This window comes from Mangifera indica, chromosome 3 (genome assembly GCF_011075055.1).
Source record: "Mangifera indica cultivar Alphonso chromosome 3, CATAS_Mindica_2.1, whole genome shotgun sequence".
NCBI lineage: Eukaryota > Viridiplantae > Streptophyta > Magnoliopsida > Sapindales > Anacardiaceae > Mangifera > Mangifera indica.
This window is the reverse complement of record NC_058139.1, coordinates 10173706-10299981: the sequence shown is the minus strand read 5'-3', so window position 1 is coordinate 10299981 and position 126276 is coordinate 10173706. Positions and strand designations below refer to the sequence as shown.

The 126276-nt window shown below is 33.0% G+C and overlaps 14 protein-coding genes, 1 non-coding gene and 1 pseudogene across 29 annotated transcripts; 5 read left to right on the top strand and 11 right to left on the bottom strand.

Annotated features, from left to right (window-relative positions):
* Positions 1 to 6440: 6440 nt before the first annotated feature.
* On the bottom strand, positions 6441 to 8292 carry LOC123210813 (mitochondrial import receptor subunit TOM5 homolog). The gene is made up of 2 exons (XM_044629302.1): positions 8133 to 8292; positions 6441 to 6851 (listed from the first exon to the last, which is right to left on the bottom strand). The coding sequence occupies exons 1-2, from the start codon at positions 8283 to 8285 to the stop codon at positions 6774 to 6776; spliced, it is 231 nt and encodes a 76-aa protein (XP_044485237.1). The 5' UTR covers positions 8286 to 8292; the 3' UTR covers positions 6441 to 6773.
* Positions 8293 to 11942: 3650 nt separating this feature from the next.
* On the top strand, positions 11943 to 12796 carry LOC123211505. Its single transcript, XM_044630277.1, has 2 exons — positions 11943 to 12176; positions 12322 to 12796. The coding sequence occupies exons 1-2, from the start codon at positions 12015 to 12017 to the stop codon at positions 12745 to 12747; spliced, it is 588 nt and encodes a 195-aa protein (XP_044486212.1). The 5' UTR covers positions 11943 to 12014; the 3' UTR covers positions 12748 to 12796.
* Positions 12797 to 12882: 86 nt separating this feature from the next.
* On the bottom strand, positions 12883 to 19385 carry LOC123211503 (nuclear transport factor 2-like). The gene is made up of 9 exons (XM_044630276.1): positions 19212 to 19385; positions 18057 to 18236; positions 17046 to 17349; positions 16725 to 16960; positions 16443 to 16623; positions 16082 to 16203; positions 15938 to 16000; positions 13577 to 13640; positions 12883 to 13460 (listed from the first exon to the last, which is right to left on the bottom strand). Exons 2-9 carry the CDS (start codon positions 18234 to 18236, stop codon positions 13180 to 13182), a joined length of 1431 nt encoding a protein of 476 aa, XP_044486211.1. The 5' UTR covers positions 19212 to 19385; the 3' UTR covers positions 12883 to 13179.
* Positions 19386 to 23418: 4033 nt separating this feature from the next.
* LOC123210287 lies at positions 23419 to 25283 on the top strand. Its single transcript, XM_044628552.1, has 2 exons — positions 23419 to 23876; positions 24999 to 25283. The coding sequence occupies exon 1, from the start codon at positions 23491 to 23493 to the stop codon at positions 23869 to 23871; it is 381 nt and encodes a 126-aa protein (XP_044484487.1). The 5' UTR covers positions 23419 to 23490; the 3' UTR covers positions 23872 to 23876; positions 24999 to 25283.
* A 5256-nt stretch (positions 25284 to 30539) lies between these two features.
* On the bottom strand, positions 30540 to 32876 carry LOC123211182 (transcription factor TCP5-like). Its single transcript, XM_044629735.1, has 2 exons — positions 32498 to 32876; positions 30540 to 32113 (listed from the first exon to the last, which is right to left on the bottom strand). The coding sequence occupies exon 2, from the start codon at positions 32083 to 32085 to the stop codon at positions 30976 to 30978; it is 1110 nt and encodes a 369-aa protein (XP_044485670.1). The 5' UTR covers positions 32086 to 32113; positions 32498 to 32876; the 3' UTR covers positions 30540 to 30975.
* A 12908-nt stretch (positions 32877 to 45784) lies between these two features.
* TRNAT-CGU lies at positions 45785 to 45856 on the bottom strand. The gene has a single exon. It is a non-coding gene; the product is annotated as a tRNA-Thr (tRNA).
* A 465-nt stretch (positions 45857 to 46321) lies between these two features.
* Positions 46322 to 52162, bottom strand: LOC123211847 (protein LONGIFOLIA 2-like). The gene is made up of 5 exons (XM_044630775.1): positions 50963 to 52162; positions 50471 to 50541; positions 48067 to 50151; positions 47821 to 47971; positions 46322 to 47338 (listed from the first exon to the last, which is right to left on the bottom strand). The coding sequence occupies exons 1-5, from the start codon at positions 51105 to 51107 to the stop codon at positions 46497 to 46499; spliced, it is 3294 nt and encodes a 1097-aa protein (XP_044486710.1). The 5' UTR covers positions 51108 to 52162; the 3' UTR covers positions 46322 to 46496.
* A 6110-nt stretch (positions 52163 to 58272) lies between these two features.
* Positions 58273 to 64710, bottom strand: LOC123211670. 3 transcript variants are annotated; one of them, XM_044630479.1, is made up of 8 exons: positions 64423 to 64707; positions 64291 to 64323; positions 60770 to 63709; positions 60580 to 60661; positions 60356 to 60422; positions 59423 to 59608; positions 59252 to 59312; positions 58273 to 58877 (listed from the first exon to the last, which is right to left on the bottom strand). In XM_044630479.1, exons 3-8 carry the CDS (start codon positions 63444 to 63446, stop codon positions 58624 to 58626), a joined length of 3327 nt encoding a protein of 1108 aa, XP_044486414.1. In that variant the 5' UTR covers positions 63447 to 63709; positions 64291 to 64323; positions 64423 to 64707; the 3' UTR covers positions 58273 to 58623. The 3 variants fall into 3 exon arrangements, with proteins under 3 accessions (XP_044486414.1, XP_044486416.1, XP_044486417.1); XM_044630481.1 differs by lacking the exon at positions 64291 to 64323; XM_044630482.1 differs by lacking the exons at positions 58273 to 58877; positions 59252 to 59312; positions 60356 to 60422 and having other exon boundaries at positions 59536 to 59608; positions 64423 to 64710.
* Positions 64711 to 65179: 469 nt separating this feature from the next.
* Positions 65180 to 73449, bottom strand: LOC123211249. The gene is made up of 6 exons (XM_044629853.1): positions 73228 to 73449; positions 71641 to 72883; positions 69900 to 70058; positions 68579 to 69416; positions 66117 to 68418; positions 65180 to 65496 (listed from the first exon to the last, which is right to left on the bottom strand). Exons 2-6 carry the CDS (start codon positions 72791 to 72793, stop codon positions 65467 to 65469), a joined length of 4482 nt encoding a protein of 1493 aa, XP_044485788.1. The 5' UTR covers positions 72794 to 72883; positions 73228 to 73449; the 3' UTR covers positions 65180 to 65466.
* A 2622-nt stretch (positions 73450 to 76071) lies between these two features.
* LOC123211813 (protein SPIRAL1-like 2) lies at positions 76072 to 78071 on the top strand. Of its 4 annotated transcripts, none has more exons than XM_044630725.1 (3): positions 76072 to 76195; positions 76887 to 77183; positions 77781 to 78071. In XM_044630725.1, exons 2-3 carry the CDS (start codon positions 76911 to 76913, stop codon positions 77859 to 77861), a joined length of 354 nt encoding a protein of 117 aa, XP_044486660.1. In that variant the 5' UTR covers positions 76072 to 76195; positions 76887 to 76910; the 3' UTR covers positions 77862 to 78071. The 4 variants fall into 4 exon arrangements, with proteins under 4 accessions (XP_044486660.1, XP_044486659.1, XP_044486661.1 ...); XM_044630724.1 differs by having other exon boundaries at positions 76879 to 77183; XM_044630726.1 differs by having other exon boundaries at positions 76122 to 76195; positions 76906 to 77183.
* Positions 78072 to 78308: 237 nt separating this feature from the next.
* Positions 78309 to 85470, bottom strand: LOC123211812 (kelch domain-containing protein 3-like). Of its 2 annotated transcripts, none has more exons than XM_044630721.1 (11): positions 85041 to 85470; positions 84269 to 84418; positions 83800 to 83967; positions 83332 to 83484; positions 83055 to 83207; positions 82651 to 82815; positions 82284 to 82448; positions 80105 to 80294; positions 79786 to 79996; positions 79013 to 79154; positions 78309 to 78867 (listed from the first exon to the last, which is right to left on the bottom strand). In XM_044630721.1, exons 1-11 carry the CDS (start codon positions 85231 to 85233, stop codon positions 78815 to 78817), a joined length of 1743 nt encoding a protein of 580 aa, XP_044486656.1. In that variant the 5' UTR covers positions 85234 to 85470; the 3' UTR covers positions 78309 to 78814. The 2 variants fall into 2 exon arrangements, with proteins under 2 accessions (XP_044486656.1, XP_044486658.1); XM_044630723.1 differs by having other exon boundaries at positions 84269 to 84429; positions 85041 to 85176.
* Positions 85471 to 86745: 1275 nt separating this feature from the next.
* Positions 86746 to 91107, bottom strand: LOC123210377 (RHOMBOID-like protein 12, mitochondrial). 5 transcript variants are annotated; one of them, XM_044628698.1, is made up of 8 exons: positions 90684 to 91107; positions 89734 to 89854; positions 89284 to 89403; positions 88558 to 88668; positions 88062 to 88103; positions 87489 to 87596; positions 87363 to 87404; positions 86746 to 86998 (listed from the first exon to the last, which is right to left on the bottom strand). In XM_044628698.1, the coding sequence occupies exons 1-8, from the start codon at positions 91037 to 91039 to the stop codon at positions 86909 to 86911; spliced, it is 990 nt and encodes a 329-aa protein (XP_044484633.1). In that variant the 5' UTR covers positions 91040 to 91107; the 3' UTR covers positions 86746 to 86908. The 5 variants fall into 5 exon arrangements, with proteins under 5 accessions (XP_044484633.1, XP_044484636.1, XP_044484637.1 ...); XM_044628701.1 differs by having other exon boundaries at positions 89734 to 89950; positions 90684 to 90822; XM_044628702.1 differs by having other exon boundaries at positions 89734 to 89762; positions 90684 to 90822.
* Positions 91108 to 93626: 2519 nt separating this feature from the next.
* Positions 93627 to 98560, bottom strand: LOC123212122 (ABC transporter B family member 25-like). The gene is made up of 17 exons (XM_044631176.1): positions 98314 to 98560; positions 97779 to 97850; positions 97668 to 97703; positions 97518 to 97592; positions 97313 to 97437; positions 96620 to 96719; positions 96294 to 96465; positions 96067 to 96185; positions 95706 to 95816; positions 95491 to 95635; positions 95244 to 95376; positions 95055 to 95130; positions 94891 to 94956; positions 94682 to 94789; positions 94488 to 94595; positions 94207 to 94404; positions 93627 to 94111 (listed from the first exon to the last, which is right to left on the bottom strand). The coding sequence occupies exons 1-17, from the start codon at positions 98368 to 98370 to the stop codon at positions 93908 to 93910; spliced, it is 1905 nt and encodes a 634-aa protein (XP_044487111.1). The 5' UTR covers positions 98371 to 98560; the 3' UTR covers positions 93627 to 93907.
* A 7135-nt stretch (positions 98561 to 105695) lies between these two features.
* On the top strand, positions 105696 to 108250 carry LOC123211142 (cytochrome P450 78A5-like). The gene is made up of 2 exons (XM_044629684.1): positions 105696 to 106880; positions 107326 to 108250. Exons 1-2 carry the CDS (start codon positions 105900 to 105902, stop codon positions 107929 to 107931), a joined length of 1587 nt encoding a protein of 528 aa, XP_044485619.1. The 5' UTR covers positions 105696 to 105899; the 3' UTR covers positions 107932 to 108250.
* Positions 108251 to 113143: 4893 nt separating this feature from the next.
* On the top strand, positions 113144 to 118453 carry LOC123211082 (annotated as a pseudogene).
* Positions 118454 to 118625: 172 nt separating this feature from the next.
* LOC123212481 (cleavage stimulation factor subunit 50) lies at positions 118626 to 124794 on the bottom strand. 5 transcript variants are annotated; one of them, XM_044631638.1, is made up of 14 exons: positions 124544 to 124790; positions 124375 to 124458; positions 124160 to 124287; positions 123001 to 123073; positions 122798 to 122881; positions 122631 to 122717; positions 121956 to 122026; positions 121655 to 121706; positions 121481 to 121538; positions 120626 to 120726; positions 120365 to 120519; positions 119779 to 119887; positions 119110 to 119166; positions 118626 to 119034 (listed from the first exon to the last, which is right to left on the bottom strand). In XM_044631638.1, exons 1-14 carry the CDS (start codon positions 124643 to 124645, stop codon positions 118879 to 118881), a joined length of 1317 nt encoding a protein of 438 aa, XP_044487573.1. In that variant the 5' UTR covers positions 124646 to 124790; the 3' UTR covers positions 118626 to 118878. The 5 variants fall into 5 exon arrangements, with proteins under 5 accessions (XP_044487573.1, XP_044487576.1, XP_044487577.1 ...); XM_044631640.1 differs by lacking the exons at positions 118626 to 119034; positions 119110 to 119166 and adding exons at positions 119175 to 119343; positions 119466 to 119549 and having other exon boundaries at positions 124544 to 124794; XM_044631641.1 differs by lacking the exon at positions 124544 to 124790 and having other exon boundaries at positions 123001 to 123119; positions 124160 to 124277; positions 124375 to 124464.
* Positions 124795 to 126276: the final 1482 nt, after the last annotated feature.

Here is a 126276-nt window from a genome sequence, read left to right as displayed (position 1 = left end):
AGTACTTTATCGAAATTGACCTTATATATAAAGTGAAGACTACTCATTTTCATTATTATCATTTGTCGAATCCTTCTATCTCTCACATATTTTCTAGATTTTTAGACGATTTTGGCTTTAAATGTTCTTTTTCCTTCACTTTGTCTATCATATTCATCTCCAATTTGGTTCACAAGTTAGTAATATGTTTGTTTGTATTCGTGTTTAGTTAGAATTTGTAATAATTGATTTTTTAATAAATTTATCAGGATGTTGTCACTCCGAGTTTGCTTCCCATAAGGATGGATAGGGAACTATGAACATATCATGGTATATATGGGATTAGAGGATGTCCCAAGGATATGCCCTTGTTGTTGCATCCCTCCGTGTCATGATGCACCCCATTTTTCTATGGCCCATCCCCCACACAAGTCTTACCACATGTTGCGCCTGTGACTTTTTTTTCCTATGGATGCTAATCGTATTTCAAAGATACTCGTTGGTCACAAACAAATGATGCATGAGCTTATTGCACTCTTGCAAGAGAGAGCGGACCAAGGTTTCCATGACTTCGAGAAGCATTTCACTACTATTAAGGCCACAATTGCAAAAGTGTCAACGCACACTCAGACTCCTTCACCAATCCAAGAATATAGAACATGCATTACTTCAATGTTTAATTTACTTTAGTGTATATATTTGCATATGTAATCACTAATTCGTTATTTTTACATGATGAGTTTAGTGATATCATTATTGATATCCCCCTAAGTGGAGCCACATCAATCAGAGGGTCTTCATCATTATACTTGATGATAGTCTGTTACTTAATGACACTTGACGGACATTGTCAGATATATTCTAAAGAAGGTCGCTATCAGGTTAGCCCCTACACCAACCCCATTAAGGCCAAAAGATCACGAGACTTTGCTTGGACGACGATTCATGCTGATGATACCACAAATGAGGCAACTGTTTGTTCATGGTACAACTTAGTCACGGACGATGACTCATGTGATGTATTCTTGGTGGGGCCTCAAGCAACAACAGATTTTTGGAAGGCCTTTCTCATATTGGGGTCATGGCTGTAGGGTCTTGTATGTGTTATTCTTCATGTTAACATGTATATATTCTACGTCTACCGTTTGTTGATTCTGATTGGACGATAGTTGACACTATTTTTGTTGGTTATCTACCTCCTTTAGTATGATAACATTATAGCGTTGGCTCCAATTTCTAGTGACCCCAATTTCTTCTAAATCCCGTTGAGGGGATATCTAAGGATATATTTTTCTAACCATGAAGCATTGTGGATAAGGTAGGATTTTGTGTGGTATTATTTAATTTAATATAGATATATTATTTATATTTATATTTGACTAAATAAGTTCTGCTCATAAATCTAATTATATATTCCTATTAACTTTAAGAACAAGTATTGGGTGTATGGAGAAGTTGATTTAAAGAGATAGACTATCACAATATATGACTCCTTATAGAGTTATACAATTGATATGGACCGTTTTCATGGACTTGATGGCACCATATACGTACCTTCCAATCATCATTGCTTAGTCGTGATATTGGTCAGACTTGGGACATTCATTACGCACAAATGAGTTAACTATTTTAAGATACGATGATATCCCTTAGTAGACCACTAACTCTGGAAACTGTGGGTTTTTTACCCTTATGTACATAATGTACCTCAGCCATGGATGTCACTTGATTTCATCTAGCAAGATTCTACAAGGTTTAGGAGTCAATTGGCCATTAGACTTGTCCATGACCATGTATAGGTCTTTTGTATTTATTTGATATGTATATATGTGTACAAATTACTGTTTATATTTATTTATATGTACAATTGTATCTACTTCATATATGTATGCAATATCATTGGAACTTTTGACATAACATAATCATTGAAGTGAGCATGAACCCATCTATGGTAGATAAAATGCCTCCTTTGATTCATAAAAGACTTTTTGGGTGAACCAAATAGCAAAAAGATGATAAAATGTCTAATTTTGAACAATGGTGCACATGACCTATTTGGTTATTATGGGAAACTTAAGTTAAAAGTTCGCATATATTCAAGGAACAAATATATGATTATGCTTTTTAGAAGAATTTTAAATTATATTTTTCATTTCAAGTGTCTTTTTCGGTTATCATATCCCTTTTAAGAGCTTCATTGACAATCACAAACTTTGTTAACATCACATATTAAACTCTAAAATTCATTATGATATTAGTAAAATCTATGAAAGTCAGTAAAATATAAGGAGTTGTTTAATTCGTACCCATAGAAACTTGCAACTAACCATTTGTAACAAGTTGGTACTCTTCACCCTCTTATCATAGATTTTCCATTAGCAAAGTTAGAATTTTGGTTAAAAAAAGTGTTACTTATGCCATTAATCGATAAAAATGTTTTTGAGTCGAATTTTGTAACTTAAATTAATAATATATCACTGAAAAAAAAACCTAATAGTATATCAATATTATTTATCGAATAATATTATGTGTATATATTTTTTGTACATAAATAAGTATATAGTTATGTGTGTCATTATTTATTCAGTTTTATTTTATTTTTAATTCAAAATCATCCAATCATTTAATGACATACATAAACATATATTAATTTATATGTGAAATATATATACATATAATTTTATTATTATTTGTCTTATATATTAAAATATTTTCTATATAAAAATTGTTACAGAAAAAAAATTAATTACAAACTATTAAAAAAAAGAACTTTTATGATTTGATGGGTGGAAGCATCAAACTAAGAGAAGTTTATTATTAACTGTAAAGTATGAAAATAATTAATAAAATTTTCCAAAAATAGAATGAACGTCGTGGAAGTATCAAATTGAAATTAAATGGTTGACGTTGAAGTTGGACTCGTAATATAAAAACAAAGAGGAAATAGGGACTGTGTGGTGGATAGTGACGTGGGCTTCAATCAAAACGGTGGCCTTTTTCTAATTTTATACATCTCTCTGTCCGTTACTCGACACGTGTAACTATTAGGGCAAATTTGTAACTCAAACTGTTTCGATTCCGTGCTTTACTGCTCCATGTCTGCCACCTCATCATCCATTTATTTTTTTAATCAGTAATTGAATGGGGAATCCTTCACAATCGGACGGGTGGAAACAAACTGGGCCCAGCTGAGCTGTGTAAAAAATGGAAACAGGCTGCTGAGGTGTATAGACGATGAAAACCCTCACCGAGGAATTCTGGAAAAGAAAAAGGGCAGCCTCAAATGGTACTACCGTGGGACCCGCAGTGAAGTTCAAACTGCAGGTAATAGCGTCTGCAAGATGACAAGTGGGTTAAAAGGCAGTGACAGGAGTACACTTGTCAAGTGACAGGCGGTTGATAATACAGAAGATTTGATTTTAATTGGTTTACTTGTACCTTTCACGCGCTTACTGTCGATTGTATATCACCATCAAAATTTCCCCCAAAAATATAATTTCATGACCCATACAGGCTTCGACCCTGCAACCTTGGCATTAGTGGCACTATGCTCAAACCCACCGAGCTAATAGGCGACGCTGAATTTTAGGTTTAATTTTTATTATCTAAGGTCATAAAGAAAAACATAAAATATGTTTAAAAACTAATGACGTTTATTCTTATACAATCAAAAAGTATTTCTTAGATTTTTAGAATTACATTTTTTATTATTAATAAACCGTTAATTATTTAAATTAGCATGTTAATAAATATTAATAAATTATGTTCAACAATGAAATTTATATTATTTCTAGAACATTATAAGAACTTTAGTAATTATATCTCACCATCATTAACTCAAGTATAAATTATGGATATTGTAAATTAAAAATAAAGGGGTTATTTGTAGAAAATCCATCTATAATAATGTTTTATAATTTTTTTTAAACAAAAAAACTATAATTTGAGTGTAATTATTCTTTTAAGTTAAATTAACCAATTCAATTAGGTAAAACTTCAAATCCAATAATTTAACTTATAATTATTGTACCAAATATATTAAAAATTCGATTTTGATATGTTTTCATTGAATCTATACTCTCTTACATCTTATATTTTACGACAATAATATTTTACATCTTTTACTATTCAAGTTACCTTTTTTATGGCAACAATATTGTATAACTTACTTCTTACAATTTCTTCAACCATAAAATATATGGAAAATTGGAAAATTGGGAGACTACAATGACTCACTGTTGTATATATTTAAAGCATTTCTAAAATCTTGGAATCTCACATTGCTTTGATACATAATTTATTTTTTAAATAACAAATAATCTTACTTTGTAGACTCGTAAAAGGTTAGTTAAAGGGGTTGGCTTAACACACGCCAGAATTAGACCAAAAGCTTGAATCATATGTGAATCGAATAATCCCTCTTTAGTATGTGAAGCATGTGTTTTTTTGGCTTGGTAGAGCGTTACACTATTAATCTCAATTTAATTGTAAGGTTTGATATTATTAGATACTATTATAAAGTCAAACACCAATATATCATTAATACTATATACATAATTTTTATATACAAAAAAATTATATAGATTGATGTGATGTTGATGCGGTAGTTGTCAGATGTTAAAAAAATTTACCACATCAACACCGCATCAATGACACATTAATTTGTATAATTTTTTTTGTACACAAATGTTATGCATTTAATATTATTGTGAATATTTTTATGGCCTATTTAGATATAATAAAACTATACATACCCACTTTGAATATATAAATAGATATACACTAATATTTGTCACAATATGATTAGATAATCTTGAATTAATAATAAAATAATATCTAATTATATAATAACATAGATAAGTGTATATCTATTTGTATACTTAAAATGGATACGTATGGTATTTCTTATCTAGGTAACCTTGTTTTCCTGTCAAACTCTCCTCTCAATTTCATTCGATCTTTTCCTACCCGCTAGATTTACCTACTCCATTTAATTTTGTCTCGAGGGATAGTTCTTCTTGATAGAATAAAATGGTGATTCTTCATCACCCCTCGAGCTATTATTTACCATTACTCTTATCCGAGTTTGTCTTCCTGCAATTTTCGTCTGAGAATCTCTTCCTGTAGTTCTTGTGGTTCATGTCCAACCTCCCACGACTCCTGTCCAAGTTTTCAACTTGTCCAACTTCTCCGACAATCTTAAGCATTTTAAATAATGGATCCAAAGATCAAACATTGTTGATGCCACTACTACTGCTGCTATTGGTCCAGCTTCTCAGGCCAACCACAGCACGACTGTTGTGTTTTCTTCGATACCATCCTACCGTTGTTGCTACCCATGTCAATTCCAAGCCTCCTTAAACAGCAAATGCGAAAAAAAATGAAATTTTGGGTTCATGCAAATAAGGTTTGTAGGCATACAATTCTTTAGCACTTTTTGTAGTGAATTATTTGATGCTTATTGTTCTTATAATGAAGCCAAGGAAATTGGGGACTCACTGAATACTACTGAGGATGTCGGCAAGCAAAAATTTATGATTGGAAACTTCTATTGGCGGGGAATGATTGGCGATAAAGATATTAAAACTCAAGTTAATGAATATTACAAGCTCTTGCAGGAATTGAAATATGAAAATATAACTTTGCAATAAGAGTTTGTGGTTGGAATTTTAATTGAGAAATTACTTGAACAAAGGAAGAGTGATAACAGTAGTTAAAGCGCAAGCACAAACAACAACTTCCTCTTACAGGTTTGGTTACCCACATTATGATTGACTGAAGACACCAACCGAGGGGAGCTAAAAAAACCAAAGTAGATGAGATGCCTTCAAAGGCTCACTCGGTGAAGAGGAAATCTCACAATAACAATAAATGGTATGTTAATAAAAAACTTAATTAGATGCATAGAGGTTCCAACCCTACCTTTAAAAAAAAAGGTTAGACTACCATAAAACCTTAAGGACTAACAAAATTGATGAAACATTATAATTTTCAAAAAAAATGTCTAGGTTTGAATCTTTGTCACACTAATAAAATTTTAACTTGGTGTAGTGATTACAAATTTGATCACTACACCTTAGATTTATTTATCCAATCAATACAGATAGAATCCCCGATTATTTAAAAAAAAAAAAAGGTAGGCCACATGCTCCTCAATATAGGAAGAGATTGAGAAATGAAAATCCTATTAACCCAAAAGTTAATTTGGTTAAGGAGCTGATATCGTTATTGCAGTCGTCTCCCAAACTAATCTTGTGATCAATATGATAGACTCAAGTGATACTAGGTATACTTATGCAAACAAAGATGTCTTCACCTCCTACACTCCAATAGGAAATTGAGGAGAGTATGTTTATCTTTGTGCTTCTCTAACAACTAATGTTCTTGGTAAAAGAACAATTCTTCTCAAACTCATATTTGGTAGACCTTGACTCTAAATGATGTACTACATGTCTCAAAAATTAGAGGAAATTTAATTCATGTGGCTCTATTAGCAAATATTGGGGTTGAAGTGTCATTTTAATATAATAAGATTGTATTGACTAAGATTAATATTTTTGTAAGATTAATTTAACTTTTTTTTTTTTTGGTTTTATTGACATTAAATTATAAACTCAAGAATATTACTCCATCAAAAGAGTACACCACAAAAGTAATAACATAATCCTAAAATTGGTCCACAGAAATGAGATACACCTTCAATTTTAAAATATAACCATGGAGAGGAGAGAAAACCACATCCAGTTACTTCACTTGAAGCTTAGCTCAGTCTACAGAAGGCCACTCCATTATTCTCATATGGCCATAAGATCACCATAATTGCGCATCAGAAAAATTGATCCAGCAAACAGCCCAGCAGCACGCAGCAGTTTCTACAAGTAAAAGGTAAACCATGAAATAACACTTACCAGGAACAAATGAGACATCTAATCAAAACTAATATGAAGATGTGATACTCCAATGCATCTCAAGAGCATTAGCACCTAAAAAGTTCATTGTTCTCAATAATGGAATAGCATTTAGCAATAGGAACTTACACATCAAGCTGAGTGTAACTAATGTTCTTCCAACGTGATCACAGGATTAAAGAATAAAAAATATAAGCACTAAGCTTAATTGAACATGCACTCTATAACCCTAATTTCATTCCACCTTTACCATACAACAAAAATTTTTATCCTGAAAACCTAGGTTTGACCAGGTATTTGAAGAGGCTTTGGTGGGTATGAAATATAACCTGGAAGTGGTTCTAAACTTAGTTCTTCAACAATTTCTCGACAATCCCTTGATTGAAGTATGGCATAATCATGGAACAAACTATGAAATGCATAAACCTGACTGCATGAAGGAATGATTGAATCCATTGATACTGATCTAAGAAATTAATTCAGGACTCAACTTTTGCAGCCTAAGAACATTGTTCTGTACTAAGATTGCATTCGCCTAACATCAGTGTATGCATTGAAGAAGCAGCCTACCAAAAGGCCGCAGCACCAGCCATACACATACATCACCATAGAACATCTAACAAGCCAATAGGGCACTTATGCTATGTGGAAGGTGACATTTAAACAATTCAATTATTTTTTTTCTACAGATGATGTCATTAGAAGTTTTGTTAGTGGCTTTTGATTCCTGACATCATGTATTTCTTCCATAAAATTCCCATGAAAAAGGAAAACACATTTTTCCTCTGGAGATAAAAGAATCCCTGCCGTCTAAACAACTATCCTCCACTCAACAAAACACACAAACATAAAGAGAAACAAAACCTTGATCTTATTTCATATACAGTTTTCAAGTCACTTCAAAGGCATAAACAAATGCTAGTAGAGATAAAATTATCAATTTTGATTCTTACGTAACAAAACTTCATGTACAGATACCAATTACTAAAGAATAAATTCCACATTCGAAAAACAATTCCCAGAAGAGCTCATTCAAAAACTTACGCTTAAATTAATATAAAGCAGCAACAAAAATTCTTCCAGTTCTATAGGACCCAGATACAGAGAAATTCAAATTCAAAATTTTATTTTCTAATTTCATATTATATATGAACACTTTTACTAAATAAGGAGTTAAACATAAATAAAATGAATAAAATGATGCAACAAACATGGAATTGGTTAAAGAAAAGAGAGAGAGCAGACCACGTTGAGGGCCCATTTCTCCTCGTCATGAATCTGAGAATGCCAGATGGCTTTCAGCTTATCAAGAGAAATCACGGAGTCCGCCATTGATGTACTGTGAGAGACAGTGTGTTCAATTTCGACGCTAGGGTTTTGGGGTTTAGAGGCAATCATAAGAGGGTCTTGACTTGATAAGGGGCCTATGTTGCCATTGGGCTTTTTAATGCAATTACCTAAATAACCTTAGAAGATGTAAAGTAAACCTTCATATATCGGTCAATTCGGGTCATTATAACAAATAATTTTTTTTTTAAAGTTTATTACATTTTTCGCCTAGAATGAAATGAAATTCACCCCTCAGGCATCTGAAATAATTTTACCCTTTTTAAAGTCAAAGTGAATCACATTTGCCCACCCAAGGTTTCCTAAACACACTTTTTCATCCCTAGATGACATAATCACACTTTCTTACCAAAAGTTAAACTCGGTTAACCGAAAAGAAATTTAACTGAGTGTAAAAAAGTTAAATTACTGTATCATTTTTAACTATTTCATTTTTTAAAAATTTATATATCACTTCAAATAAATAGAAAGAACCTTTTAGATTACAAATTGACATCAAATCCTCTCCTTCTGCTATCCTTTTCAGTTTTAGTCTCTTCTTCCTAAATATTTTGGTTGGTCTCACCACCACCACTAAGCAACCACTTCCCTTACCATAGTATGTTAGCCCACACTCTCAACCCTATAAGTCATCCTCTCTAGTTTCTATCACACATATCTGTTGCATCTCACTTCTCAATCTGATGCTTGATTGGCCTTCACCTCTTTGTTGCATGCTTGGACATGCTTCATGCTCCTCTTTGTTGTCATCTCCCTTGTTTGTAATTTAACAATAACTTTTAGTATAGTAGTCTTCAACTTTTTTTGCTTCACTTTTTTAACCTTCCCGACCTTGCCTTCTTAATAGTAAAAGGATCAACTGTAGGATTTTGACAAGAAAATTAAAATTTTTAATTTATGTTCACATCATATATAACAATAGTAATATAAAATTTATATGTTGTTTCAAGAAATAAAACATGGAAACATGTAAACTACCTTATACCTTGTAATTTGATTTGAAGTTTAGAAACTTGAATCACTAAAATAAGTGATCTCTTGACTTGCACCATTCAAGGAAGAAAAATGGAAGAAAAAGAGAAGCTTTCCCTGCAAAAGAATAAGAACAAGAGAAAATGTATATTTTTCTTCATTTTCTCTCACATTTATTGCATTAAAAGTTAAAACTTGATATTTATTAAGTTAAAACATGTGTTTAATTCTCATTGGTTGATAATTAAGAGAAATTAGAATTTGACATATGTTGAATAATTTGTGTCTAAAATTATTCATTCTAACTTTCTAAACAATTTAAAAAGTGTAAAATAACAATTTTGCCCATTTTCCGAATCTTATTCGTAAAACATAATTTTATCCTCGAAAAGTACTAGCCAACTATGGATAAATATTTTCAGCTTTATAACACCATTTTCTTCCTTGAAATATGGGTGTGACCTTCAAGGTTCATAGTGACGTAGCCTTGGGCCTCATATCGGACGATACGTTTCATTATATCACTATATAACCTAAAACTGTCGTTAACCGATATACTTCATTTTTCGCAACAAAACGAAGCTCCCACTGATCATCTGGTGTAATGTAGTAATGTCCCATGACCCTTATATCACAATAAAGTACAAGTTTCACATAATGTCAAATGAACCTTTCTTACTTACACTTACTATGTAGTCCAATCCCTTTGTCATTACATCCCGATTAAACTTGGATTCATGGAATGTCAAAATACAATATTTAATCTTTTCGAATATCAAGTAATATATCATAACGTGCCACATCGAAACTCTCTTCATGTGGTCTTTTATCTACACTGACCAGTGCCTTAGATTTTCATGTTTCTCGATATTCGTATGAAAACTCGGGAGCAATCGAGTTGACGGATCCCTGTATGATCATCACTTGTCCTCTCGCTCAAGCAACATATGATCAAAACGGCTTCTGAACAAGACATGATTAGCCTCGTGGTATACATCGTATGAACCATATGTTCTGGAACGAAGCACAACTGTGATATCTCAAGTCAAAGGATTTATACACTAGTATGATTCACGATGTATCATTGACTACATATTAATGCCCATTTGATCATCGTTCAGCGGTCACGTTCTATAAACAATATAATAGAATAACTTTTGATCAGTTTTCTAACCATCAAATAGTTCAATTGTTTACCCATGTGTATATCTACCATATCTAATATCATCCATTGATATACTGTGGTGATATAACAAACACCCACTTTACAATACTATTGCCCAAACAGATTATCTATGTAGGGAACGATTTGATGACGTTTATTAAAACTCATCGAGACCTTTCACATATCGTATGCATATAGCTAATATGGATGTAATATACAACTACAACATAGATATAAAAGTGGCGTAGAAAACATATGAAGTATAATAAAACTCTTATTTTATTAATAATATATATGCAAGATATACAATCCTTAAAACCAATTAAAGTGATTGGTTTTTAGGACATACTCTAACATCAACAACATGAAAAAATGATGACATAGGTTACCGAAAAAAAGTTATTTGTTCAATTGCAATAATGGCAATCAGATTTAAAATGTTATGAAAACCTAGATTTAGAATAGTTCAACGATATTGTTCATTGGTGTGCTAAATAATATGAAAAACCATTTATTTAGCTGTAGTTGTAACAATGGTGTGATTCACTTAAAGTGACAATTAAGATTTTAGAAATTGAATTACAAATTTTCAAATTTATAAAATTGTTTAATTATTATATTTAAAATGTTAATGTGAGATTTTTAAAAAAAGTTATTCTTTTTATCTATTAAAAAAATTATATGATAAAATTATTATTTTATTTTTATAATATAAACTTTCCAGTTTGCTGAGTTTGATTTTGGGTAGAATTGTATGATTTATGTCATCAAAAAATGGAAAATGGTTTTAGGCCAAATCTTTGATGAGAAAATGTAAATCACTTATTTTAAATTTAACATGTAAATTATTATTTATGATCCGAAGGGATAAAAATCTTAGTAAATTTGCTTTTTTTGTTTTACGACTAATTAATGTGATTTATTCTAAGGATTTTGAAATAACAAAAATCTCATTATCATTGGGGTCATTTGGTTTAAAATAATCAAAGATTTCTCGAATAATCTTTCTTTGTTTGATTTATTAAATAATAAAATATTTTATAATATAAAAGTAATTACCGTTTTTACTTTAAATATTAAAATACAATTGATTTTATTATAATTTTATCTTATTTATTTTTTAAGTATAAAAATATTATATTTTTGATTTATATAATAAATACCATCAATAATATTTTAAAATAATTATACTCAATTATATTTAAAATATTTAAATAAAATAATATTTTAATATTTTTTATATTTCATCAAATATAATAATTAATTATATTTACAAAATGTTATACCCAATAATTTTTTATATATTCTATCTTTGTGATAATTTTTTATTTTTAATAAAATATTATCCCAAGAAAATATACTGTAAAATAAATTTGTCCTTATATTAAACTTTAGGGGGATTCTATGATAAAAGAATGGACAACTTTTTTTTTATTTGTTATATAATAAGCCAGGCCGGGATGTTAACAAGGAATGGATTCTCATTGACCAATCAAGAACAAACATCAACAAAGGAACCAACCATATGTGGACACGTGGATGGCCCAATCATCTATATTCAATCCATTTCTCTTCTCTACTGTCCATCACTCATTCAGAGTGAGAGAGAGACCCCTCTTTCATTCAATCGAATTCAAGAAAGCATGGACGCCACAGCAATTTCTGGGAGCAGAGGAAGAGGCCTACCATCACCATGTATCCATTCTTCTTGTCCAAGAACCCCAAATTCAGCTGCCCTTGTTATTCAATCCATGGCCACCCAGAAACCTCTACCATCTGCCTCCAAAACTGTCAGCTCCAGAAAGGTCAGTTTTTTACCCCCTTTTTTTTTTTCTCATTTCAGTGCAGTTTTTCTGATAATAAAATTATACATACCTACCTTGAGTATATAAATATGTACACATTTAATATATGTCATGAAGTGATTGGTGATTCAATTGACAACTGCAGAATTCAATTGTGTTCCCTCTTGGCGAGCCAGGCCCCAGGAATAGGCCACTTGTAACTAGTCCTCCAGTCAAGCTGCTAACAAGAGTGGAGCAACTCAAACTACTGTCCAAAGCTGAGAAAGCCGGCCTCTTATCTGCTGCTGAGAAGTTTGGTTTCTCTCTATCAGCCATTGAGAAACTGGGTCTCCTTTCAAAGGCAGAAGAGTTTGGAGTGCTTTCTGCAGCGACAGACCCTGGAACACCAGGGGCTCTGTTCAGCCTCAGCTTGGGGTTACTACTTTTAGGCCCCTCTTGCGTTTATCTTGTGCCTGAAGATTATCCCTGGCAGGTGGTATTGCAAGTTGTGGTTGCTCTAGTTTCTGTAGTTGGCGGTTCTGCAGCTTTTGCTGCTTGGAATTTGGTATCGAATTTGCAGAAATCAAACTGAATTTGTTCTCTGATGAGATTAATAATTGACAGTATCACACTTTCTATCCTCCTTTGTAATTATCATTATATCACATTGTTGGATTGTAGTATTGAAGCAAATTGCAGGCAGACATCAAAATTCCAAACCAAAAGATCAACAAAATCAGCTGGATTCATTGAACTAAGTTACTGCTAGAGTTTCTGCGTTAATGTGGGCACAATAAAGGTTTGCGTAATAAAAATACAGAAGATTTTATGAAAAGAATACATAATTGCACCAAAACAGCCTTCCATGTTATGTGAGCCTTTTTATGAAGTTCCCCAGGAAAAAATAGAAACCGCAGGAATCCTCTCATAACTAGGCAGTTGCAACTATAAAAATCAGAACATGAATATTTAGAATCTTCAAACCCCTCATTTTGTACTGTCAAAAAAGATCTTCCCATCTGTTTCAACCTGGAAACGAACTGCGGTTACCCCCTCCTTGATAACCACCCCTTCTATTTCCATTCTGATTCACCCGGCCCTCACCGTTACGTCCACTTGAACCCTTGGCCCGTGCCGAAAATTCACCCTGACTTCTAAATTCATTCCTACCCTCACCTTGGTTTCTGAATTCATATCTGCCATAACCACGACCTCCACCAAAGTTCGCACGACCCTTGAAACTATCATTGCGAAACGCAACTCTTCCCGAAGAAAATCGACCCCTTCCACTGCTGCCACCACCAACTGCAAATAACCAGTGATATCATAAAATCTTTCACATAATTATACATATTATTATAGTTAACATTGCCTTATGGGTAATCAAAATCAATGAAAAAGATGTTATACTGTTAACTAACCTCGAGAGTTAGCTCTCTTTGCCTCAACATCTGCCTGACGATTCCCGATTGTTATGGGAGAAGCCTGAAAATTTTTAATTTTTTCAGCTACATCAGCATCAAATAAGCTCAGAAACAAATAATAGCCGGCTATTGAATCATCAGAACTTCAATCAACAGTAAACTTAAAGCCAGATCTAAAAACGAATTTGACCCAATTTCCCAAACCCTGTCCCCAAAAATAATATCACATAATTATTAGTATCTTCACAATACGTATCTTATAAAATGACATGATACAAGCGAAAAATGACCTATATCAAAATTGTACAATACGATGAGTGTATCTCACAATACAATACATATGATACATAATATCCATATGGATTGATAATTCTTTTTGGAAAAGTGATGACATGGTGGGGTGTATCTAAAAAAATTTAGAATGTTAGGGAGTTTTTGTGATAAATTTCACAATGATAAAATGATAATTAAAATTTTTTATTATTTTAAAAGATGTACTGTACGATATGATACACGATACAAAAAATTAGATTTTTAATATATGATGCGATATATGATTCAATTACCATGTAATATCACACTAAAACCAAGGAAGAAGATCTGATCTAGTGAGTGTAGCACTTCTTAGTACTCTTATCAACCACCATTTCATACAATGCATTAGTTAAAACATGTGGTAGCATGGTGGTATCTTTAAACATTATCCACCTACGATATGAATGTCCCAAAATTATATTGTATGTGAAAAGTATGTGAAATCACATAAGCAACACACAAGCAAGGAGCAGAATAAGCTTTCTATGATAATGATGGAAAGAAAGGCCATATAATATAATCCACAAAGTGCTATCAAGAAAGTGCATTGAGCAAGCGAGTTAAGATTTAGAGTTTCAACAAGGTGAAACACAGGCAGAGATACTCAATGTTTAAAAGAATGGATATCCTTCTATGCTATCAACTTAATCTCTTGAGCAACATTTTAGTGAAGCCTCAGACAACATTTTAGTTTGACCCTCTAAGGACCTCATGTAAACAAATGATCAAATACAAAAATATATTTCATTACAATCTGGTTGAATCTTCACTTGTGGGCATGGAAGCCAGCAGATTGGAATGAAAAAAATCAGTAACTTGTAACCTATTTTAATCATCCCACATTTAGAAGCTTGGCTGGTCTCAGTCAGACAAATTTAATTAAATCATTAATTAACTGACATATCATGAGCTCTAAAGATGATGAGGATTGATATGCTGATCCAAGCTGAGCCACTATATGTTTTTACAGTCACAGAAAAGTGTGATATAGCAATCCAATCAACTAAAAATTGTCAAGATAAGCTAAATTAACATAATAATCTTTTTGTCCAGCCTACCCTTAATTGAAATTCCAAAACCACTTAACAATATATAAGCTTTTAAACCCTAAAAATTATCATGCACTTGAATCTGTTCAGCTATCCATCAAATGTAATTCAAGAACTTAATAGAAAGGAAAATATCTTGACAAGTTATCTGGAATTTTGCGCATGGTCAGCTGTCAACCAACTACGTTCATTTTTAAGAAGTTTAATTAAACCACTTCCAAAAAGATAATATACTAAAACCCTCAAATTACAACGTGAATCAATTGGAATTCGCAATTTATCTATTGCAACTCAGAACATTCCCAGAATATAGCTATAAAAGGAACCTAAACCCTAACTAGAACTAGCTATAACTGCACACCATAACTTCTATGCAGCCAAATATAAATTTATAAACCTCTAATATAACCATCAGGTATGATAAAGAACAAAGAAGCAACATAACATACCAAGAAATAGATGGATCCATTACAAAAGGAATAAGACCCAGAGTAAGGTGGACATTATTTTGTGCAGACTAATTTGAAGCAATTCAGGTAAAGTGATGAAGACAGTGCCAGAGAAATCATCAAATCAAACCTAGTGCACATCTAGTTTGACCATTTATAAACATGCCTACTTGGACTAAGAGTAAACAAAACACCTACTGACAGCTGATGTCATGCTCTCCTATGTTTCTATTGCCCTAAGAGTGGGGCCAAGACAAAAAGAAATCTGTGAAATAATTTTAATTTCGAAGGGCACCTAGCTAGTCACAATTACAAAATACATTTCTTTTTCTGAGAAGTGTAGTTATGAATTGGATTAGCAAAGAGGAACTCCTATTTCCTGATATTGCCAAAAAAATACCCACCACAGATAGAAATGAGCTTGTCTATTCTGTACACCATGATATAGACATTCAACTTATATTAGAACTTAAATTACAAAACTAATTTGCAGTAAATAACATAGAACCCAATTTACAGCAGGGATAGTGGGGTATAAAGGGTACCTCAAGTGCACTCTGCACTGAACCTGGCATCTCAAATGCAACAAAGCCAAAGCAATATCCTTGCTGCAGAACACAAATATAGAGCCCTTAAAAACTGCATGTAAAGATATCAAATTTGGTAGACTAGATATAATCCAAACAAACCTTATTACTTCTGACTTGGATGCCATTTTTCTTAATAGGCCCAAATTTCTTAAATGCCTCCTCAAGCTGTGCAGGTGTTGCAGTAAAAGGTAAATTCCGTACATATATGGAGTAACCTTCAGCTGTAATGAGCAGAATATGAACAAGTCATAAATTTTAAATACAAATACATAGAGCATTAATTCTTCTTCAAGATGAAACCCAAACATAGAAATTTAACTCTATCTTCAGACCATAAATTTGCAACTTTGTGTCTCAAAAGACAGTAAACATATTTTGTTCACAATGATTCACATACATATCTCATACCAAAGCAAGAGTCCAGAGTGTAATCTTTCAAGTCAAAGTAACACGTGCTTACCTTCCTCATTTACGTTGCTTTCAGGGGTATTGTCAATTATAGGTGCTGAAGTTTCTGGTGCAGGTGCAGGTGCAGGTTTTGCTGAACCAACTAACTGTTCATCAGTATTTGCTGGTGGTGGCTTCACATTACTGATGGGGACATGCGCTCGACTAGGTGTATTACCTTTCACTACTTTCAACTGTATGAAACTCAGTCATTATGATAGTCGTCAAAGGGTTAACAAAAGAAATCCCAAACGTTGCAAAAGATAAAACTATAAGCATCAAGAGATCAACTCACAATTGAAGCATATGACCTCTTCTGAGGAAGATCCTCCTCAGTTACAGGTGCTGAATCTTCAACTGAGTGAATCTCACTCTGAACAGATATAACTGGTGGTTCAACAACCTCTTCTTCAATCACTGACCCTTCCTCCTTATCAGATGGATCATAGACTTCAGGACCATTATCAACATCTTCCCCTTCAATGGCAATTGCCCGGTCTACAGGAACATGATCGTGATCCTGAGCAGGCTCTGGAAAAAAAATGAAAGCAATACAATAATTTAAGTTTGAAGTTGATTATAGGATGATCGGTCATGAGAATAGAACCATGCCAACCTGAAAACTGAGACACATGGGCTGCTACAGTGTTTTCATTAATGCTATTATTTGAGTCAAAATTCACTTGTAACGATTCACTCTCCTCAACAAACCTAAAAACATCATTCAAGACATAGTAGCCCTTGTCTTGTGGAGCCAGAAAGAAAGTTTGAGTGAATTTCTTTCTCACATTGTCCTTCCCAGTTAAACATCCAGTCACTAGAACAATCACCCCTTTCTCATGTGACTCCTGTGCATCAGCCGTTTTTATTTCTGCTGTGCAATCTTCGTAATTCAAGGACAGAATCTTGTCATTGATTGCCTGCACCAAATTGAAAAATGAAAATTGTTGATCAATTTATGGCAAGGCAGAGGTGTAAAATACATTAACTCAATTCAATTTTAACAGAGTTGGAGATGATATATGGTGAAGGTCATATTTTGACTAAACAATCTAAACGAAACCCAAACAATCAAATCATTGATAGCCAGGCAGTTGTTTGGATAGGCTAAAACTGATTTACAGATCTGTACTCTCTTCAAGATATCACTTATCAGATGACACAAACTATGAAAATGAAGATATATCTATTTATCAACAAATAATCATTTTCAGGCTCCATAATCCCTAAAACCTATCACCCTAATTATTCATCATCCATTTTTTCCAAACTAAGTTGCACTTGTTTTATCAGAATTCTTATGCCCCTTGCACAAGCAACACACCCGAAATGAATAGCTCACAGAATGATCACTGGATTTGATCACCATATAAAACATAGCCCTCATCTAAACAGAACACCACCATTCAACCATGCCAGTTAAATGACCTAATTTAGTGTAACAGATTGGATCCGTCTTTAGGTATCAGCTGAAGCCTACCAGCATCTGGTAATTACCTCATCTTTCGAATGGATTAGGATAAGTAAAAATTCTAAACAGTATGATGCAATATAATAATCCAACATGTCGATATATTAAATTGAGTGCAAATGTATTCCTACCATTCTTAGTTCCTAGTAAACTTACTTGCATGGTTGTCACTGTTGTCATGGCACCTTCAGCATCAGGACGGCTTAGCAAACTAGAGTCATGGTAAAATCTGTGAACCAACCCCGGGGATTGGTGAAGAATATGGTAATACTGATCAACAAAGGCATTGCCAACAACTTGGGCACTTGGAGCTGCACTGCCTTCTAGCGCTGCCATCTACACATTAAGTAAACATCAACAAAATAGCAAAATAAATCTATGAACAAAATATTAAATTAAGAGCACAATTCCCAGATGCAGAAGGTCCAATTTTATTGAATACATATCTTGAAAGAAAAAGTTCAACCATTTAAGAACATAAGAATTTAAACTATACATTAAAGAGTTCTTCAAAAAAAAGCAACAGATACTAAGACAAAACAGAGGCCATTCCAGTGCCCCAGAAAAATACGTACATTAAGATATAAGTTGTATAAGTACATAGGTTCACAGCCAAGTTTAATATCAGATGCTATGAAACCGCAGAACAGAACTCAAATGGAAGGAGGGATTTCATAGTTGATCTGTGTTCTGAGTTCAGATAATCTTCATAGAGTAAATTGTACTAAAGGCAAATCATTTACAACGTAAATTTCTGAACTGCACCTAAAGCACACAAGAAATCTCCAATCTAGTACAAGGGGTATCATAAACTAAGTGCTTCAACATCGTGAGAATAAAGTCAGAAACAATTTGAATCAATCTGCAAACCCAGAAGGCATCAAAATCATGCAAAGGAGACAAATTCGAAGAACTGAAAACCTTTTTTATTAACTCAAACGAAGAGCCAAGTTAACTAATAAGGGAAACAATCAGAAAGAGCAAAGCACACATACAGACACCGTATAGCAATTTGCAAAGAGAGACAAAACAGCAAAAGACAAAGATACAGTAAAAAATGCCTTCGACTCAAACAACGAAAAACTTACATTTAATCGCAATAAAAAACCCTAATTCTACAAAAGCACAAAACCCTGAAAAAACCCTAAAGTAAACTAACACAAATAATAAAAACAACCCAGAACGGAAGATCTAAATCTGAAATATGGGTTTTATCCAGATCTGTGAGATATTACAGTAAACAAGAAGTACAGATCAAACGAAAGCAAAAGAAGAGAAAAAAACAAGTGGGAAAGAAGGAAGAATAAGTACCTGGTAAGTGGATAGTTGAGGTAAAGAAGACGAGGAATGAGGAGATCTTAAAGAGCGAGACAAAAGAGGATGTAAGTAAGCGTGAGAATGAAGAAAAGGATGGAAGACAAACAGAGCGAAAAGAGCCGAGACACTGAAGAGCGAAGCGTGCAGGTGAAAGGTTATTATTCATGTATTATAAATTTGTATATATATATAAAATATTATTCTCTTGCTTTGGCCATGACAAATTTGGTGTCACTTGAAACAGAGTATCAAGCACAGGAAGGTCACTTTGGTTTTTTTTTTTTTTTTTCGATTGAATTAATGATATTTGTATGAGTAATATATATATATATATATATAAATAATGTATTATTATATAATTAAATATTTATTTAAATTTTAGAATTTAGCTCTGGTTATTGACTTCTCTTGCATGCGTTTTTGTGGGGTTATATTGACCTAATTTTCGAAAAAAATTTCGTGTGAATCTGATAAGATTATATTCTATTATGGCCAAATCACTATTTTCCACCCAATGGTTGATAAACTTGCATATTTTCATCCATTTAACTTTAAAAGGTCGATTTTTTGCACATCTGTCGAAAGGTATTCATATCATTTTTGCTAGAATAAATTGTTAACACTACTATTGGGGTGTAAATTTTATTTCTTAAAAATTTATTAGGGCAAAAGAATAGTTTTTTTATCTTGTTTCAAAAATTATTATATTCACACTCATATATATTGAAATATCTCTAACTCCAATAGTTTGTGTGTAACATTTACATCCTTGATTTACATTTTAATCAATTATTTAAGAGTATAATTATCATTTTAAAAACTATGGAATGACATGTTAAAATTTTAAAAATATCAAAAACACCTCCAAATTTTCTTAAATTTAATACCCTTAATAATTTAAAAACTATTGTTTATCCTCAAATATATGATTGTATATTATTCACACTTTTATTTATATTTGTATTAATATGTATTTTATTATTTTAATTAAAATTAATAAAAATTAGGAGGCATAGTCTTATTTAGCTTGAAAATATTTTTATCTTTTTCAATAATTTTATAAAAAGAAATTTAATAAATTTTGTTAAAAATTTAACAAATATGTAAGAAATTTTTTTTTTTTTAAACTTAGAAGATGAAAATTTATCTTTTTATCAATCTAATATTAAGAAATAATAATTTGACCATTATTATTTTATATAAATTTCTAAAATACGCATATTTAACAATCTCAAATATATCTCTTTCGTGTTATTCACATTTTTTCTCACGATTTGAACCTAATATGAGAATAAATAAATAACATATTAAAGGAGATTTATACTTAATTAGTCAAGTCAAAATCCTAAATTAAATATAAAAATATCTCACCCAACCTTTTAGTTGCAACAAAAATTTATTTAAATAATTTTTTTTTTAAAAAAAAAAACACCCCACCATGCAAGATTGGATTATATGTTATACACATATTGGGCTTCAACAAAATTGAATAATGTGTAATGCACGATTTTTCTTGAAATTTATTATGTGTAATACATGAGGTTAATATTGACATTTACTATGTGTAATGTTTATGAGGTTTATAGATGTTTTTCTATAATACTCGTCATACGTTGGATGCGAGAAATTTAAAGTGAAACATAAAATTTGTTGCCCTTTCTCATAAGATAAACACATTCTTGTATTTATGACAATTAACCTGAAACAAAGAAATGTGCTTCAATAATTGGTACCAAAGGACATAAATATGAGAGTTGAGATAACTTACACACCAAGGCAATACATATGCTTGGTGAAACTTCTAATCCAATAATGGGAGAATATTATCGTTCTTCCTTAAGGACTAACATACGTGTTTATCAAACATAGAATGATGTAAAAGAGGTTGATGATTTATAAGGGGATCAACTAAAGAGGGTAATACCTATTATGATGTAGATGAAGATGATCTTATTGATGTGTTCGGTATTTAATTATTATCAACTACAAAGGATTTGGTATCTGAACAGAAAGAAAAACATTATGACTTAGGATGTCTTTGACATGATAATGAAATGAATGATATTCTAGTCAAGAAACATATGTTTGAGGAAATGGTTAAAGTTAATCAAAATACCTATGGTATAGAGGCACTTAATATCCAAGTTTGGTTAACTTTCACGTACCATCCAAGGCCATGACTAATCTATCGTTATTTATTGTCACTAAGAACCAAACAGTTTGTAATTCAATGCATCTGTTACCTTCTTTTCCTAACTATCCATCGATGCTTAATATCAATGGAGCAATGAGTGACATACGAGGTTTCGAGTGATGCATGTTGTCATGGATAAAAACACACCACAAAATGAATTCAAAAGGTATGCTTTGAGGAATGAGTTTCAATACAAAGTTTCTCGATGTACAAGACGTAGATGCATTCAAGTTCAAAATTGCGGAGTGATGTTTCCGTTTTTTGTAATTGTAGTTAATGCAACTTTGTGCCAAAAACAAGAATATTTTGTCTTGTGTTTGTTTTAATGATTTTATTGTATCATCTCAATTAATGGTTATTGTTCGATCACGAAAATTTATAAGTGTTAATCAATATGCTTGTAAGTAGATACATGCACAATAAATAACGCAATAAAATGACCGTATGAATCAACATCGACAAAAAATATATAACACAAATGAAATCAATTTAGATGGCCAAAAACTCTATCAATGAATATTTACGAGTAATCATTAATATGTTATATATAAATTAATCAATGGATATAATTACCACACATAATACAGTACAACAACACTATTACTCTATATCCTCAAAATATGCATAATTGGCATATATAATACATAAATAGGTATTATCAAATAAGAAGGTCGAATAATAATTGAATGGTTCAATGGTCAACCCAATGAAAGACATTTAATGAACTTTAAAGCAAAAATCACATAGTCACTCAATCTAATGATTTGTTGTGGTCTGTTGTCCCACTTTTATAATTGTAAGACATTATCACGAAAAACATGTATCTTTGAAAAGTTTCTTCTAATAGTTATTAAGGTTGACCCAAATCTTCTCCATTATGTCATGGTGACCTTTTTGTTGGAGTGTGATTGTGCTTAAAAGGCATCTTCTTATAATTGGTTGGGAGTTATTACGAAGCATCGTTTTGCAACTGAGGGTGAAAGAAGTTGAACCCCCTTACAAGGATCTTGTTATTAAGTCAAGATGGTAGACCTAAATTTAATGAGAAATTTATGTGTAATTACACTATTTTGTATTCCCACATAAACAAATGATCGTATCTCTTATATAATATAATAAATAATCAAATAATACGGTTCATTCTTGTAATATTTACTCATAATTTAATAAGTAAAAAATAAATAAAAAGTTGACCAAACATACCCAATTATGTGTTAATTTTCATTCAACTAAGATTTCATGCCCATTGTGTAGACCACACATACCCAATTTTCTGTAGGGTTAGATCTAAACCAAACTAACTAAACTCAATTCGATGTTCAACTCTATTTGAGTCAAATTCGAATTATAATTTCAACGTGATAGTTCAACTCAAGTTCGATTTGAACCTCTCTCTACTAACATAATTCATATAAACAAGGTTAACATTCTCACTTATAACTTAAAATTAATAATAACAATTGAGATAAGACAGGAAAATATAAATTATAAGTGAAAAATGAAGGGTAAGAGTGATTAGTCCTACCACTCCTATTGTTGCTCCTTTTCCAGTAAATCTGTAAATTTTATTTTATTTCTTTAAATAAAATAACAAACACCGTAATAAAATCCTTATTTAGAATAAAATGAATTTGTTATTGGATTTATTTGATTTTTAACTAAATTTTGAGATGAAACTTAGAATAAAAAAGTATTAAAAAGGTAGGATTCGTAAGGTTGGAAATAAAGGTATAATGGGTATTAATTTAAAATATGAACTATTTTTATATAATTTATGAAGTGTTGATTAATATTATTTAACCCCAATAAAATTAGAATATTAGCAAGGATACCTTTTTTTAACCTTTATTCACGAGGTTAAACCATCACAAGCACGTAATTACAGTTAGAGATGATCTTACGATTAGGAAAAATTATATCCATAACTTTTGGGTAAGGAAGAGATATGCAAAATGTTATGTAAACCAACAAATGCACCCTCAGATCTGTGATCCAATAAGAGCAATCCCTTGTTCAAAATATTTTCAGTTGAGTCCATCATTCCTAGGATTTAATAGCGTTTCTATCTACAGCTCAGCCATGGCCAAGCCTGCTACCTCCCTCTTCCAGTCTCTCCGCCGTTACCTGAAGAAGCCATGGGAAATAACCGGACCGTGCTCCGATCCTGAATACAAAAGCGCTATACCATTGGCCACCGAGTACCGGGTCCCCTGCCCCGCCACCACTAAAGAGAAGCCCGCGGTTCCGACATCCAACCCGGAGAACGTTTTCGACATCAAGTACTACTCTCGTGATCAGCGCAGGAACCGCCCCCCGATTCGCAGAACCATTCTGAAAAAGGCTGACGTGGAGAAAATGATGAAGGAGAAGACTTTTACAGTTGACGATTTTCCTCCCGTTTATTTGACCGCTACGGTCGAGGAGGATTATAATGCTGTCGGTGGAGGCTATCAGAAATGAAAAAGGTGATTTTTTTTAATTTTGTTAATTCACTTGAGATTTTGTGTTTTCAAAAAATTAGGGTTTTTTTGTTTTTTCTTAATTTAGCTCCGAAATTTTAGAATACAATGTCGTTTCTGTGAGTAGATTGATGAATCGTTAAAATTTTTTTATGATTATTTAGTTTTTTAAAATTTTTTTGGTGATGGGGATTGTGTGTTTTGTGATTTTAGAGGTTTTATTAATCTTAAAAATTTTCCTGATTCTAAGGCATGTTTAACAAAATTTTAGAGGTTTTTTGCTAGGAAACAAAATGTTTGTATTAATAAAAGAAGAAGATATGAAACAATGGACAAGCTAACCAACAAGAAAAGGAGACTATTGTAGTGAACATCTTTATCTTTAGAGTTTAGCATAAAGGAAATTAAGAGTTGTTTTTGTATAGTATAATTAGTTTTACTGGTTTAAAATATCAGGTAATATTTCTAATCTTAGTTTTACTATTTAAAATAATAATGACTTTGAAATTTTATTAAGGAGATAATCTCTTATCTCTTGTAATCCTTAATTTAAATACTTTATAAATGCCTTTCATGAAAAACTAATTATATTAATCAAGGGTGTTACAATTCATTCACATTTTTTTTTGACCCACTGACTCTTTTTCCTTATATCTTCTACACTTGTTATTTTAAACACATTCTATCTGAATTAGTTTCTCTAAGACTTGAGGCTTGCCCACCATTTTATGGGAGAATTGCTTCTACTGCTCAACTTATGAACTGTGCTGTTATCTTTTGCTTTAAATTGTAAAATTTAGTTATAAATTTTAGCTGTGTTACAAATTCTAAACTTAAGAACATGGATCTTAAAGGTATGATTCTTGTTTATGTGGCTTGGCAAAGTAGAATCTTGGTGTTTGAGGTTGTGACATAGCTCTATGTTTCCATTTCAAATGATTAGGGATTTCTCTATATATCTTTATTTACAGTGTGGTGTTTTGTAGCAAAAATGTCCTTTTTTTCTCACAGACATTGCATATATATATATATATATATATATATATATATATATATATTTATTTATTTATTTATTTCATATGCAAATTGTTGCTAGTAACTTTGAAAATCTCGGTGGCTTTGTACCAGGCTTGTGGGATTGTGGCTAAATTTGTGCACCGGTATTCATTTGTCTTTTTCGCTGTCTATAAGAAGTGGAGGTTGTTTTAGCATAGCAATTTTCCAAGACTGCAGTTAAAGAGGATGTGATATTTCATGACAATAAGGGTAGTTGCCTGCACATACATTATGTATTTTAATTGTTATGTGTTTGTATAAATTCCAAATGCAACTTCAATTGGTTGATGATGAATTCACTTTAAACTTGTAAGAGTTTCTACCCATCATTATTCATTGGAACATTTTCTTTGTCAAGCTGCAATATTTACTTTCTGCAGGCATATTAGTTTTCTAATTGTTGAGCAATCATGGAACTGATTATTTTAACTTTTATTACTTATAAATATCCCTCAATAATGTGAGGGGGGATAAAAGGTTTTCGATACTTGAAAAGTCTAGCTGTTCTCTACGAAATCCTACTTTAACACTATAATACTGATCCTTCTATCTGTATTGTTGTTTCTACAAGTCTGACCTGGAAAGAAAAAGCTCCTTGCAAGTAAAAGATTTTGGCAAGGATAAAAAGCTAACATCAATGAATTCAAATTATAAGACTCGAGATGTGCCTCTCTCCTAATTGGTGCATTATGTGAAAAAAAAAAAGAGGCAGTGTTTCAAGCACTTGTTTTTTGCAACACCTTTTAGCTTGGGATCCGTGGATTAATCTTAATCTATATATCTAACCTTAGTTGGTTGCTCCTTGTGTTTCTATCCTCCGTGGAAAAAAATATTGAGTTTTGGAGGTAATAGGAAAGTTGGAATTTATGGGGTTGGCTGTTATGGTTATCTTTTAGGTAATTTGAATAGAACTTTACCATTTTAATACAAAAAAGTGGATGAGACTGGATTCTTTGTGACAAAGGTAATTTTTGGGCTTCTCTTCTATGTTGCCTGAATTTCAAGATGTGCCTCCTTTTCTTTATTGCTCACAATCGGGAGGCTTCTGTTATGTGATCAAATGAGTATAGTTTTGGGGGTTTTGTAGATTTTAGGATGTTGGTTTTTGCTTTTTGGGCTGCGTAGGATATATTATGGATACCTTGTTTATTTTCATATAAAAAGATTATAGTCTTCTTCATGTTTTTGTTTTGTTTGGTGATGTATTTTCCCAGTGATTGATGCTAGGTAGTTTGTAACATTTTGTGGCTTTTTCAATTGAAATGACCATTGCTGCTCCTCTTTCACCCCAGTTGTGTGTGAAATACGGCCCCATTCATTTAGCTTAACCATGGAGTGCTTATGTCAATGGAAGAAATTTTGGTTTTATGTTTTTGGTAGTTGTTGCAGCACTCCCAATACTTGGTTGTTGGTTTCCAGTAGGGAAGAGATTGGAGAAATGGTCATATGGAGAATCTCTGTTTCTTGAAATTGACAATAGTTGGGAAAGAGAGGAAGAATGGAGCCTTTGAAGGGCTTGCCCATTAATAGATTAAGCTTGAATTTGACAGTAGTTTTCATCAACTCTTATGCTCAAGTGTATTGAAGGTAGAATTAGAAGCTTAATGCCGGTTGATGTTTAGAAGTTAATAAGTAACGCTATGTGTATACACCTTTAGTATATAATTTGGGTATTCATATGATGTGTCGTTATATAATTGGGTGTTATTTTATTTTTAATTTAAAATCATTCAATCAGACAATAACATATCATCTATATATCTAAATTGTGTATCAAAATTATGCATGCATTCTTTTATTGTTTAACAGTTTGGAGGTAATTTTTTAGCGGTTATATAATTGTACATGGTAAAGGTGCTTCATAATCATTTTAGGGTTTTATGTTTAGTTTATTAAAAGATATACAAATTTTATGAAAAAAAAAAAAACTTGGAGAGACATTATTAATAAAAGGGGAATTAATATATGTAGGAATTAATAATTATAAGAAAAAAATAAAAAAAGTAGTCCATTTTTATTATTATTTTTTCTTTTAATTATTTATCAAGGACCACTTCTTGGTTCCTATTATTATAATTATTATTATTATTAACACGCGTGCACACAGCGTAGGCCCAATGGCTACAGAGACCAAATTGGCCTTTTCTCTATCGAAAAAATCTATTTAAACCAAGAATTTTAACATTCTTATATTATTTATATAATTCATTTTAAAAGGGTAATAAACACTTAATATTATTTTTTCAAATAAATCATACTCATTAATTTAAACAAAAAACTTTTGATCCGATCAAATAACCTTAACAAATCTCTTATTAATAATATTAGAAATAATAAAATTATGTGTACAAATAATGTATATGATTTTACGTATAAGTAATGATACGTTAGTATATAGTTATATATTATATGATTTCTAATTAAAAATTATTTAATTATATGATGACATGTCATTATTTGTATATAAAATTATATATATGTATAGTATTATTCTATTAGAAATGCACGATTTATAGAGGCCAAAAGACTTATATCCACCCAAAGTTTGGTGTATTTCCAAACTAATAATATTATGTACACAAATAATGATGTGTTATTATGTTATTATGTGTTGTTTTATCTTTAGTTTTTAACTATCTAATCACATGATGACATATCATTATTTGTGTATAAAGTTATGTACATAACATTACTTATTTTTAAATTTTCACCCGTAAAGTTTTAGAAACCTAAACATTCATAATTATGTTAAAATTCTCTATTAAAATTAGGGATAAAGTTGTTATTTAACAAAAAATAAAAAAAATAAAATTTTATCTTATTTTCTCTATTTAGTTTAAAAAACAACAATTTTTCTCCACTCAAAGTTTGAAAAGTTATCATTTTCTTCTTTAATTTTTTTCTCTTCCCTAGCCACTAGCACTGTTTTGACCAATAGCCAACGCTTTCCAATCCATCTTCTTGCTATGACGTCTCAGGAGATGTCATCGGTGGCCGAAGAAACGGACGAAGATGGATTTGTCATTGTTTGACGAGGAGACGAAGATCATCTTTATCTCTTCAGGTAGACAAAGATGATTCGTCTTTATTTGTTTAGATAACGTTCAGACAACGAATAATAATATATCATCATATGATTGGACAATCAATTTTGTACATAAGAATCGGTTGTCTGAACTTTAAAACTCTAAATTTTCTTCAATAACACACAAGATCTCCAAAAATAATAGCAAAAAATATAAAGAATACACAAAAGATCATCGATGAGTGCTGCAGTCTTATTTTATTGAATATACATCTTCAGGGATTTAAAAACTCAAAATACATAAGTTATATAGAAAGAATTGACATGAATGTATTCGGAAAGCACGAAAATGCGATCTTATACAATAGATCTACACCATTAATCTACAACAAACTATACATGTTCACCTTCCATTCAAATACAATGATGTGTGACCATGATTTCGTTAGCAATCGTCCATTTTCTATCTCCAGTAATAACCCTAGCTCAAGAGTGTGAGAGAGGAGTAGTGAGTGAAAGATATTCCGAAAAGAGATGAAAGACTCTCGAATTCTCCTGACCAATTTTAATAAAAGCAAACCTTCAATCACAAAATGTAAATAATGTGTCATCTAATTGAATGTTACTTTATCTTTAATTTAAAATTACTCAATCACATAATGATATATTATTTGTATATCTAATTTTATATATATTTATGTTACTTTTGGGTGTAAATATGATATAGTAGGACAAATATTATCTCTTATGGTTTAAGTCTAAAATAATAGAATTTAAACCTATGACGAAGATAAACAAGTATTGAAGAAAAGCAATTGTAATGTTTAATATGTGGAAGAGTCGAGGACCACGAGCAACCTTTTTGATGCCACGAAATGAATAAATGGATGCTTTAAATGTAGCCCAACTTGCATTTGCATGTTATCCTTTAATGTTTCTTGGATCTTGTGACGTGTCGATTTCAATTGGATCAGTCTGCGTCAGCCTGCCTGCTGCTCTTTCCATCTATTTATCTTCTATCCTTTTCATCTTAGAAGAATTGCAGATTCCAATTCAGGCTTGACTCACTCGCTTTTTCCCTCCTTCACCCTTTGGATTCTACCATCCCTTCAAGTTCCCTCTTATCAGAACAACTACTGATTCTTTGCGAGCTTTCATGCAGTGTTTTGATGCAGAAGCCACAAGTTTTGACGTGCATTTTTGTAGTTGCAGTAGCTAGGTCGGCCTGTGCATGTGAATGAGAGAGAGACCAATTCTCTATTCTTTTGGCTCGTGCTGCGAACAGAAAGCTATTAATTGCTAAACCTGATGCTGATGAGTTGTGAAGTCGCTAAATGCCTCCTCTTTATTTTATCATATTCATTTGTAAACTTCAATTATTGGAGAAACGAGAAACTGAAGCTTTCGTTCCCTTGCAACTGGTTAAATGAGAAGCTAGTACGAACGATCACTTGAATGAATTTCAATTTTTAATTTCAAGTATTTGTAGTTATTATACAATTGTATTCAATAATTTAATTGGCTGTTTTGAAACAGCTGTTGTCTGTTGATCAATTTCTCAAGATTACATGATATATGTCATGGCTCAAGCTTAATTAGTGCAGCAGAGACTTGAATAGACACGATTGATGGGTGTGTGCTTAAGTGTGAGGGTGCGTGGTTGTTGGTTTTGTGGGTTAGTTGTTGCTTGTTGGGGGTGCTTTAGCCGTTGGACAATGTAGCCGAAGGGTGTATTGAAGGAGGACTAAGCCATCCTTACACAAATTGTTCAGAAGCTGAAACCACTCTCCTGATAAGTCCCTGATAAGTTTAAAGTACAACAAAACTAATAAACCTACGTTTTATAATGTGGATATATAAAATGTTAATCCTTGAGAAGACAACATCAAGGATATTGCATAGGTAAGTCAAAGATTTTAGTGCACGCATATGTCTCACAACACAGCTATGTAGCGTGGAAAATAAAAAATTTGTACAAATATTTGACCATAACTCATTGAAATTGGCCCTCATAAGTAAATTAAAACAATATATAATCAGGATATTGCCAGTACTAGTGGATATCCCTTTGTCTACACTTCAAAGAGTAGCCCCTGCTTACGCTCGAGCAAAGCTTTTTACATTCGATCTTAGAAATTATGCAGCATTTATATGAGCTAGCTAGCTGTTTTCAAGTTTTTTGTTTAGAGAAATATAAATCAAACTCCTAAGCATGTACTAATATAATCACATTACTAATAATTTGATTCAAAGAATCATAGTTCTTCCATATATATATGGTTTGATAGAAAAAGCTAAACCTTAGAGAATTTTCATTTTTTATTTTTCACGTTTGTAAAGATGATACGAAAGATGTAGAAAATTTAAAATTAAATTTAATTAAACCAAGTAGGTTAGTTTCCAATGCATTAACTGATCAACTACACCCTATAACACAGAATATATGGTATCTATTATTTCCCATAACAAAAGTCTATACAATTTAGCATATTTTATGTGACTTGGATAGAAAATTGAGCTTATCACTTCACTGGAGAGTGCTTGCATATTTAGCCATTTGTCACTACGAAATTACTTAGTCTATCTCCTGAGACCAATTTTGCAACAATGCAGTATTCATACTGATAGTACACACTTTTACAAAAGGCACTCAAGAGTTCAATCATACATGGAATTCATATAGTATATATAACAACTCAAAACCTGAGAAAATTGCTTAGAAATTAATTAAAGAAGAAAAAGTACCTACATAATTATCTTGTATATTGGAAACACACTGGTGCAAGGCCATCTTCTCCCCGTTCATCGTTCTTTAATATGTGTCCATGCAGCAGGACGAGATGGTCAAATTGAGACAAAATAAGACACAAGACTATTAATCTTGCGTTGATATATGTGTTTTAGAAAACTGTTACCATACAATATAAACCATGTCCACAAACTTTGAAATTGTATTAATTCACCATCAAGCCATGCCAAGGCTGAAGCAAATCATGCATGTGATGAGATCATTGAGTTTAGCTGCTAGGTGTCTTCCTTATCTGCATTGCTCTCGAGATTAGTGTGTGGATGAGAAAGGCCGGGATTTATATTCAATGGAAAAGGCTTCACTTGTGATGAGGTGATTGTTTGAGAATTGGGTAGAATATGGTGTGAATTTGAGCTCAACAGTTGGAAATGATTGATTTGTCTGGACTCATTATTCTCAGATGAAGTTGAAACATAAGGGGAATATGTTGGGAAAAGTGATGGCATTCCTGTGGGTGGGCAGAAATATAAGTGAGACCCCGATGGAAAAGCATTGCTGTAGAGGGAATTTTCTGTTTGGGGCAGAAATTCATGGCTTCCAAATTGAGATAAAGACAAATTTGATGAAGGCTCCCAATGGTAGTAGGAGTTCATTGGCATGGCATTGTTCAACATACCAGGTGAGGAAGAGTGAGGAAAAAACTTCTGAGCTGAAGCTTGTCCAATGTAATTGCTGCTTCCATCTTGATTATTCTTTTGTTCATTTGTTTTAATCCACTTTCCTCTCTCAAAAAAACTCTCTCTTTCAATCTCCTTACCTTTTTCCCTCATTAACGAAGAACCCACTTCCCAGTATTTGGATTTTGCCAAGATGTTTTGATCATCCCCATCACCCACATCAACACCATTGATTTTTATCCCTTCCTTGCTGGACAGTAAAGGATAAAATGTAGAATTTACATCAAAGAAAGGAGAAATAGAAGATTGAGGAGTTGATTCATGAGATGGTATCATCTGCTGATGGAATTGGTGACCGAATCCGGGCGGAATCAGAAGCGGGGGGAGCTCATCGATGTCCTTTTTGGTGACATCAAGCAACCAATCGATCACCTTGCTGGGCTGACTAAGGCCAAGCCTGTCTTGAAGATCATATAACTGGATTGCAGTGGGCACTGAAAGCCGAATTCGCCTGTCTCTCAATCCCCTTATGGTGCAAACTTTGCTGTGCCTATCTTTTCCTCCATATGAACGAGAAACTCGCACAATTCTTGGATTTCTGAATCCTGACCATTGCCTTGAACTAGATGGCCCTCTAGAGAATTTGCCTTCATTGGTGTCACCCTCTTGCTTTGTTTGATAAACTTTTTCTCTTGAACTTGATATCATCTTACTTCTCTCATCATCCAGGAATCAACTGAACCAATTACAATTCAATCATATATATAATTAGGTACTCATGCTACACAAATCAAGAACTTTTTATACAATAAACATGAGCAGAGATTTAACATCGATGATATTAAATAAAAATAGAAGAAAGAGAATTGAAGTAATTGAAACAAGGATTAGAAAACTGTTTTTCCCTTTGAAAAGCTTGTTGTGTTTTCCTTTTTCAGAAGAGATCAGAGAGAAGAGATAGAAGGTAATCTACTCCATAATTGCTATACAAAATTCAAGAAATCGAAGATAAAATAACTTTGCCGGCGAAATGAGAAACTCGTAGACTCATGATAGAAATGGCTAACATACTTATCTTCTCCCTTTCCTATTGCAGTAATTAGACAGGTGAATAACTTACATGAAGCAGAAAAATTCAGGCCTGGCTTGCTGTAGCTGATAATAATTTAGTCTTTATTGTCCAGTAGGGCAAAAAGGAGGATAAGGGTAGTTGGAGTCAGGTCACAGCGCCATGGAAGTAGTGTTTAATGATATGCTCTTCAAAAATTACTTTATAAAAAAAAGTGCATATATGGTTTATATTAATGAAATTTTGTAGCAGAAACTAAGCATTTAAGTAAGAAAATTAAGAAATCATAATTTTTGGAAAAGAAAGATGCTGGAATTTAACCATGGCATGTTGGTTTGGGGTGGAAAAAGAAAAAGGTGTGGCAAATGGACAACCATGTGCCATCTTCATAAACTGACACACCCATGAGTTCAATTAGCTGGTAATAATTCAAACTACATATTAATAATTCACAAGTTCAAAAGTTGATTTTTCAAAAACCCACAAGAGAATATTAGTTCTCCGAGGATCGTACATTTACTAGGGAAAAAAGAAGCAAAGATTTTGTCAACTGAGCAATATGACGTAATAAAATCAAAGCCCTAATTTTTTTGTTTAATAGTTCAATGAGAAAAGGAAGATAGACTTAGATTATACAGGATTATATTCAAACTAACAAATCAGTCAAATGGTAGAGGATTTGATTAGAGAAAGACAATGAAAGATTAGATAAGTTTATGCGTGGCTTTTAAAGTTTTGTGGTGTGTGGAAGAAGAGTTTCCATCAGCAGTAGGAGTAGATGACAGATATGGGTAATAGAGAAGGGACCAATTTTTAGCTTTCTTTAAAGCATCTACACTCGGTGGAATGGGAAACATGGACCACGCAATGTAATGTATGGCAACGGCAATGAGATTTTTTGAGGCACAGGCAGGTCAAGTAAGACAATTTATATTAACTTCAATATATTGATGACTTAATTTTCTGCTGGTTTGGTAATTCAGAAACCCTATGAATTGTGTTCTTTTGGCTTAATGGATATCAATTAAGCTGCATGTTTCTGAGTTTTTCATGAATAAACTACAGTTCACAAAAATGGTGTATAAACTATCTTGGAAATTCTGCAGCAAGAGAACAAGAGAGAAACCCTAGACAGGTGAACTGTTTGTCCACCAAAAAGAAACAGTACTCCTTTCTAAATGAAGAATAAATGGGAATTATCATGATGATTTCATCGCCGGCTTTACTGAAAGAATATGGTCTACAACAACTACTGTTTAAATGATTTCTTCAGATAAATTGGTGGATTCTTAGTTCTGATTTTATTTTGGGTTGGGGAAGATCATCGTGTAGTGACTGTAAACAAACTCTTATGATGAAAATTTAAGACAAGGATCTACATCTGAATTCTGATGTAGGTTTTTGATTATTTATCAAATAAGAAAGAATCTTATGAAAATTGATAAGTTTTTGTGCTTGTGTATTAATGATTATGGTTGTGTGTGAGAAAGAGCCTAGAGTTCTGCAAAAACTTTTTTCTAGAGTAGTTACTTTACAGTCTATAAAATGGGAATCTTCATCTTCACCAAAATAATTGCAGTTACAGTAAACTGTAGTACCAGTCAAAAGCTGAGCCTTACTTTACATCTCTATCATATGGAGAACCCAAACCCAAACCCTAAATAATTTAGTGAACCCTAGCTGTAAACCCTAAAACTTCAAGCTTAATTTGAAGGAGTACAATAAAACAGCAATTCTATTAGAGAAACTAACATCTGAATCAAGAGTATTAAACTTTATCTTATTCTTCTTCAAAAACAAGAATACCCTTTTCAATTATAGTTAATTTATTAAAAACATGGTCCAAAAAGAGGAGGGGAATCAAAAGAAAAGAAGAAACCCCAAGTACAATCTTTTATAAAAAGAATTAAAGATCAATAATTTCTCCTTAAAATAGAAAAGGGATTACATAGAATGTTCTAACAGAACAGTGTGAAGGCTTCACTGGTTTAGCATCTTTAGATTTATATAGATATTTCTGAGTTATTGGGTATTAGTTCTATCTTTTTTACTTATTCTGAATAAAGCGGAAAAATTGGTGGGCATAACACAGTTTCTGTTCTGTTCTGTTCTGAACAATTTCCTTTAAGTTACCATCATAAATGGAAAAAAAAATAAACGGTCCCCAGATCCAAGACACCATTGCTTCTTGTTCAGAGTGCCATTAATCTTTTCACTGCAAGTTCAACCATCGTTCTCCAATATGAAAGGGAAAAAAACATCAGCATCATTTTTTCTTTTCTTCTAAGTTTGTCTCACATATAGCGTTTTTTTTCTTCTTTTTTCTGAAATAAAAAATTACCAAATACATAGAAGAATCAAATAAAAGTACAGTTGAGGATCGAATTCAAGTGCTCAATAAAAAAAATCCCAGTTGCAGAATATAATCACCAGAATTTTCACCCTTCTCTTGATGTGTTTGTTTAAGAAAATTAAGCTTGAAATATTTTTTAATTATAATTGTAACTTGCTGCATATATTTACTGTATTGTCAGTCTTGTGATCACTGATATGCATATTATCAAAAAGAACAAACACTGTTAAATCTAAAGCGGGCAGAAAATAATTTTAAGTCTTCAGAGTTTTTGTTTCTTTATTGTATACCACAAGATAAGATTTCGATGGTCCATATGTACAAGATAAGATTAAATACAAGTAATCAGGCCAGAATCAGTTATGTAATTAAGCAAGTATTTTATAAAAAAGGTCTAATTATTAAAAAAAAAATGGGGCTAGGAAACTAAACTCTATTGATGTTTAATTTCTTTATCTATTTTTCCAGCTGATTAAAGTTGGGGCGTTGAAATTATTTCAATCCTTATCAATTTGGCTGCCATAAGCAACATTTAATTACACATACGAAATTGAAAAATAAAATGTGTAGGGTACCTAACCATTTACTAACGGGGTAATTTAGAGCAGAAAAATCTATGCAAACATTTATGATGAAGCTGACCAAACCCTAGAATGCTATGGTTAATGGTGAAACTAACTAAATGCTATAGTTAATGCATGTATAGGCTCGATTGAATTTGATATTGAAGAATGAAAAAATATATATAATTATATGAGAATCGAATAGAGGGGTGAAGTGGGAAGACTATCACTGAAAAGATTGTTGCTTGCTGAGTTAGGGTTTATAAGAATTGAAAGAAAATTGCCCTGAAATTGTATTTCAATCAGCTAAAAAGTCAACAGTGATTGCAAGTTTATATGGGAATACAAAGCCATATTGACAATCCTTGTTACTAACAATATGAGCCGTTGAACACCATTCTCGTAAATTCTTTAATCTCCTTCTTTTATATTCTTAACCTGTCTTAATCCGAATTAAACAAGGCTGAAGTGACCTTAGAACTCAAAACTTCTTCAATTGAATAGTCTGCTGCAAACCAACTAAACCAGTCTTGCAAGTTCATTCTTCAATATCACCATCAAAGATCTGAGATCAGATGTGTCATCATGATGACATCGATGCTAAATTTGTAGTATCTAGAGAGAGAGAGAGAGAAAGGCATCTCTTAATTCCATGTATTTGAATAAATATTCCGATTGTCTATTCAGTATTGGGAAGAGAATAATAAAGGGGATAGATACTGTTAATAATAATCGGCATAAATAGTATAAATGATGAAGGAATCATATGCATATATACGTATAGATATCAAAATCTGAAATCGACGGAAGGAAGGAGTAGTGGGAGTGGGAGTGGGAGTGAGAGTTAGAGTGTGTTACATCTCTTTCTATAATTTATGAAATGAAGGGTCATTTTCTGTGGTGCTGGATGCAGTGATTACTCATCTCATCTCTCTTTTAAGGGAAGTGAAAGTGACGACTGCGCCAAACCCTAGAAAGAAAGAAGGAAAGATAGAAAAAAGAAAAAGTAGTGGTGACGAATGCGTGCTGTGTCAAATTCAATAATACAAAAAGAGCTGCAGACTAATTAATGTGAAAAACTCCACCATCTTTGTATTCTCTTTCTGTACCCTCTGATCAAATCTTTAAGAACAGAAGAAGCATCCAGTACTATCCCTTAGAGAGTAACACCTCAAAGAGTTATGCATTTTTAACCAAATTAATATATAATCAAATGTTGCTTGAAAAGTCGGAACATAAATAAATATCTTAAATTATATATTTGTATTAGTTAATTTAATTAGTTAGTGGCATCTCATTAAAATTTTGTGTTAATTAATAGATATTTTCGAAGAATATATATATGATAATTAATTAAAATTGCTATTTTTAAGGGATGGATACAAAAATAACTAGCAACTCAAGGGATATCCTTTAGCCGATAGGTTTGATGAAAGTACACCATATAAAAAATTGATTTTCGCTTCTAGTAAGACCATATGCACATAATTCGTACATAAAAAAAATTATATAGATTGATGTAATAATGATGTGACAATGTGTTTTCATCTGTCATGTGTCAATACTGTCATATATCATCATTAAATAACTGTTATGTCAGTTTGTGTAATTTTTTTATACATATAACATTACTCTTTTATTTATTCTTGCTCATTTCCAAAAATTCATCACAATCACCATCATGACCAAGTGGATCTTGAAGATTTGAAGTGATTTTTGGTGCCTAAAATGGTAAAAAGGATTAATACAAGAAGTTTCTTGCATACATTGTACAAATTTAATGAAAATCATATGTTAATAGATATGTATTTGTATGAGTTTTGTCAAATTTTTAGGGTTGATAGTGTGTTTTTGATGAAATTGATTGTTATGCTATTGAGTTACATATAAATGGGATAGTCATTGAAGAGGGTAAGAATCAAATGTAAGGCAAGCTAGACAAAAGTGTCAAATTTTTTTACTAGTTTTTATATGAAGCTCTCATAAGTGCCCTTTTGCAATAGCCTTCATGATTTCACATTTTAGGTTCTTAAACTATAGGTCATACAATAATAGTTTTTCGATCCATTTCATAGATCATAGAGTAATGACACAATCATACTAAACTCTTTACCACATACCATACAATATATGACTTTCTACTCAAATCCCCAATCATATATCACATAACAATGACATTTTCACCTATAACTCAAGTCATAAATCACACAACATATGACTCATTCATTCATAATTCTTGCCACAAATAATATGTCATGTGACATTTTTACGTATAACTCAATCCATATATTACACAATATATGACTTTGATATCCATACTTCATGTCTTATGCCCATACTCCTTAAGAATGTTATTCAATCTTAGCTTATAACTTATTACGTTATGTACTTTTCTTTGGATTGTTAGAATATGTGTTCCTATCCTTAGAATAATCGTGCATTCTTATTCTTATAAAACGAGTGTCTTTTTTACTGGAATAACTATTCACTTTTTTACTTTTTAACACTCATTTGTACTTACTATTAAAATGATTATCTAGATTAACTTATTTGATAGCAGAACAACCATTCATGAACTTGGAATGATTGTTCCGTCGGGTTTGGATTTCCAATTCTGCATTTTTGATAAATCTCTATGTCCTAAGGTAAAAATTGTGAATCTCTAAAGTACTAGGTCATGAATACAAATTTACAATCATCCATTCACACCAACTTAGCATGCTATAACACATCACATTATGACATACTAAAATTTCAAACCTATATATACCACCAGTCTCCATATATCAACTATATTTCACAAATACCAAATATGCCATCAATAACCATATATCAACTACATTTCTCTTAATTTAAGTTTAAACAACGGTATTTGTGAATTAGACCCATCTATTATACAATAGCATGCCATTTCCATATTTAGTTCATAAACTGAAGCATGTTTATTTTTTCACTGCTTACCTCTCTTTCAAAGATAGCAAATTTTGAGCTTTATTCCTTAATCACTGGCCTAGAATGATTGAATCGACCCTCAAAATCTCTCCTCTCATTAGACATTGAAATTTGATTCAAATAATAAAAAAAATATATTTTTATGAACAATTGTCTGAAATGAACATTCTAATTTTAGGATCGGGCATTATAAACAATTATCTCATTTAAATTATGCGTCCCTCTCTTCTGGGAGCATGCCTATTCAATAAATTTTGAAATGGGCATTCCTTTTATTGAAAGGGGTATTTCATCGAGAAAATTACTCTTAACTCCTTAATGGATTGTTTATTACTCACAAATAATGTTCATATTATGGAACAAACATTCATTCCGGGAAAACACGTGAAATGATCATAATGCCCTTGAGACATACACGTGAGTGTTATATAGAGATTGAAACAAAACAATATATATTTACTCCACATACATATATATAGTTTATTGATTAAATCAATAGATGAAATTACAATTATTAATCTGACAGTTCATGTCATTGAGTTATATTCGTATTATATCAATTTGAGTTTCAAGTTAAAAACCATCAATCCTATTTCATTTTATATTAAAATTATGTTAAAAGCTCACAATCCTAATTTGACCCAAACTATATTAAAGTTGACTTGACACAGCTTAAATTGACCCAAACCATGTAATGGGTTATGTCATGTAAAAACACAACCTATCTTACACGAAACAATATAATTTGTTACAAAAGAATATAGTTTATTATAAAACAACATGTTTTGACATAAAATGACACGTTTTGTCTAAACTACATGACTATATTGCAACCTAATTGTCTACATATTTTGTCATGCTCATAAAGATCTTAAGTAAAGGAATCATAGCTCAATTGATTAACACAAATGAACAACAAAATTATACAAACATATAAATATATCACTAAGAATTAAGAACCACTTTAATTAAATATCACATTGCCTAAAACATATTTAAGTATCAATATGCATGCATATTTAGAAGTTCATTAATTATAAAAAATGTTACAAGTTCAAATGATCAGTAGTATTAAGAATATGCTAAGGAACTTACAAACATAGAAACACAAATAAATTAGTTTTTTTTTTTAATATTCAAGTCAATTCAGATTGATTTCATGACAGTCTAAATATGACTCGATTCAATTTAGGATTGACTTAAACACAACCTAAATCAATTTTGTGTCAAAAACTTTAATCTTTTTTTTTTTTTTTCTAATACGGGTTTTGTGAAAATTGCCCAACTCCAAATTTATAATCTGGTCCCATTAAGATCTTCCAAAATTGGTGATCAGAAGACCTGAAAATTGGATAAAAGGAGAGGGTTCTGAATTCACTACTGAGCCTCTGCACCTCCCGACGCTTTGTCTATCACCACAGACAAATGTTCCTTTAATTCAATCTGCCTACCAGGAAGAAAAATTAGCCATATTCATTATTTTCTGGAAACTTTTGCTGAAGCATTCATTATTATTAATTTCTTGTGAATTATATATATCCCACTTAAGATATGATTTGAATTTGACTCAAATGAAGCATATATAAATAAAGATTTTTTTAATTATATTTAAAGAGAAAATGCTCCCAGAAAATTGAAATTATGTGATACATAATCATAAAAAATTAACTCTAATTCTTTTCCCTTTAAGTATTTTTGGATTTACAATTTTGACAATAATTATGGACAATAAGGGACCCTAAAACATTCTTTTGTAACTTTAACAAAACCATCTAGTCAATTGAAGTAATTAGTAGTAAGTAGGGCTGGATTCAAAGCAAATTTGTTTGAAGTCTATATAAGTTTTATTTGAACGAATCTGAACTTAAGCATAACATATACAAACTCGAGCCCAAATCCAAGTTAAAATATATTTAAAAACTGATCACAAGTCTGAGCCTAAGCTAAAATATATATATTTTTTTAAATGATGTCACATAAGCCACAAGGGAACTAAATTTAAGCGAGTGAGTTCGGTGAGTCTGAGTTAAGTTTAGCTTATTTACACATACATGAGTCTTATGCGAGCCGAACATAAACTCTCGATCCATGAAGTAAGCCAAACACACACGAGTTATTTTTTAGGCTCGACGAGCCAAAGCTAAGCCCTTCGAAAATGAGCTTCATCTTGTTCGGGCTTGGATCGGCTCTAATCTAACCCTAATAGTAAGTGCATAAGATTAATTTAAATAACCTCATAATTAATTATGAATTAATTTACTTAGTAAAGTATATAATAATTTCTGGGCACATTAAACACATGCAATTTTATTTTAATTTGTCTCCACCGTAGTAACCTTCTCTCTTATTCTTTATTCCCGTTTAAAGCCAACAACTTTAATCTCCATTAATGAGAGTCACAAATTAACCTTAATAATTCTTCCAATGTTGTGTCAATTATAATATTTATTTCCTTTTCTTAAACCTACTGTCTTGCTGCCTAGCTCTACATGGAGATTAATTTGTGACTGCTCTTTACTTGATATTCTTAGTACTAAATTAATCAATTCATATGCCAACCAAGACTTAACCAATTATAGTGGCAATTCATAGTTAATGGGAGTTATTGAGATGTACATTGTTACTTGATTAAGACAATCACGTATTTATTCTACTGTAAATATATAGAGGCACCGATCATATACGGATCAATCTTGTTTGTACAAATTGTATATATTGTGGGCTCTGAATGCTAGAAAAAATTTGAAATTTCTGCAAGAAGGTCTATAGAATTCATCAATATTGATTATTATTTGCAACCATGCACCTGTAAATTTAAAACAATGGTCCTAAAAATTTATGACATGGTTTTTCACATACATATAATCAACAAATATATATGTGTGTATAGGTGCCGATGTTTGGTTTTGGGGGGGCGGTGTGGGGTGAGGGGAGGGTGTGTGTGTGTGGGTGTGGGCACGTGCGTGCGTGTGTGCATGTGTGTGTGGCCAAATGATTGTTTTCGTCTAAAGGTTTGATGAACCAATATATTCCCATTCTTTAAATTTGAAAAAAGTCATTTTCTCATATTGCTTAAAATTTTTATAAAATTATTGAAAAGACCAAAAAACCCTTAAACTAAATAACATTTTGCCTTCAATTTTATTAACTTTATTTGTTACCTAGCCTACAACATTCAATGCTAGTGATGTTGAGAATCATATCGAGCAATGCAATTCTTGACTAAATTCATATTGATTTGATGCGATTTTAATCTAGAATCACACCAATAATTGTGATTTTACTAAAATTGTGCTGGTCGATACGATTCTTGAATGTAATTACACCGATTTGTTGCAATTTTTGACTTCACCAATGATAATTGTTGCCGTTGACAATTAATTTTTAAATTTATTTAGAGTGAAATGACATTGGGGAGGAAAAAATAAAATATTTAAGATTAAAATATAATTTATTTGTATTATTAAGGTGCAAGTGATGTTAGCTCTATTACAATATTTAGAGAAAATAACATAAATACCCTTTAACTGTTAAAACTAAACATTGACTTTGATAGATGGGTGTGAAAATGACTTTTTCAAACTTAAAATGATAGGAATATATCCACTTACTAAATCTTAGGGGGAAAACAGTCATTTGGCTTATGTATGTATATGTATGTTAATGTTATGGTTCACTTTGATTTTTCGATTTACAATTATACATGAATATATCTTAAATGTGTCACCGAAATTTCAGTGTTGCATGGGACAGAGATTTTATGATTTAACAATACCCAATCACTAGATGATATATCATTTACGTATACGAATTGTATATAAAAATGGATATATATACAATTACTCCTTTGATTTATATGAAACTTTTTAATTTGATTGATAAGAAAATAGAATTTAAAGATACAAAATCAAGGATTTTGAGTCTTTCGACATATTTTGTAGCTGTGATGGATGGGCCGACTATGACAAAAACATAATTGATATTTTAGTCAGCCAAATCAAGAGTTTATGACACTTTAAATTAAGAGATTATTTATGTTTTGGATTTGTAGTCACAACATGATCACTAAAATTCATCTTATTTAATAATAATATATATATATATATATATTTAAAATCTTATTAATTAACAACATTGCTTCACATTATTGTGATGCTGCATTTTAATGGCAGGAAAGAAGGTCCCTAATGAACAATCCTTGATGAGTTTTTGGTATTCTTCTTCCCTTCGACATGGCTATACTGTTTTTGCGTCGAGAGAGAACATAATTCCTGAGGTGAATGTTTCATCTTAATTAAATATGGAAAATTTTCAATATTGAATTGGTTCTTACTAGTAACAGATCCAGAAATAAAAGTGAGAGGGGTTCAATCTTGAATAAAATTGAAATATAGGAGAGATGATAAAGAGATAATAAAATTTAAAAGAGATGAAATAAAATTTTAAGGATTATATCTAAAATTTTTTTAAAATCAGTAAAAGAGAACTAAAAATTATGGGGGTTTAAATAAAAAATTAAAAGACCCATTTAAAATTTTTTCAGAGTCAAAAGGGTCAGTTGACCTCTCTTGACCTTAGTTGAATCCGTCACTAGTTCTTACTTTTAATAACGAAAAAAATGTGTATCTCAACAAAATAGTTCATAATGGGAATAAATAAATATATATATATTTTTTTTATGGAAGATACATGATCGTTATTTAAGAACATATATCACATAATTAATAAAGAATTAGTGTTAATATTGAAATAAAAAAAAATTATCAAACTATATTAATGGTAGGGTTTATAGTCTTAGCCCACCATTTAGAATTAGATGTTTATAATATAATTAAACCTACTCTTTTATTTTGTCAATATAATTGTATTCATTAGCTTAATCTAATTGTATATGTAATGGTAGGGTTAGCCCTAATTAGAAGGCTCATTTTCTTATTGATGGAATGCCAAAAGTATCTTACCATTTATTTATTTACATTTATTTATATACTTTATAGTTGCAAGATGTTAGAATTTCAATTTCATCTTTAATAAATATTATGGAATTATTAAAAAATTATAAACAAATTAAAATTAAGTATATGTGAAATGTACCAATTGATTTAAGAAATTTGAGGAATTATTTTTAAAAGTATTATCGAGACTCTTAAATTGAAAATAACATTTTTAATGTTCTCTTATGAAATGATACGTTTCCAATTTCAAATGTTTTCATGGATAAAAATACCTTTAAATCTAATAATATAAACACTTTTCATCTTCAAGAATCTCTAGGTTCAATATTTCATCTTCACATAAATCTCTTTATCTTCATCAAACCTCTCGGTGTTTGATGGGTTTCTGATTTAAGGTAATAATTTTTTTTTTTTTGTGTTGTTTATTATTGATTGAATCATGTAAATTGGTCGAAAACCTAGATCTATGGTTCGAAGAGTATTTAGGGTTTAGTTCCTATATATATATAGGTTGAAACACAAGGATTCAACCAAAAAAATAGAGATAAATCAAATCAAAAGTTTTCTTTGATTTGTTACTCAAAAGAGTTGGTCTGATCTTACACAATAACGTATTTAACCAATTTTTTAATTGCAGTTAGATGAATCTTTATGAAAAAAAGGTATTAAGGCAAGATTCAATCAATATATATTATAAGAACAATAAAACAATATGTACTTATAATAAGTATCAATATAATTATAAATGATGTATCATTATGTGATTAAATGATTTTAAATTAAACTTAAAATAACACCTAATCACATGATAATACATCATCATTGGTACTCAAATTGATATTCATTATAAGTACACATGATATTGATCTTATAAGAATTTTGGTTAAATAGGAGATTATGCCAAAACTGATTGATATATGTTCTACCCACCCCATTCTACCAATTTTTAAGTTTAGGCTAATGACCAAAATTTAAAACTCATTATCTGAGTTTGTAAAGAATGTGCATAATAAGTTGAAGGTATTGTATATGTAAAACTTCTAAATGTGCATAATAAGCTGGAGGTACTATATATGTAAAGATGCTACATGTGCATAATAAGTTATAGTTCTTATGTCTTATGGTGCCAAGTATGTGAGCGGTGGATACAATATCAGGAGGTCATATTGTTAAGTATGTATTTAATCCACATGTTTTTTCATAACAACTTCTTCAACTATATGCTAATCTTTTAGTGTTAGTAATAACTTAAGAGAAAAAGATATGGAAGTGTAGATGTTGGTATAGTAGTTCTTCTCAAGCTTTCATACTTAGCTCAGATATAAGATGAGTGACTTAAAGTTCTATTTGGCATCAAATGAAAGCTTTGATATTTAGCTTTGATACTTGATTGATTCATTTAACAATGATCCATATAAAAATCAGTAATAAATTCATAAAACAAACTTTATTGATATTACACCCTTGATAAGTCTTTATCTTCAAAAGATTGATTTTATGATATTGTCAATTGTGGTTAATTTTTAATGGTGAAACTGAGTTGTAATGATTTATCTAGATATATTATCAAGATGGGTGATTGAACTATAATGATTTCTTTGAAATTGAGTGATTGAATTGGTTAACTCAGTTGTAATGATTTCTCTAAAATTAGCTAGTTGTAATGATTTCTTTATTTTTTATTTTGAGATTTTAAAAATTCCTTCCAAACATTTCTACACAACACAAGAGGAGAAAAAAGTACTCTAAAATCAAAAATTGGCCAAATGAGGGTATTATCTAGATTCAGCCAACTAGATAGAACAAATATTGGTCAACCTAAGCCTTTACCCTCTAATAATTATAAAAGAGCTTTTCAAATCATCCCTAAACAAAGTATTTACCCACCCTTATTCGTCTTCCCAATATGACTATTAAACATAAATAACACTTATGTTTTCTTGTTGATACTCGATATTTGATACAATATCAACCAATATACGTAAGTGTCATCTAGGTTTAACAACCATTTTACATTTATTTCATCTAAGATTATACCAATAACACAACATTCAAGTAATAATATGAAACATATACATCAAAACATGAAGTGGAGATGGAAAGACAAAAATAAAGAAGAAGAACCTTATGTACCTTAAATCCAACAACTTATCCACTCTCATATTAGGTTTGGGAAAATGGAGAGAAGATGAAGAGATAAAGATATAGTTAAGAGTATTTTTGGTTAAAGATAAATTTGATTCAAATTAATCAACTAGACTTTTGTTTAAATGAAGATGGATAGACTCTTTGTTGAATAAAGTTGTGTTTAGATTCAAAGGTGTTTTGTTTGTGAGAATAATTAAGATTGGAAAAGTGTGATCCCATGCTATAAAATGATATAATCCATCAACCATGTATAAGAAATCAAGCGAAAAGTAGTTGCTCGGCTAGCATTCGTAAGGCCCAATGACAGGGAGAGATGATCATGCCCCAAAGCATTAATTATTAAAAATATAGCAATAAGGAAAATAGAAGCCCTCGGCGAGGATCGAACTCGCGACCTTTCGCTTACGAAGCGAACGCACTACCACTATGCTACGAAGGCACAGGGCGGAGAGTTTTTATTTATTTTCAATTAAATAATGAATGCATATTTTTTTCCGCTAGAATGTCTATGTGCTGGTTTCAACATGCCTACAAATATTTCTAGGAGATTATAAAAATTTCTTCTTAAAGCAAACATCTTAGTTTAATATATTTAGCAACAAAGTTTGATGTCCTTTAAAAAATTAAAAAAATATATATAATTCTAAGTTTAACAAATATTGGTACCCAGGAGCTTATTTTGTGACTTTGTTTTTGTTAATAGATATAAATTGTTGAAGAATACAGAACATTTGAGGAAATTTTGGTGGCTTTATGTCATCACTTGCATGAGATGTGTTGTTTTTCCAGTAGCATGATTTGTTTTGTTAATGTCAAGTAGTTTTTGTCTCTTTCGTGTCAATGCATTTCAAGAATTTTAAAAGCAAAACACAGCAGAAGTAGCTGATAGAAAGGAGTCATACACTGTCTTTAAGAATATGTATTATGGTGTCATAATCTGAGAAGTTAATTTCTTTACAATCAAGCACAGAACTTTTTAATCTTTAATCATAAATTATTATGCTTTCTTGCAAATAATCACAAAAGGGAAAACCACAGCTTGAACAGAATGAAAAAGAATCAATTTTGCATGCCTGCATTTACTTCACAAACAGCTTCCTTCGCCTACCTGGCTTGCCTCGCAGAGTAGCTGCTTCACCCATCACAATCTCGTCAACTAAATCCTTAAAGAGTGACCTCTCAACATCTAGTACTACCCCAGAAATCTCACAATCAAAGTTTGTCCAACTGCCTGATCGATTCTTCACATCCTCCCACAATATACTTTTCAAATCATCATCATTATCCTCACCCTCGACGCTGCTCTCTGTTTTCTTGGCTTGAAGCTGTTCAATCTCTGAGCATAGCTCTTTTAGAAGCTTTTGTGCACTCAATCTCTTGCTGGCTAGCCTGTTGGTCTTCAACCATGGCTCTGGAGATGTCCCTACTAAGGCTAACTTTCCAACAAGGATCTCATTGACAACGTTGAATATGAGCTTCCGGTGAACTTTCTGTGGGTCTGTCTTTGAATGGGAAAATTTGACTGGGCTGCATTCTTCTTTTGAATAGAATGTGCTTGCATTAGTTTGTTCCAAAACAAAGAATAACTCAGGGTTGATTGGGTGGCCTGATGGGTGGAGCTGAAATGTTGTCAAGTCGGAGCCAAGGTCTCTTAATAAGAGGCCTGAAGCTAAGAGTATTTCAGAGATGTATCTATGGTCAGGATTGGTGTTCTCACAAAGTGATGCAATGTAGTCTGTGCCAGCTTCATCATGACTGGAGTTAAGTCTTCTAAGCTTCTGAACTAAATGCTCAATGTTTTGTAACTTCTTGCGACTGATTTCCGTGGTAAGACCAGAACCCATGCTATCAGATAAGCCATTAAATGTGGTATTCCACTGATCTTCGTTGAGTCGGTCACTGGAAATTTGAGCAATATCACCTATAACATGAGTGAATATTGAAGTCACTGGAAGAAGCCAAAAGGTCTGTTTGTGGGATAAGTTAAAAGGATCTCAGCTAAGGAATATTCTTAAGGAAGTTAAGTACATGATGTGCAGATATAACACGGGTTGCTTCCAAACTTAAGAAACTTGGCAGCTAAACATTAAAACTTCAGGATAAGCTATAACAGGTTCATTAATCACCTTAAAAATTGCAGTGGAACTCAAAGAATTCTGTTCCACTTAAACTCAACAGTGAGTTACACAAGTCTAACTGATTTCAGATTCTTAACCAGCTTATGTACAGTGAAAATTCTTAGTCTTGTAAAGATGATATGTTCCATTCAAACATATAATATATTTTCGTTTATCACACAGAATGCTTGCAGTAATTGAGTTGTCCATCATTATCTATAATCATTAATCAGTTTAGAGATGAACCATATCCAAGTGAAATTTAATTGAACAACAGAAACTTTACCTTTGAGGGCATTAGACATCTGCTTTATAGGAGATGAATCATTGTCTCTTAATGCTGAGGCATCCATGACAGAGACAGGACTAGGATGCTCTGGAGTAACAGCAGCAAGTTCTGCCAAAGGTCCATCCTCACTTAAACTTGGGGCTGATTTCTAAGACCATGAGAAACCAAAAAAGAAAAAAATGTCAAGAAAATGTGAACGGGTGATCAAATCATTCAAAGAAAACTAAAAACAAGGCCACCTACTTTCTGTGCTGAGCTGGAAATTGCATGTTTGGCAGCCCTCATGGATGGACTCTGACTGCCATTGATTTCGATACATCGTTCAGTACTGGCAAATTCTATATCTATCCTTGAGTCCAAGACAAAATTGCTGCCTGATTGCACAGATGAATCATCTCCATGGTGACTGGAAGTTCTTGATTCATTACTGATCTGACTCATTTGGTCATCAGCTTGCTGCAAGTGGTGAGGCTTTTGTTTAAGTCTACCACTGGAAGAACCTGATTCTATAAACTGCCTGTTTGAGTGTCTTCTAGGTTTACTCAAATCAGCTGGAGGGGTTGGCGGGCGAGACCACTTGTCCAACTCGTGCTTTTTCAGCTGCAATCTTGGGCTCACGGAACCTGAGCTCTTTGTTGAACTTGTAATGCTTTCTTTCGGTAACTGTAGAGGCTTTGGTGAAGATTGCATTGTCGATCTTGTAGTCTTACCACTGATTTTCTTATCGGAAGAGCTGACAGCAGAGTCGATGCAACCACTTCTCGGAGACTGATCTTTAGCTGCTCGGCTATTTACTGAAACCTTTTTGCTGTCTTCAGATCCCTTGCTCTGAAGCTTTTGGAGACTAGAAAGTCTGTCCACTGGAATTACTGATGATGGAGGAATATTAGATTTCTGAACTAGTTTAGCAGGTTTCATTACCACAATTGGGGATTCAAATTTCCTTGAGGAATTTGAACCTGTGGTTGTGGAAGCAATGACATGATTGCTTTGCATATTCTGTTGGTTTCTTGATTTAAAATTAGGACTTGAAGATTTCAGTTCATAATCTTTTTGAGTTCCAAAGCTTGAAGCTTGTTCTTCTTTACTGCTCTCTATAAGCCCCTTAGCTTGCATAGCCTCCAGTATCTGTTTGAGAGCTCTGAGATCCTTTCCAGATTGTTTAAATTCAAGATGTTTCAATCTTTTCTCAATCTCAGAATAAACAGAAGGAAAGGAATTTGTTGTCCTTGCTGGAACTTTGACAGGCCTAAAAGCTGTTTTCTGAGAACCCCGACTTCCATCTGGTTGCCTCCATGGTGCTGGTTCAATAGGGAACTTTGAACTTGAAACTGGTTTCATCATCAAATCAGGATTTCTCCATCTTGGTGACGCTGGCTCTTTCATCAAGCTTCTTGGGGCATTGGGAGCTCGGATTGCTTTTAATGATCTTGAGAAAGGATCTCTTGCTTCGTGTGGTGGGGCTTTAATCAAACCAAACTTGTCATCACTTGGTGAGGTAGAATCTGGCATGGCTTCCACGCCCATTAATTTTGCTACAATGCTTGGAGACCATTTCTGAGTTGCCAGAGCTTGTGGTTGATTAACATCTTTGTTGTTTGAGATTCCAGCATCCTGAAATTTTTTGAAAAGGTAATTTGGTTTTGAATCAGAGTTGGAACCATCTCTACCATCCAATGAAAGTCTGGGCATCTCTTTTAGCTTCGATATGGATTTGAAGGTGTCTCGTGAGTCCAAAGATAAGCGATTCATCTCTTTCCCATCACAGGAAAACCTATGTGCATCTTTTGAAATCGGAAGCCAAGATCCTTCTTTCACTTCATACTGTGATCTAGAAAGGTCTCTGCCTTCATTATAATACCAAGGTGCTTCTCGAAGTTTGGCAAGTACTCTAAGAGACTCCTTGATGTCAGCAGGCACATTTTGCTTCCCACTGACCCCAACATTATAAGATCCATCGCCTGATTTGGATACTTGAAATGGCCTTGGGGAGTCCTTATGCTTCAAAGAACGACCAGCAGATTCATCATGGGCTGCAGTTTTAACTGATAGTCCTCTGGCCTCTCTGTACATTGAGTCCTTGACGACATCCCAAAGATCAAGTGAGTGCCGCCCTAAATGTGGAGATGTACTCCCTTGCTGCATAGCTGGGTTCCCAGAGGGAGTTTCGGGAAAAATGATTCTGTCAAACGAAGAGGCTTCTTGTTGAGCTGTCTTGCCACAGTCCAGAGATGACAAGGAAGATGAACAAGATGATGAGAAAGAGGCTCTTGATGATTCAGTGGAAAGTCTTTGCTTCTCACTCACATTTCGGTTTAAATTTGTTTCCTGCAATCAAAAGCATATAAGCATAGCATGCACAAAACTTGCATCTCAATATTAAAGCAATTAGCTCTCTGAGAAAAATAAAAGCTCAGTTATAACCAGGGCCACAATTAAAAATGTAATGAAACTGATTGTAAAACTTTCTTTTCCAAAGCTATATGCTGCAACAGCCAAAGAAAGCATTAAGAATGATTAACTTCAAAAATTGTGATTGATCATGGCAATGGTAAAATGCCAAGTTCATAAATACATTAAAAAGATGCAAGAGTTAGTAGAGAATTGAAGAAAGAAGAAGATGAAAGTATGAAAAAAAATGGCTCACAGTTGCTGTCTGTCGCTGATCTACATTGTTGAAGTGGCCTTCTGAGCTGCCATTCTGGAAGTGGGAAGTACCTGAAAAATTGCAGGGAATTAGACTTTTCAGTGATACCAAATTTTTCATTGTTTTAGCACAATAAGAAAACCATCATTCTGGTCCACATAAATGTAGGTTTACAAATACAACACACCCAAATGATAAAATAACAATAATTCAATTTATCATTTTACTGAAAGAACAAAAACATTTGATAAAGGGAACATTAGAAGTAGATGGCATTTATGGAACAAATATTGAGAAAGCAAAAGAGAAGATGGAATTGTCTAAAGAAAATCTTTTATAAGACACCAACAACTAAAATTAGACATATGAAACAAACCCTCTTTATTGAGCTGCAAAACTAGTCCAATGCATTCATATTTCGATTGCTCACCAAAAGGTATTGATAAAATGAATTAATTCTAATGACGAACCTATACATAACCATTATATTACCTGGAGGAAGCCTCTTGTGTGTCAGGCGGCGACCAGTTAGGACCTGCTGTCGATCAAAGATTTGGAAAATCCCGGTCATGCATCCTATTTGCTTCTGCAAATCTGGATTGTCATCCACTAAAGAATGCAAAAGCTTTGCAGCCATCTCCAGCACCTTTCCTCAACTAAACAATATTCACTCCTACCTGTTTACTATCCTTTCTCCAACCTATAGAATTACAACATCTCAGCTTCTATCTCCATAAATCTGAATCTACAGCTGTTTTTCAACAGTGTTTTAACCAGCTCTCTGTAAAGCAGAAAGCTGAATAAGCCCCCAGCAACCTTATGAAATGAAAGAATAAAGAATCAACACTTGGACCTCTTTTTTTATGGTGAGAAAAATTCAATGCACAAAATAAGCCCTCAGCAACCTTATGAAATGAAAGAATAAAGGCACTTTCCACATTCATGCAACTCCAAACCATGGATTTCCATAAATAGAAAATTATCAATTAATTCATTTCCTTTCACATATCCACAAGGCCTTAAAACTCTCCCTTATTTTAAATCCAGCTAATTACAGCTCAAAGAACAAACTTTAGCCTCTATCGGAAGCCAACGCATCGAAATTGTCCCTTTGCGATCAAAATGTCTTTCGCAGGATTTTTCCTCTAATAACAATGGCTACCACTTAAAAGGTTCCCCTTAAATTATCAAAATCTCGAACTTATTCAAGAAAAGAAAAAAACCCCAGAAAACCAAACTAAATTTTAATCAGGATAGCTAAAAGATATGTCAATGAGTTGCACAAGACAAACCAGAGATGCCATGTGCAATGTAGGAATCATAATAGAGCCAAAAGAAAAAGAGAGTGGCCCCAACATGGTACAACCCTTACACAATACACAAACAGAGGCCACAGACCACAGTTATCAGCAACAACATTACCTCACAAAGAAATTGCCAACAAGAACCTAAACCCAATCAAAGAAACAGCTAAAGGAATCAGCGTTTGTTTGCAGATCCAAGAAAGAGACTGAAAAATGGAAATTTCTTAGTGTTTGTTGTTTGGGAAAGACAGCTATGAGAGAAGGAAGGTTTGTTATAATACCATAAATATGTGTTCCACAGAACAAAAAAGGAAAAAATGAAACCAAACTTATGAGTTGTGAAAGTAAAAGCTGTACAAGAGTTGGCAAAACCAAAACAATTTATTTCTTAATTTTTTCACTTTACTTTGAGAAGGAGAGTGTTTTTGTGGGTGAGATGTCTTCCAAGCACTATCCCACACAGGCATGTGGGATGAGTATGTGAGTGGGTCTAAATTGTCTGCAGGGTCATGTGCTTTTGTCAGTACAAAAGGGCAAGAAAGAAAAGATTAATTTATCTACTTGAAAATCTAAATGCCCTTTTCAGAGAGAATTGTCAGCTGCTAATTTTCCACATTACTTTTCTCTAGGATTTACTTTCTCTTATCTTTTCTCCCTTACTTTCATTCATTAACAGTGATCTTCAACAACTCCTGAAGTACATGTACTTGCCTGCAAGGGATGGGTAAGATGGTAAAAACATATAATTGTAAAGTAGAGAGTTTAGATTCAATAAGATAATATTTTTAATTTATTTGATTTAATAATTATAAAACTAATAATTAAACTTAAAATTTAATCAGTTCTACTTGTTTGATCTGCAAAAGACAATCCAACTCAAGTGAAATTTTTTGTTAAAAAATATGAATGTGTATAGGTAATTTGCCAAATAATTATCATCTCAATTTTCTTTTATACTAAACTTTTCCTTTTACATAATACAATGGAATTATTAGAGAATTCTTCAACATGGATCAACTGTTCATCTATTTATAATTATTAAGGCTGATTACAGAATGAGAATATAAGGTTTCCACGTGAGTGATTGTGGTTTTGGTTGCAAGGATTTCCTTGTTTTGAATGTCAACTTGCACAAATGGAAGGTGATTTAGATTAAATTAGAACGCTAAGGATGCTTTGTATATTGTTCCATAAGTTGGACTATTTCTGCTATGATTTTCTAAGAAGTATATCAACCTGGACTTTCAGGAATACAATAATGGAATTATTCCCAAGTAATCATTTCTTTATAAGTACTGCCTGGAAACATGAGCACTTCCTATCTTCCAATCAAACTGAGAAAATCTTTACTTTAAGAGAATTGACTTGTCAGCCGAATGAGCTTGAGAGCATAACTCAGAAGACCAAAAAGAATAAGGCTACATATTTGTATTAGGTAGAGAATTTAATAAGAAATTTCATATTTTAATGTTATTAGGTGCAACATAAGGCAACTCTTTCACAATATTTTGAAAGGGTCTGCATTGTGAATTGAAGCTAGCCCCCCACTAGGATCATGCTTAGTGATTCTTTACATGCTACAAGAATAATATAAGCAAGCAAAGTCTCCATCAACAAAAAGACAAAGAAACAGATAAAGGGACTTAAAGATTAGGCAGATGGGATTATTTTAAATTTTGTATTAAAAGCATAAATTAAAGATATATTAATAATTATTAGTAACCTAGTAATTTCTGTTTTAGTCAGTCCCTAAAAATTAGCATAGAATTATTGGTGAAATGGGCATAAAGTTAAGTTCCATTAATCCAATAATGAGATCGCTATGAAGCTAAATTGGGTCCAAATTGTCAATTCTCAAAATTTAGTTTGTAAAAGTAGTTGAGAATAATACAATAAATTGATAATAAAAACAAAACCAACCATAAGTGGAGACCATTATGTCCAAAATCAAGAACTCCTAACCCCTTTTCCCATCTTTTTAATTAATTATTTAATTATTCCAGAATGATTGATTTCAAGACTCTGAATAGGTTACTTTGGTAAATTCACAAGCTCAATAACAAGTTTAATTATTTACCCAATGGCTGTTGTCCTCGCAATATCTAGGTTGTATCTTCAGGGTACCAAAAATTTAAAATTATTATGATAACAGAAAGAAGTGTAATGCAAAAACTAGGAATTCTTTGTCAGATTTCTTAGCCATATGGTTGCCCATCTCCACTCTTATGTTTTATCAAAGGCCAAATGAACTATTGCCCACCCAAGGTTTGGTGCAAACTAACTTTTCACTTGTTAACTATAAAAAATTTAAATATCCGTTGTCTATTAAATTTTATTATTATTGTCAAAAGTAAAATTGTTATTTAATGCAAATATTTAAAAAAAAAACAAAAATTATCACATTTCTCTCATAGGTTTAAAAATCTAATAAATACCTTTATCCAAAGTTTGAAAAATGAACATTCCCCCTAGAGTTTTTCTAGCCACCATTATTGGCGTCTGGTGGCAATGACGGCTACGTTCTCTCTCCCTCCTATTATGTTCCCAACCATCACCGACTCAAGAAAGCGACTGATGAAGACGTGTCTTCATCTCCAGATAAAGATGTAATTCCTCTTTGTTAGAGATAAAGACAATGCATCATTGTCGTCTAAGAGGCGACGACGATGAGTTGTCTTCATCAGTAGATAATAGTTGAAAATAGAGCGCGGTTGAAAGAGAATCCAAGAGGGAGGGAGAACGTCGTCTCTGACCGCCAATAATGTGTTGGAAAACCCTTAGGAGAGAAATGAAGTTTTTTAAACTTTGGGTGGAAGGAATTTGTTAGTTTTTAAACCTAGGGGGTGAAATGTGATAATTTTTTAGTTTTTTAAAATATTTTTATTAAATAATAATTTTACCTTTAATAGTAATAATAAAATTTAACAAATGAGTAGGTATTAAGATTTTTAATAGTTAACGAATAGAATGTTAGATTTGCACCAAATCTTGGTGAAAAATTGTCATTTGGCCTTTATCATCATGTTGAGGTTAGAATGCCTTGTATAATAAAACTTCTCATAAATTAAAATTCATGAAACGACATTAAAAAAAGACAATAATTTGTTTTGAAGTGACAAGCCATATGAATGTAATCAGGGATATTCTCAATTTAGTTTGGTGTACAAGAAGAAGTCCTTCAACTAGAGGCAGTGATTTGTTAGATTATATTTTATTCATATATTTACGTAAGAAAACAATAATTAATTACCAAATTAGGATTAGAAAACTATCCTATCTCCACTATGCAACTTACTTTGTGTACATCATTCATCTACATCATATAGTATATACAAAATTACATCATTAATTTTAATCTTTATTATTATCTCTTTTAAACAAGATTCATTATTGTGTATTTCTAATTAATGTACATATATTCTCAATATTATGTATTTCTAATTGATGTACATAAAATTGCATCAAAAGAATATTTTAAGTTTATCTTTCAATATTATAAAAAATATTATTGATTTTAACATATGTTTATAATTTGACAAGGATGAAGATGATATGATTAAGAAGATTGAATGAGAATCAATGGGTCATTATGGGTGGAAGAGTCATCATTAATTAGCAATTAGACATATAATATGATTAACATTTTATTTGTTTTTGGTGAGAATTATTTTGTTTGCATCATATAGAAACAAGAAAATAAAAGCCCAAAAGTGGCCTATGTTGAGCATCTCCATGAGTTTTGTGTGGTGTTGTATAATTTCTTAAAGGTAATAAATGCTTATAATAAAAAAAAAAGTGGCATTGATTTAATGCAATCTTGTCTTATTTACATGCTCAAGAATGTGACATGTTAATATGTTATTTTTACCTAACTTTTCTCCATGTGAAATTATTGTCTTTATAATCTACATTTGAAATCATTCTAAAAGTTTAAAGGTCTCTTTTCATTAAAATCCAAACTCTCATTATTGAGAGATAAAAGTTTGTTATCTTTTTCGATTTAAAAATATTTGATTGAATTTTTCTCATTGTTATAAGGTGAAATTATATCCACACATATTTTATAATATAATTAAATATAAAAATTATGTGTTATCGTATGATTGAGTGTTTTGAATTAAAGATAAAATAACATATAATCATATAATAATATATTGTATGTATATTTAATTATGCACTTAAAAGTGTATATATATAATATATTACTCAAATTATATTGATAATATAAGGATGAAAAATTAGTGCCCACCAAAGACGAAGATTGGATGATTTCCTTTCTTCCCATATATATATAAACTTGAAGTGATTGAAAAGGTGACAGGGATATGGATTGAGGAAGATGGATGCAAGGGCATCCCCACATGCAAACCGCAGAAATCACGTTCACATGTGCTATGCTTCAACTCCATTAGGCAAAACCAACTAACATATCTCTATCATCATAACCCATGTTCTAAGAAACCAGTTAATGTCCACTCTTTCATTAAATTTCATCTTCCTTGATTGCCCCATTATGCCTTCTTTTTAGCACAAATTCATGTCAGCCAAATCATCATTTGTGGATTGACATAAAAATGAGTGGTTGGCATGCAGGAGAATGCATAATCAACTTTGTGGGATCAAACCCTCTTGAAAGTTTATCCATTCCAAAAAGTATTTTAGATTGATTGAAAAGAAGAATATCTCATGTTGGGGTCCCTTGATTTTCTTTCCCCATTAAGTTTCTTGTAAAATACAAGCATGGAAAGCAAGGAAAGTGATTGTTCAAGCGAATATATATATATATAGAGTTTGTAAGCTATCTAATTAATTACACCAATGATGTATCCTTAAAGAGATAATTATATGTATTAAGTAATATTGCATGGAAGATTATGGTAATCATCTTCCACCAATCAAGTGGGGACCAAATCTCAAGCTTTGGTGAATATCAAAAGGGTTTAACATATGAATCAATGGGTTAGCAAATTGAAATATGGAAGTTAATTAGGGTTTGTCAGAAGCGGACAAGTCCTAAGAGAGGAAGTGAAATGAAGCCAAGTCATGCAATCAAATTGTCAGATTATCAAAATCTAAAAGCATCTAATGACACATGCCCTCCAACTGGTTGATAATCAACCACCCATTTCATGTATTAATGAATAAATGAGTACCTAACAACCCAAGCTTCGTTTTCTTTCTTGATTATTAGTCAGTCTAGTCTAATATCAAATGAGTTCAACGGGCTTTTCTCTTAGCTGTGAATGGCCCCAAGCATTACAATTTTGGTAGTTATTATGGTGGGCCAAAAACAAGCCCCGGTGGGGCCTTTGAGCTGCGAATAATTTAAACAATACAGCATGATCATAACTAAAGTAGGTTAAGCCACATGGAAGCTTGTATAATGGGTATCTACTCATTCCTACAAACATATGATGTAGGGCAACAGCAATAATTGACGTGCAAAGTTGAATAAATCTCAATTATATGACCTATATATGTGGTTGGACAAGTTTTGAGATTGAAAATCTACTTGATCATATTTATCATAATATCAAAGTCATAGATTTGCAAGCGATGTCAAACTAGTTGATGGATGTTGAACTATTGTAATGTAAATACGCATTGAACAAATGTTATCAGTATTAATTTATATGTGTAAAGAAAGAAGTTAAACTATTATCATATATATATGTATATTGAAAAAAAAGTATTGTTATTTTTTTTTATTTTTTGATAACAAATAAACCTTATTTAAGTCAGATCATCTTTTTAAGATTGAATTAACTACATTAAATAAGTAAAACTCTATATCTAGTGACTGACCTTACAATTATTGTATCAGATAGGCATCATAAAAAGGAATTTAAACTTTTACTTTCATACTTAAAATCTATCTCATTCATTAATCAAGTGTTGATGTTAGATGTTATGTATAGTTGTGGTATTATTGGGGCACATGAGGGGAGTGGTCGGGTAATATATACCAACTACTTGAACGAAGAAGATGATGGTGACAGTGAGGAAGGTGGCAAGGAATTAAGTGGGTTCAATGGGTGGCTTTGGCGTTGCCAGCTGACATGGTGCTATGTACGGGTAAGGTTTGTTTGTTTGTTTGAAACTCTAGTTAAGCCATTCTAAAGGGCTTAGAAAATAGAAAAAAGGGGAAGAATTATTGTAGCATTGCCTACTGACTAGAACTTGCAACCGTTTGATAGTAGGTGCTCTAAATTCACCATTAATGTTGTCTACATTCTGCACAAGCAATTCATAGAGGGAGAAAGGATTAGCCGCTTTCCAATTTCAAACCAGTGGCAGTAGCATCTCATTTACTCTCAGACCACAAGCATTTTCTTCAGACTCTTAAGAAACAATACATGTGTACGAAACAGAGGCAATTACTATGAAAGCGTAGGAAAAAACAAAATCTTGAATCATAATTGAAGATTCAGCATGAAATTTCTGTTGGTACATCAAAACATTGTGTACTTGAAGATTGGAAAGCTGGTGTAGAGAAGATTAAACCCCAACCAAAAACCTTATCTTGTTACTACAACAGTTGGTGCCAAATCAAACAAACTGATACAACTTTATCCGAGCTTCTTTGCTCACAAAATTTGTCAATAAATATCAGTGTGTTACTTTAAAATGTAAACATGTGATAAAAATCAAGAATCAAGGGCTCAGGACAACAAAAATGAATTCATGTGGGAGTCTGATGCCACCCGGTACAATTTCGCTTCTGGTTATAGACTAAAAGAAAATCCAATGTGATGAAAAAAAAACCCTTAGATAATCAATTCGCCTATGGTGAATATCCTGGATTAGTTTGCTCAATCACAGAATTTCCTACAAGTATCTTGACTATTGTCACTGGGGATCAGAAATAATTCGGAGAAGTGTTTGCTGGCGTATCTGCTGACCTTCATTAGTATTAACAATGGAAGTATTGCTAATGTAACGAGTTCGGTTTGACCTGGTGCGGAACACCTTGCTATAGTATCTCCAATGTGGATTTGATTCATTAATAGGTGGTTGACCAAATGGATTTTGTCTAACGAATTCTTGAACATTCTCAGCATGTGATAACCGTTCTAGATATTCCCGAAGATCACCACCTGGTCCTGTTGTGAAACATATTAGAGAGCATATCAGTGGGCATACTTGCCACAAAAACAATAAAAAAATTGCAGATAAGGAAATGCATGAACTCAAATAAGAATTAAGCAACTGCAATACTAATATGAAATGAAATTGACAGGAAACCAGTAGAGTTGAAACCCAGTAACCAGGGACCAGATGCAATATAACAAACGACGATAAGACAAGATATGCACAAGGGCGAATTCAACTTCAAGAAGAAATATAAACAAGATCAACCCCAACTGACTATCCTTCCTGTTGTCAATTTGGCGAAAGCCTGTAACGTAATCTACCAGCTGGTGCACTGCATATATTAAAAGCAGAAAACACCCCATCACCATTTGATATGGCTTACCTAATGATTTATCTTCAGTATCCCAGTACTGGTATGAATAGGGAAATATTGCAGTGTAAGCCTAAAAAAGAAGTGATACATATGAAGATTAGCACCATAATAATAATATGATCTAAAGTATTAAAAAGTGATACTGCAAATGAAATAGCAGAAATGTAGTTTGATACTTACTGGATTGCGTAAGGCCTTATATGGTGAATCATCTACCAACAAGGTATTTGTTTCATTATACTCTCCCTTTCTCCATGGGAGATCTCGCTCTGCTTTCACCCACAACTTTTTTAACTCCTTCAGAATGAGGGGTTTCTTCTTATTCTCAATTGTGAAGAGCCCAGTTTTTCTGCAGTGGGATGCATCCTGCACATATAGATTCCTCAGTTATCAAAAGAACTCAAATGTGGTCGGCCAGATAATTATTATTTTGACTGCAGCAGAGTTAGAAAACCCGCAGATATCAAAGCAACATCATTCAAAAGATGTCCTTAAAAAATAACATAAATGCATGGAGACATACTGAGGGACTTGTTTAAGGTCAAAGAAGCCAGCCTAATAAAAATGAAAGTGTCTTATGTTGACTGAGACGAATATCTTTGATTAAATCCAAAAGTATTTATCATTCTCCTCTTTGAAATCTGATAGCATCAGACATAAGTATCTTAAGAAAAAGCCTGAAATACGACAGATCTATTTGATAGTGATCTTGCAGAATCATGGACATACTTTGAGATACTGTCAATAGTGAAGCTGTACAAGCTGATTAAATTATGTTGAGTTTTAAGGTCACATGAAACTATCGCCCCAGCCCCAAAGCAAATGCATGCACACATATATAAATTGAAAACAAGAGAGGAAAGCAACAAAAGTTTATGAAAGTGGCACAGTGACGGACACAATTTACAGAAATACCACATATAGAGTTGGATTTTCTTAGTTTGGGTCCTTTGGGATATTCTGACTGTAGCTGATGGGAAATAAAAGTATGATCTCACTAAATGAATATATGGTTATTATTTTTTCTCTTTATAACACACTTGAGTTATGTTGCTGGTACTTGGCGACATTTAGATCATAGGAGATCATAAGAAAAGTTGATAAATGGATTACCCAACAGAAAAGCAAACGATGTTTGAAACCACCCAAAAGAAATTGAACCACTCTCTCAACATTCTTCCTACAAGACAGAGAAACATATTAAAAGCATGCCATGGATTATTAATCATTGTGTGATTTCTGTAGAAAAAGCATAAGGAAATACTTTTGAAAGAAAGACCAAAACTACAAAAAGTAAATGGAGGAATAACTACAATCAGTCACAGATTAAAGAATACTTGATTCTTGAGGTCCAAATTCCCACATTGAATCTCTCAAAGCAAAATTGCAGAAAGTCACAGCAATATGGCCTCTTAAATACTGGAAAGATACAAAAAATTCACATTAGAGTTAATGAATGACATAATATTAAAACAGATTAAATTTAAACATGTCAACCAAAAACAATTACTAAATTTCAATTTTAACCTGCTTTTTTTGATGCTACAAAGTGTGGCTTCCATCCCTTATGAACAGGCTGTTGAGTAATATGTACGAGAATTCCATTCACATCAAGTACAAGAAGCTTCTTTTTCGAATGGCCAATACATGCTCTTATGGGAACAGAGTGGGATGAATGTTGATGATTCCCTTCTTTATTAGTTTCATTTACAGTACAATCATCTTTTATAACCAAATGTGATGAAGGAGATACTTCTTTGGTCTTGATCTCTAAATTCACATTTTTCTGCTTTAGATGCTTGCAGACTGTATGATGATCAGATATATTATCAGAAGTTTTTTCTTTGGAACCAGATGAACTTTGAACAGAACCACCGTCCTTACCAGATGCTTTCTGCACTGTAATCTTGACCTCCCCTGCTTTCTCTATGTTTTTATCTTCGAGACACCCTTCTAATAGTACAGACACATTCTTCATTATGCAGTCTGAACTATTAACCGAAGACTTAGAGAATTTTCTCTTTCTCTTTCTCTTCCTACGAGAGCTCTTAGCATCACATTTTTCATGAGAATCAACATAATTCTCAGAAGGAAGATATTGTTTCTCCATCAGATTTGTACTCTTCTGAAAACAAATGTGATTTCTAGAGAGGTGGAAATCTCCCTTCATTGAATCCAAATCCAACCCTTTTGGAGAAATTTTCACATCCTCTTTTCCAAAATGCTGACCATTAGTCCTTTGTAGAGTAGCTGGACTATTATTTTCAGAGTCCTTATGACCATCACCCTCCTTATTCCTCTCATTCTTTTCCAGTAACAAACCAATATCCTCATTAGGTTGTTTCTCCATTGAGATATTGCTTGAGCCTATGTTGACTGGCAGCTGTAAGGATGAGTCCCTTTCTGCAAACATATCCGTTGTCACAGAATCATTACGATTCTCCTTTAGTTTCTTTTTTCTCAGCCTCTTTCTCTGTCCACGACTCATATTCATCGGACCTATTTTAACAGGAGTACCCACCAATTCTGTCTTTGTGCTTGTATCACACATACCCTCTACTTCACCAGTAGCAGTTTCAGGAACCTTTCTGCTCACATCGACAGAAGCTTCTGTTCCTAAGGTACCAGTATTTGTTTCAGTAGTAACTTCCTGAAGATTAACATCCATATAATCAGTTTTTGGAGCATTAAGCCTCTTTCTCTTCTTTGGCCTCTTTTTCCTCTTCTCATTATGCAAACAATCAAAACTGGAATTAGATTGTTCCTCTATCAAACCAGACTCTGAACCAATTTTAACAATGGAGCCTACATATGAATCTCTACCCAGTGGAATATCCTGCATTAAGGAAGCTCCCTTCCGAGAATCATAACTTGTATTATTATTGTTATTTAAAAAGTTCCCTTCTTTAATAGAAGTAGCCACCAATTCTGTCTTTGTGCTTGAATCATACATACCCTCTCCTTTACCGGTAGAAGTTTCAGGAACCTTCTTTCTGCTCACATCAACAGAAGCTTCTGTTCCTAAGGGACCAGTAATTGTTTCAGTGGTAAATTCCTGAAGATTAACATCCATATAATCAGTTTCTGAAGCATTAAGCCTCTTTTTCTTCTTCGGCCTCTTTTTTCTTTTCTTATTATGCAAACAATCCAAATAGGAATTTGATTGTTCCTCTATCAAACCGGACTCTGAACCAATTTTAACCATGGATTCTATATGTGAATCTCTTCCCAGTGGAATATCCTGCATTAAAGAAGCTCCCTTAGGGAAATCATGACTTGTATCATTATTGTTATTATTTAAGAAGCTCCCTACTTCAACAGGAGTATCCACCAAATCCATCTCTGGTCTTGCATCACACATAACCTCCACTTCACTGGAAGCAGTTTCAGGAATCTTCTTTATGCTCACATCAACAGATGCTTCTGTCAATAAGGGAGCAGTTATAGTTTCAGAAGTAACTTCCTGAAGACTAGCATCTATATCATCAGTTTTTGGAGCATTAAGCTTCTTTTTCTTCCTCGGCCTCTTTTTCTTTTTCTCAATATGCAAACAATCCAAATTGGAATTAGATTGTGCCTCCAACAAACCAGACTGTGAACCAGTTTTGACCATGGATTCTACATATGAATCTCTACTCAATAGAGTATCCTGCATTAAAGAAGCTCCCTCAGGATAATCATGACTTGCATCATTATTACTATTATTAAAATTATTTAAGAAGCTCCCTCCTTTAGCAGGAGTAGCAACCAAATCCATCTTTGTGCTCATATCAATGATAACATCTATTTCAAACGGAGAAGTTTCAGAAATCTTCATTGTGCTCACATCAACAGGAGCCTCAGTTCTGAAGGGAGCAGTCATTGTTTCAGAAGTAACTCCCTGAAGATCAACATCTATATTATCAATCTTAGGAGCATTTTTTATCTTCTTCTTCCTTCTTTTATTTTTCCTCTTCAAACAATTCAAATTGGAATTAGACAGAGCCTCTGTCAAGCCAGACTCTGAGCCAATACTAACTGCAGATTCTACATGTGAATCTCTTTCCAGTGAAAACTCATGCACAAAAGAAGTGTCCACCGGACAATTGTTACTTCTATCAGTATTATTACGCAAAGCATTATGCACCTCATTCCCCATTTCCCTTTTCCTCTCTGCCATAAATGAACTTGATTCTCCTTTATATAATGTCATCTTCAAAACCATCACCACAGTGACACTAACCACAGACCATATATTTTATTTTTCTTGAACAATACACAGTCCCCACTGAATAAATTTAGAATCTCCCAGACATTTCAGCATACCCATTTAGGGACATTCCCTCATTATTTGGTTCCTAATAAAATCATCTCCAAATAATTCAAGGCCTCCTTTGCAACCTCTTCAAAAACTATTTAGAGGGATGCGGAAGTTTCTTCTTCTCTATATATTCCTAGCAATCTTGTCCACCTTTGCTCAGGAATTACCTGCAAAATAATCAACTGAAACCATTATTCTGTTTGGATCTTTTTTATCAAGCAGCAGTTTCCACAACTGCCCAAAGTTATAAGCAATCCACAAAGATAAAAACCAGTAAAATTCCCTTAATTTGTTAAATCGATGCCAAACTACAATTAACATCACACTGTCCATTCAGATTAAAAAAAAGACTTAATCTCAGGCCACCCTTTTCCACTAATTTCCACACTTTATATAAACCTTTTTAATATCACTATATTTTTAGAACAACTTTACGCGCTTTATCTTTTTATTCTTGACCAAATATCAACACGCCATTTTTCATTGAAGTTTCAAAAACAACATAAGTATCAAGCCAAAGCTAACTAAATACACCACTGAACACCACAAAAACACACATAAAACAGAACCCACTTAAAATGACCATTCACCAATCAAGCTGAAGATCTTAACTATAACAGAACACGATTAGCACAAGCTTAACTAAGTAAAAAGTACTAATTAATATAAGAATCAACAGCATAGTTTCATCTCCACTCAATTTAACTGCAAACAAATCATCTTGAAAAATCTGAAACCCAACACTTACTTTAAATTCCCAATTCATTTTGCTAATTTCCCGCTGCATTTAATAAACAAAAGCAATCAATCAATCAAAAAAGCAAACAAGACTCAGAAACAAGCATAGAATCATAATAAGATAACAGAGAAAAGGTAAAACCTGAAGGAGCAGAGAATGACATCTGAAGGACGATTAAAAATTGAAGAACTCATTAACATATAGTTATAAGTTGGTGCGTTTGTTTTGTGTTGCGTCGCTGGGCAACAGATAGGTTTAATTAGGAAATTTAGGATAAGAGTATTTTGGTACCGTAACCAGCGTGGGTGAATGTAAGCCCTGTTGCCGAACACATTGGGGTTGGGTTGTTCGTAAATTAGGGTTTATTATCTCCTTCTGCGTAAACAATTTGATAGTAGATTTGAAGACCAAACTCCTACAGTTAAAATTAACCTAAATAATTAAAATTATTATTTAATTAATAATATATTAAAAATAATAAAATATTAGTAAATTTTTTCTGAATTTTATAAAATTAATAAATTTTTTAAATTAAACTTTAAAAAGTTACAATATTTTTCTTTCAAATTTTGCATTTTCCAGCAAGTTTTTCCAACCCTCTCTCTCTCTCTCTAACAAGTGTCTCTCCCTACTCCTTCTCCGGATATTGTCTTTGCTAGAGAGTGATTAAATATATATTAGACTGACATGCATCTTCATTCTTAAATTCGGTCAAGTTTCTTATTTGATTTTGTCGATTTTTTGTGAGAATCTGATTAAAACAGTTGGAAGTGAGATGATGAAGACTAGTTAAGTTAATTAATTTCCCCTAAAATAATACACAGCAATTTAAAAGTCAATATTTCAATCCAGCTGCATTGTGTCACTGCAAAATAAAAAAAAATTGAACAATAAAAACTGCCCAGAAATTTAATTTACTTTCTTTCAACTTTGCTGTTACTAATTAACCAATACTTTTGGAACATTAAGTACATGATTTGGAACATGCTCAGAACTCGGCCAAGTTTCGATATAAGCATCAAGAACTTTGACCTGAATGTATTGAGTACAAACTTTACAACAGAGAAACCATATTCTATCAATGAGCTGAAAAAATTTTATCCATTGTCACACCACCGCATTCACTGCCAAAACATTCGCAAATTATCTAGAGTTGTTGTCGGCTGGGATAACACCTACCAATGCTCACATTTTGACATACTTGTCGACATAGCCCTACAAGACAAGATCAAAGCATCACATACATCAGTATCTAGTCGAAGTTCTTTACCATGTAGAAGCCATTAAGAATTTTAAACTGATTTTTGAATTAAACCAAACTCTCTCATCAGACCTTACATGATATGAATAATAGGCAATCGTTCTATACATAACAAACGCAGGTTACCTACAAATATGGCTGGCCATATTTGCATTCACTTACATTTTGTCCATCTATGTGTTTCTTTTATCTTTTTTCCTTTTGGTGGGAGAAAATGACACAACTAAAGACATATGAAACAGTACTCCGGGTATACTACTAAATGAACATTCAGTTTGGACAATCAGAAATCAGAATCAGACCTCTCAGAAACAAGTTGACATTCTCATGAATGAAGAACCTAAGGCAATGGGACCTTCAGTACAGAAAAAGTCCTATGTGAGAGTTTTAATGTCAAAAAGCCAATGCATCTAGATGAAACTCCGAATATCACTTCTTTTTCCTCTACCACAATAAAAGATGGTGAAAAATTTTAAACCAAAAGCTGTCTATGCATGTAGGTGTGACTTCCTATCTGTCAACCACATCACATGATACCCATGCAGCAACAAAACAGACTAAACTAAAGAAATACCGTGACAAGTTTTGTGAGTTTCCGCTGTGATGAGTCAATGTATTGATCTATCTTTGCACGAGACTTTGGTATCTGATGACTCTTCATGGCTCCTGAGACTTTATCAACAGTCTTCTTGACGATGGTCTTGAATGCTTCCTTACTCATGTTACCCTGCCGCCAAGATGGTTTCAAAACCTCCTTTACAAAATCTGCAAGGGCAGCCTTGAAAAGCTTCATTGAATGGGACTCTTTATTCCTCCTGCTCTTCCCTGGGGACTTCATCTGGTCGATCTCAATCTCACCTGCAGGAATGCTGGCTGCATGAGTAGGATTGCTAGGGCTATCATTCTCAACAGCCCCCACTTCAGCATCAGCAGTCTCACCATACTCCTCATCCGCCACAGCAGTGGCAACCTCTTTCTTCTTCTTGTTTTCTTTCACATCAAATGGTCTGTTTGAGCCACTGTGCCTCAACATGATGTCAGAGTCACTGCTGGCTTCTAACTTTTGAGCATAATTATGTTCCTTGGATTTGGAGAAGTTTGAAGATGGATCAATGCTATCAAGAAGAGGATCGTACTGATCACCACCAGACCTAGGAAAATTCTGTCCAACATCCTTCGCAGAATTTGGTGAGGTAGTTGCTTGTCTTGATCCAGCACTGCCAATATTTTGCCCATCAACCTGAGCATTACTCAAACCGAAAGGAGCAACATGCTTACTAAAGTGGCTTGTGTCTTGCTCTCGCCTTGAAACATCAGAACTGAATTTGGAGTTCAGTGGCTGCACCAAGGTAGATGCATAAGGGCCATAGTGAGTGGAATTTCTTGATCCTCTCAAATCAGGCAGGTGAGATGTTTGATTTGTTTCCTGAAGATCTGGAGGATATACGGAAGAAGAATTGGCAGATGCCAGGTGGTGCACACCATAGGGTGGCTGTTGTTGCTGCAGGTAAGGATGAATCTGAGAAGCTGACTTTAAATGTTCACCTGGAAGCAATTTGTCACCAGGAAAAGTTTGCATTCTGTTTGCAGGTAATTCCAGTGAAAAGGGTGAAGCTTGAGGCTGATTTTCACCCTGAGCCATGGAAGAAACATTTGTACCCATTGTCGGAAGTTGTGTCAAGTTGTATGGGGGCAGAGGCTTTAACCTATAATCTTCTGCGTGTGAGAGAGATTGATGCATCTCCTGCATTGAAGGGTATACCCGCTGCTGAAAATCACCAACCTGAGAATGAGTAAGAAATTCAGCTGCGTACGGTCTTGGAATAATTTGAGCACCATCCCCAGAAGCCAAGTGACTCTGATGGAAATGTGACAACACTCCCAGCGGTGGTGGTGGTGGTGGTGGTGGCAATGATGTCCAAGAGGCAATTGATGATACAGAGAAATGAGATTGTTGGTTGGGCAACACATAAGGCTGGGTCATATGTTGAGTAGTTACACCCTGTGAAAGTGGGGAAGGGGGCAGCTGAGGAGAATGCTGTCTAAAGTTTGAAGTATTTTGTAATGCTTCACTAACAGGAAATTTATTTACTGAAGTTGTGGATGTTTGCTCTGGAGCATAATCTGAAACAGAAGAGTTATCTGTCAGATGAGGTGGGCAGCTAGGATTTTGAGGCACTGGATCTGATAGATTAGGTTGAGATTGCTTAACCATAGATTTCTCCAGAAAAGGCTCTTTCTGAGAAGCATATGGAGGAAAACCAACCACCAACTTTGGGTGTTGAGACTCAATTGATTCCTGCCATATCTTATTAGTGAGAGTGATAGGCACTTCTGTCTGCTCTTTGAGAAACTGTTTTTCCAACACTTTGGCAGCTGCCTCTCTAGAAATTCCAGATTTAATTGTGTGAGACTCAATTAACTGACCAGAAATGCTACCAGGCACATCTTGACAGTGTTGCATTTCTGTAATCTTGACTTGATCATACTCTATATCTGATGCTTTTGACAAGTTTGACTTCTTGTCTTCATAAATATTAGAGTTCTCCAGAATGGGTGGAACTTCCAAGCACTGTTGTTTGCTCTTGTGGTGCTTTGACCCTGCACCCTTGTCAGAATCATGGTGCAAATACCGACAAGATGCACCACGATAGCACCTGCCTCGACGGAAGTCAAAACACTCTGGAATCTGGCCCCTTTCCCGTCTCATGCTGTCACCACAGAAGTCTCCAATGTGCCTAGAAACAGGAGACCTGCTCCTGCTTCTTCGATATCTGGGAGACCTACTCCTGCTTCTTCGATATCTGGGAGACCTACTCCTGCTTCTTCGTTTTCTGGGAGACCTGCTCCTGCTTCTTTGATTTCTGGGAGACCAGCTAAACAGAACAAGAAATTTAACATTGAATCATGAACTCGGGTTATAATTTGAGACAAACTAAAGCTCCCTAGCATCAACAAAGACCTAAGAATTATTATTCCCAATGATAGAAAAACTGCTAAATATGAACCAATAAATTAGTGTCATAAAGTCAATACCTCCGAGATCGGCTTCGTTTCTCCCTTCTCCTCCGTCGACTCCTCCTCCTCCGTTGATCAAGAGGTGACCGGCTTCGACTTCTACCTCGCTTCTTTTGTCTCTCATTATAATGTAGATCTTCAGAGTCACTGTCACTAGCACCCTCCCTGACCAATCTCCCAAATTTGTCCACTTTATGCAAATTGGAAGCAGACTTTGCACCTTGTTCCTCATATTCCTTTTGGAACTTACTATTCAAAGAAGCTTCAACACAAGCCCCTACTGAGCCATCTTTTTCCTGCAAAGCTCGAGGAGATTCAACTTGGCTAATAGGTGCTTGATTTTCATGCTTATCAACATGTTCACCAGTTGTCTTGCCGGCAATCGATGTTGTGGCACTCTCCTTAAACTCTCTTCCTGAAACTTCAGGAAAATTTGCAGATTTATTTGACACATTCAATCGGGCGCACAGCCCAATCACATTTTCAGTTTCACAATGACTCTTGGTACCTCTATCTAAATTCAAATTGCACCCAGAATTTCCAAGAAGACTTGTAGCTCCAACCGTAAGGGATGATGAATCCTTGATAGAAGCAAAACATTCATCATCAGAAGCATGACTTTTTGAAAGTCTAAAAGGGCTACCACCTTTTATAAGCTGAGAAGAATTCTTATCCGGATTAAACTCTTCAGCAGCTACAACCCCAGGTGAAATTTTGTCATGAGCTAATAGTGTGGCAGATTTCTTCAAATTGCTAGCAGAGAGCCCAAAATCAACAGAATTAATTGCTGGTCTACAAACTTTTGAAAGTGGCCTCTCAAACACTAATTGGTCATTACTAGAAACAACCTTTTCCCCTGTATTTTGACACAAAGTAAACTTTTCAAACATGTGACAGACTTAAAGGTCATTCTTATGTGACTAACATAGCAAAGTAAGAAATATAATATAAACATCATAGGAACCTTCTGGAATAATACAAAATATGGGTAGGGAAAACAATCAACATTCTGCAGCAATGGTTAGCAATGATATATTAAATACACAAGGATTACTATTATCGAAGAGATATTATTCAAATCAAAACTAGAGGGTAAGTGAACAAGGAAAAGGAGATGCTCAAGTTGATCATAATGGAAAACAGGAATCAATATAACAGTAATAACTGACCAGCAGAGCTAGAGAATGAGACTTCTACAGATGTTCAAGTTGATTATCATGGAAAACAGGAATCAATATAACAGTAATAACTGACCAGCAGAGCTAGAGAATGAGACTTCTACAGATGTTCAAGTTGATTATAATGGAAAACAGGAATCAATATAACAGTAATAACTGACCGGCGGAGCTAGAGAATGAGACTTCTCCAGATGTTGACATCTGCTGTACATGTAACTGCTTTTTAGCATCAAGCTCACATTGAACCATTTCAAACTCGTTGTTTGTACCTTCAGCTGAGAAATTCCCCCCCTTGTCATGAACAGCCTGGGTGATATCATCTTCAATCAACCAACAAAGAGGAAAACAAAGAAAAAAACTTGAGTAAAATCTCAACCCCTACAATTACCACAGATAATCATTAACCACAAATAAAACTATGAATACAATTAAAAACACAAGACCATATGTCATTTTCTCATATCTACTAACCAGGAATCATTCAACTGAAATATTATCAAATTGTGACATGGGGCAATTAAATGTGATAAAATGAATTATAATAAACTAAGCAATTACATGAAATTTTATTGTGGGCAAAAGTCTTAATACAAGACCAGATACAGTTTTTTCTTTTCACAAGAAACAAAGAAAACTTGTATTAATAAGAAAATAATTTGCAAGAAGAAAACAACTTGTACACAAAACTCAAAACCCAAATGGCTAAGAAAAGTCATCTATAAATTTTATACTAATTAGCTACCAAAAAAGGCATCTACATAATCAATATTGAGTCAAAACTATAATAACCACCCAAAACACAAAACTAACCTGAGAACCCCTCCCAATCCAATGGATGAAGAAGAATGAAATGTCCTTGAATTCATCTGAAATAAGGGTCCAACGGGAAGCCATCATTCAAGATTTGTTCCATAAAAGATTGGTGTAATCCTCACAAATTCTTCAAAGATGCTTCTGTCTCTTTCTTGCTAAATTGTCCAAAGAATAGCCAATACTACATATCTCCACAGTACTTTAGCTTTGCAACCTCTACCAAATGCTTGAAAATCAACTATAAAGTTAAAGCTATATCAGACTACACTAACCCACCAGATTTTGGCTACCTAGAGTATTTGTATCACAATATTAAAGATATATATCAATATAGGAACAGGTGGTCCACATTTTCATAGTAACCAGGAAAGTGCCTTCAAATATGTCCCCTGTGATAATCCTTGCAATGATATTTTGCATCCAGATCTGATTAAATTGGTCATTAATCAACTAGTTGAAATAGGATTTACACGTGAACGAACAATAATTATTCAGCTACCATATCCTCCCATCATCTCTCAATTCATTTAAGGGAATTTTCTCCATGAAAAAACTAAACTCGGAACTCTAAGGTTTCTCTATCATTCAAGTTCCTCCTGATGAAAATTCAAACTCCTCCCCAAATAAGGTAAGGCAGTTACCAACCTGCTTTGAAGGAAGGGTTATGGGGGCATAATATTCTAGAGCTGAGGGAATCATGAGTACAAAAGAGCATTCTCTATCCCAACATCCTCCTAAATTCAGCACACCTGACACAATAAACCACAAAACCCTAGGATGAATAAGAAAATGCTGAAGACCTGACATATCGCTAGAATGTCAAACAACCAGATCAACTGGACACAATCTTTTCAAATCCTAAATTACTAAAGATTTCATGCAGGGCCCTTCCAGGCCCAGCAGCATATCATGTTAGCAGAAGTTTATGCTCCTAGTCTTCTACCATGCTAGGAACCAAGAGGAAGAAAGATAGAAGAAAATATAAAAAGCAGATATCAGCCAACATCACATGATTCTACACATGCACATTGAAAATATCCAAGACTTATAAACATTATGTAGCAGAAAATATTTAGTACATGAACCTACCTTCCATCTCCATGTCCGAATCAGCAGGTGAAATAGATCCAGGTGCAACCACCAAACTATCAGCTTGACTTGAAAAGGAAACCAAAGGCTTCAGCCGTGAATCCATTTTTTCTCCATTCAATTTACCAACCAAATTATTTTTCTTCTTCATCCACATGTAATACTCATGAGCAATTGCAGCTTCACTTCCTGGATCACCAGCAAATAAAAATTGATACTCTGGATTTCCTGATTCATTTTGGCAAATCATATCTTCATAACGAAGACCATTCTTAGCAATAAGCTTGCATACTTCTTCAATCTTCTGAACAACTTTTCCTTCTCGTGGGACAGTTGGAGGTGGAGGAAGATCCAATATCACATGGCCCCCTAATGATGAACTATCTCCAACTAGAGAACCTTCCTGTTTTATGTACTCACTGGTAGTAACATCTCCAACGTGTTTTCCCTCATTGGTAGCCAAATTTCTACCAACAAAACTTGAAGTACTGAACTTAGTGCCAGATGCTTCATGGACATTGGTCAAGTTGGAACCAACTGGGTGATGCATAGAAGACAACAAGGGAGAGGTCGATGAGGGTGGAGAAGGTTGAATAGGTGGAGGAGAAGAAGGTGGAGGTGGTGCTGGGAAGGGAGCAATGGAGGGACGATAGTTTCCACCTGTGGACTGCACAAAACTTCCGAATGAACTGGAAGTGAAAAAGCTAGAAGTAGGTGCTGGAGGAGGAGGGGGTGGAATACGCTGAAGATCTTGCACACCACCAGGCTGCTGAGACTGCATATGCACTGGACCACTGTATATTGTTGGCCGAGGAGGAGGAAGAGGTAATGGTCTAGGAAGATGAGGAAGTACTGATGGTGGCAAATGATGCATCTTTGGAGCCCCTAAGTGCGAAGTGGAAAAAGCTTGGCTTGTGTTAGGCATAGAGATGGGTGGAACTTGACCAACCCCAGCAGGTGGGCCAGGAAGAGCATGTTGATACATAGGAGGGGCAGGGGGTTGGATTACAGAAGGAGGTGGGGCTGCATTGCCTTGTTGGAAATTAGGAAGAAGAGGAGGAGGACCAGGCATCTGCTGCCTCTGGTATGGTGGTGGCACAGGAGCATTAGGACCCTGCCCAAACTGAGAATTATAACTCCCTTGACCATACATCACAATGTTTAAACTTATACGGTGACAAAACCCCCAAAAACAGAGCTAATATCAAATCTTTGTCATACACATAAAATCTTCAACTCAAGCCTGTAAAAAATTACAAAAAAACAAAACAAATGAGCTCATTCAGAAACCAGAAAAATTAACAGCAATTCAAAATATCTTCATTCACCAATGAAATGCAACCAATGCATAAAACTAGAGTTCACATGATACCAAAAAAAAAAAAACAATTTTTAACTCTACATCTCTTTCCGAAACCTGAACACAGTTCAATTCAAATTCCAAATCCCTAGATAACTCCTCCGTATTCATTATCATATAACTAAAGCGTAAAAAAGTTTAAGCAACGATACACAAACGATTAAAATTGGCAGAGCAATCGAAAAGAAAGAAACGAAATTAGATGGATGAAGAAATTCGATACTTACAAATCAAGCGATAGAGAGAATCCAAAAACGAGCCCTAGATATTGAAAGGAGTGTTTTAATCAATTTAATTATTGAAAATAATTTGTTTGATGAAGAAGTGAGTGAGAGTCTGAAGAGATAAAGGCCTTAGAAATAAACCCTATTAAAGGAGGGTGCTGTCAGCTGTGAGTGCTGGTATTTTCGGATTCGCCTTGCGTTCGCTCTCAGCGTAAGAATAAAGAAGAGTTTTAGAAAGTAAAAAATTTAAAAATTAATTAATTAATTAAGGATTTAACGAAGTAGATTAAATGGTGAGACATTAATTAAAATAACTATAGATTTAAGTGTTTTTAAAATATACCTAACCATACCAACTCTTTACAAATGTAATTATATAATTTAATTAAATATAATTTTTACTTTGATCTTAATATTTAAAAAAAAAAAATCTTAAAACAAACCATAAATTAAAAACACTTGGGAACTTAAGTAACCAAAGAAAACATAATGTCTTTGCTCCCTCGGTTGTTTTTCTTTTTAGTTTTTATGTGATTATAGGGTTTTCATTTTTTGAAAATTTTTAATAAAATTATGTGTATAATTTGTAAATAAACAACGATATGTCACTATATGATTAAGTGTTATTTTATCTTTAATTTTTAATTATCTAATTATATAATGACATATCGTTATTTATATATAGAATTGTGCATATAGCACTACTTTGGAAATTTTAATAGAATCACTTTTCGGAGGGTCACGTGTTTTTTCAACAAGTAGCCCAATCATCCAAGAACATGAATAAATCTCTTATTTAAAGACAAGAAAGAAAATATTGTAAAATAATATATATTTTCAGTATTTGTAAAATTGTTTTCTTATTTTGCCCATATCTACAAGAGAAATTTATCGTTTCTTACCAAATCAAGAATCACGATATTAATGAATTACTATATTTTAGTTTAATTAGAATAAGAAAAAATATTGAGACTCATATTCAAATTATGAATACTCCAATACATTTTTTGAATGTAATACAGAGGAAATGGGAGACCAAGTTGAGCGCATCACTACACTAGAGATATTATGTATAAGAATTATTATAGATGAAAAGGCCCTTATAAAATTTTTGCTATAACCCTTATCCAAAATCAACTTCTTCTCAAAACACGTCTTATTATAATTAATAATATAATTGTAGATGTAGGTTTTCGACCATCAGACTGAATCACATAAAACATTTTTTTGGGTCAAATCTACTTGCTTTCAACCTATGATAGAAAACAATTATTTTCAACCTTAGGTTTGATAAGTTTCATTATAAGTTAGATGAGAATATCTTATAGAATCCAACAATTTTCTTCAAGACTTCATTCTTTTCAAAACCCTTTATAGTATTCTTTATATACATATTTTATCAGAATATTCTCTCAGAATCACTAATGTCATTATCGTAGATATAAACTCTCGAGCAATAAGTCAAACCACATTCTCAGAATCACTAATGTCATTATCGTAGATATAAACTCTCGAGCAATAAGTCAAACCACATTAAAAAAACTATTTCAAGTCCAACTTTTTACTTGCTCTACAAAATAGTGGATATTTATATTTATTAATGGATAGTCAACATAGTTATCATAACATATCTCATGTAGTACTCAAAATTACATGTATCAGTCACTAATGAGAAATATGACTAATAGTTTGACGTTAAAAGGAGGACCTCCTATCGAATACACTAGCATACCATTTGTAAAAGGTTAGGCGAATACTTAACAAAATGCATAACTTGGACATGAATTCCTAGGCAGAGAATTGAAGCATGAGCAAGGAACACATCGAGAATCTTGAATATGATCTCTTGCACGCTTGCTACGACCACAAATAAAGTGTACTTGGGGGTTTCCTATCCTATTTTAGGATACCCCTTCAAGCTGGACTCCCAGATTCCCTCATGCTCTATCGAGATTTATATTTACTAAAGTGATTACATAAGAGTATTCATATTTACTCTCTAAGGATATGATTTAAGAACAAAGGCAATAAAAATTGATGAGAATAATAATATTTATTGAACTTTTGAGCTTTGACTTGCACTATATTTTCTTTCCTTTCTTTCCTTTAAACTCCTATCTTTTATTTTCCCCTTTGATTATGCTTCCAAAGCTTGCTTTTATAAAGAAATTTGAATTTTGAAGCACGTAAACAATTTGAATAAACATACTTTGTCTAAGTATTCTTGCTTTTATTTTACATCGTAATAGATGTTAAAGTTCATTAATAAATTTTTAACGTCGTTACTGTAACCTATTTTGTGTATGATTAAATTACATACATAAGTTGGTAACGAAAAGTCTTACATATTCACGTCAATGCACCATGATCATGAATAGAGGATTATTATATGATATTGACTGATTTTGAGATTATTGTTCTAATAATCAATTAAAGTCTAAATCAAACCAGTTACAAAATGATTAACTCTAGGGTAGAAAATAAAAATAAAAATAATTCAATATTTAAAAGGAGATCAACCCAAATATAATTAGACAATAATGAATGAAATAAGCTAAATAAAATTTGAAATATATTAATAAGTTGGTTAAATAGTCCTGAAATTTCAAACTGATTAATGCAAAATATACAAATTATTTTCACAGTGAATAGTTAAAAGAATTAGGTAAAATTTAAATTCTATAACGGCTATTAACTTTTGAAAAGATCCATGAGAAATTTTGAGAGACACTTAAACGGTTTCAAAATAGATCAACGGCTCAAAATTAGTACAAAATTTGTCCGGTATGTTAATTTTTTTGAAAAATATCTAAAGGCCCGCCCGTGATGCCCATTCAAAGCACCAATCAATGAAAAGCATTGGGTCCCACGAAATTTTAAAAAGTAGAATAAATAAAGTCCCTCTCTTCTTCTTATTAGCTTCAGATCTGATCCAAACAGCACAAACACTCCACAGGCAAGGCATCAGCAGGTGAGCAAAAAAATCTTTTAACTTTCTCGCTCCTTTTCCCCTTCTTTCTCGACTGCCAAACAGTGGTTTACGAACTTTCATCTGCTTGTTATTTTGTTTTTGTATCTCATCTGATCAGGTGCTTTTGTGTGCTACATTTTGCGAATAGTTTAGAGATCTTTGCATTGAGATAAATATTTTGATGTTGATTTATAATGATTATTAGATTATCTGATAATGACGTGACGTTTGTGTTTTTGTTTTTGGCATAATTTCATGGTTATATATGGATATATCCTCTGTTTCGCCCCCAATTTGAGCTCTACTTTTCAACATGAGAGAAGTTTTTGTTTTCTTGTTTTCAATTGTAAATGAAAGTTGTTTGGTTGTTATGCTGAAACCCTAGAAATTGAGCTTATAATGATTTTACATTAGCATGAGTAGTTTCTGGATATATATTTGCATTTTGCATGTGTTTTTGTTAGTATAAGGTTGGTGTTTACTTAAAAGTGAAATTTGCTTATAATATGCTTATGTTGATTACGGTTAAATATGTGAAGAGTTATGCCTGGAGATTGCATGTAAGATCTATTCAGATATCATTTGAGAGACTTTGACTATGTTTCTATTTGGTGGTGTTTGCGCATCAACTTTTGAATGTTGGTTGAAGTTTTGCTTTGCTATATGTTTGAATTTTTATGAAGAAATTCAGGTTTTTTAATCTAAAGTAGAGATTATGGGTCGTGGAGTCAGCAGCGGTGGGGGGCAGAGTTCTTTGGGTTACCTTTTTGGCAGTGGAGAGGCCCCAAAGCCTACTGCAAACACTAGTGAAGCTCCTAAGGTCCAGGCAGACGCTGCAAAGCCTACAGCTGCTGCACCAGCGGCTGCCGTGCCATCAGCCTCTCCGCCATTGGCAGATGCTGGTAAGCAGATTCCGGCTGGGGTTCCAGGGAACAATGCTAACAACTACTTCCGTGCTGATGGCCAGAACTGTGGCAATTTCCTCACAGTATGATCTTACTGACTTCCTTTTGTTGCAAGTCAAACATGCATTGCACTAAATTTTGGTATTTAAAAGGCATCAATATTCGGTAATTGGCTTATGAATTAGTTAACACACTTTCACTTTACACAAATATGTCCATTATCAATTTAGGTTGAATGGATTAGATATTTTAAACAAAAGAGAGGTGTACAAGTGGTCAGCTTGTTTTTACTTGTCACAACTTAGATTCGGGATTGTAAATAGAGGATTCAGTAGGACTGCAGTTGTATGGTATACCTTTTGTATTGATGATTTGGATTCGATATCCAATGTTGGCTGCAGGTTTTTGCGGATTTAGCTGCAGAAGTATTACGTGTATAACTTTTCTTATTATTTTCCTAGGTTGACCTAATATTTTATTATATGTTCTCATTAATAGTCACATTCATTTGAAGAATTTACCTACTGAGGCTCTATTTGTTTTACATTTGTTTCTGCCGTCAACTATTTTGAATCTTTGATTCATGGATGCATTGTTATTTTTTTAATATTTTCCACTAATCAGAAAATTACTTCTGTATGGCATAGTTTGGGTGATTTTTGTAAACTCCATTTTGACAGGATCGGCCCACAACTAAGGTGCATGCAGCTCCAGGCGGTGGGTCTTCCTTGAATTACCTTTTCGGCGGTGATGGTAAGTGAGACCTCGGGTTGTTGAGGTTTAGGAGCGTTTGCAGTTGAGGCAAGCAATATCTAAATATGTAAGTAGATAGTGGAGAGACCTGAATTTGTGAAGTGGTACTCTTTTCTTGGAGGGGACATGGCTTGTGCTGAAATGCTTTAACCTCGAAAATTTAAATTTGTAATGTCCGACAACTTTCAGTATTCAATTCGGCTTTTGCTTATTCACAATTGACCAAAGTTCTTTATTTTCGTTTCATGTTTCATCGTTAATTTTTAATGCTATTCACAGGATCTGGGATGACTCTAGCGGACTGTGGTCTACAGATGGCCATTGAGTGCACCAAAATTTTGACATAAGTTTTGAAAATTTTAACCAGAAAACAAAAATAAAATATCATGGCACCTTGTGCCACCAAGGTATAATGGCATTTCTAGCAAAAACCATAGCCAATAACCACAGCTATTGAGAGAAAAACCTAATGCAAAAGCTTCTAACTTTTTGTACCTTCACGCAACAAAAATTCTTATACAGAAAATTTCATAAAAACAGGATTACTCGAGCTACATATCATTAGAGTAGGAAAAGCACGCCAGAATCTGATAATTTGCAGATCCCTGTATTTTGCTTGAAAGCAATAGAATTCTCTCATTCTGCCTAAACATTAATCGGAAAAAAAAAAAAAAGATAACTAGTCGGAAAAGGGAAAAAAAAAGCCTTACTGCATACAAACTAGTCAATCATGGCTTTAAAATAATTAGTAAATTAAGTTAAGAAGAAGAGTGCACATTGGTTGGTAAAATGACAGAAGGATGAGTGTTAGCAGGTGGCAGATCACACCAGTTAGCTGATTCTGTATCTGACAGGTTGAATGCAAGTAACCAACTTGAAACTTGAATGTACAAATGGCTTGTGGTTGGTATTGTAGTCTTGTTTGGCAGTCATTGCAAACAGTTAAAGGTTGTCTTACTTTTCAAATTGATTGCGCTGGATCACCATGTCCTTCGTTGGTGGATGCTGGGTCATCTGCAAACACAAAACGGTGAGGGGTTTGGTTCATCATTCTATTCTTTATTCATTCATATCACATTCAAATGATTGATTCTAGGGTGCAGATGACCCAAAGCAAACACGGTATTCACCAAATAAAAAAATGCACATGCCCGCACACCTGGTTTTGGGGAAATAAGTGCAGAATCCTCTAAGGATTGAATTGTCTCTGAAGGAACTTCAGCTGTAGAGTTCGGTATATCAGTAGTCTTATCGTTGTCTAAATTCAAAGAAGCAACTGATGGTTCTGGACATACTGGCTCCTGTAGAAAGTTAAGCAAAGGTCAATACAAATGAATCATTCAGAGGCTTACCATGACCAGCCTTTTACAACAAGAAGATACTCTCATAAATGCCAAAATGAACAATGACAATAACCAGGTATCTTGTAACACACGTCATGGATACTTGTGTCCCATCACTAATCACACTAATTATAAAATGCTGCTGTTTTTTCCCTTGAAATGACTGTATCATGCTAGGCCAGATAACTATGGCAAGATTGGAAAACCAGCAGAGTTTCAGAGAGAGAGAAAAAAAAGGAACCACTGATTTCAGGATATGAACTATGGCTGGAGCAGCCACTTTAAGAACCCCCAAAAGCAAACTACTTCCCCTTCAATTGTGGAAATGTTTCAAACTGGACATATGAGATGCATTCTGATAGTCACACAACAATATATCATAAGTGAGCAATATCAATCCAGAAAATTCACAAGAACCGGAAATATTTCCACCATAAGATGGGCATGGAAGAAGCAAAAAGGAAATTTGTAATGCTTATATCCAGCACTCTCACAGCATGTGACAATGAAACTACATTTCTATTTATGATATAAACTTGGTATTTAAGCATATTCGTAGTGCTTTATTAAGGGACAGAAAAGAAATGACCTTAAAAGTCTGAGAAGAATCAGAAGGTGGCAGATTTTTCATATCAGGAGCAGCAGTAGCAGTCACTGTCTCCAGTGATGTGAATTCCATCTCGGTGAGACCATCTTCTTGTCTGTGATCCATTGCATCATGTTTTACAATTTTAGAAGCTCTTGAATTGCTGTTGCAATCACCATTCAACATAAAACCCCCCTCCCCAGCAGCCCTTTTACTGATGATAATACCATATAAAAAGACATAAGCCACAAATGTGAAAAAAAATTTTAAAAAGGAAAAAAATGACTGAAGGAATGGTGTATCAAAAGAACCATATTCTCACCCACTGGGATTATGATTAGTTGTGAGGGCACAAGGGATTGGCTTGTTTGCAAATAATATTCCACGAAGAGGTTTTCCATCTATAATAGTTTCAATGGTATATCCATGCGGGAGGTTTTCAGTAACCTTAGCTTGAAATGTTTTCTTTCCATGTAGGGCAACAGCTTCATATATTGGGTAACTCTCTCTTCCTGTAATTAAACAATAATAAAGTCAAGAACACAGCTTAACTCTCTAACAAATTAACCAACGCTACCACTGTGCTCTTTAGTTAAGAAACTTCTGAATGTAAGACACCCGTGCATACAAGAATGTAATGATTAGTTTTACATCAACAAGAAGTTGAATTTTTTTTTAATTACCGGAAAAAAAGAAGTTGATCTTTTAGATGCTAAAAAGTGTTCGATCAAGAAACCCATGCCTTGAAAGCATACCCACCAAATCACTTGATTACAAAAGTAGCTTAGAGCATCAAGACAGACACACAAATTGATAAGAACACATACAACTAGAACAATCAAGTTCTAAGATGTTTGAATTTCTTTCTCAGTCTTTGGCTGTTAAGAAGCCTGACAGATGAACTATTGCAGAACGGAAGAGGTGCATCAACAAAGCCTCCAAAATCTTTTGGAAATCCTCTCTGATGGGCTTTCTATCATCTGATTTTCCCAGTTCAAGTTTCATATACTGTTTCTTAGCCTGTGAATTAAGTGTTTAAAGTTTGATTATCTCCGACACTTAACACAATTTAAATAAAATATCTAGATGCAGTTTTCCTTTTTTTTTCATCTACTTCACTAAGAATTTAATAATATTTCTTATTCTGACTAACATAAAAAATTTAGTTTTTTACATTGGAAAATAAGAAGCTCCTAAAAAGTTTCAATTAAACTCCATCTACTAGACAAATAAAAGGAAAAGATAAGCCAATAAATCACAAACAATTTCTATAACTGACTAAAAAAATGTTTTCTTTGAATCTCAATCAACATGTATTATGGTAAAATGCATCATAGGAAAGTCACACCTATTTTCCACAAACTTTGCTTGCAAACAAAACCGAAAGAAGATATCCTTTCTTTGGATCTCGAAATGGTAAAAAATGTTTTATAGTAAATGCATCATAGGAAAGTTGACCTCCAAAAACTTGGGTCCACTGTCCAAACCTACTATCTTGCAAGACCTATCAGGGAAATCTCACAAATTATGCTATAGGCATGATCTGTCCTCAGATTACTTAACTCGTTAAGAGCAACCAAATGCCTCATAGTTGGCAAAATCATTACTAACACCCTCACAGTGTTCACAGTAGAAAATATTGCATATATAAATTTGTAAAAGATATATCCTCAAATTTATAACAAAATTACTTCTGTTGCATGATGCACCCTTGAATCTAAAGACATCTCAGAACAAATGTCTAACAAACATATTATCAACAACATTAAAGTACCAGCAAAAGAATAAACATAGAGATTCAGAAAGGAGAGATGACCTTGTCTAAAAGAAACATTACCTAGATACTAAGAAAAATACAAGAGAAACAGATCATCTATTTGTTTTACAGTAAATTTCACTCAAGTAAATATATCTGCAGCATTCTCAGTGCCTATTTGTTAATATAGACAAACAAAACCATAATCGGAGGTCACATTTGACAGAAATTTTCAGGAACAGATAACACGGTATTCCAGAAAATACTGTCCCACTATCCTCTCTACCTATTCCTTAAATTGTTTCAGATAAAGTTCAGATATGAGGTTGACTAAAGACAACTTCCGATTCTCATAAGAAATCAATGGCTTGGAAAATTTTGAACTTTCACCAAAAGAAAAAGCTTGTAATATTATATGCAGAATGGAGAAATATCATCATTAACCTAAAGCTTTGAACTTTATCTGTATGAAGATATGTCATGCAAGAAAGGAAAAAGTAAATGCAAAATTTGAAGTCAAGCCTTCATTCCATCATTGAGATAGCAAACTATACTTGTTTACCTTCAACAATTTTGGAAGTATAACATTTCATACAATCAACAAATGAACATAACAAATCAATAACTGGGGCACTTGCCCTAAAAGTTGTCTAATGCCAACTCTTACAGTTGCCATTAGGATAGATGAATATGAACCAACAATTTTAATCTCTTAAGCAGGATGATATAACATAAAGGTCCTTACTTGGCTGGCCATAACTTGACAGAGGCATGGGTTGCTGCACATCAGTGAACGTTTCAATTCTAACCAGAGCCCTGTCATTTACAGGAGTAAGATTTTGTTCCAGGCATTTTAACTTCAACTGCTTCCTTAGTGATAAATTCTCAAACTTTCGCTCATTTGCAAGTCCTGGAATTAGACATTACACAAGACTAGCAACAAGATAAATCTGTGCATAATTAATCCATGATATATCTAGATAAGAGATCTAATAAGACATTAATATACAAGATATCTTTCTTAAAGACTTGGAGAATTTTCACTGACAGATCATTAAAAATATATATATAAAAGATTACAATTCAAGGAAAAAGAAAAGATTATGAATTACCAGTGTATAGGTAATACATATCATCCAAAGCCTCAAGACTCTTGTCGCAACCACCAATGAATACAAGAACCCCACCCTTCAAGGGATCCAAACAGTCACCAGCCACAGAAAATCTTGCAGAAGGCCCTTCACCCATAGTCATCACCTTTGTCCATATACCAGTATCTGCACAGCAAGATTGAAGATATGAGTGACAAGATGGAGCATATAAAAGAAAAGTTGTATCCTACAATTAAAGCATATTCTAAAAGATCCACTGGAAAGAAAATCAAGCAGATAACTTATAAATAACATACCAACGTAGATAATTACAAGCTAGCATTAAACAACTCTCAATATTATCCCACAAGAGAATAATTGTTGATGAGAACATGTAAAGCACATGATATGTACATCATACATACCAACATCAAGCATATAGAGGTCATCGTATAGATTTTGGGAATCAGTAAATCCCCCAAATACAAATAAATTCTTTCCAAACGCAACCGTGGCATGACCAGCTCGAGGTGGCAACATCTGGCCTGAAGTTTTCAGCTCTGTCCAAGTAAGAGTTTCTGATAAAATAAAAAGGAATGACAAAATTACAATCATGTAAACTGGATATGGAAATTTATATATTAAAAAAAATTACAATAAATTGTTGATCAACCACATATATATATAAGAAAAATCTAAAACCTGCATCAAGGATATGGACATCTGACAAATAATAATCATGTCCATCTTCACCACCAACCACGATAATTTTATTCTTCCAAGATGAGCAAGTATGGCTATCACGTGCAGATGGGGGATTGCCTGATGTTGTAGTGTGTTTCCACACAAATGTCTCTGCAAGAGACAAAGAAAAAGTGATGAATTGGAGCATTCTCTTCACTACATACATCAATGAAAGACTAAGCCATCTTGAACATTACAGAAAAAAAATTACATCTTCGCTACAAACATCACCAATATTACAGAAAAAAAAGTCAACACTTAAAGAGTACTTCTAGATGTTCACCTAGATATAATACTCATGGAAATGAGAACTCCAATGAAGAAAATCATAAATTAGGCAATAAACTACAGATCAAGGTGATCAAAACTAACATGGGCATAAAATTTAGCAAAATTTAGAAACAGGTGCTATATCGAGAAACCCACCTGTATTCAGTATGTAAAGATCATTGTAGTATACTTCATTATTAGTATAGGAAGACTTCCCACAACCACCAAATATAAAGAGCCGTTTACCAACAAGGGCTGCACTATGACCCTCCCGTGCCTCTGGTCCTTCACCTCTTACACTGGGTGATATCCATGTATGTGAAGCTACAAAACGATTAAAAGAAATGACCATGTCATACTAAAAATCTACAAAACAAATAGATTAGTTAAATATGATTTAGTGTAAATCCACGGGGTTACAGCATCTACAAGATTACTTAAAAATCCAGTTTCATCTCCTAATTCGTCTAACACAAATCACAAATAATAGCAGAACTAATAGCTAATTCAGCATTAAACAATTTATGCCAACTCATAGACCAGCAGAAATGCAAGTACAAGATTAGCGTGTGAAACAAAAGACAAAATCAAAGATGAAAAATTTTCAACTAAAGAAATAACTCACAAGTGTCCAATATATGCAAATCTCTAAGAGGGTTCATTCCATCAGTACCACCAAAAACATAGAGATTGTCACCAACAGTAGTACAACTATGGCTGTCCCGTGGAGTGGGTGGCATGCCCTTTATCATTGGCTGGCTCCAAGTCTGATTAACTGCAAAGCAGCTACTTAGAATGTGAGAACTTGCAACAATACAAAAGCTGAAAATAGAAAAAGTTCATTTTTTTAAGAAGGAAATAAAATGAAGTACCCATCAAGAAAATATAGCTGAATACTTGTTATGCATTAACATACATTTTTAGTGATGTGCAGAAGTTGTAAATAATCATTGAGTTCCAAATATGGAAACTGTGTATAAAACCCTACTTTGAATTAAAAGACAAGATATGTGATAACAAAAGGCAAGGTAATCTACAACACCCCACAAAATTTAGTCAGATAATAAACCTAACAAATTCTTCTATAGCAGACTCGCAAAAGAATTAATGCTAATAACTAATGTAAACCAAGAACCAATCATTGCATTATTATACCAACGGCAAACCCAATTTTTCAACAAAACAAACCCCACAAAAATCCCGCCAACCGACTTCCACATCAACCAATCGATAAGAAACTTAACACATAATTTAAAAAAAAAAAAGTCCAATCTTTTACACCGCCTAAAGCGAAACACAACCCCAAATGCAGACTTTAAAAACTTAAAAATATGACATAAAAGAATTGATTAAAACCAAAAACGAAAACAAGGAATCTGGGGAAATAAAGGAGGTACCAGTATCAAAAACATGAACTTGGTTAGTCTGGCAGTTGTCTTTGCCATAACCGCCGAAAACATAGAGAAATCTGCCACCTTTAATAGCGTTACAGGTGTGACCCCATCTCTTGCCGGGCCCCGAACTTGATATTTCAGTGCAAGCATATTCTTGAGCTTGTTGGGTATAAAGCTGCACCTTTTCCCACCTCATTTTTCAATTTTCTTTACCGGGAAAATCTCCAGTGTTTCAGAAACTTATATTTTTTTTTCTCAAGAAAGTGATAGAAAATGTGTTTTTTTGGGGATAGAGTAGAAATTGAGTTCATGCAAAAAAAATAAAGATAATAAAAAATAATAATGATAATAAATGAAATAATCAGAAATTAAGGAGATTAAACATGTGTCAGGGCTTGATTAGCAAGAGACGTGAAGAGGAGAGTGATTTGATTTGATTTTCCTTTAATTATTTAATTTTTTTTAAGGTTTTAAAATTCACCTTTGGAGAGAAAGGGTCAAATCTAAAGGTTGAAATGGAAGATGGGACACGTGGCGGAGGGAGGAGGGTTTGATGTAGGGCCATTTAGATTGATGGGACCATAGAGGTTTTTAACGTGGAAGTCAAAGAAGAAGACTGGTGCCAAATTGGTATTGGATTAACATGTACCAGACCACAACCCAGTCGTCCATGTGTGGACTAGATTAGATTAGATTGCTTCTTCCAATCCTTAATTAAGAATGCAAATTCCATTATTTATTCTTAATTGAAAGAAAGAATACTAGAAATGTAATAATAATAATAATAAATTACTTAAATAATAGATTATTTATGAAATTACTGTAAATTATTATTTAAAAAAGCATTATGTTTGATTGAATATAAAATAAATATTAAAATATTATTTTATTTAAATATTATAGATATTCTTAAGGTATAATTATTTTACGATATTTTTCATATTATTTTTATATTATTTATTATATTATCCTTAGTAATAAAAAATTATATAAAACCATGCAAGGTAATCTTTAATTATTTTGATCCAAATGCCCTGTACTGCTTTGCTTCCTTTCAGTTGAGCTGCTGCTCTTCCAGGCTGTGGATCTTCTGTCTCTCCAGGTTCCTCCACTTGTTCTGCAGATTCTGCCTCTCTAGCCCGTTTACTCATCCTCCAGGTTCTAAGGTTTCTTGCTGCTCTGCCTCCAGCCCCTTCCCTTTGCTCTGCGAGCTGACTGGGTTGTCTGCCTGGTTTCTTTGCAGGACCTGGTGCCTGCTACTCAAGAATGTTCAGGCACTGGTTATTTTGTTGAATCCCTGTTTTGGTGTAGACAGTTTTGTGTATTTTCCTCTTGGCAATCAATCCTACAGTTTCTTTTGTAAAATTTTTGGTAGTTGCTTGTTTGTTCTCCTTTGGTAGTTGCTTGTTTATCCTCCTCATGAATCCTATCGTTGTAGGAATTTTAATAGATCTTTCAAGAGGAATTGATTTTAGCCTTCTTAATTTATATGAGCATAAGCTGGTCTTCTCAGTTTGTTCTCCGCTATCCTAGCTTTCCAGGCGCGATGAACTTAAGTTGTTTTTGAGTTGCGTTTGTGGCTCGTTGTTTGTTTGTTTGTTTGTGAATATATTATTTTACTTTAAAAAACAAAAAAAGCCCTGTATTTGGAGCAGAATGCGCAGATGAAGGAATTTAAAGAAGAAAAGGGCAAGTGATATTATAGCAATTTGAGGAAGCAATAATACTTGTATATATTAGCTAAAAAACCTATGATAATCAACCTTTTACTAGAAGATGGGATTGTGTACCCACAAGATGCACATGGATAGAAGATAGTACTGGTTAATGACAAAATGTTTATGTAAAGAGTTAGCTGATCAATCAAGAATTTAGAAATGTCCCTTTCGAATTCGAGCACAGGCTAAAGCTCCTACTAGGACACCTCCCAAATAAGCTGCTCCTGAGATATTACCATTTCCCTGCAATATCAAAATAATTCTTATTCAAGCTCACATCAAACTGATGATATGGGTTATGAATCCAATCTGGGTGAAATCTGAGATAAATGTAAGAATTTCTATTGGCATAAAACAACACAACAAAAATAGCAGTCCAGACAGAACAAAGTGAAGATGTACTAGAAGCAATCGTCATTATTGCTACTGCTCACATTGTGCGAAAATAAGCTCAAAGTACTATGCCTTGTCTAATTAATGGAATAACAATTTGTTACTTCTTCATGGTACCTTATTATCACCATTTAGATATCATAAGGTTACAGTGTTCAAGGAATTATGGTTTACAAACAAAAGGTAAAAAATGTAAAAGATGAATGCAACTTACATTTATTATTAACAACATATCCTTCCCAATTAGAAAGGCTCCCTGAAAAAACAAAGCAAAAAAGTTTTTAGCATATTCAGATTAACCTCAAACAAGCATTTCCAGCATAAATTTCAAAGAGCTTACCAGTAACATGACACGCACAGGTATACTAGAGAATTCCAGATAGATTGCAGCTTCCAGAATCGGAAATATATAAAGCCAGATGAGCGCATTTACAGCTCCAATTGCCCCCTAAAATGACAAAGAAGTACTTAAGGTTTAATGAATTCCACAAATTATCTACAAGAAAAAAAAATGGAAAATCTGATTATGAATGGAGGAAGAAAGTTAACTTTCTGATGCTTTTCCTCCCTCTTCTATTTTTATGATAAATATCAAAGAAAATATGCAGGCCTATATGAGAAATGCATTATTTTCATCTAAGGCAATAATGCTCCTAGTTGGGTGCATTATAGTGTACAATAGAGAAGGCAAAATGGAATTAACAAAACAAGCATTCTGATGTTAACTAAGCAATCAAGTAAACGTATTATGAAAACATTTACAAGATTTTTAGAAAACAATGAATTAGTTTATTAAATTGGAAAGGGCATAAAAGATACTAAATTTTCACCTTTAACAGAACATAAATGGACCCTTATAATATCAAACCAGAACAATCATTCTAAATGGATGCTAATATGAAAGAACTCGTACCAGTGCAGGAGTCCTGGAAGGGTCCTTCCACATAACTTGCCCCTTCAGATTGCAAAAAGGGCAAGAAGAGAAGCAATTAGTTCACAAACATATTAAAGAATTTTGCATATCATTAAGAGCAGAACTCTATACATATCAACATTAATATTCCGATGAACAAATACAAATTTTATTAAAATAATTTGTTAGGAAGATGTCATCAACAACCATGCATTATTGTGTACTAATGATGATATGTCATCATGTGATTACATGATTTTGAATTAAAGATAAAGTATCATATTAGTGTCTCAATTGATACTCATTACAAGTGCACATAGTCTTACTCTATTGTTAAATCGGAAATTCACAAAAGAAAAATATTAATCAAATTTTAACCATCATGGAAATCTACTTCAAATTTTGTCACATATTGACTTACAACAACTAGTAAATCCAATGATTTGTCATCTCTCCCTAGAGTGGAAATTCAAATATTATTGGAGCATTATTGTACCTTTGATCTCAATGCCAAAAATGCATGGTGCACCAAATGGAGCACTGAGCCACCAATTGCTCCAGCTAGATACAACTTCACCAAATATCCTGGTCCTAAAATGTCTCCAACCTGAAAAAGTGAAAACTCAGAATATACAAACTAACTGACCAAACCATATAAAAAGACTCAAAAAATATAGAGAAAAAATATTAAATTTTAACTTGCCAAACAAACAAGAACAAGCAGTTATATTAGCTGTCACACAACAAGAAGTTCCCTATTCCAAGTCCCAATTATTTGTGTAAAAACAAAAGCATTCAAATCATTCCAGTATATATCTTCTTATATATGCTATTATCAGTCTACCTATAGCTTAATCATCCATAAAGCTCAACAGTCTTCTAGAATGCAAAGAATACCTTAAAAACTATGACCCAACGGCTGAAACTGCCAACAGGATTCACAAAACATACCGATTTGAAATGATTTGGAGAGAAAGATATCTAATTTTCCTTTCCATTATTTCTGAAGACTAGAATACATGATCTCCATGCATTTTAGCATGGAAAGCCATACAACAGCTATTCCATGCATAGTTCAATAATGTAGGTCACCTTTTTACAACTAATGATGAGGTTTCAATTGCTGAGCAATGAACTTGACAGAAACTTTGTGTGAGAATCTAACAGCAAAAGGGAAAAAAAATTTTAACCAAACAAGAGATTTACAAGGCAGTCGTCATACTGTAAGTCCCAACAAGCAAAGCCCAATCATGTTTGACGTCATGTGCCCCAACTCAGCATGACTAAATGCAGAAGTTATCATTGTGTGCACACGTCCATGTAAAACATTGTCTAATGAAATCTGTTCAGAGAACATCAATAAGTTAGGATAAAACAGTAATAAAAAATAAGGCTATTGTTAGAATAAGATGCTAAGCAATTCTAGCCAGCCTATCTTTCAACCGTGAGCTTCTGAAATCTAGGCCATGGTGAGAACTACAAACACATTTTTTTATAAATATTTATACTGTATTCCATACAGGATTATAAAGATATGCTCTATTTTAACTACAATAAAATAATAATGCCAGTAGAGGTTCCTAAGCATTCTTTCTTCACCCAGATCCCTAGCATAACAAGAAAATCTATATTTCATGATTTAACAAGTGCTAAGCAAAGACTGAGGACTTACAGTAAAGTTTTTCTCCATAAAACTCTGATCTGCAATTTTCCATAAGTAAAAAACAGCTACATTAGTTATAATCAAGCCCAAAACAACATCATCACCTGATAATCGTTGGAACCATGATCTCCTACGAATATGAGAAGATATATCATTGACATATGAGAAGTTGTATATACCGTCTAAAGCTACAAGTTATTTAGAAAGAAACACAGATCTCTCGAAACTACATTCATCAAGAAGTTCATACATCACTTACATATTCACTATGAAAAAAATATATATACTCCAAAGAAGATTCATCTAAGCCAATAGAGTGGTTCAATCAAATTGAAACATGATTCATTAAACAAAGGGCAAGGTTTTTAAACCTCAACATGAGTAGAATATCTACAGATTGCACAGATCATTTGATTGATTCCCTTGATAACCAAACAAAAAAATAAAAATAAAAAACTACGAAGGGGACATTAGAAACCTCAAGACATTACGATTCTATTAGTTCGTATTCACGCTTCTAACCAAATCAGAATTAGCCGCCTGTATTATTCATTTTTTCTCTTTTACAATGTGATCTTAGAGATTACAGGTTATCCTCCCACAATCATACGAAAATAAAACAATTAAGAAAATTTGAATAGAAAAATATAAAATCACTTGTGCACGCAATTTGTGTTACGTTTCTGGAAAAAAAGAGTAATTTTTGTTCCAAGCGATTCACTACTTCAAAGTTCAAAAGAACATACAATAATAGAAATACTTGATCATGACATCAGAACAATTTAGGATACAGTTCCCTTAAACATACAGCTAAAAAGTTCCTCAATATCACAAAAAAATCAAACGGAAATTCCATTTTTTACTAAAAATATACAATTCTCTGAGCTATGTTCGGAAGCAAAGAAATCAAACAGACCCACAAAATGGAAAAAATAATAAAAGAAACACATGAATATTACCGGCGAGAAGAACGAGAACTAGAAGTGAACTGAAAACTCCGATTTGGTAACTGGGCCCTAAAGAAGAAAACTTTATACTTTAACAAGCATTTCCTCAACTGGGCACTCGAGAAGCACAAGAAAGAGCGCTGCAGACGCAATAGATTGAAGAGAAAGGTGTGAGCTTTCAATGACAGAGTGTGGTGCGAGGTCCATGAAAGTTTAGTGTGACATGAGTGTCTAGAAAAAGAGCTGAAAAGAGGGTTTTGAATGGTGGGTTTTGTGTTGAAAGTGGTGAAAGCGTTGGAGAAGGTGGAGGCATTTGTGGGTGTTCCGCGGAAATTGGAAGCTTGCCTGAGTTTGAGAAGTCTCTGCATATTCTGTTTTTGGCGTATTGGGAGGTTTGTTAAGGAGGCGAATCCTTTGCTTGTTAGAGAGGCTCGATTGGCATGCCAACCAAATGTTAGAATAAAGGTCAAAAGAGTAATTTCAACCGACGGTTCAGTATTGTCAAACCTATATTCGTAATTTTATTTAAACTAAAATACTTCTTCGTGGGTTGTTAAAGTTTATGATTGTTATTATAAGCTGTTATATTAAAAAAATAAAATATTATATTATTTATACCCCTTCAATTTAAAAAAATCAATAATTTTTTTATCTTAAAAGTTTAAAAAGTTATACCTTCTTTTACTAAAGATTATAATTTTTTTTCTTTTATTTATCTGATGATCAAATTGATTGTGGTCCACTTTAGTTCATCTTTTTTATTTGTCATCAATGAACTTGACCGAAGACAAGTGAAAAGATGATGAATTGACAAATGATCAAACACAATGATGGAGACCATCGACAAACGAATCATTTATGTTTTGATCGGATTCTAAAATAGAAATGTGTTCCACTTTGAATTTGGTCAAATCATGGTTGATTAATCTATTGATGACTTTCATGGATGTGTTTGATCATCCCTCAATTCGTCATCTTTTCGTTCACCTTTGGCCAAGGTCATTGACGGCAAACAAAGAAGATGGGTTGAAGAGGGTCTAGGCTGGCTTTGATCACCAAAGAAGCAAGAGAAAGGGAAATATAATTTTTAAAATTTTTGGGTGAGGGAAAACTATTATTCTTTTAAGCTCCGAGGTGAAAATGAGATTACTTTTAAAAAAATATTATTAGTTAAATAACGTTTTTATTTTTAGATTTAACAAATTTTATTAATTTTAATAGTTAATGAATTTGTATTTAAATTTTCAACATTTAACAAATAAGAATTTAAAAATATACTAAATCTTAAAAGAGAATATATCTTTTAGCCTAAAATAAAAATATATAATTGGTGCATTCAAGGACGTGGTTAGTACTAGCATAGTTCAAGCTTGAATTCATGGAGTATCATTTAATTAACTTTTTTTTAAATTAGTCATACTTTAAATCATTTTATATATTTAAAGTTTATAAATAAAATTTTAAAGGTATAAATATAAAACTTAAAATTTTTAAAGATTTATAATATTTTATTCAAATTGAATCATAAATCTATAAATTCATTAAGTTAACTAACATCATTATCAAACTCGACTTAAAACTTAATTTACGTTCATCTTAATTAAAAATCAAGCCTAGTGTAATCGAAGAGAAGTCAATCATATGAGTTGCTCATCTTATTTGTAGCCGTAAGTAGATTAGAAGGATTATTAGATTGGATAATTAAAAATTAAATGTATAAACAATGTGAATAGTATTATATGTATAAATAATAACATATTTATCATATGATTAGACAATTAAAAATTAAAAATAAAATAATAATTAATCGTATAGTAACATATTATTATTTGCATATAAAATTATATACAAAAACATATATATTAATAAATTCCATTAGCTAGAAAAAGAAAGAAATATCTTTTAATAGTATAGTGTTTTTATTTCTTTCTCTTTCATTTTTTTATTCTCATTTCTCCCTCTAATTTCTTCTTATTCCATCTTTTTCGACTTTTCCACTCACCATAATCCTCATGACCAAAATCTCTATTAACTAACTCTAAAAATTAACAAAATTAGTGAAATATTAAAACTTTTAAAGAAAAAAACTTGGATTTAAACCTTTATTACATTTGTAAAACTTTGACTTATATGTCTGAGGTTTAGCTATTCAATCAATACGGACGGAATCCTCAATTACCTAAAAAAAAAAAAAATCTCTATTAACCACTACAAAACCCTTCTTAATATTTTTTTTTTTAAATTTTATTTTACATTGCATATATAAATGAAAATATGAAAAAATGAGTTGCACATACAAGCACTACTATGAAAAACAAGAACCAAGAGACAATCTCAATTCTTTCAATTTGTGGACAATCAAATCGCTATATTCTTGAACTGAATCATATGTACTTTATTTGGTATGGGGAATCCTAGAGAACTGAGGTGGTGGTTTCGAAATTGGTTGTAACTTCTTCTCTTGCCTAGATTCATCTTTAGTTTTCAAGAAGAACGGGTTAGGAGTGTCAATGGACATGCACCAGAAGGCTTCTCAAAAGACCCTAATAGGCCTTTTCAATCTCCTGGCTATGGAATCCTCCTTTCTCATGTCTTTCACTTTGATTGGTCTGTTTTGTTAGATAAACTTCAAATCTTTGTTGTCTCTCTCGGTTCCCCCGTTCTCAGCTTAAGGGTGATGGTTTACCATTCAACTTCCAACATCACTCCTTAATATGCCTCTGTTTCTTACAATAGGTGCACCACAAGTTCTCTGTGTTCTTTCCCCCCGAGGATCTTGCCAAGTGTGTCTTCCCCCTATTATGTCTAGAGTTGTTTAGATTTAGTCCCCAAGGTTGATCCCTCTAAAGCTTGAGCCTCGAGCATCACAAATTGCAAAATTGACCCTGCTTCAAACATCAGAGGTAATTTCTCTTTTGCAAACTGCGGACACGCCGACAAAGTAAACGTTTGAAGTGCAACGAAACATAGAATCATATTAAGACGCCAACAGCTTAACTATAAAGCTCAAGCATGAATATTACACAACCTGCTGGTTATTATTCTGAATCCAGACATGCCATCGGTAGTTGATGATTGCCTCGTTATCAGAGGCAATTTATTTGTCCCAAGTAATATGGGGCATTCATGTGACACCCAGAATGGGATTGGTATGAGTTTGTATGGTACAAGCACTGATATTATTTGCTTACAAGTGTGGCCTATCTGTGATCTTAATTACGCAATGTTGTTTGAAACTAAATTTCAGTTTTGGGTCCTTGTAGTTGTCTTCTTACTAAAGCAGTATATACACCACCTTTGCTAAGGAGCTCATCGTGAGTGCCACTTTCAACAATCTGACCATCAGAAACAACTGCTACAGTGTCTGCGCTTTGCACTGTTGATAGCCGATGTGCTATCACAAGTACAGTCCTTCCCTTCATCAGAGAATCCATGGCATCCTACATAGTGCAGATGCAAAAATTCGGAACTTAAATGATTGAAAAAAATGGTGTTTATAAATGGTAGTATGTGAAGCAATGAAAGTGAATTGGACCTGCACTAGGTACTCGCTTTCAGCATCCAGAGCACTCGTGGCTTCATCTAGGAGAAGAATTTTGGGATTCATCAGTAAGGCTCTGGCTATCGCTACTCTTTGCTTTTGTCCTCCAGAAAGCCTTACTCCTCGCTCTCCAACATGAGTTTGATATTTGTCTGGGAATTTCGATATGAATTCATGCGCATTGGCCATTTTCTGCAATTTCCCGTCATCAAAATAATTAGATACCACATTATAAGGAGAAGGGATCTCTGTAGAGTAGAGATAATATGTCTTACTGCAGCATTTTCAACATCTTCACTGCTTGCTTTACCATCACATCCATAGGCTATGTTCTCCTCTATGGAACAGTTGAAAAGAACAGGCTCCTGGCTCACGATACTAATCTGAAAAATGGACTCTCCGATCAATGTGAGCGATCATAATATTATGTTTTTAGTTTCACAGTTAATGCAATGAAGGCCAATATTACCTTTTTATGCAGATGTTCATGTGAAATTTCCATAAGAGGAACCCCATTTATGAGAATTTTTCCCTGGATTGGATCATAAAACCTTTCTATCAAGTTGGCTATTGTGGTCTGCAGCAGAATTATATGAGGGAAGTTAAAATAAATTACAATCTAAACATATTAAAAATTCGTTAACTTAAACAGCAAGAACCATAATAAAAAGAAAATACTTTTCCTCCACCACTAGGACCAACAAGAGCGACTTTGGAGGCAGGCTGCAGTTTTAGTGTTATACCCTGAAATAACAGAATCCATCGAACATTCCATTAGAATTGAAGTTAGACATACACACAGTATTCATCAGAACATCTAAGTAGTTGAGCAAGAGAATTACCTTGAGCACCATATGGTTTGGGCGGGATGGATATGCAAACCAGACATCATTCAACTCCACTTCCCCATCTTGATCACTACAATCGAAAGAAAAATTGTCAAATTTAGAGTTTCCTTACACTTCACCATAGTTTCTCTCATAAACACTCATATATGCAGAATTTGAGAAAGGAGAATCTCATGAACTAACCCTAATGGACACAGGTTTCCTGACTTTGGCATGGATGATTCTCGGTCCAGAAGCTGGAAAACCCGCCTACTGGCTCCTGCAGCTTTCATTGCAACTGTATACAATCCTGACAGTCCAGATACAGAGGACCCAACTACAAAATGAAAATAGACAAACATGGTTAAGAATCTGGAAGCTCAATAATGAACTTATTGCATAAAAATTATACCATCCCAAAATATGCTTGCATGAAGCAAAGATGAATTACCTGTGAGGCTGTAAAGAATGAAGGATGTAAGAGCACCTGGGGTCATGGAACCTGTGATTGTCAAAGTAGCTCCATATATCACTACCACAATCACTGATATTGTAGATGCTGCATTCAGACCTCCAAAGAATAGTCCAACAACTCTCTGCAGCAATAAACAACTGTAGTTATATGAGGCAATGGGGAAAGAGATAAAAGAACAACAGGAAACTCACAGCTTGTTTAATTCCAAGCTTCAGTGTCTCATCAACTTTCTCTGAGTAGCGTGATATCTCATAAGTTTCTTGTGCGAAAGATCTTACTGTGCGAATAGCACCAAAAGATTCCTGAAGAACAATTGCACAGTGGGGCTATAACTGTCAGAAATATACCATAATACCAGAAAAATAGTAGTGTATTAGTTGTCCTCCACAATTCTTAACTTCAAAGATACTATGAGCATTGAATTTCTTCTTCTGACAACTCCCTACCAACAATTCCATGATATCACAGACGTGGCAGGGTTATACAATTTCACCAGGTATTTATTCTACAGTCTATAAGTTAAAGTCAAAGATTTTAGTGGCATATACAAACCTCAGCAATTGAAGCAGCTGCTGCAGCCGCAGCTTGAGTCTTGTGAGAAAGCTCACGAAGGAAGCGACCAAACTGACGAACAGCAATGGAAATAGCAGGTACAACAGCCAGAGCCAACACTATGAACAAAGATTAAAGCACATAACACATACCACATCAATCACCTTGGCTACTGATGAAATTCGTTAAGCTTATAGATATTATTGGTTCAATGATTATATGCTTACATGTTAACTTCCATGATGTTGCAAACATGAAGGCAAGGCCAACAAATGCAGTTGATAGATTTCTAAGCGCCTCAGACAGATTCGTGGTTGCAGCATTTTTTATGATCTGTGTGTCTTCAGAAAGCCTGCTTAGAAGCTCCCCTGTCCTGGTAACATCATAGAAGGCTATTTCCTGGAAAACACATCAACCATATTAAACATTAATGACTAATTCATATTATCTAGAGGAAGAAGAAGACACAGAGAAATTCTATCCCAGTATCTGGATGGAACATAAGTGGTTAGAGAAATTGGCACAAAGCTGACAAAGGTAGATTTCTTTTTACCTGGCTAACAAGGTGGTTAAATAAACTCTTTCTTAGCCTAGCAACAACCCTTTCACTTGCAGCAGAAAACAGCCATGCTCGCAGTGCTGTGCAAACTGACCTGAAAAGCAAAAAAGTAAAACTTATGAGACGCCATTAATATGAATAGGATAAAAAATAGATAATTTTTACACATTTAGTGTTTCAAAAGATCTACACACTGGAAAGTGACTGCTAATCTGTTTCTTCCACTTAATTTTAAAAGTCTGTTATGAAAGCTTGCATCTTTGGAACACATCCGGTGACAATTTTAAGCTAACTGTAGGCATGAAGTAATTAGATTAATCATCAGCTATTAGGGTGCTACAAAAACGGTAGCTCTCAAAAATCTTGATCACATCATTCATGTGTATGTTTTGTCTTGGATGTACAGTTTGGACACAGCTCTAGCATTTCTTTGATTGTATAAGTTTCACAAATCAAAAACTTTTACACAGGATCAAGCAAATGAACTTAAAGTTTCCCATAACTTTCTACAGAAGTGTTGGACATTGGTGATCACTAAGCATTCTATCTTCAGGTGTCTGACAGTGTAAATCTCTAAATAGGAGAAGTGCTCTATAAATAAATAGCATACTAGGAAGCAAATAGACAAGTAAATCTTTCTCCGATAAGAAGCAAATATAATCAAGAGTAAGCAAGCAATTATCATACCCAACTACAACAATCAGAAGGATCTCGAGAATGGTGTCCCGGACTGCATTTAAAGCTGCAGCTTGCTTCTCAGGTGTTCCAATATCTCCTGAGACAATGTCTATTATTTTCCCACCAAATTTTGGCTGCACATATTTAAGAACCAGGTAAATCATTCTAAATTCAATTTGAGAAAGGGGAAAGCACCAATACAGAGAATACATACAATCAAGATGCTAGACACAGATGCAATCAATAGAGCTATGGTAGCAATTATCAGCTTCCCTGCGTCAGGTCTTGCCTGAAATGTGATACAACGTCAGCAACTTCAACATTCTCAATGATCAAATATAAACACTAGCAGCTAGCCACTTACAAGTGCAAGTACTCTACCGACCCCCACGTTTGCAGCCTGAAAAATCAAGAATAAGTCATCCCTTCATTATAAATAGCAATATTGGCATGATTAAACATAAACCACATTTACCGGTACTGCATCCCCATGCTCAAGGTCTGTCAATTCACCATTTGCTGCATCATCATTTCCCTTTTTCCTTCCCTATGTAAGAATGAAAGTCAAAAGTAAGAAAATACGAGAACACGATTGAGATTAAAAAGAATTTAAGCCCATAACCGATCCTCCACAAGCTGCTTACGCCATGTAAAATTTAACATAAAATCCCAGAAAAAAAGCACAGTAAAAATCAACACTTTGCGGACATTGGACGTGTTAAGATATCATCTTTATAAATATTCCACAGAATAAAGGGAAATGGAACATGTAACTGCAATTCACCAAACATTCATGACGGCATAAATAATGAACCTTAGCATGAAAAAAGAACACAAATCGTACAAACAGATTATACAAACGAGGAAAACTAAAACATTCCACCAACCAAATATCCAAGAAAATAAAAATTATGAACCAGAAATCAGCAAATGCAACATGTACAGCCCTTAAAATCGAAACCAAACCAAAAAGTAACATGTGGAAACAGAAGGGGAATTAAGAAACTTACACCACGATCCAACAAGGGAGCTCTCTCAGCCCCAAGACCAGGGCCATGTCCATTCATCCTTAATAACCTGTCTTTCTTAGCAATCCAAACAGAGAATAACAAAGAGAAGGAAGACTGAAGAGTGATAAGTCTGCGGTATTAAGTTCCAAGAAATTGTGGAGGAAAATGCTCGTTTGTTTGGTCAAACGTGTAATGAAATTGAAGTCTTTGAGATACCGAAAATTCCACCGAAAACGTGTAATGCAATGAAAGGGTAGGAGGAAGTACGTTTTTCACTTGATTTTTATTCCAAACATATCATAATCAATCATTTCATATAATCAAATTTTATTTTTTTATGTTATTCTATTAATATCTAACTAATTTAACTAATTAATAATAATTTTGAAGAATAAATTCTTATTTCCATAAATCACAAGTTTTTAATTAAGAAACAAACAAAAATATATAATATAAGGGTTATAGATCAATACTGATCCGAATTAGAATAAGTTTTATGTAGGATATTCACAAAATATTTGCTATTTAATGTTCAAAGCTTGACTGAAACTTATATTTTTAAGATTGAAGAAGATAATATTTTAGGTATTATGCTAGACTTTATAGTATAAATATTTAGTCTATAAAAAATAAAAATATATATGCAGGCCTAAAATGATGGTATTTTTTTAATAATTATTTATATAAATAAAATTTATCAATTATATTTTTATTTGACTTAAGCTTAAATCAAATTACTTTTTATTCAAACTAAACTTGAGTTGAACTTAAACTAGAGTATTTTCTATTTAAGTTTAATTCAAACTAAAGGATATTTGAAATCGGTTAGGTTCATATCCACTCCTACTCGAAATTTAAGAATGTAGGTGAGAAGGATGCTAGACTTTAGGGTTAGAGGGGTATCAAGTCTTTTTATTAATAATGATAGGGGTAACTTACGTATTTACTTCACAGCCAGAAGACTTATTCCCACCTAAAGTTTGGTGAAATCTCAAACTTTGACTCGTTAACTTTCAAAAACTCAAATACCTATCTTTTAGACACTCGGACGTGGTTGGGAAATGAATCGCTCAATGGATCTTCGAGTGTCATCCAATGAAAAATGGGAGACAAATTGCTCAATGGATCTTTGAGTCGCGACTGAGATCTATCGCTCTTCAAGTGTCGGATGAAGACAAAAGTTATCGCCTTTCCTTTTTCTTTGGCCATTGACAGAAGATAAGTGGGAAGGTCGACTCCAATCGCCAAAAAAGAAACTAGAAAAAATGCAAACCTAAGGGGAAATGATCACTTTTAAATTTTTAGTAAGGGAAATTGTTATATTTTCAAACTAGAAAAGGGAAACATAATGAATTTTTAGGTTTTCTTAATATTTTAATTAAATAATATTTTTATCCTTAACATTAACAATGATTTTTAATATAATAGTAAGTATTTAGGTTTATAAATGTTAATAAGTGAGAGTTTGAGATTTTACGAAACCTTGAGCGGGAATAAGTCTTTTGGCCTTACTTCCCCATACAAAGTTAGATGCCAACCAAAATTTAAGACATTCAACAAGCCTTTTTATTGTTAGGTTTACTCATTGCATGGAGTAATATTTGTACAAACAATTTCATTAATCCATACATATTATCCGTTGTAATAATATATGATTAGATAATTTTGACATGAGAAAGAAAATAAATAATCATATCATTTAATAATAAAGTAATATTATACATATATATTTTAAATACAAAAATATATATATATACTTATACGTATTATCATATAATTAGATATTATTTTATCTTTAATTTAATATTATCTAATTATATAATAATACATATAAATATAAAATTATTTATATAACTAAAATAAATATACATAATATTACTCTTTAATAATAGATGGCTGCTTCAGTTTGTATAAAGAAATTAATAAAATTATTTTAACCATATCTTTAAGCAGATCTAGGAGCACTACCAAATATGCCATGCAGTTTTGTTCTACCTTTTCTTTAATAATTGCATATAGTTTTATTATATTAATTTTTATCTAATATTTTATTGGAATATCAGAAAAATAAAAATAAAGACATTAATTTAGGACATTCAACAGTAAATTGGCATTAACTTTAATGCAAGCAAATGAAGATTTTATTATGACCAATTTGAATCAGATTTTATTTGGTTGGAGATATTATCGAAAGATTATAGGAAGGGTAAAAAGTATTATCAATAGAATGATTAATAAGTGTTATCAAGATGATAAAAAATGTCAATGATGACTTCCACCATGTCAAATTGACACTATACCACTAAGTTATATCTCTTCCGTGCCCACACCAAAAAATAAAATTGACTAATCCTAAGGTAAGGGGTCAAGAAATTGAATGCCACTATTCTTGAACAACTTAGAACTACGCCAAAATGATACCTTTATTTTGATGCTTTCTAGCTACTTTATCACCTACTTTCATCTCAAGTTTCTGTGAAATATATACACAAATTCTTTATAGATTATAACTTAAACTATTTTTTTGGATTCATCTTACATCAATAACTTGACCCTTCTGTCTATAGGTAGTTGACATAACTAATCTGTGAATAACAAACTATCGCACTATAAAAACTAGATAAGTTTGATTTATGGGCATTGACGCCTTTTAAAAAGATCTACTAAATTCATTGAATTGTTTCAAAAAATCAAAACGATTAGTTATTAATAAAATTTTTTGTCGGTTCTTTGTAAAATATTTATTTGAACGAAGACTCTTAAACATATCCTAAGCTAAACTTGGATGATCTTATTAGATGATAACTATATATATAAATTTAATGGTTGAAAATCAACGGATATGACATGCCTATAATTTATATTTTAAACCTAATATGAAATCTTGTATGGTTTTTCTAACGAAAACGCTCAACTTCCTTGAACATGTTTCATGTATATCTATTTTCAATTGAGTTGTCCTTTTTCAATGATTCACGAGGAAGGTATTGGTATTATTCTAACACACTAATATATTGTATGGTTGACCATGGAATCCCAAATGCTAGTGCTTATTTGAGCACCAATTACAATTAAGGTTGGTGGGTATTGGAAAATATCTATATTTTTTGGTCCCTCCAAATATAAACATGTCAAAATCATATTTTGTAAATATAAATTTAGCATATTCGACGTTAAGTTTGTGGTGAAATTCATCTGAATATAATACGAAATATTGACGTGAGACATAGTCTTTGTGTATTGCTTTTCGGTTTCCAGGAAAGGAGAAGAGAAAGTCTTCTAGGTTTTTTTTTTTTTATGCGTTAATCATATAGGATGACCTTTTCTGGAGATTTAAATAACAGTTTAACGATCATCAATTACCTTTTACAACTGTCTTCTAACAGTTAAACAAACCAGATTGATTCGATTCATTATGAATGAACCTAAACTCCATATATATGTTAAGTATATCTTGATACTCAATTAATTATTAAAATTAGATGTACATAGTTTTATTATAATTCTTTTCCAAATTGGCTTGTGACGATTTGAAATCAAAGTTATATGATTGTCCACTTTACCTCATCTTCACCTCCACCTTCTTTTAAGTGTTCATAATTATCTTATTAATTTTGGTGGTATACTAATAATTTTGTCCTAGACTAAATTTAATTAATTGCCCAAATATATATTATGAATTTCTTATCATTTAGATCAATTAATTATGTATTAATTTTGATATTGAAAATAAAATAAATATATTGTTATTTATTCTAGCTTCTTAAAAAATAATGAACGAATACATATTTTTTTAAGTCTGTGTTCGATACTACAAGGCCATTGTTATTGATTTTTTTACCCCCCAAAAAAATCAATTGGGCTTCTTGGAGGCCCGTAATCAATATGAGCCCATTACCCAACATATTTTGCAGTGAAGTGGAGACCCATCCAATTAATAATATTACGTATATATATATTTTTTGTATATAATTTAAATATATAAATAACATGTTAATTATGTGATTTAATTTAAAATTATTTAATTATATAATAATATATTATTTATATATTTAAATTATGTATTTAAGATATATATACATAATTTTATCAATAAAGACGGAGATGACTCAAATTAAAGCAGCTTAATTAGCAGGTGCTTAAGCATTAATTATTATTCAAAACTAAGGGGCATGCTGTGTTCAAAGTGGTACAACAGAAAACCAGGCAGAATATGCGGGTAAATTCCTTTGACCGGCCCAGCAATTATGATTACATAAACATATTGACTTGTACTTATTCAAGTCAATTAACCAATTACAAGTAAATGAAATTTGACTAGTGTTTTGAGTGGAGTGCCTATTAAGTATCAACATTTTTTAATTTTAATAAATAATTTTAAGAGTTAATAAAATATTAAAATTTAAAAAAATCTGAATTTAAATATCGATCATATTTATGAAATTTTAACTTATAATCTTTAAATTTAATTAAAACGTCATCACTAATAAATAAATAAATAAATAAAACATGAGATTTTGATTATTATAATTTTTAAAATACATTAATATTATATGAAAGATTATAAAGGGGGCAGTTTGAGTAATATCAAAATCATTCATAGGAGATTTACAAGTAGCAAAAAGTAGACGAATAGCTTTAGCCGAAAAACAACATATGAACTATGATTGTAAGCTCGAATCCTACTGTGAAGTAGACTTGGGTCATCAATGTGTTCATTCATCATTTTTATAACCCCAAGAAGACCAAATCAATTGATGAGTTCTATCATGCTTTCCACTCCATTCCTAATTTATTTTCTTAAAGCCTAAGGCTATGAGAGATAGAAGTACTTCCCTAGCCAAGAACTCAATGTGTTACATCATTCTTCATCTCGGAGAGAAGCATTTTATTTATATAAATGAGAAATTTATTGAGAAAGTTGGAACACTAATTGGGTCATCAATGACATAAGATATTAGATTCTATATCAGTTATATATATATATATATATATATATATATATATATATATATATATATATATATATATGTGTGTGTGTGTTGCATATCAAAACCTCAACTACAGTGGAACTTGGTGCTACACATGTGGCAACATTAATATCTATGATCATCCCACTTTAGAATCATCATATCTCCCTATTTGGAAATCTTAACAAGAAAAATCTCTCCACCTTTTTATCATGGCTTCCAATGATAGATCCCAATTTTAAATGGTTCTATGCATATGATCAATCATAAACATGCATGCACTTGAAGAGAGAAGCAAAGAGAGATGATAATATAATTGATATTGCTGGGTACATCTAATTTGGTTACTTTGCGTGAATATCATGACTTTTGTAAGATTTAGATCTTTGAATGAATCTAATTGATTCATCTCATTTTCAAACCTAACTAGCCAACTACTTAGATCTCTGAATTCATGGTCAAATTCTTCGAAGGTTGTCCTAAGATTCTCCAACGCAACATGATACGACTTCCCACATTCCCATGCTTTTAATAAAATCAAAATTTCAACATTGAATTAAATATACAAGAGAATTGCTCCTAAATTTAAAAAAATAAGAATACCGCAGTTGGTTTATCGTTGCAAGCGTAATCCATAGTAATACACTGATTAACAATACAAGAACAAAGAAAAGTCAGAAAGCTTGCACAGAACTACGAAGTTGGTGAAGTATGAAATCGACCCAATGGTCAAAAGCTCTACATAATGTCTGGTGATTGTCTTGGGGAACAAATTAAACAATTAACAGAGTGGCGTAGGAACAAATTTATTGGACTATTTAAGTCTTATTAGAGAGTCGAAGAGGAATTGTATTTATTTTAATAGTGATTTGAAAGCAGTTTGAGAAATTGAATTACCCAAAAAAGATGACATTCAACAAATGCCGGTCCGGATGTTGTCTAAAGTTTGTTTGTGGCCAAACAATAATATATATAGCTTTATGTTATATTCATGGCATCAGGCTTGCTTCCTGAAATTCTTTAATTTGTAGAAAACAATAGAATCTAGCTAATTGATAAAGAAGTTTGGCATGAGGGCATGCCATTTGATCTCACTTTAGTTGTTCTAGACTTTGAATTGGTGACTGGCTTCATCAAATTTTCCTTTAACTCGGTCTTTTTTTTTTGCCCGATTGACGTTGATACTGCATTTTTAATCATCCTTCGACGAGAATGAGATGATACTCATCAATATGATAATAAGAAACTAATATTATTGTCCAAAATTATTGTTTTTTATGCCCTAATTGAGGCAACATATAAAATGGAGGATTTATGTTCGATTTTACACTCTCACAAATGAATTTAAGTCTCTAACATCTTCTTATCTACTTGTATTGAAATGAGAGACCCTCGTAATGAATTGCTGGATTAAACTCCTCAAGTATTACTAAATTGGTAATAGAGCTCCACCGAAAGGGGTGGTCGTGCAGGCTCCACCATACCACCAGTGGTTCCTTGTAAAAGAAGAAAAATACACATGGTTTTAATAAATATATATGGCATGGGTCCATGTTGTTTCATCTTGTGTTTTAACACAAACAATTATAATTGACACTAGTTATGGTAAAATAGCATCAGCATGTATACATATAAGTGACATCATGTGAAACTATTTACCAATTCAGGTAATATTATGTAGAACTAATGAATTCCTAAAATTATCAAGAGAATCTTGATAAAGTTCCTGGAGTTTTTCAGTTAATACTTTGGCTATGTAAGAGTTTTTTGTATTTGTATGTGTCACACAAAATAAAACACAAATCACACACTGTTAAAAAGCCAACCGGTAAAGAAATCAAAAGAATGAATAAAAGGATATATGGAAGCTGCTTCGATTCGATGGCCTCAGCCAGTTTATCATCGGGTTTGGTTTGTTAATTGAGAGTTACGTTCATGGAAATATGGTGGTGTGGAAAATAAGAGAGTTTTGGTTCCTGTTGCATTTGAAGTCAGGAGATGGGAGACAGAGATGTAGAGAGTCTCATTTCAATGGTTATTCTTTTTCTCTAATTGAATTTCCTTCACACATGGAGGGACAAGAAGTAAAAATTAGAAACTACAGGGATGAAAAGGTAGAATAAATTCATTGAAAGCGAGAAAGACTTTTAGATTAAAGTTGATAGCTTTATATATAACATGAAGCATGATTGAATATATTTTACAGATAGGTAAAAATTAAACTCGAGATTTTTTAACAGATGAAGATTTACTTAAAGATGTAAGTTCCCATAGTACGGGAGGGCGGCTCCATAGCGCGGAACAGCTCAGTCTCTCTATCTTAATTTATTAAACCAGAGTTAATTGTTAAACCAAAGTTTGGTCAATCAAACTAATTAAGTGTAGAACATCTCCTTGATTTCTTCTATATAAACCCTCTCTCGACCAACTCTTGCTTCACGAGCTACTGCTTAATCAAACTAATTAAGTGTAGAACATCTCCTTGATTTCTTCTATATATACCTTCTCTTGACCTACTCTTGCTTCACGAGCTACTGCTTATTGCACACACAATTTCTCTCTCGGTTTCTTTCTAAATTTCTCTCTTTCATTGTTTATTTTCATTTTCGTGCAAAAATGTCAACCGATCACTATGTTCTTCCCTTCATTTTCTCACCTCATCATCACTCATTTCTCAGTTTCCTTTCTCTCGTTCTCTTTGTCTTTGTTTTCTCTTTCTTTTTAGCTCCCGGGGGCTTTGCTTGGGCTGTTTTCAAGTTCAGGGTCAGAAACCAAACACGGTGTGCCATTCCAGGACCTTCTGGTCTGCCTGTTCTCGGTTTGGTTTTGGCCTTCACTGGTTCTTTAACTCATCGTGTTCTTGCCAAGATGGCTGACTCTCATAAAGCCAAAGCTCTAATGGCTTTCTCCGTTGGGTTTACTCGTTTTGTTATAGCGAGCGAACCTGACTCTGCTAAAGAGATTTTAAACAGCTCCGCTTTCTCTGATCGGCCGGTTAAGGAGTCGGCGTATGAGCTTCTGTTTCATAGAGCAATAGGGTTTGCTCCATTTGGTGAGTACTGGAGAAATCTGAGAAGAATCTCGTCAACACATTTGTTTAGCCCCAAAAGAATAAGTTCTTTCAGCATGTTCCGGGAAAGAATCGGGCTAAGAATGATTGATGAGATAAAAAGTATATCAAAGAGAAACGATCAAGGTGTTGTTGAGGTAAGAAAAGTGTTGCACTTCGGGTCGCTAAACAATGTGATGATGAGCGTGTTCGGGAAGAGTTATGAGTTTGGTGATGAAAAGTCATCATCATCATGCGGTGGTGATGAGCTTGAGAGTTTGGTTAGTGAAGGCTATGAATTGCTTGGAATCTTCAACTGGGGTGACCATTTTCCGGTTTTGAGTTGGTTGGATTTGCAAGGAGTGAGAAAAAGATGCAGAAGGTTGGTGGGTAGAGTGAATATTTTCGTTAGAGAGATCATAGAGGAACACAGGGTGGAAAAGGCTAAGAAAATCAAAGTTCGTGATGAAGGTGATTTTGTTGATGTATTGCTTGAATTGGAACAAGAAAACCGGCTCACTGATTCTGATATGATTGCTGTTTTATGGGTATGTTTATTATTCATCCCTTCTTAATTCATCATCAATTAAGTTAATTAATTATGTTTCTAGGGTTTTATCTTGTTTTCACCTTTTCTTTATGCTTTTGGTTTCTGATTCTATGAATGGTGCTTTAACATTTGGTGATTTAATGGAAGAGAAGTTATTGATTATTCTCTTGAATACACATTTTTATGTCTGCTTGTTGTTTCCATTTGTCCCTTTTGTTATTTCACAAAAATCTGTCAAGTAGATGCTTCAATACGGTTGGATTGTTCACCTTTTTGGGTATCCAAAGGCGTTGAGAATCTGAATATTTCTCTCCTCTCTCTTTTTCTTTGATTAAATTTTATTCTCTTTTCTTGTCTTATATTCCTTGCTTTACCTTATTGATTGATCAAAAACATATCTTAATCTTAGCTATAAAGAATTTCATTTTGATTTTTTATTCCAGGAAATGATCTTTAGAGGAACAGATACAGTGGCGATTCTCCTTGAATGGATTCTTGCAAGAATGGTGCTGCACCCAGATATTCAAGCTAAAGCTCAATCGGAAATCGACATGATCGTCGGTATAACCCGATCGGTGTCTGATTCTGATCTCCCAAAGCTCCCTTACCTCCAGGCTATTGTAAAAGAAACTTTGAGAATGCACCCACCAGGTCCCCTCCTCTCATGGGCAAGGCTTGCCATCCATGACACCCAAATAGGCCACCATTTTGTCCCGGCCGGCACCACTGCCATGGTGAATATGTGGGCTATAACACACGATGAGGTGGTCTGGCCTGAGGCCAATGAGTTCAAGCCTGAGAGGTTTGTCCATGAAGATGTGGCCATTATGGGGTCTAATCTCAAACTGGCTCCTTTTGGTTCAGGTAGAAGAGTTTGTCCGGGGAAGGCCCTGGGGTTAGCCACAGTTGAGCTGTGGCTCGCTCAATTGCTTCAAAACTTCAAGTGGGTGCCTTCTGAGAGTAGTGTGGACTTATCTGAGTGCCTGAAACTTTCTCTAGAGATGAAGAACCCTTTGGTTTGCAAAGCTATTCCGAGGGCTTTCGCTTGATGCAAGCATGGATGATTGAAATCATGAATGGTGTGAATTGAAGTTCAGGGTTTTATTAGTTATACTAATGTTTAATTCTGAAAAATTAATAAGGTTTAGCGTTAACAAGGTGAGTGATAAAAGAAAATACAAAAAGCATTATCAGTATTAATGTTTTGAGTGATCAAGCTTTGGGTTTTGTTTGAAGATTGAACAAGGTGTTTTGAACGTTGAAGGCTTGCTTCTTTTTTTTCCCCTCGTTGTAAAAATGGAATTTTCATGTCATGTCCTTGTATATTGATATTGTCATATATGGAAATGGAATCAATATGTTTATATGTACATCTCAGTTTTTGTTTATGCAAATTTACATTTCATTTGTTCCTTTAAATTCCAGTGATATTTGGTTTTCCTAGATTTAAAAAAAAAATTGGAATTCTTCTTACCTAGAACTTCATGTTTGTTACATGACCTCTCATGCATATTATACTTTATGATCATTCAAGTCATGCAGTAAAATGTCATTGTGAATTCATCCCACTGAGCAAAAACAGATACTTCATGCATATATGCATGGCAAGATCATAAGATTTAATTTCTAGTTCTATCTAGTTCCAAACTTAAAGCTTTTAATTACTTTTACATAAGTAGTTTAAAGGAATTAGCTATATAGCATGCAAAAAAATTGCTCTTATTGCTATTGAGGTATCTCACCAAGTTTCAGCAAACCCTAGAGTAAGAAGGTAATCTTATTGATTAATTAATGCGCTGATGAAGAAGATGAAGAAATTTTGATGTGGGGATTTTTTATTATTAACATATTATCCATTATCCTTAAACCTTAGCAGATGAGAATGCAAAATGACCAATAATTGGAATACGTAAAAATTAGTGGCCAGTCTTAATCATTCTTCAACAAACTGTTAATTTATATTCTTGTTTTATAAAAGAAAAAAATATATATAATTGATCACACACACACAAGTGTTGTATATTATTGGTGGTCCACTTAATGTATTCTTCATGCCATGATATAATTCCGATTTGCGAAAATTAAATAAAATCCTTTAATTATTGATGGGTTAATTAAGGAATATATATTCACACACACATATCACTTACCTATCATCAATATACCTCCAAATGGAAGAATAATAAATTGTCTTGTATTTGAAAAAAAAGCGATGTTATGTATACCCACTTTTTGATATATAAATATATATATATATATATATATATATATATATATATATATATATGTGTTATCATGTGATTGAATATTATTTTATCTTTAATTTAAAATTATCAAATTACTTGATGACATATATCAAGTGTGTATCCATTTGTGTATGTAAAATAAATACACATAGAATACAAATATTTGTAAGAAAGGTAATTTGATCAATAGACTTCGGAGATTAGCAAAACTAGTAAAATATTAAATCTTTCAGAAAGAAAATCTAGATTCGAGTCTCTATCACATTTATGAAACTCTATCTTACTCATGAGTCTGGTTGTTATGTCCCTAGTAAATGTAGTTCAGAATAAATGAGGTGTAGAAGATATTGCATGCATGGTGGTCCTATAAATTATACCCAGAGGAATAATGTGTACGTACTAAAAATGGGTATCCACAGGACATATTAAAATATCAACTTAAAGTATCAAACATTTGTTTCATATTTATTCTTCTTTCACTCGCATTCTCATCCATTGGTTAACCCACATTTGATTAATCTTTCTCTTTAGCTTTATTCCTACAAGTTTTATATACGCATCGATCCCCTCTTGCATGTGTAGCCTTTTTGAATGAAAAAACCGAAGAAAGAATAACAAAATTAATGTTTCCTTAATATAATTTTGTTTTGATTGATCACCAAGAAATAGAATCTTGAAATGATTTGAAGAATAAGAACCTTATAAACCAAACAATGATATGGCTCACCGCTTTTCCTGGGATGCAAATCTTTTCTGAGAATATAAGTTTTTGAAGAAGAAGCTTAAACTATGCTATTCTAGCTTGTGAAAAGCTTGTATCCTTTCTATTAGTTCCCACCAGTAAAGGAACATTAAAGATGCAAATTAGGATTGAATATCCGAAATTATTACCATTATTTTTAACATTTTAGCCACATCCATTCATCAATATTGCAACTTGCTTTTCAGGTTCTCTTTCTTATTCCCCATCTCTCTTTCAAGTCTCACCATCAATTTATACTCATATGTGCAAGAATTTGTGGTTGATAGCTAGCTTTGTTCTATATTCAAGGCAAATTATTTAACAAATGATGTGTTTGCAAATAGCATATATCCAAACAAGATTTTTTTTTTAATTTACAGATATGTACACTCCAAATGATTTTTTTTTTCCCCAAAATCTAGACTAGAATCTTCATATGTAAAAATTTGAGAAAAGTTTTGTATTTTTAACAATATTTACTTAAAAAAATACTTGTTCTCTTGTATTGTTTTGTAGAGATAACAATATTCAGACGTTTCTAATTATAATTTTTTAATTAAAGAAATCGAAGCTTTTTTTGTTAATTGAAAAGACTAAACATTCTAATTTTCTTATTAAAGAGACCGAACATTTTGATTTTTTCTTTAATAGACCAAAGTTTTACCTAATTTACAACCCACAAAAATCTCAAATCATTTTTTTTTCCAAATTTATTTCTAAAAAAAATTACGAAATGCACACAAATTTAAAAAAAAAAAAAAGGACCAGAATCAATTTCTTATTTTGTTTTAATTTGAAAGTAAGGTTTTTTTATGTTGAAAGTTTGAAATTAATTATTATCTGGGCTCATTAAGGAACTCATGGTCAATGGTAAACAACAGTTTTTTCTGGTTTTCAATAAAATATTATTTTGTTTAAAATAATTTAAGTAAACAAGATACATATAAATATATAAAAGAAAAAATGCTTAACATCAATAATCAACATTTTGATTAAAAAAAGTTTGAAACAACTAAGATACGTAATAATAAAATATTATTTTGTTTAAAAGAATTTAAATGAACAAGATATATATAAATATATAAAATAAAGTAAGGCTTAACATCAATAATCAACATTTTGATTTAAATAAGGTTTGAAACAACTAAGACACATAATAGATAGGTTGTAGGAATTGAAGTTTAATCCATTCAATAAGAAAATCGCAAAGTTTGGTCCAATAAAAAAATACGTGTTTTGCCATGTCAACAAATATTTATCTCAATTATAATTTTTGAATTAAAACAAAAATTTTGTGAATTAAATTTCAACAGTAATAGATTTTAGACTTGCTTTTGTGTAACAAAATATAAGTTTGATCATTTTAATAGAAAAGAACTATTTGATTTAATTATCTTATAGTAAAAAACAAAATTTGATAAATTCAATAGAACAAAATGATATTTTGGTACTTTTAGTTAGGGCTAGATTCGAAGCGAGCTTGTTCAGGCTTGAAATGAGCTTTGTTCGAACGAGCCCAAGCCCGAGCCCGAGCTTACCTTGAACGAGCCCAAGTATGAACACGAGCCTAAATTTTAAGTAAAAAACGAACACAAACCCGAATTCAAACACTGGTTAAGCGAGTTTAGCTCGGCTCACGAGCCGTTCACTCAAATGAAAAAATATTTAACTTGAAACAAACAACACCGTTTGTTTCTTGAAACCGAGCTGTCGAGCCTAAAGCGAATCCGAGCCCGAACTAAGTGCGAGTTGAGCCCGAACACCAAAATTATGAAATGAGCCAAACACGAACATGTGTTTAGCAAGCTTGGCGAGCCCGAGCCCGAGCTTAGGCTCATTGAAAACGAGTTGGACCTTGTTCAAGCTCGGCTCGTATCCAACCCTACTTCTAGTTGTTATTATCTCTTGTTTTGTATTATTGTTTGATAATATACATTTACTAGAGAGAGAGACTATCGATAGACACATTGTGACCATGGCACAAAAATAAAAACTCGGGCTCTCATGTTATGCTTGGTATAATTTTGAGCATATGTAGAGTTATGATGATAATGCAATTGATGACATTTTTTGAACTGGGAAAAGAAAATTTGTTAAGGATTTATGTGGAAGAACATATGTTGAATTAGTGCAAAAGGTTAGGTTGATAACAAATTCGAATTGAACGTAACAGTGAGCTAGACATAGAAAATCAAAATATTGCATGCAAATGTTAAAATTTCGAATATAAGTTATGAAACTTGAATCACATATTGAAAAATATGAATTTCTAATGTGAGGTTTATATGGGTTTACGCTCTCTAATATCAATAATTAATATTTGAGATATAATTTTTTTAAGGTTTATATATCAAAGTCATCATCACGAGATAGTGACACTGATATTACAATGTTTTTCTGGATTAGTAGAGAACTAGTGTATAACTAGCCTGTGTAGGAGCCAGGACAACGAAGCTCCTGACATTGCAGTATTCTCTCGGAGCTTTTAATCTGTGGTTGAGGATCTTGATCTCGATCTCTCTAGGGTTTGAAAGAAAATGTCAGCTTAGTGCAACAAAGTATTAATTCCTTTGACCACCTATAGACGTAAATTTGGTCCTGAAATTAATTCCGTTTTCTCTTCCACCTCTATTTTCAGCTTTCTCATTGGATATGGATATATTGCATTTTATGTATAGGATGCTAAAGCCTATAGGTTAATTAATTTCTTATTCAACTCCTTAGTTCCTTCTTTTCTTTTTTTTTTTCTTATTTCAAATGTGTAGCAATTAGTGAGCGTGTGAATGTCTTTGTATTGACATTAATGAAAGATTATTCAATAATCAAACACAAAAGTGGGTTCTTTAATTGAATCTTATCTTTAATAGTCTTCATTAAGATGAAACAATTATATACAAAGTGAAGTGACCCACTGGTCTGGTGGTTCTTCAGCTGCTTCTCATAAGTGTTGCAGGCCATTGAGTCTCGGAAAAACAAGACACTAATTATAATTAGGGTATAAAAAATTCTTTCAGGGGGTTTAATTAGAACTAATTAATAATATTTAGGAGTCCGTCTTTGATTAATTTTATTCATGTCTTCTTAAATGAACACATAATACATATGAAACCAAAAAGGCATTGTGAAAACAATCCCAAAAATTGTATACCTACCAAAGAATAGTTAAACTAATTAACAAAAAAAATTAAATTAGTTAAAGATGGATGAAACTTCCTCTGTCTCAGAAGATGAAGCTAATGGCTGATTTGTTAAGATGAGCAGATGAGGGACAGCATGACCCTCATGCTTGCCCTAATGAAGCCATGTTTTAAGGTAATTAAAACAGATTAATTACAGATAAATTAAATTAGCAATATATAATAAACAACTAAAGTAGAGGTTAGTGGGTTGTTCTTGCTTCCTATTCAGATTGAAAACGAAATGGAATAACCCTAGAAAGATTATTAGAACAAGTCATCCATTCTCCACCATAACCCGAGACCCCATATTTAAAAATTAATAATCTGAAGATGTACTACTAGAAATGATGTTCAAGTTCAAACCAAACCACATTTTTCTTCTTTAAAATTCTTTTAGGTGGCATGCGAAGCAGTGTGGGTGGTGGATGATTTGGTAAGACCATCATAATATTCTCTTGTTTGATTCTTCTCCAACATTAGTTTTAATATATATGTTAATAAACTAAAGGAAAGAGAAAGTAGAAAAAGTTATTATGCTCTTAATTTATTATTGATCAACCAGTACTAATATTTATTTATAATTAAGTGGTCATAATTAAATTAATATATCATGATACTCAAAGTGACGGTGATGATCAATTAAGCTGGCATTTCAATAAAGCCACCGTGCTGGGGATACAAAGACCAACCCTCTTTGCAGGGTGCAGAAAAAACTTGATCAATTTGTCAAAATAAGAAAAATTTGTTTGGCGGCTTCAAAGGTTTGTTTCACACTTTAGACTCTCCATTATTAAAATAATGGATCGATCTCATGCTTTGTAAATTTCTCCTTTTAGTTTTTTATTCTTCCATACATGTGTAGGGCCATGTAATTTGGCTTCGATGCTTTAATTGCAAGTGTAATATGGGATCCACATGCCCTATTTCGCACCTAATTATGCATCCATAATTAATTAATTTATATTAATTAATCTTCTCTACCATTATGTGTGATTACAATGACGATCACTATCACAATTACAATATTATTATTGTTAATTATATTTCTTGTAAAGATATATCAGCCACAAAATTTACCAAGATTGATCAAAATATATCGTCTACTAATTCTAGCTTCATGATTTGAGAAAAAAGGCATATATATGTATGATCGAGGTTTAATGTCTTATTAGTTGATGTGTTTGTTTTTCAAAGAAATAGTAGAATCCCAGGTCCCATAATCATTGAAATTAAGTGGGGAGTTTATATTATACTAAAATGGAAACCCTAGATATACATATTCAGTATATGGTTTTAAATTCCTGGACTTGGGACTGCCACATGACATACATATATAAGGTTAACAAGTTAGAAAAGGTAGATTATGATGATGAAAACAAAATTTAGAAACAAAAGAGAAGGTTGATTTCTCAATCAGTCAGCAATGGGGGCGCTTGCAATTGGGGCTATATAAACCTAATAGCTAGGTCCAATAATTTAACAAATAATGTTTTCCAAAACGAGGTTACGGCACTTCCCTATTTAACAAGAGAATCTGACCAAAATAAAGAGGGATATGTTTGACATCCAATCGAATGTTTTCACTGCAAGGTTTAGCTATCATGTCACTTCATTCAAACAACACAAGCACAGTGATTTTCCTTCAACTTCACATTAGGGTTTAGCAAGTTTTTTATTAGATAGTGTGTATTATATATATTATCCCAGCTGAAAGTAGAGCACCCACTTGGCTTACTAACTTTTTTTAGCAAGTTTTGAACTACATAATAAGACAGTTTTCAGTGCATTTAGAGGGTTCCAAAGAGATTTAACTCTCGGAAATGGGCACTTTTGTTGCAGTGGGAATAGTTGAGTTAGCTGAATAGATCTATTTTGTACATATTCACGAATAGAAATATCCTAAAACTATCATATCACGATTTTCATTAGAATAAATAGAGAGTGGTGATAAGATTTGCATTTTCATTACGTGAAGACATGTAAATGTGGAAGATCTAGAATTTGGCACCATGTTAAAATTAGCTACCTAGCTAGGGTATTTTCCTGAATGAATTAACTTTAAAAGACAACCACACCTATAGTTCTAAATATATATAATTGAACATTGATTAATTTTGCATGCGCACATTGATCGCATTATTGCCCACTTGATTGGTATCCTTGAAAAGAGAAGTAAGTTTGGATTTACTCTGTGAAATAGACTGATTGATAAGAATAACAACTCATCCCAATTGGAAGCTATCCTGAACTTTGCATTTTCATGATGCATGTGGACACATGTGGCTTTGAGGAGGCCAGATGTTAACACAATTTGAGTGAACCCATTTGGTTAGTTTCATATTTGTGGAAGCAAAAACCTTTGATAGTACGGATAAATGTACATTAACTTGTTAAATCATCATGTAATCAAACAACAATAGATCTATTTGTCCTATTGAAAACTTTGTCTATCTTAAGTGACAACTATTGAATGGGATAGGAATATGTTCACTTGTTCAATCATTATGTATTATTACAATACATACAACGCATACATATATCTTACGAGTAATATTATATGTATATATTTTAAATATATAAAATAAATATATAGATAATATATAATTATATGATTGAGTATTATTTATTTTTAATTTAAAATCGTATAATTAAAATGTAACCGTGTAATATACATATACGAACAAATTTTATAAATTTATCTATACAAATTGAGTAATTTTAAAATGAGAATAAAAATAAACAATTATATAATTTAATCAAAAATTGTCCCCTCATTTTATATAAATAATTTCAAATACCCATTAATTATAGTGTTTGCTTTCATAATGTGGGCCCTCTATTATTAATCGGGTCAGGCCCATCATGCCCTGTAAAGAAAACCCAATTAAGCCCTAGGTGAGCCTCAAACTCCCATGGGCTTAAGCCCAATCTCTTTCCTAGCACTTCCGTTTCAGGGTTTTTCTCCCAGCAATAGAAACCACACTTGGCTGTAAAAGTGCCGCCTTTGCAACTCCGTAGGCTCCTTCACCACCTCTCTCATCCGTTGCCTCACCACAGTGTCCTTTCCCCACAACCCACTCTATATTCCCGTTTTGACCCTTTCCATTTTCTCAATTTCCTCTATAAACCATTCTCTTCTGGATCCACCATAAACCCTAAAATAACCCTAGATGGTGCAGATTAAGAACTCGCTCAATCTCTCTCTAGAGAGCTCCTTGCAAATTCTGACACCGACTTATTACCTGTTTCTCAAAGACTTCATCTCAACTTTTCTCACATCAAGCTGCACTGGTCCTCTCCACACTCAATCTTAGCCCTGAAGCTGGCCGTACAGTTGTAGGGTTTAACCAATGGCTTACCAAAAACGCTAACTTTTCCCACTCTGATGAAACGCTGTCATTTTTCACGGATTATTTCGGTCGTACAAAGGATTTTAAGGCGATCTATGAATTCCTTATTGAAAATAAGGAGGTTTTAGGACCAAAAACCCTACAATCTTGCATTGATAGACTGGTTCGGGCAGGTCGGCCAACACAGGTTTTAGGGTTTTTTGAGAGAATGGAGGGGGATTATGGGTTTAAACGTGACAACGATTCACTGATAGTGGTTGTGGAGAAGTTATGTGAAAATGGGTATGCGAGTTATGCGGAAAAATTGGTGAAAAATACTGCAAATCAGATATTCCCGGAAGATAAAATATGTGATTTGTTGACGGGAAACTTGAGGAGGCAAAAAGATTGGCTGGTGAGATGTATAGAGGAGGTTTTTTGAGCTTGGCTCAATGGCTTTTAATGCTATTCTTGATAGTGTTTGCAAGCTTTGTAGAAAAAAAGATGCATTTAGGCTTGATTTTGAGGCTGAGAAAGTGTTGGTTGATATGGACTATTATGGGGTTCAAAGGAACGTGGAAACATCTTTTATTACCAAAATAGAGGGATAGGTTAGTTAAAAGATTATTGAATAAAAATAATTATTTTGTTTGATAAAATTTGATAGATATAAATAATTATTATGTTTAGTTAAATGTAATAAAAGAATACTATTTAAATACGTTTAAATATAATTAATTTAAAAGATTTTTATATTATTTATTATATTAATTAAAAATAAATTTATTTTTATCTTAAAAATTATTAAATAATAATATAATTATAATAAAATCAATATTACTTTGATAATCTTTTAATACTTAAAGTAAATATGATAATCAAAGTACCATTTATATTACTTGACACGTCAATATTGGTAATAGAAGATTATTGTAATTTTTTATTATTGACAAATTAAATAAAGTAATAAAAGATAGATTACTAAGACAATCTTTAAATTTTAGAACCAAACGATTTAATGTGATGATTAGTAATTTGTGTAAGATTAGGGGAATGAGGATGTCAATGAAATTGTTTAATAGGATGGGAGAGTGGGGTTGTTATCCAAACGAAACTACATTTCTTGTTTTGATCAAGAGCTTGTAGCAGGCGGCGAGTGTTAGAGAAGGTGATGAAATGATTGATAGAATGAAAAGTTCTGGTTATGCGATTGATAAGAAGGCATATTATGATTTCTTGAAGATTTTGTGTGGGATTGAGAGGGTTGAGCATGCAATGAGCGTGTTTGAGAAGATGAAGGAAGATGGATGCACCTGGGATCAGGACCTATGATTTGTTGATGGGAAAATGGTGTGCTCATAACCGAGTCGATAAGGCAAATGTGCTGTTTAGGGAGGCATTGAGTAATGGTGTGCCAGTGACCCTCAGAGTACAGGGTAGAACCAAGGATTTTGAAGAAACCAAAGCCTGTGGAGCAAGAGAAGAGGGAGACATTGCCTGAGAAAATGGCGAGGAAGAGGAGACGTCTTAAGCAAATCAGATTATGTTTTGTGAAGAAGCCAAAACGCACGATGATGCGACGAGACTTCTGATATTGTCTAAATTTTCTTGTGCAACATGGAATTATCATCAAGAGAGCCGATAACTGATTGTGAGCTACGGTATTTTTTATATTCTGTGATTTTCATTACTTTTTTAACAAAAAATTATTGTTGAAGCTGAATTCTGTCAAGGTGTACTTTTCATCTGGTATCGAGAGCACAGTGTAATTCCAGACACCATCTGGATGAGTTTTAAAATTTTGTATTTTTTGGTCACAGCGCCATGTTTTCTTTTCTTTTTTTGGTAAGCAAAAATATGTTAATAAAGAAACAAGAAGACAATAAGAAACAAACTAAACCTGACCCAACATGGGCAGGACAAAACAACGACAAACGCAGGCTATCATACAAGAGAAAGGGCAGGCCAAATTGCCAAGGGAAAGAACAGTAGAAAAACAACAAACTTGAACAGTCAAGAAGAAAGCCTAGCCTAGCCTAGGCGAAGGGGAAGCCAGAAACCACAAAGCAGGCAAGGAGCAAAGGCAAGAAAAAAAGAACTCAAGCCTGAACACCAGACCAGGAAGACAAGCATTGCAGCAAGCTGGAGAACACAGCGCCATGCTGATTGTCAGCTGTTCTGCATTCTATAAATATAAGATTTTCGCTGCAGGATTCATGCAAGAATCTGTTTCTGTAGTTGAACATGTTCCATCTAATTTTGATAAGGTATCGTATTGAGGATTCATACTAGACTTATAATTGTCATAATGAAGGAAAAGAAGAAACTGAAACTGTACTTGGCCTCTAACTGATTGCATCCTGCTGGGCAGAGGCAATACCGTGTCAAACAAGTCTATCAATCTCATGATGTTATTAGGTTTTACGCAGAATAATTGTTAGTACATCAACTCTCTAATCTACACTCTTTGAATTGAAAATGGCATAAGTATTCCAAGTCCTTATAAAGTCTCCTTCCAGAACCGGATTGACCTGTCAGTGCCACAGGTAATGAAGGCAGCCTCTGCTGGTGAATGTTCAATCCAACGAGGTGCACCGATATGGTTTGAAGGCCACCTTGCAACTTTTTCAGCTGTCAAAGCATCCCAGATAACTATCTGCATCCACAAAAGATTCATTTGTAAAACTATAGAAAACAATGGACTTTGTTATACTAATGAACCTGAACAAACCTCATTGCCTAGTTCATCAATGGCTAGTACAAACTCTTCAGTATCATTGAAAACAGCCTGCAGATACACATTGAAGCACTAAGATAAATGTAACTGCAAAGAACACTAGAGACAACAATGGAACTTTTGCCAGAAAGAGAATATTTGGAATGCCCAGATCCTTGGCAGAAATGTGTGCAAAACAACCCCAACCAACTTAAATAATGGAATTATTCAGTTGAACTAGAAAACAAACTGCATAGAATAATCACAAAAATCTCACTATAAGTACAGTAGCTGTGGGATATACAATTCACCGCACCAAAATATGATCAAATACACCAGTCTAAGCACTGCATGCAAATGGGGGTTAGTACCTGGTAAACCAAATTGGATTTTGTTTCTTCTGGTTTGCAGATGTACAACAAATTGCAAATGTTGGTTAAGTACAACCTCTGGGCCTATAAGAATACATTTCAAATTCTAAAGCCCATGATCTCAAAATTTCCTGGAATACTTCCTATGACTACAATTGAAGAAAAAAAACAGGCAGAAAAGCCAAACAATTTACTCACCTAGGGAAGAAGTGGGAAGAAAATGGAGAAAGAGAGATGTTGAGTAGCAATTACTAACCTAGTAAAAACAAGATAAACCAGAAAGTGAGAGAAGCAGCAGGCAAAGCCAACATACCTGGCATCGCAACTGTGCATGTGAAGCTCCGAGATATTGTTTAACCAATCTTCCAGTGCCAACTTCCCAGAGCTTTACAGTAGAATCCTTCCCACAAGAAAGAACAAACCTAGAAAGCCAAGATTCAAGTCATGATCAGGAACTTAACATTGAAGAGAGAAACTTTATCGCTCCATAAGATTCTATGTTTTGGCATCCTCTGCTATAAACTTCAATTGCATATTCTGCTTTGTTACTTTTGCAGTTGAACTCTAGAAATGCTTGCTGACATCAAATAATAAGATTACTCATAAAAATCAACAACTAACAAGTGCAGTCATACAACTGGACTACAAAATTTAAAGTCATGAGTATTATCAATGCTTTTTACTTGGAGAATTAGTCAAGACAAGCCTCTTCATCACACTTGTGGAATGTATAGAACTCACATTTGACAAATTCCCAGATAACTCCATTCTTCACATTACAATCACAAAATGGATAGCCTTTTACTTTAATGTAATAGCTTGTTTGCATTGACATGATTTCCATAAGTAACCTAATCACCAATATTTACATGTACATGTAATTATCATGCTATTCATACCTTTGATCCTTCGTAAAGTTTGCACTGGTGGCCTCTGCTGTTCCATGAGCACCAACTATGGAGCGCACACAATTGGCGCTTACCCCATCCCATAACCGAATAGCACCATCTTTAGATGCTGTAACATACATGCCGCCAGTGGATGAATACCTCACCTGCATAACCCAAAAGATCAAACTGATTAGCTTCATGATCTCAAGCTAATTGTTACTGCAGACAATATATCCTTCCACTGAGAACAATATAGTATGTTGGTGATACCTGATTTATGGCTCCATTAACACCGATCTCTGGTGCATTTGCAGATAGATAACACTGAAAGGTATTAATGTCATACAAGTGTGCAATTTGATGATCAGTTCCTGTGTTGAGTTTTTTCAGTTCAACCTTGTCAATGACCATATGCCAGCAAGACTTAGGGGAATGCATGATACAATTTCTAGAAACAGCACTAAGCATGATTTACATTTCTCCTTTCATGAAGAAAGTTAAAAATAATTACAATTATTATTAAAGTTGCTATTATTATAAATGATATGTCACTGACAAATAGGGCTGGATTCGAGCCGAGCCGAGCTCGAGCTCGGGCTCGGCTCGGCTTTTTTATGGCCGGCTCGAGTTCGGCTCGTTTTCGACTTGGCTCGGCTCGTTTTTCATATCAAAACGACACCGTTTTGTATATATATATGGATCAAAACGACGTCGTTTTGTATAAAAATTTTAAAAAAAAAATTACCGAGCCAGCTCGAGCTCGATCGAGCCGAGCAGAGCCCGGCTCGAACCGAGCCGAGCCGAGCTCGAGCTCGAGCTGGCTCGGCTCGAATCCAGCCCTACTGACAAACCCTTGCAGAGAGAAATGAAGAAATCTTTTTGTGTAGTTTTATTCAAACAGCGTAAAAAGTTCAGCATAAGTCATAGCATTCTTAAAACAAGGTAAACCTTAAAAACCATAAGAGATTGTGATAATTATAGTTTGGAACTAGTGCAAAGGTTAAATGAATTATCATGATAATCTGTATATAATTCCCATAATATTCAGATGAAAAAGCAAATATGGAGGAAAAGAAATCAAAGCGGTCAGGAAATAATTAAAATTAGTGAGAAGTAAATAGTTACCAGCAAGAAGAAAATCTCCAGAAGGATGAAAAGACACAGAACGAACGTTGTGAGTATCCTGTGTCAGTACAAGCAAAAATTACTACAGTAGACCCACATATGTCTGAGTGATAAAATATACTGCCAAAGTTCAATTCAAGAACCATGCTTCTATATCAAGATGACAGGAAAAACCTGGATAACTCTGTATGCTCTCTTTGCAGTAGCTTTGGAAAAATCAAAGAACCTGAAATGTGTTAACAAACACCACAAAAATAATGGGAGTTCAGTTCATTTCTTGAGCACCAAATTGTCAATGTTCAGTGGCTTCATCAATAGACAAGAGAAGAGCTTAGGAAAACTAATATGTACTGTGCATAGCCCTAAGAAGATACAGATTCCATCAATGAACTAATAAAAAGAAATTTCGTACAGATTCAGGAGAATATGAGTTGATGATGGCAACTCCTATTCGATTGGATTAGAATAAACATACTTTATCGTGTGATCTTTGCCTCCAGATATCAGAATAGTGTTTTGAGGATGGAAATCCAAATCATTAATTGGCTGCATTTTATAAGTAAAGAGTTAGGCAATTAGGGGCAGATATTTAAGACATCTAGATCACCTATTATGAGGGAACAACTGAAAAAAAAAAACCAGAAAATAGAAATATAATGGCCAAATCCAGAGTGAAAATTAAAATTTTCAGATCAAAGAGATACATGAAATTAAATAAGAAGATGTCAGCTGTTTCAGCAGATATCATGTGAAAAAAGTAGAATCATCCCACAACTGCAAAATTAACTATTAAACACACAAATGCATTGCATTTATTATTGTATTTTGCTGGTGGCAAATATGTAATCATGAAACAGATGTCGGGCATATTTTAATCATGTTACATGGACTCTTGGCCCATACCAGACACCATAAATACTGTCATAGATGCAGACACTCCATTTCAATGGAAGATGTTCACTTTTTTAATCAGGCAGTTCATCTACAACACTAGTACATGAAAAATGCACTCAGTTGGAGACACTACGTCATTTCATTTGTCAACAGGATATTGTGTATATAAACAAACACACACACACATATGATTTCTTATTACTTAAGTTTCAAAGTAGCTGTCACCATACAACAGCTAGAAATTAAGGTGGATAACCTGTATATGGTCGTAAAATGTTCGTATGACAGGTCGTACAGGACCTTCTCTTGAATCCAGTAGCATCATTTGCTTGATTTTTGCTATCTGCAAGAGGATATGAACAAGAAGTTAGATACTGATCGTATTAAGTAAAAAACTGAGCACATAATTAATAGGATGATAACCTCAAAGAGTTTAATGGAGGTGTCTGCACTTCCAGTTGCAACAAACCTCCCATCTGGACTAAATCTTGCACATCTGGCAATATTCTAGAAAATTTCAATGATCTGTCCATATCAGATTCTTATAGAAGTGATAAAATTATATAACCCATACCAAACTACAACAGAAAGTATGTATCAGAAATATTTCTTGCTGCACAGCATACCTTGTGCTCTGAAAGATGTCGTGTCTCATGCTTTGGAAAATTCTTTGATGAGCCTTTTGCATCCAGCACGGCACTGATTTCATAGCAGAAATGGAGTATAAGGGCCTTTTCTCCTTGTCCTATTAATATTAAAAGTTTTATAACTTAAAACTACATATCTATCAGTGCTGCCATAAAAGTGCTTCTACCTAAAGGTAAACTAAATAACATAATATAAGCTTTCTCTTGGTTATTTCTTAGAAAAATTATTCACATATAACTATCACAGGAATATGGGTATCAAATGCAGAAGGAGGAGTAACATAATAAGCAGAAGCACCAAGACCAGACAATACAAAAGCACAAAATACATGAAATGTGATAATATGCCTTAGATACAAGATAGATGAAATGACATCCTGAAGATGAATTTAATTAAACAAAACAATAGAGTCGATCCTTATCATTAGGCTTTTAACAAATGTTCCAAGAACAATATCAGAATCTATACTTAAAACTATTTTCCAATTCCTTCCAAAGATACACAAATCTGCAAGCTAATTTTCAAAATGTTTCATTTACACTATTCTGCGAAGGAAAAGACAGGGACAAGAAAACTAACCGAAAAAGCAGATAGAAAGAAATAAAATGTTTCCTTCATTCAGTTTGTCAAACAAATTCTAAGAAATAAAAGAAACAAAGGTATATATGAGGTGTACAAGAGGGTGGTCAGGGGACATTTTAAATTGTTTAGTTATCCTTTATAGAGTTCAATTTTTCATACCCTAAAATTGAATTCTGTAGATTAACATTACACATTTGAACTTTAAAACACAAATAACGTGCTGTTACTTCATTACCACATCATTTATTGTAATTTGCTTAATTCACGTTTTCTTCCCTTTTTTTTTTGGTCTTAGTCATCTTTCCAAACATTCATAACTCATTTGTTTGTATATATGAATTCATACGTGTCGTTTGTAAATTTAGTATTATTTGTGCTCCTATTCTCTTATAAGGATGACAGATTTCAGCATTTACAATCAACAGAATTAAGCATGGCATCCACACACCAAATAATACTCATTCACAATTATAAGTCATAAACAACGATATTAATCATTGAACACAATTTTGCATAATTACAGTATAAAGCCGAACAAAAAAGCAAGTAAATTGCCTGAAATCAACAGGAGCAGCTCGGGGAGCTGGGATTGAACCATAAACTGCAGGAATGGATGCTCCGGAATCATACAATGGATTCAAAGGAACCCCTCTTCCTATCTCCTCTTTATCCACTGCAAGACCCTGTTATTAACTTAGAACCAAACACTCATCTTCTACTGTTTAGAACCAATAATAAAAATAAATAAATATGCACAAAAAAGTTATAACCTTGGCGACAAGCTCAAGAAGCTTATTCGGCGGGGCTTCAACGTTCAACGGAGTCATTGTTGCTGAAGCAACTGCACTTGCAGCCTGAAAGACTACAAAGTTTCTTGAATTGTTAGTTAATTATGAAATTAAAAATTAAAAAAAAAAAAGTTGAGAGAGAGAAGTTTGCCTGAGAGAGATTGTTCTCCCGAAGATGAGCAACAATGAGAGAATTAACCTGACGAAACAGCTTCCCATCTTGCAATATCTGCTCCACGCCGCTGCTTTCCATTAATTTTCCCGTTAATTTCTTAAACCCTATCTATACTCAGAATCGCTCAAACTGTATTATTTTTTTCAAATTTCTTAAACCCTAATCAATTCAAGTCCATCCAGCAACTGTAACTCTGTGGGTGAGAAATTATTTGAAATGGTTATTATCATAATAATTATTTTTGGGTAGGATTATCATAATAATTATTTTTTTATATAAAAAATATCCACCTGAATGGGATAAATTATTTTAAAAAATCAATCACATCATTAAATATTTTTAAAAAAATTTAAATTCATAATCTCCTATTTTCTTTTTTTATTACTCAATCACAAAATCAAGGGCAAAGGACTTATTATTGTCCAAATTTTGATGTGTTTTTAAAGTTTCACTCATAAAATTTCAAAAATTTAAATAATCATTTATAAGTTATTAACTTTTAACCAAAATAAGAGTAAAATTGTTATTTTATCATTAAACTTTAAACTTAAAAATTTATATCATTTCCTTCCTAATTTTGAAAAACAAACAATTTTTTTTATCTAAAAGTTTAAAAAATTTACTTTTCTCTCTAAAGTTTCTTCTTTATTTTCAAGTAACGAGAATCAGTTGTCATTGTTGATCAACCACCCCAACAACTTCTCCATCTATTGACTTCCCATTAGAGTAAATTTGTCAAATAAAGATAAATTGTCTTTATCCAATGAACTTGCTTTGGTGGAAAGTCGATGGTTGGAGAAGGGATGACCAACTAATAATGGCAGCTAATTTCCATTGTCGAAGAATGAAAAAAAAAAATGTTAATTTTCAAAATTATGAGAGAAAATGATATAAACTCTTAAAGTTTTAGAGGTTTAGTAATAAAATAACGATTTTATCTCGATAACTAATAATTTTGATTGAAGTTAACCGTCTATAGATAAGTATTTGAGTTTTTAAAATCTTGTAGGTATAATTTTAAAAATGTATCAAAACTTGAGTGAGAATAGTCTTTTGACCCAAATCAAGGACAAATTAAATTTATCTAAATTATCAAAAATAAAATATTATTGAAACAAATCCATCTAATATCAATTAATGTTAGTAAAATAACCAAACATTTCAAAAATTAATTTCAAAATAATAAAATGGTTAGAACATGAGCTAAAATGGAAACCTATAAAATCTATTAATATGGCTGATTTTAATAATCTTTTAACTTAATAAAATTTTAATTAAAATGAGAATAAATTGAAAATGATCCCATATTGATTATTAAAAAAAAAAAGTGGTTGAAAATACGAGTCAGACACACAGACACAACGCAAATAGTTGGTATGCCGTTCCCATCAGATTGTAATGCATTGCAAGAAAGACCAGTGACAGCTATTATCATCAAATTAATTACAATTTTTTAATAAACCGATGTCGTTTTCTCAATTATATGCATGATTGCCTGCCTAATTTTACCATTATTTATAAAATATAAAATGTATTATATATTATAAAATTTATATTTTTACTTTAAATTGTTTTTTTATTCTGAATAATAATATGCACATTTTTTATAATTGCCAAGGATTGTCGGCACAACACATGTTAATGAGAAAAAAAAATATAATTAAATTAAATTAAATTAATATTAATAGTATATAATTTATATATATATT

What these genes read in the sequence shown, in the direction of transcription:
- LOC123210377 (XM_044628698.1), bottom strand. Translation starts at nt 91,039, where the DNA reads ATGCAGAGACTTCTCAAACTCAGGCAAGCTTCCAATTTCCGCGGAACA. An exon ending in TTATGGAGAAAAACTTTACT is followed by an intron (nt 89,404 to 89,733) that starts GTAAGTCCTCAG and finishes TTCTCTGAACAG; the next exon opens with ATTTCATTAGACAATGTTTT. An exon ending in CTTCCAGGACTCCTGCACTG is followed by an intron (nt 87,597 to 88,061) that starts GTACGAGTTCTT and finishes TTGTCATTTTAG; the next exon opens with GGGGCAATTGGAGCTGTAAA.
- LOC123210287 (XM_044628552.1), top strand. Translation starts at nt 23,491, where the DNA reads ATGGCCAAGCCTGCTACCTCCCTCTTCCAGTCTCTCCGCCGTTACCTG.
- LOC123211503 (XM_044630276.1), bottom strand. Translation starts at nt 18,236, where the DNA reads ATGGCAGCGCTAGAAGGCAGTGCAGCTCCAAGTGCCCAAGTTGTTGGC. An exon ending in CAACAGTGACAACCATGCAA is followed by an intron (nt 17,350 to 18,056) that starts GTAAGTTTACTA and finishes AATTTGGTGCAG; the next exon opens with GCAATCAATGACAAGATTCT. An exon ending in TCCAAGTCAGAAGTAATAAG is followed by an intron (nt 16,001 to 16,081) that starts GTTTGTTTGGAT and finishes TGTGTTCTGCAG; the next exon opens with CAAGGATATTGCTTTGGCTT.
- LOC123212122 (XM_044631176.1), bottom strand. Translation starts at nt 98,370, where the DNA reads ATGAATGGACATGGCCCTGGTCTTGGGGCTGAGAGAGCTCCCTTGTTG. An exon ending in AACATCATGGAAGTTAACAT is followed by an intron (nt 96,186 to 96,293) that starts GTAAGCATATAA and finishes CTTTGTTCATAG; the next exon opens with TGTTGGCTCTGGCTGTTGTA. An exon ending in CATTCTTTACAGCCTCACAG is followed by an intron (nt 95,377 to 95,490) that starts GTAATTCATCTT and finishes TTCATTTTGTAG; the next exon opens with TTGGGTCCTCTGTATCTGGA.
- LOC123211847 (XM_044630775.1), bottom strand. Translation starts at nt 51,107, where the DNA reads ATGGCTGCAAAGCTTTTGCATTCTTTAGTGGATGACAATCCAGATTTG. An exon ending in TTTCCAGCTCAGCACAGAAA is followed by an intron (nt 47,972 to 48,066) that starts GTAGGTGGCCTT and finishes TCATGGTCTTAG; the next exon opens with AAATCAGCCCCAAGTTTAAG. An exon ending in GATGTCTAATGCCCTCAAAG is followed by an intron (nt 47,339 to 47,820) that starts GTAAAGTTTCTG and finishes CTCATGTTATAG; the next exon opens with GTGATATTGCTCAAATTTCC.
- LOC123210813 (XM_044629302.1), bottom strand. Translation starts at nt 8,285, where the DNA reads ATGATTGCCTCTAAACCCCAAAACCCTAGCGTCGAAATTGAACACACT. An exon ending in AGAAATGGGCCCTCAACGTG is followed by an intron (nt 6,852 to 8,132) that starts GTCTGCTCTCTC and finishes TTTTACTTGTAG; the next exon opens with AAACTGCTGCGTGCTGCTGG.
- LOC123211670 (XM_044630479.1), bottom strand. Translation starts at nt 63,446, where the DNA reads ATGGTTTTGAAGATGACATTATATAAAGGAGAATCAAGTTCATTTATG. An exon ending in ATAAGGCCTTACGCAATCCA is followed by an intron (nt 59,313 to 59,422) that starts GTAAGTATCAAA and finishes CTTCTTTTTTAG; the next exon opens with GCTTACACTGCAATATTTCC. An exon ending in TACTGAAGATAAATCATTAG is followed by an intron (nt 58,878 to 59,251) that starts GTAAGCCATATC and finishes GTTTCACAACAG; the next exon opens with GACCAGGTGGTGATCTTCGG.
- LOC123211142 (XM_044629684.1), top strand. Translation starts at nt 105,900, where the DNA reads ATGTCAACCGATCACTATGTTCTTCCCTTCATTTTCTCACCTCATCAT. An exon ending in ATATGATTGCTGTTTTATGG is followed by an intron (nt 106,881 to 107,325) that starts GTATGTTTATTA and finishes TTTTTATTCCAG; the next exon opens with GAAATGATCTTTAGAGGAAC.
- LOC123211182 (XM_044629735.1), bottom strand. Translation starts at nt 32,085, where the DNA reads ATGATATCAAGTTCAAGAGAAAAAGTTTATCAAACAAAGCAAGAGGGT.
- LOC123211813 (XM_044630725.1), top strand. Translation starts at nt 76,911, where the DNA reads ATGGGTCGTGGAGTCAGCAGCGGTGGGGGGCAGAGTTCTTTGGGTTAC. An exon ending in ACTGTGGCAATTTCCTCACA is followed by an intron (nt 77,184 to 77,780) that starts GTATGATCTTAC and finishes CCATTTTGACAG; the next exon opens with GATCGGCCCACAACTAAGGT.
- LOC123211812 (XM_044630721.1), bottom strand. Translation starts at nt 85,233, where the DNA reads ATGAGGTGGGAAAAGGTGCAGCTTTATACCCAACAAGCTCAAGAATAT. An exon ending in ATTCTTCTCAGACTTTTAAG is followed by an intron (nt 79,155 to 79,785) that starts GTCATTTCTTTT and finishes AACTTTCTACAG; the next exon opens with GAGCCAGTATGTCCAGAACC. An exon ending in ACTTATTTCCCCAAAACCAG is followed by an intron (nt 78,868 to 79,012) that starts GTGTGCGGGCAT and finishes TTGTGTTTGCAG; the next exon opens with ATGACCCAGCATCCACCAAC.
- LOC123212481 (XM_044631638.1), bottom strand. Translation starts at nt 124,645, where the DNA reads ATGGAAAGCAGCGGCGTGGAGCAGATATTGCAAGATGGGAAGCTGTTT. An exon ending in GGGAGAACAATCTCTCTCAG is followed by an intron (nt 124,459 to 124,543) that starts GCAAACTTCTCT and finishes GTAGTCTTTCAG; the next exon opens with GCTGCAAGTGCAGTTGCTTC. An exon ending in GGCAAAGATCACACGATAAA is followed by an intron (nt 121,707 to 121,955) that starts GTATGTTTATTC and finishes AACACATTTCAG; the next exon opens with GTTCTTTGATTTTTCCAAAG.
- LOC123211505 (XM_044630277.1), top strand. Translation starts at nt 12,015, where the DNA reads ATGGACGCCACAGCAATTTCTGGGAGCAGAGGAAGAGGCCTACCATCA. An exon ending in AAACTGTCAGCTCCAGAAAG is followed by an intron (nt 12,177 to 12,321) that starts GTCAGTTTTTTA and finishes TGACAACTGCAG; the next exon opens with AATTCAATTGTGTTCCCTCT.
- LOC123211249 (XM_044629853.1), bottom strand. Translation starts at nt 72,793, where the DNA reads ATGTATGGTCAAGGGAGTTATAATTCTCAGTTTGGGCAGGGTCCTAAT. An exon ending in CTCATTCTCTAGCTCCGCCG is followed by an intron (nt 69,417 to 69,899) that starts GTCAGTTATTAC and finishes GTCAAAATACAG; the next exon opens with GGGAAAAGGTTGTTTCTAGT. An exon ending in AACTCACAAAACTTGTCACG is followed by an intron (nt 65,497 to 66,116) that starts GTATTTCTTTAG and finishes CTTGTCTTGTAG; the next exon opens with GGCTATGTCGACAAGTATGT.